This window comes from Mobula hypostoma, chromosome 15 (genome assembly GCF_963921235.1).
Source record: "Mobula hypostoma chromosome 15, sMobHyp1.1, whole genome shotgun sequence".
NCBI lineage: Eukaryota > Metazoa > Chordata > Chondrichthyes > Myliobatiformes > Myliobatidae > Mobula > Mobula hypostoma.
In genome coordinates, this window is record NC_086111.1 from 21846211 (window position 1) to 21975781 (window position 129571).

The 129571-nt window shown below is 41.9% G+C and overlaps 3 protein-coding genes across 5 annotated transcripts; 1 reads left to right on the top strand and 2 right to left on the bottom strand.

The window, feature by feature from the left end:
- Positions 1 to 2240: 2240 nt before the first annotated feature.
- Positions 2241 to 52530, top strand: LOC134356742 (cullin-associated NEDD8-dissociated protein 1-like). Its single transcript, XM_063067834.1, has 15 exons — positions 2241 to 2402; positions 4679 to 4822; positions 7880 to 8034; positions 9481 to 9604; positions 19545 to 19801; positions 21262 to 21367; positions 22564 to 22712; positions 27111 to 27403; positions 28380 to 28521; positions 30155 to 31660; positions 35480 to 35575; positions 46952 to 47121; positions 49531 to 49695; positions 49990 to 50097; positions 52298 to 52530. Exons 1-15 carry the CDS (start codon positions 2335 to 2337, stop codon positions 52523 to 52525), a joined length of 3711 nt encoding a protein of 1236 aa, XP_062923904.1. The 5' UTR covers positions 2241 to 2334; the 3' UTR covers positions 52526 to 52530.
- Positions 52531 to 55253: 2723 nt separating this feature from the next.
- On the bottom strand, positions 55254 to 84633 carry ccdc174 (coiled-coil domain containing 174). Its single transcript, XM_063067835.1, has 11 exons — positions 84471 to 84633; positions 81616 to 81720; positions 80042 to 80142; positions 75058 to 75116; positions 69144 to 69318; positions 66551 to 66646; positions 64954 to 65090; positions 62345 to 62439; positions 59302 to 59446; positions 57847 to 58017; positions 55254 to 55521 (listed from the first exon to the last, which is right to left on the bottom strand). The coding sequence occupies exons 1-11, from the start codon at positions 84510 to 84512 to the stop codon at positions 55259 to 55261; spliced, it is 1389 nt and encodes a 462-aa protein (XP_062923905.1). The 5' UTR covers positions 84513 to 84633; the 3' UTR covers positions 55254 to 55258.
- Positions 84634 to 92285: 7652 nt separating this feature from the next.
- On the bottom strand, positions 92286 to 123246 carry tatdn2 (TatD DNase domain containing 2). Of its 3 annotated transcripts, none has more exons than XM_063067837.1 (7): positions 122279 to 123246; positions 116100 to 116484; positions 101768 to 102301; positions 98928 to 99782; positions 98263 to 98390; positions 93943 to 94126; positions 92286 to 92770 (listed from the first exon to the last, which is right to left on the bottom strand). In XM_063067837.1, the coding sequence occupies exons 1-7, from the start codon at positions 122377 to 122379 to the stop codon at positions 92630 to 92632; spliced, it is 2328 nt and encodes a 775-aa protein (XP_062923907.1). In that variant the 5' UTR covers positions 122380 to 123246; the 3' UTR covers positions 92286 to 92629. The 3 variants fall into 3 exon arrangements, with proteins under 3 accessions (XP_062923907.1, XP_062923908.1, XP_062923909.1); XM_063067838.1 differs by lacking the exon at positions 122279 to 123246 and adding an exon at positions 122029 to 122105; XM_063067839.1 differs by lacking the exons at positions 116100 to 116484; positions 122279 to 123246 and adding an exon at positions 115966 to 116079.
- Positions 123247 to 129571: the final 6325 nt, after the last annotated feature.

A 129571-nucleotide genomic window follows, 5' to 3' on the forward strand; every position in this document is an offset into this window, starting at 1 on the left:
CAAAACCCCGTCCACAGTCATATGATACAGCATTATCATCCGAAAACAAAACGATACCTGAACACCCATTGGCTAATAGCACCCTGCTGTCTATAATAACCCAAGCAACTGTCTAGTTACAGACTTTCTCAGCGTTCCCCAGTATAACATAACAAAGAACCCATTTTAAATTTAACAAAAAAGAAAGACCCTGTACAGTCAGCAATGGACAAAACCATTGGTTAGTTAATAGAACTGCTTCCTAATAACTCTAGAGACTTGGGTTCGATCCTGACCTCCAACGCTGTTTTTATGGAGTTTACACATTCTCTCTGGATTTCTCCCACATCCTTAAGATTGGTGGGTTGGTAAATCAACTGGCCACTTTTAGTTGCCCCAAAGGCATAGGTGAGTGGCAGAATCTGAGGCAATTGATGGAAACATGATGAGAATAAAACAGGACCAGTATTGGATTCGGGTAAATGGGCAGTTGAAGGTGAGCATGAACTTGGAGAGACAAACTTGCTTATTGACTACAATACTCTAATTCCAAGCAAAGTCATCACCAACTCCGGCTACTGGGAGGCAACCACCTCCCTCTTCGAATGGATTCTCAACTTCCTGACTAACAGACCACAATCTGTAAGGATAGGCAGCAACAACTCCACCACAGTTATTCTAAACACTGATGCTCCATAAGGTTGTGTCGTCAGTCTTCCCAGTACGCTCGGGTTGGTGTGGGCAGGGTTTTCTCTAACCCCATCTACACGTTTGCAGGTGATACCACTGTGGTGGGCCATGAATAATGATCAGCCAGAGTTCAGGAAGGAGGTAGAGAGTTTAGTAGCATGGTGCCATGACAACAACTTCTCCATCAATGTCAGCAAAACTAATGAGCTGGTCATTGACTTCAGGAAGCGGGGTGGTGCACATGGTCCTGTCTACATCAACAGTGCTGAGGTTGACGGGGTTGAGAGCTTCATGTTCCTGGGAGTGCACAGACTAATAGGCTCTATAGATGCCACAGCCAAGAAAGCTCACAATGCCTCTACTTCCTCAGGAGGTTAAGGAAATTTGGTATGTCCTCATTGACCCTTACTAATTTTTTTAATCAACATACCATAAAAAGCATCCTATCTGGACATGTAACAGCTCTGTATAGCAACTGCTCTACCCATGACCACAAGAAACTGCAGAGAGTTGTGGACCTGGCTCAGCATATCACAGAAACCAGCCTCCCCTCTGTGGACTGTCTGCGTTCCTCACTGCCTCAGTAAAGTAGCCAACATAATCAAAGACCCCACCCCAGACATTCCGTCTTCTCCCCTCTCCCATCAGGCAGAAAATAGAAAAGTCTGAAATCTCCAGGCTCGGGGACAGCTTCTGTCCTACTGGTATAAGATTATTCAATGGTTCCTGAGTGAGATTAGTGGACTCTTGACCTCACAATTTACCTTACTATAATCTTACGCCTTACTGTCCTCCTGCACTACACTTTCTCTGTAGCTGTTACATGTTATTCTACTGCAATGCACTGTGTAGTGAATGATCTGACTGTACGAACAGTATTGCAAGACAAGCTTTTCACTGTACCTCAGTAGATCAGAATCAGGTTAATATCACTGGTGTATGTCATGAAATTTGCAGTTCTGCAGCAGCTGTACATTACAATACATGATAATAAAAGCTACAATAACATATATATATATAGAACTTAATTTCATATATATATATGAAATTAAATTAAGTAGTGTAAAAGGAGAGATTAAGAAAAAGAAAAAACAGGTGATTTACATGGGTTAATTGGCCATTCAGCAATCTCATGGCTGAGGGGAAGAAGCTGTTCCTGAAACGTTGAGTGTGCATCCTCAGGCTCCTGTAGCTCTTACTTGATGGTAGCAGTGACTGGAGGGCATGTCCTGGGTAATGGGGGTCCTTAATGATGGATCCCCCCTTTTTGAGGCATCAACAATATAAAGTGCAAATTATAACCAGGTAGATTGTGAGGTCAAGAGACCAATCTATCAAACGAGAGAAAATATTTAAAATATCATCATCAGTTCTGTAGATGTCTAGATGTAGGGTCTCCGAAACATTGACCGTCCTTCTGCCTTCACAGATGCTGCCCGTCCAGTTGGCTTCTATCTCCAGCTTCCAGCGCTGCGCCTCCTGCTTGTCCGTACTTCGCTCTTCCTGCCAGCAGGTGCCGCTGTCAGCCACGGCGGGCATCGCGATTGACTTCTCACCCGGGTGACGTCAGCGCGAAGCGGGCGCCATCTTGTCCGATGGCAGAGCCGCGAGCGGCTGACAGCCCAGCGCCAGGAGCCCCGAGTCACGGTCCCTTCACCCGGCACCATGACCAACGTGTCCTACCACATCTCCAACCTGCTGGAGAAGATGACCTCCAGCGACAAGGACTTCAGGTGAGTCCGGCAGCTGCAGCTTGCCCGCGGCCCCCAGGGTCGGGGGATCTCCGGCCTTGTGTGTGTTGTGTATGCGCGGGGTCCTGGGCCCCGGTACCACAATACTTTCGGGGCCGCGCAGCTTCGGGCCTGGCTCCGTGCTGCCCGGCTCCGGAGCTGACCTCGGTTCTTAAATCAGGGGGTGGGGAGTGGCGTGGGAGGAAGAAGATTCTGGTGAAATTATTGAGATTATGTTGTCCAGGACATTTTCATTTCATTGGAACTTTCGCTTTTAGCGGTGGCCTTTCTTTAATGATGTTTGGCTGTCACAGTCCATTCTGTGCTGAACTAAAATGTAGGAATAAAGATGTCCTAAAGTCTCACCCAACTCAGGTATCAAGGAATTCTCATTACTTTCTGTCCAGTCAGTGTTAATCGAGTTACATATAGCGGCCGTTCTGTTGTTGAATACTTTGGGCATTAACTATACTGGATTAAAGGAGGAATGTTAACCAAGATGGAACATTATTTGCTCTTCCAGCAGTGCTTTGTGGTAGTAGGGTTATAAGCACGGAATTCTGCAAATGCCTGGAATCCAGAGTAACACATACAAAATGCTGGAGAGGAATATTGAGAATCCATGTTTCAGGCAGAGACCTTAAGATTACTTTTGTTTACAGAGTTATCTTTCTACGGGCATGGTGAACTCAATTTAATATCTCACCTGATAGAGACTGGAGATTTTATTAAATTGCCTTTTGCGGACATTTCCTACAAGAAAACTGAATGGTGGGTTTTCAGCATTGAACTGTTTCAAAAGTACCTAGAATGCTCTGAAAACCCATAGTATGAAATAAGATGAAATTAGCTTTATTTGCCATGGGTGCATTGTAACACAGCAAAACGTGCCATTTGCGTCAAATCAGTGAGGACTGCGTTGGGTAGCCTGCAAATGTCGCCACGCTTCTCTTGCCCACAACTCACTAACTTTAATCGTAGATCTTTGAAATGTGGGAGGAAATCGGAGCATTGGTAGGAAGCTCTCACAGTCATGGGAAGAACGTACAAACCTCTTTCAGACAGTGACTGGAATTGAAACCCGATCCTACAGTACATCGCCATGCCGCCCTAGATGAGGTTCTTTTCACAGTGCAGTTCTGAATACCGTTTGGAATTTCCAAGCAAACTGCTCAGACTGCAACTTAAGATACCAAGATGGGAATTGGAACTCGGACCATACCACTGATCCATACTTCCTGATATTAGATTCTTAAAGCTGTCCTGGCAGCTTTTGGGTTGGCAGATTGAATGCATGAACCCATTGCAGCTGTTGAATGCGGTAGGGGTAAACAGCACTTGCTTCACTTCATGATTTGCCAATGGACCAAGGACCCTGGATGTAACTGGAGTGCCCTTGATTATAGGGAAGAGGATTTTCTATTCTCAGTGAACAATGTTGTATTGCAGACAACAATGAAATCTCAGCTTTCCTTTAGTTTCCAGTGAGATGGCTCAAGTATAATTTATTTATTTGGAGATACAACACGGTAACAGGCCCATGCTGCCTAATTACACCCATGTGGCCAATTAACCTACTAACATGTATGCCTTTAGAATATGGGAGGAAGCCCACACAGTCACAGGGAGACAGTGTCTGAGTTGAACCCGGGTCACTGGCACTGTAGTAGTGTTATGCTAAGCGCTATGCCATTGCTGCAGCCTACTATACATGCTGAGCTAGTTGATTTCTTGTGTTGTGTACATCAGAAGTTCATGCATTCTTCTGATTGACTCAGCATAAAATCCCTCTCCATCCCCTGACACTGATTTCTTTCACTGGATGCTCATCGTCAACTAGGTCATCTGTAAGTGTCCATGACCCAGAGGAACTCAGTCGTCTGAATAGAAGGGGTGTAATTCTCTCGTGTTTGAAATCTAATGTATGCTGGGTCTCTGGAATTGTTTTGACAAGCTGATGAAACAAGCAAGATCTGATTTCAGATTGTTGCTGTAAATAAAGATTGTTCTCTGTTAAATGCAGTGGGTTTTGGCCGAGACCTGTAATTATTTCCAGTTAACCACAAAATTTCTAATGGGGGGGGCGGGGGGAGCCTGGGTCTTCTGTTTCCGAAAAGACCCAGACTTCGGTTCACATCTGTGTTAATGTTCCATAAATATGTGGTAATTTCTTTCTTGCTAAGAGTTTTAAATCACCATAGATTAAGTAAATTTGTTCACTAATCTCAGTCCCTGCTGTGCAATATTTGGCTCTTGTTTTACTGGCTTTTGCATTTCAGGTTCATGGCCACCAATGACCTGATGGTCGAGTTACAGAAAGATTCCATCAAGTTGGATGATGACAGTGAGAAGAAGGTGGTGAAGATGCTGCTTAAACTGCTGGAGGATAAAAATGGAGAAGTACAGAACCTGGCTGTGAAGTGGTAGGCAACTATTCCAAAATCCATCCATACGTGGCACCGTAACCATTTATTGTTAATCTTTGACATGGTTGACTCTGGGTAAATGTTACGCTAGGCTGTCCTGAATCTTTAGACTCGGCGTTTAGATTTGGTGAATAACTGCACGTGAGGGAATTACATCATTTCAAGAGCACAAGAAATTCTGCAGATCCTGAAAATCCAGAGCTACATACAGATGTCCTGATGAAGGGTCTTGGCTGAAATGTCGACTGTTTATTCCTCTCCATAGGTGCTTACCTAAGTTCCTCCAGCATTTAATGTGTTGCTTTATATTATTTCAAGTGTGTTTTTCACCCCATTGCGTGTAACCATCCTTGGTGATTCCATTACGTTACTTCAAGTGGCAGTGTGGCTCCATTTTGATGCACAAAGGCGGTTACTATTCTCTTCCAGTTTATCTGGAAGACTGAGACTGGAGGTGGTAACGATTGTATTAGTAACTCCTGAAATGAGAGTAGGTTCATAGTCAAATGTTGCTTTCATTGCTGCAGCTGAAAGGAGAACTAGTGAATGTCAAGTATGTTAACTGGGGAGAGGAAAAAGAAAAGTGCAAGTAAAAGAATAGAGCAGAAAGGCATCTCAGAATGTGTGGCACAGATAAAGGTGTTACTTGTACTAAAATGCATAGAAGGAATAACGAGTAAATTAAGGCACATGTATAACTTTCTTGTGATGTGTCTTTAGGGCAGTCGCCGGCTGGTGGCCTGGTGGCGTCATGGCATCAGCGCCGGACTTCGGAACAAAGGCTCCCGAGTTCGAATTCAGCCAGCCCCCTTGCATGCTTTCTATCCGTGCTGGGTTGAGCGTCGAGCTAGCAACTCGGCCTCGTAAAAACAAGAAAGCCTGCTAAAAAAAAAAATGCCGTCAATGACGGCGTCCCGATGACTCCACTCAGAGTTAAGGTTCTTCTTCTTTAGGGCAAGGAATTAAAATCAAATTAACATTTTCAAGAAAGAGGAAATGGAAGAGGAGGAACAGTTCTTGTAGTTAAGGGTGAAATCGTGTCAATATTGATTACACACAAAAAAGCATATTTAGATTCATTTGTTTATGACACGTGCATTGAAATACATCATTTGCATTAACAACAACGGATCCTAACTATGTGCTGGGGGCAGCCTGCAAGTGTGCCCACATACTTGGACATAGCATGCCCACAATGCTTGGCAGGACAACACAGAACACAACAACAACACTAGCACAACAAGTTCTGCTCCTCCCACCCACCCACACAGTCCTTCAACCCCAGAAAGCTGTCCTTGGCCTCCTCCAGCAGACTCTTGGATTCACAAACGTTGGGCTTTGACTTCCCCAGTGGACTTGCAGACCCAGTGTTCCAGACTTTTGATCAACCTTTGGGCTTTGATCTTCATTATTGACCACAGGACTTGCCGATGAAGATGAATGAGGACCCTGTAGTACATGTAGCCCTTTGAGCCTGCTCCAGTATTCATTATAATTGTAACTGACCCTCTGCCTTAATCTCATATTCCTGTGCTTTTTCCCAAACTGAGATAAATAGGCCATGATGATTTCATTGGTAAAGTTAAAATATATATAAAATAGACCCTGTTCTTATTGTTGATTTCCAGTGTTTACAGTTTTGATTTGATTTTCATTTTAGTGTTGAGGGTCAGTTCTGTCACTGTCAGGCAGAGAGTTTCAGTTTTCAACTACCCTGTGAGTGAAATAGTCCTCCTTAGATCCCTTCAAATATCTTGCCCCTTACCTTAAACTTTAATCTTCTGTCCTGAACTCACCTAAGTGGGTCAGTTTCTCATTCTCTACCATATCTGTGCCCTTCACTATTTTGTGCACCTTGGGTCATCTGTCTCCTTCGCTCCAAGGAAAACAGGTGCAGCCCTGCCATACTACACATGGCTGAAATGCTACATCACAAGCAATGCCCTTGTGAATTACCTCTGGACACTCAAGTGCAGCTTTATGCTTCCTATAGTATGGCAAAGTGCACTGCACAGTTTTCCAGCTGTGGCGTAACTGATGTTTCACATAAACACGAGATTCTGCTGATGCTGGAAATTTAGAGCAACAAACACAAACTGCTGGAGGGGAATAAACAGTTTTGGGCTGAGACCTTTCATCCAGACTATGTGTTACATAGTTGTAGCACGTCCTCTCTAATCTTTATGTTATGTGGAAGAAAGCAAGTACTCCTTTGCCTTCTTAACCACTTCATGGATCCTTGGATATGTATAGTAAATTAGACCATGAAAAGGTAGGAGCAGAATTAGGCCATTCGGCCCAATAAGCCTCTTCTGCTATTCCATCATGGCTAGCTTATTACCCTTCCTCAATGTCAAAATTTCTGAAGGTCTATCCTTGGCCCAGCATATTAGTGCAATTACAAAGAAGACGTGGCAGTGGCTGTATTTCCTTAGGAGTTTGAGGAGAATTGGTATGTCGCCAAAGACACTAATACATAGTGAGTATTCTAGCTGGTTGTATGGCCATCTGGTCTGGGGGTGGGGGATTAGAAAAAGCTGCAGGAAGTTGTAGACTCAGCCAGCTGCTTTATGGGTACTAGCCCCCCCTCCCCCCCCAGCATCCAGGACACCTTCAACAGGTGACATCTGTCATTAAGGACCCACATCACCCAGGCCATGTCGTCTTCTCATTGCTACCATCAAGGATGACGTACAAGAGCCTGAAGACATACACTCAAAGTTTCCCTCTGCCATCAGATTTATGAGTGGATAATGAATCCATGAATGCTACCTCAGTATTTTTCCACCTTTTTTTTGCATTACTTATTCAATTTAAATTTCTTTTTTGCCTGACGCCGGCCCCCTAGGCCTGAGTCGACGTTGTAGTATTTTTTATGTATATTTAATGTAATTTATAGTTTTTAATATTATGTATTGTAAAGTACTGGTGGCACAAAGCAACAAGTTTCATGACATATGCCAGTGATGTTAAACCTGTTTCTGATCTTGATTTTTTTTCAGTGCTAGTGCCAAAATTCCAGTTTCAGGGCATTTCTTTTGTTCCTTCCCACAGCTTGGGCCCCCTGGTCAGCAAGGTTAAAGAGTATCAGGTGGAGACAATTGTGGACACGTTGTGTACCAACATGCTGTCTGACAAAGAGCAACTACGGGACATATCCAGTATTGGCTTGAAGACTGTCATTGCAGAACTACCTCCTGCTTCTAGTGGTGAGAGCTTGCTTTATACTTAGTAAACTTTGCTCCACCTCTTGCTTTATTCTCTTATTCTGATTTTGTAATTTTGCACTCTTGTAACTCATCATTTCTTGTGTGATTTTAGGGTGATTATTTTAAATGGTTTTGGAAAGCTCAAATGCAAGACAAAATTCCTGTGAATTGTAGAACCACCCTCTGAATGGTTCGAATTTGTCTTGGTGTTTGACCTGAGTTGTTGAATGGTGATGTTGTGAAGGCAGGTATTGAAGTGGCTTTGACTTACTCAAGCACTAATTGCTGTTAGATAACTCAGGTGGGAGCATATTACAGGGGGGCTTTATCACTGAAGGTCTATAAGCTAATTGAATATAGAGGCAACCATCACAAAGAACAATCTTTTTAACTTGTGTTGCAAGATAACTATGAGTATAGGGACTACCCTCCACTCATCTTCACTTACCTTCCATTTGGCCCTGTGCTGCTTTGCCATTAAGTTAGATGGTTATTGATTTGAATTTATCGTCGGCTCCACTTTCTTACCCCATTTCCCCAAACCCTGGATTCCTTCCTTATTAGCAAACCGTTCAATTTGGCCTTGAATATATGCAGACATTCAGACTGTTCTGCGATTTCATTAATGTTCTATGTAGCTGCAGTGGGGCTTCTTTATTCTTTTGCAATAGAGATTAAAACCCCTTAATTTTCCTATTACTTGTTATCTTTATGTACAGGTTTGTTAATTACACATGAGAGCATTCAGCTCCTTACATAGTTTAGTACTTAGTTCTTTATCTTTTAAACAATATGTTACTTTTCTACTTTCCCCAATAAAAACTCTTCTGCTCCCTATGTGATACTCGATTTGCTAGATTTTTGTCTACCCATTTGGAGCGTCTATAGTTCAGCTTAATTTATTTTACCCTGTATCTTTATATCATCATCAAATTTGGCTACATGAAATGACTTTGTGTGGTTTACAGAGACCGTAGCTGAGGTTCATGTGGCACCCTTCCAGTTAAATTTACCATTTAACATTCCAGTAAGCAATGGGAAAATTAATCTGGTTTACTTGCTAACGAAGGCTGCTACCTGAAGTTTTCAATCTTTGGAACTAATGTGTAGCACTTGCTGAGGCTAGAGAACTGTAGAACTTACAGAGTGATGGCAGCCAGTGACTGGGATTTTAGCCTGTGACATCAGAGAAGATAAAATACCTATAACATAATTGGCAGACTTTAAGAAATGTTAGGCAAATGCAGAGTATTAGTTCATCTACTTGTATTCAGTTCTTCTTGCCTAGTTATAAGGGGTGGGAATTTTGAGCACAAAAGTGCTCAAGGTGTGGAAAGAATACCTCCTCCTAGCTTTGGAGCCCACAGATGAGGGGGAAAGGAGGAAAACTGAATAACCCTAAGGTGAGCAGCATCTCACAGACAATGAACATTTGCTTTATTCTAGGTTTAGCCCTATCTGCCAATGTGTGCAAGAAAATCACTGGGCGGCTTACAAGTGCTATTGCCAAGCAGGAGGATGTATCTGTGCAGCTGGAAGCCTTGGATATCCTATCTGATATGTTGAGCAGGTAAAGTTGTTAGCATGACAGGCAAAGGAGCTCAGGTTATTGTGTGAAGGAATAAAAGAATGGATATGGCACAGTGCAAGGAACAGTCAGACCCATTCTCCTACCTTCCTTGCAGCCTGCCTCCTGCCTATCCTCTTGAAAGTCCAAAATGTGATTGTTTGCACCAAATCTACTAGTCCTAACTGCAAACTCTCCTTCCAGTAACTTTTGCCCATCATTTTGTCTCTTGATCTTTGTAGCATTTACTAATGGAAGAAGTTGCACCCCTTTTAGCTTTCATAAGCACATTTGGTTTTCTGAACCTCTACCAAATCTTAAATTTTTGTCGATGAAAACTTTCATCACTGGAACTAATCTAATAACTTTTTATTTTGCGCCTTCTGGATCTGTGTATCCTTCCTAAAGTGACAAGCAGAATTGGATGCAATCAAAGTATAATATAACCTCCCTTTTGTTTACTGAACTTTTTAAGAATTTGAGATCCTGAATGCATTACTAACTTTACTGGCAATGTCCTGTTACTTTCAAAAACTTTTACACAGGTAATTCAAGTCCCTCTTCCCTTGCGCCTTAGAATGATGCTGTTTATTCTATAGTCTATCTTGCTGTTAATGCCAAAATAGAACGTATCATACTTTGCATTTTGTTTGTCATTGGTGAGTCTATCCATGCACACTTGCAGTCTATTACTAACTGGGCTATTCACTATATCTCAAGGGTTTTATGTGTCCTGAGAATATTTACTCTTGCACCTTCGTATCCAATATTTATTTAATAAAATTAGTAATCCTAGTACTCAGTCCGGCAGAACACCGAGCTACCGTCTTCCGATCTAGAAAACAACTATAGGGAGAACCCTTCTTTGTTCTTGAGCCAGTTTCGTATCTGTGCTACCACAAACTCTAATAACTCTAGTTTTGCTGACAAGCTTTTTATTTGTGACCGTCAAATCCAGTCTCTTACATTCACTTCAACAACTTTGATTATCTTGTCAAATAATTTAGATGACTCAAGCACAGCTCATCACTTATCGATGCCAACTTTTCCATATGTTAATTTTGTCTCATTGTTCCCAGAGTCTTCAAGGTTAATTTGATTGTCCTGTGATTGTCAGGCACATTCTTGAATATGCTTTATGGATAAGCATGTTACCCTTGCCATGTTCCAGTCCACTGCATTATTGACAAACCCTTCTGTAATGCAGCACAATTTTACTCAGCATTATAAAATATATATGGTAGGTAACACAATTTGCTATAACATGGCTTTAATTTCTAATACTTACCCCATCCTTTCATCTCCTGCCAAATCTCATGAGATGTTGGTGGGAATTTTGGCTCTGGTAAAGTTCAAAGCAAAGTACCCTGAACTCTGCCTTAAGTCTTTTGGTCTTTAACTGGACCCATCTCTCTCAGTTTCTGTTTACTAATCGTCTGCTTATTACAATCACTGATTCCCTTTTGTTAACTGCTGTTCTTATGTTCTCTCTTTGGTATCTTCTTTTCCTATCACTTCTATTCATCCTGATTCTCACTCAATTTGTTCACTTGGCACGTATCATACAACTTTTGGTTTTATTGCATCACAGATTATCTGTCATCCAGAAAGCTCTAGCTTTGGTTTTTCTATATTCCTGTTTAATTGTTACCCATGTTTCATTACATATTAGTTTGTTGGATCTTTTCAATAATGTTTGGTTCCACTTTACCCGAGCCAGATCTCCTTCAGTGTTGTTGAATTTAGGTATCTTCCAGGTGTGAACCATGCCCTTTTACATTTCTGATTAGTATCTTACAGAAGTTCAAAGTGCAACATGATCAGTGTACCACACACAAAATGCTGGTGGAATGCAGCAGGCCAGGTAGCATCTATAGGAAGCGGTGCAGTCGACGTTTCGGGCCGAGACCCTTCGTTAGCACTAACTGAAAGAAGAGATTTGAAAATGGGAGGGGGTGATCCGAAATGATAGGAGAAGACGGTGGGGGGGCGGGGATGGAGCTAAGAGCTGGAAAGTTGATTGGCAAAAGGGATACAGAGCTGGAGAAGGAAGAGGATCATGGGACGGGAGGCCTGGGGGAAAGAAAGGGGGGGAGCACTGGAGGAAGATATAGTGAGAAGGACAGAGGGAAACGGTTTCGCTGAACACCTATGCTCTGTCTGCCAGAGAAAGCAGGATCTCCCAGTGGCCACTCATTTTAACTCCACGTCCCACTCCCATTCTGATATGTCCATCCACGGCCTCCTCTACTGTAAAGATGAAGCCACACTCAGGTTGGAGGAACAACACCTTATACTCCGTCTGGGTAGCCTCCAACCTGATGGCATGAACATTGACTTCTCTAACTTGCGTTAATGTCCCTTCTCCCTTTCTTACCCCATCCCTTATTTATTAGTTTTTATTTTTTCCCCTTTCTTTCTCTCTTTTTTCTCCCTCTGTCCCTCTCACTATATCTTCCTCTGGTGCTCCCCTTCCCCTTTCTTTCCCCCTAGGCCTCCTGTCCCATGATCCTCTCCCTTCTCCAGCCTTGTATCGCTTTTGCCAATCAACTTCCCAGCTCTTAGCTCCATCCCTCCCCCTCCTGTCTTCTATCATTTTGGATTTTCCCCTCTCACTTTCAAATCTCTGACTACCTCTTCTTTCAGTTAGTCCTGACGAAGGGTCTCGGCCTGAAACGTCAACTGTACCTCTTCCTATAGATGCTGCCTGGCCTGCTGCGTTCACCAGCATTTTGTGTGTGTTGCTTGAATTTCCAGCATCTGCAGATTTCCTCGTGTTTGCGTTTATGATCAGTGTACCCTGTGTTTTTTCACTCTAGTTCATCTTATTCCTCAGAGCAGATCTAACTGCTTTTTTCCTTGTAAATAAGGTTATTGGGGATCTCCACTTAAACTCACACTTCAGAAGTTATCCCTTTTGTCTGCCTTACCTCAGTCAGTGTTGTGATAAATGAATTCATACATCTAACTACCTTCAGGCTTGCTCTTTTTTTTACATAAATTGGGCATCCATAGAATGGCTTCAAATAGTGTATGCCTTTATTGCTGCCTAACTCTAAACAAATTGACTCTTATCATTGAGCCCTTAAGGGCAGTTTGTACAATAATATCTTGCTTAATTAGTTTTGCCAGATGTATTTCTCCTTCATCTTTTTTTGCTCATCTCAAATGCAGCATGGTAGAGCATGTTCTATTTAAATAGTGATAAAGAGGTAGAATGTTAAGAGTAACAAAAGCTGTTGTAAGATCTTGACTGTCAGCATCTACATAAGGGATATAAAACATAACATAATGATAAACTTTTGTAATAGCATGCCGTGACAATAACTGTCATATTTTGTAATAATTAGGAATAATATAATGCGTAATGGTGCAAAGAAGGTGCTATTAGGAATAATGTATTTGACAATGTGGATCATTCTTGGAAATATAATCAAGGCAATGATGTCAGGAGTAATATTCTTTAGTGATGCATGAGGAATATAATGGCAGGGAAAGTGTTCTGTGGTGACACACAGGATTACTCTGAATGTTTGGATAATAAGGTCTGTAATATCTATTATAACCAAGAGTGAGATATTCCAAAACCAAGTTCCATAATAATCTATTAGAACTCAGGATACAAAAGAAACAGTGGTCATATTAATAGAGTAATACAAAGAAACAGTGAGAAAACAATGATGTTAGTTTACATGACAACCAGCTGCAGTATTCCCTTGTGGGTGTGAAATCAGACCTAGGTTTGGCACTTAGTACTTGTTGAAAAATTTCCAGTGACTGAGGTGGGGAATTATTGACTGGATCTAACAAGAATCACCTCTTTTTGACCTGTGTCTAGGGAGTAATACAAGAAGAAAAGACTTGGGTTTGGAGACTAATAGTTTAACTTCTGAACTAGTTGCTCACTGACATAATCTATGTATATTAAGGTCTCGAAGTTCTATCATTACATTTTATATAGTTTTGTTTGAAAAGAAATACATCTGTTAAACAGATTTAAGGAATACTATGTGGTTTGGAAAATCCACCATTTTCCTTCTGGGTTCTCTATATTTGATGCTAATGCTGCAGATAGTGTTCGCCACTATTGTGGAAGCAACCCTTCAAGGGGTTTGAGCCTTGAATTCTAGATGGGTCAGCTAGAAGGTCCAGCCCATGGGTCCATTCACTACTGCAGAGAATTGGCTTCATGGCAAATTTATTTGCAGCAACTCTGTTAGAACTTCCTAAATTGATCACTACATCAACCATCTGCCCTCTTCCCTTATTTCTCCTCCTTGGCTGGTGAATCAAGGAAATGGTTTTGAGTGCAATAAGCTTGCAAGGCCTTCCCTATTGCACACAATGTTTTGGGCCACATGTAGAATAGAATTGTAGCTGCTCTGATGCAGTCATTTAATCCATTTCTCCACATTGTGAGCATTAAGTCTAAGTATTCACATGTCATTGTATCGCAATATATGCTGCGTTGTGATAATTTAACATCGTAAAGTTATGGCTCCCCTTGAAGTCTGATTTCATAAAACAACAGCAGATTTGAAGATATTTACTGGCCCAGAAAAAAAAGATTGATGCTAACTCAAAGGCACATCAATCAAAATGATCAAAAGCTTATCCAATATGTAGATGTTAAGCTTCTGAAAAGAATAGAAGATGAAAATCAGTACTTCAGGAATAGAATTGCACTATTTTGATCAGACAGCTAATGGTCTGGGTATTAATGCTGAAGGGAATCAGAAGGCTGGAACTGAAAGAGTGTTAGGGTCATGATAGGTGAACTGGATAGAAGAGCTTGTAGTGATAAAGCTGGGGCCATGGAGTGATTTGAACGGATGCATCCTTTAAAACACTTGGAGGCAGAAAGTTACCAAAGGACGGTGAGCATGGAGTGAACAGTGCAGATCAGGTTATTAGTCTTTGGTCATCTCACATTATGATGAGTGGCAGAAAGTAAGCTGGTATAGAATATTTTGTGTCTGGGAGCAGTAAAAGCATCAGCTGAGTTTCAGCTGAATGCAGCAGGCCAGGCAGCATCTCTAGGAAGAGGTATAGTCAACGTTTCGGGCCGAGACCCTTTGTCAGGACTAACTGAAAGAAGAGCTAGGAAGAGATTTGAAAGTGGGAGGGGGAGATCCAAAATGATAGGAGAAGACAGGAGGGGGAGGGATGGAGCCAAGAGCTGGACAGGTGATAAGCAAAAGGGATACGAGAGGATCATGGGAGGCCCAGGGAGAAGGAAAAGGAGGAGGGGGGGGAAAAACCCAGCGGATGGGCAAGGGGTATAGTGAGGGACAGAGGGAGAAAAAGAATATATAAATAAATAACGGATGGGGCACGAGAGGGAGGAGGGGCATTAACGGAAGTTAGAGAAGTCAATTTTCATGCCATCAGGTTGGAGGCTACCCAGACGGAATATAAGGTGTGTTGCTCCAACCTGAGTGTGGTTTCATCTTGACAGTAGAGGAGGCCGTGGATAGACATATCAGAATGGGAATGGGACGTGGAATTAATGTGTGGCCACTGGGAGATCCTGCTTTCTGTGGCGGACAGAGTGTAGGTGTTCAGCGAAACGGTCTCCCAATCTGTGCCGGGTCTCGCCAATATATAGAAGGCCGCATCGGGTGCACCGGACACAGTATATCACCCCAGCTAACTCACAGGTGAAGTGTCGCCTGACCTGGAAGGACTGTCTGGGGCCCTGAATGGTAGTGAGGGAGGAAGTGTAAGGGCATGTGTAGCACTTGTTCTGATTACTCCAACCTGATGGCATGAAACAACACCTTATAGAGGTTTCCCCCGCCATCCGAAGGTGGAACGTTCCTATGAAACGGTTCATAAGCCAAAATGTCGTAAAGCGAAGAAGCAATTACCATTTATTTATATGGGAAAATTTTGTGAGCATTCACAGACCCAAAAATAATCTACCAAATCATGCCAAATAACACATAAAACCTAAAATAGCAGTAACATATAGTAAAAGCAGGAATGATATGATAAATACACAGCCTATATAAAGTAGAAATACTTTTCCACAATCATTGCCTGAACTGTTCTCCATAGCGAAAATCTCACGCAAGCGCTCTCCGCAGAAACACGGTGCAAGTGCTCTCCAGTAACCTTTAAGCTATGAAACTGCCAAATCATACCAAATAATACGTAAAACTACACAGCCGATATAAAGTAGGAATAATGTATGTACAGAGTAGTATCACTTACCGTAATTGGGACAGCGCCGAGCACACTGATGGTGTGTTAGACTGAGTCATCGGAGTTTGGGTGGTGCAGTGGCCCCCACCCTCCGGGCAGCGACTCGATACCAATGCGCAAAGCATGCAGGGGTACAGCGGTAGCCAGGAGGCACCCAGCACATCTTTAAGTAAAAAGCCGAAATAAACATGCTAATTAATTAGGTGCCGCCCGGCACGTAATTAATTAGCATGTTTATTTTGGCTTTTTTCTTAAAGATGTGCTGTGTGCCTCCCAGCTACCGCTGCATTCTCCGCGAATCAGTATCTGTCCGTGGCCTGGGGGTTGGGGTGGTGGGACACTGGGGTGTCATCTCATCGTCTGTTTCCATTAGGGCAGGCAGCTCATCTTCTCCTATGTCTGCCTGTCTCGGTGTCGAAGGTCGAGGTTCGTCGTCTGATGTGGAAGGCTTGAAAAACGACAGTACAGTATGCTTGACTGATGAGCCTCGTGCATTTTTCTATCATACAGTTCTTTGTAAGAACTCAAAACATCTTGCAAATATGCCGTAAACCGACCCTTTCAAAATTAAAGTCGTACTTTATCATTACTCATTCGGTTTCAATTGTTCTCCTTTCCTCTTGCAATTGCATCAGCTTTTCATCTATCGGTTCTTGGTCATGGGATGCCAAAACCTCTTCAACATCATCTTAGTCAGCTTCCACAAGCCAAGCTCACTTTGTCCTTACTTCGTTCACCACAATCGAAATGCTCAATTATGTCTAGTTTTACACTAAGTGTAACACCCTTACCAGCTCTATTAGGCTTTTCCGATACCTTAGAACTCACCTTGCTAACGGCTGCTCAGAGGCACGTGTTTAAGCAGTGCCGGCGAGAATGCCATTCCTGGGGAGAGCGGCTGCTCGGGGTGTGCACTGATTTTTTTTCGCGCACTGCCTTTTCTGGTAATAGTATAAACACCTGTTAGCGAAAACAGGGAACTAATGTAGGTCTTTCATAACAGTGAGGTTTCGTAAAGCGACCGTTCCAAAAGCAGGGGACACCTGTATTCTGTCTGGGTAGCCTCCAACCTGATGGCATGAACATTGACTTCTCTAACTTCCGTTAATGCCCCTTGTACCCCACCCGTTATTTGTTTATTTATATATTCTTTTTTTTTCTCTCCTTTTTCTCCCTCTGTGCCTCTCACTATACTCCTTGCCCATCCTCTGGGCTTCCCCGCTCCACCTTTCTTTCTCCCTAGGCCTCCTGTCCCATGATCCTCTCATATCCCTTTTGCCAATCAACTGTCCAGCTCTTGGCTCCATCCCCCCCCCCCCATCTTCTCATATCATTTTGGATTTCCCCCTCCCACTTTCAAATCTCTTACTAACTCTTCCTGATTATCTTCCCTTTTAATCAGGTATATTAGATTTAATCAATCAAGGTTGATCTAATTGAATGAAAGAAAAATCTCCATGGATTTCTGATATTGAAGATCCATCAGGAAATTCTGGGCTTTCCAGTTGCCTTCATGTAGCTTCCTTCTAATCTGGTGGTACTGCTGAGTGACATTTGTGAGAGAATTCTGTCTGTTACAACCCTTTTCCAGACTTCAGATAGGTCTCAAAATAATTAGAGCTAATCTACTGCTACCGACATGTATGTGATATGGAAACTAGCAGTTTTCAAATTTGTTCTGTTTTCATGATCGAAAAGCAAAATATTGCCGAAGCTGAAAATATATACAAAATGGCATATGCAGGAAATAGTCAGCATGTCAAGCAGTCTCTGAAGAGAGAAAGAGTTCTTGTTTTAAGTGAGTGACTTCACAGTGGAGTCTGCTTAAACGTCAGGAAGCATTTTAGTGGTTAATTGAGGAGTAAGTAACATAAGAAATAGAAGCAAGGGTAGGTTATCTATTCCTTCAAACTTTCTGTCATTTATCAAGATCAAGTATGCTTTTTCTTATTCCCTTAAAGTCCCTGAGCCTCTACAGGAGATTTGGAGCAAGCATTACAGTGATTCATGTGGTTCATCACCCTCCAAATGAAAACATTTCTCCTTGTCTCAACTCTTAACACTAGCCTTATTCTGAAACTTTGACAACCCTCCAGTTCTCCCTCTCCCTCTCCCTCGCCCTCTCCCTCTCCCTCTCCCACCCCACCCAGCTTTTCAATTTCTAAGTATTTTGTGAATTTCATTGAGGTCTTGTTCTTATAAGCTCAAGATAATACAGACCTGATGTACTCAATCTCCAGATGTAAACCGAACCACCATCCTTGAAATCCAGGTTTTAGTGAAACTTTGCTGCACTTGCTTTAGGGTAGTTCCATCCTTGGATATAGAGAGCAGAACAGTAAATACTCCACATGAGGTCTCATCAAACTCTTATTGGAATTATATAGGGATTTCTTTCTTGCTCTTCAAATCCTCTTGTCATAAAGGACAACTTAATATTTTTCTTCCTAATTGTTCCATCTGGATTGCTTTCAGTGAGTTTTATATGAGCAGTTGTTCTCTTTATATATCAGCAGTACTGACTCTCTCACCCTTTTAAAAAATCTGCTTTTCTGTTTTGTTTATCAGAATTGAGGGCCCCTCATTTTTCACACTATTTGCCATCTGCCATGTTCTTGCCAACTCCCTCAGCATGTCCATGTTCTCATGAAGCAGCTTTGCATTTTATTCTGTACTCTTAATCCTACTCAGTTTAACATTAGGTCCACTCAGTCAAATTGATGTAGATTCTGAACAGCAACACCCTAAGCACTTATCTCTGTAATTCCACGTCCTGGGCCATGAGTTTATTTCTTCCCAGTCTTTCTGTACATTAATTTTTGATCTGTATCATGATATGCCCCAATTCTAATTGGTCTGTGCACAGCAATTTGAGTTAAGTGACCTAGTTTGATGCATGTTTCAAGATACTGCGGCAAACTCGTCTCTCTTTGCAGTAATGCTACAGGCTCTTCTGAATTTGCTTGGGTGGACACATGAGCTTGAGATTTAATGTGTGACTTGAAATAAGACACTCCTGACAGTGCAGTATTTTCAAATCAGGAGTTATGGGCACACAGATATAATCCGTGCATGTTATATTCAGAATATTATGGCAATAAGACTGGACTTTGAGCACATTGGCCAAGGGAGTATAGTAAAATAACAGCATGTTCAGTTGGAATTGGTATCTTGGGTTCATTTCATCTTGCCTGTTTGGTGGGAAATGAATTAAGATATCAAATAAAAGATTTGATTAGGAAATGGGGATTGCTATTGCATTCATGAGGGTTTTTGATACAAGTAAACTGGTTTCAGCAGCAGGATGATCAACTATATACCTGCCTCCTTTGCTGCGTGATTTTTATATGTGTGATTGGGTTTACTTATTAATCATAGGACAAGTATTATTGAATCGAGAAATTTCTAATGATCTTTCACTCTCCCTCCTCCTCCCCCCACCCCCCCTCGCATGTATCATATCATTCCTGAGGGTGCCAGATTAACATTACTGTAATTCTAATGTTAAAATGAACTGATTTTAATGTTGATTTTTCTAATAATTTCGGTTGGAATCTAATTTTTTATTGTTAGGAATTAAATGGCATCTTACTGAAGATGTCACATGTGAGCTGCCAAATAGTTTTGGATTTAAGATCAGACATGATAATTGTTGAACAGAATGGATGTGTTATCTACAATAGGCATGTGTAGTGCTTCCTGTTTTCTGAATATTTCCTTACATCTGTCATTACAGGTTAGGTGGGACCCTAATCACATTTCATTCTTCCATCCTGAGTTGTCTGTTGCCCCAGCTTTCAAGTCCAAGGCTAGCTGTGCGTAAGAGAGCCATCATCTCTCTGGGACACCTAGTCATGAGCTGCAGCAGCTGCCTCTTCTCAGAATTAATGGATCATCTCATGGTAGAACTGTCAAAGAATGAGTCTACCTCTATGACCAGAACCTACATTCAGTGCATTGGTGCCATCAGTCGACAGGCTGGACACAGGGTTGGTGAGTGACTGCCAGATTCTTAGCTTTTTTAGCCAATTGATTGTCCTCTCAGTGCATTGTGTACAAAGTTATGCAGGGAGTCAAATATCTTCTGAAAAATCACCCAAGCTGAAAGCTTTGTTCAGTGTTTTTAATTAGAAAACTTCGTGAAACTGCAGAAATTTAAGCAAAACATGTATTAGATTCAGTACGGAATCGTCACATGCCTGAATATACGAATATTATCGTTCATTCTAACAATCATTAAGTAAGGTTATACACATGCAACATTTGATAGCTGTGCCATGGATTAGAGTGAACTCGTGATGTAATGATTGCTTAATGGCAATGAACGATGAGCATAATACATCCTATAAAGTACATTGACTAAATGTTTACCAATGTTAAAAAAGCTTAAGACACAGATATTGCTGATTCAAGGGCAAATAAAGAGTCGATGGAAATGGATGTCTTTCTACTGTGTTTGCTCCAAGTCAATCCAAATTAACCTGTGCAGGAAATGATGTAAAAGCAGTTTACAAACAGGAAGTGATGTTTGTACAAAACGAACAGTGCCTCCAGAGGTAGAGCACTCCTTGCCTGACATCCATAAGGTGTCAATCTTCATTACTGAGTCTAAAAGTCAAATGATCATTTCATTATGCCTTTGGACAGTCTCCTAGACTGGCCTTGAGAGCAGTCTTACTGTACGGTCTTTGACCATTCTCACTTTGAAAATATTGGCCTTGAAGGCATACTTCCTCGTGGTAATGTCTGTTGAGCAGTCTGGTGACACAGTGTTCACCCAGAGTAACGATTGGGTGAGGTACCGCTGAAGAGAGTCATGCTCTCCAACTCATAGTAGTCCTTCAGTCATGAAGGGGACAGAGTTTACTAAGGTAACTGGATTGGGAGAGGTTCCTGCTTTGTGATGCATTGCACTTCCTCTGCACTGAGTTGTTGTTTACAAGTGTACAGATGTTTATAGATTGACAACTTATAATTCTAGGCAACCTTTCACTTTATAATTCTGGCATCATAGGTGTCCTCTGTACCCTTCTAACGCTGTCACATTCTTCCTCTGCTGAGGTGACCAGGTTGTACACAGTATTCTAACCATTAAGCATTTCCTGCATTTTAATCCGTCTCATTAATTACATGAAACAAGGTAATGGATGAGAGGCATAATCCTAAAAAAAAACAAGATGATTACATGCCAGTAAACACCTTAAAATGAGTAAGGATCAAGAAGACAAGCACAGATAGGATCTTTGATTCTATTGACAGTTATAGTTCAAAGTACATAGACCTTGGTTAGTGTCTAGTATCTGAGGCAGCCATTGATGACGTGATAAGGAACCAGCCTGAAGGGCAGAAAGCCTTTTTAAAAATTCAGTTTGAACTTTATTAATTTTACCAAAGCTGTCTTTTTCCGCCCAACACTTCTCACTAACAGTTCTCTGTGTGTATCTGTTTTTCAGGTGAGCATCTGGAGAAGATCATTCCACTAGTTGTGAAGTACTGCAATGTGGATGATGATGAGCTGCGGGAATACTGCTTCCAGGCATTTGAGTCGTTTGTAAGAAGGTGTGTTACTAGGCTCCTGTACAGTGATCAGTGCACCTACGCAGTCAAGAGGCCTTTTTTTTTCTTGCTCTGAATTCAAGTGTCTGGAAGAGGCTCCATTTTTATCTTTCACCTTTACCTTTGTTTCATTTTGATGTACATCCTGTTCTCCTAACCCCACCACCAATTTCTTTTGGATTTCATGAAGGATTTTTTTTTGTATATGAATGTGACTGCTGTTAAGTCTGATTTGTACTTCTGCGTCAAATCTATGTCATAGGTACTGTGTACCCTACGCCATCGGGAGACATGCACCTCCCCAAAAAAGTAACTCGTGTCGCAGCAACACAGACCACAACAACTGTGATTGGTCCGCTTGGTAGCATCGCATTTCCAGTTGCTTTTCTCCGCCATGTCTGTGCACTGATGCAAAATAAATGGTTGGAGACGATGAACCAAATACGTCAAATCTACCTGCCGACATCGGAAAATATTTGAAATGCATTTCCTTGTCCATGTCTCTCATGAAGAAACTCAACACGGTGGCATAGAAACCCCACCGCCAACTAGCGTTTTGGCGGTGAATTGCAGAGCGACGTGGATACAATAACGCATGCTCGCTACGGCGTAGAGCTATGCAGAAGTATAAATCAGGCCTATGGCGTAGCCTGTATGCAGAAGTATAAATCAGATTTTAGTCTGAACAATGGATTTAGTCAAGGGTGAGGGAAGGAGATGAAATGGGGAGAGAAGCAGTTGTGACTCAGATTGAGTAGTAAAATGTACATCCTCCAGCAATATTGATGCCTCACACATGGGTATGTTAATACAAAAAAAACTTGCGAAAAACTTCATTCTATGACAGTCGCTAGATTACTTATACTGTATTGGTAGGACAAACCAGCTGGAGGAGCTGGGATGGTCAGAATCCTGGAATTCTCTGTAATGTGTCCAATGATGCCTCCATAGCATCACGTCAGGCTATTGAAAGGAGAACTTTTGTTCCATTTATCTTGCCTCATCACAGGTGCATGAAAGCTAACTATGGTCATTTCTCGTACCTAACCTTTCTGTTCTGATTTGGAATGTAGTGAACTTTGTCGGACAAGAAGCCATTCTAATGTTTACGAAAACATTTTTGACGTTAAGATGTATGGTTAAATAATTAAATTCAAAACAAGCAGTTAGAAATTAAAACACTTTTTATGTACTTTAAGGAGTCCAAAGGAGATGTCAGTTCACATTCCCGCTATGATTGGACTATGCCTAAAGTATATCACATATGATCCTAATTACAACTATGACCAAGATGAGGATGATGAAGATGCTATGGAAACAGACAAAGGTGATGAAGAGGAAGATCAAGGTCAGTGCTTAGTGCTTAATAATGAGTTTTTTTTTGTTACATTTCCTTTTAAATATCATTGTTGAAAATAGCTGGAGCAGCATCACAAATAGGAGGAAAAAGGAGAGGAAAATGCTTCATGGCATGACCCTTCCTGTGTTGAGATCTTGTAAGTATCAGCTTCTCCAATGGCAAATTTAATCTATGAATTATTAGCCATAGCTCCCTTTGTTTGATATGGGCTGAGTTGACATATCTCATTCGGTGTTCCCAGCTACAAAGAAGAAAATCAGATAGGGTTTAATAATTGTGACATTGAACCAAATGGACACATGTACACGTGGGTATCAGGTGAGAGAATCATGATGTACCATGTTATGTTCTCAAAAACAGATGACACTTTGAGGAATTATAAATCCATAATGCACATAGAAGAATACTTCAACGTATTAATTAGTCATAGTCATACTTTATTGATCCCGGGGGAAATTGGGTTTTGTTACAGTTGCACCATAAATAATAAATAGTAATAGAACCATAAATAGTTAAATAGTAATATGTAAATTATGCCAGTAAATTATGAAATAAGTCCAGGACCAGCCTATTGGCTCAGGGTGTCTGACCCTCCAAGGGAGGAGTTGTAAAGTTTGATGGCCACAGGCAGGAATGACTTCCTATGACGCTCTGTGCTGCATCTCGGAGGAATGAGTCTCTGGCTGAAAGTACTCCTGTGCCCACCCAGTACATTATGTAGTGGATGGGAGACATTGACCAAGATGGCATGCAACTTAGATAGCATCCTCTTTTCAGACACCACCGTGAGAGAGTCCAGTTCCATCCCCACAACATTGCTGGCCTTACGAATGAGTTTGTTGATTCTGTTGGTGTCTGCTACCCTCAGCCTGCTGCCCCAGCACACAACAGCAAACATGATAGCACTGGCCACCACAGACTCGTAGAACATCCTCAGTATCGTCCGGCAGATGTTAAAGGACCTCAGTCTCCTCAGGAAATAGAGACGGCTCTGACCCTTCTTGTAGACAGCCTCAGTGTTCTTAGACCAGTCCAGTTTATTGTCAATTCGTATCCCCAGGTGTTTGTAATCCTCCACCATGTCCACACTGACCCCCTGGATGGAAACCGGGGTCACCGGTACCTTAGCTCTCCTCAAGTCCACCAGCTCCTTAGTCTTTTTCACATTAAGCTGCAGATAATTCTGCTCACACCATGTGACAAAGTTTCCTACCGTAGTCCTGTACTCAACCTAATCCCCCTTGCTGATGCATCCAACTATGGCAGAGTCATCCGAAAACTTCTGAAGATGACAAGACTCTGTGCAGTAGTTGAAGTCTGAGGTGTAAATGGTGAAGAGAAAGGGAGACAAGACATTTCCCTGTGGAGCCCCAGTGCTGCTGATCACTCTGTCGGACACACAGTGTTGCAAGCACACGTACTGTGGTCTGCCAGTCGGGTAACCAAGAATCCATGACACCAGGAAAGCATCCACCTGCATCGCTGTCAGCTTCTCCCCCAGCAGAGCGGGGCGGATGGTGTTGAACGCACTGGAGAAGTCAAAAACATGACTCTCACAGTGCTCGCTGGCTTGTCCAGGTGGGTGTAGACACGATTCAGCAGGTAGATGATGGCATCCTCAACTCCTAGTCGGGGCTGGTAGGCGAACTGATCTAAGTGTGGCCTGACCATAGGCCGGAGCAGCTCCAGAACAAGTCTCTCCAGGGTCTTCATGATGTGGGAGGTCAATGCCACTGGTCTGTAGTCATTGAGGCCGCTGGGGTGCGGCGTCTTCGGCACAGGGACGAGGCAGGACGTCTTTCACAGTACAGGAACCCTCCGGAGCCTCAGGCTCATGTTGAATACATGGCGAGTACTCCACATAGCTGAGGGGCACAGGCTTTGAGCACCCTGGTACTGACACCATCCTGGCCTGCAGCCTTGCTTGGGTTGAGACGTTTCAGCTGTCTTCTCACCTGTTCAGCTGTGAAACCCACCATGGTGGTTTCCTGTGGGGGAGGGGTATAGTCATGAGAGCAGGGTGGGGGACTGTGAGGAGGGGTAGGAGGGGAGAGTGGAATATGTGTTGGTTGGGGGCCGACAACAGATGGCTCATGTGGGGGTTGGGCAGGGGTCACAATGTCAAATCTGTTAAAGAACAGGTTAAGTTCGTTGGCCCTGTCCACACTGCCTTCAGCTCCTTTGTTGCTAGTATGCCAAAACCCAGTGATGGTCCTCATCCCCCTCCAGACCTCTCTCATGTTGAGGAGTTTCCACTCAAGCTTCCTCCTGTACCTGTCTTTAGCCTCCCTGATCCTGGCTTTCAGGTCCCTCTGTATTGCTCCCAGCTCCTCCCTATTTCCATCTCTAAACGCCCTCTTTATAGCGTTCAGGATGTCCTTAATGTCCTTTGTCACCCGTGGCTTGTTATTTGAATAACAAAGGACAGTTCTTGTCGGAACATTGCAGTCCACACAGAAGTTAATGTAATCAGTGATGCATTCTGTGAGCCCATCAATATCCTCTCCATGTGGCTCACAGAGTGCCAGCCAGTCTGTCACCTCAAAATTACCCTGGAGTACCTCATAAGCCTCCTCCGACCATTTCCTCACTGTCTTCGAGGTTGTAGGTTTACTCTTCACCAGAGGCACATAGCAGGGTTTTAGATGCATCAGGTTGTGATCTGATCTTCCCAGTGGAGGGAGGGGAGAGGAGCTGTATGCATCCTTAACGTTAGCATACATCAAATCCAGATTCCTCTCCCCTCTGGTACAGCTCACATACTGCGTGAAGTAGGGCAGTGTTCTAGCCATGGTAACCTGGTTGAAGTCACCCGAGATGGTAATGAGGGCACTCGGGTGCTGGGTTTGTAATCTGGCTATGACGGTGTAAATGCTGTTACACGCCGATGTCAGGTTGGCAGAGGGAGGGATGTACACAACAACCACAATTGCATGCGAGATTTCCCTTGGCAAATAATATGGCCGGAGTCCAACAGCAAAAAGTTCAATATCCGGGCTGCAGACACGTTCCTTGATCGTAATATGCCCAGGATTGCACCATCTGTTATTGACATGGGAGTTAATGAAATCTTTACTGCCTTTCACTTAGGTCATGGCATCCGCCTTTCACTTAGGTCATGGCATCCGCCTTTCACTTAAGTCATAGTTTATCAATACATTACTTACCTGGGTTGGAGGCATGTGGTATATTAATCCAGGAAAATATTGAAAAAATTGAAAAATGCTAGAAATTCTCAGCTGGTCAGACAGCTTTGGTGGAGAAAAGAGTCATTGTTTCAGGTCAAGTGTTTGCACTACTTATCAGGGACAATATCACAGCTGTGCTCAGAGGGTTATAATGAAGAGCTCGTCCACTGAGTCTATTTGGGTAGAACTCAAAAATAGAAAGGGTGCAAACACTCTGGGTTTGTACTGCAGACCCCCAATGGGCACTCAGACATCGAGGAACAGATATGCATGCAGATTAAGGAAAGGTATGAAAACAATTGGGTTGTTGTTGTTGGGGACTTCAATCTCTCTAATATAAAATGGGCCCTTCTGATTGCAAGAGATTTAGAATCAGAGTACTGCTGGATTGTGAAGAGGGTGACTGAATGTGAATATAACATTGTGAAGTGTGCTTAATAGATTAAATTAAAGAATGCTCAGAGTCCCTCTGAGTGATCTAGGAATGTTTGGCAGCCCAACTTTGCTTTTTAGCATTATGCACTTAATCTAGTGGCTCTTAATGCTTGGTGTAAGGGGAATGAAAACTGCTTTTAACCATAACATATAGGAACAAGTCTGCTCCATCATTCAATCCTGCCTGATTTCTTTAAGGAACTGGAGGGAACATGACTGGCTATGTATAACTGGAGGGAACATGTGGCTGGTTTATGCTGCTTTTAGCTGGTTATTCTCAGTAGAATTTCTGCTTTCAGAGTAACACCTCGGTTTTCTGCACTATGTTAGGTTCCATTGGCCAGATGTTACATAGTCTGTGGTCAGCAACTACACATTCCTCATTTTTCATGAATTTGTTTTGGAGTGCTTTGGTACAGTACTTATTTGCAAACATAACTAATACAAAGTATTGTGTCTATTTTTTTGAGTGTCTGATTGATAGCAGCCAATTTAGTCACAAAGTCCCATAAACAGTCAGGTAGTGTTTCAATAATGGTTGATGGATAAATATTGGCCAAGACACTGGAGAGAACTCTGCTTTCTTATTGTGATAGACAAAAGCCTAATTTTCCCTGTTACAGTACAGTGTTAGTCTTCACATAATTTGCATCAAAAGTTCCCACAAGTGTTTTGAAACAGTTGGACTTGAGTGATGGATACTTATTTGATGGCTTTGTCAGTCCTGAATTTACTATTTTTCGTTATTTCTTTCTCCAATCAGACAGTGAAGAGGAGTACACAGATGATGATGATATGAGTTGGAAGGTGCGTCGAGCTTCGACTAAGTGTTTGGATGCCATTGTAAGCACCAGGCATGAAATGCTGCAGGAGTTTTATAAGACTGTCTCGCCAGCTCTGATCAGTAGATTCAAGGAACGGGAAGAAAATGTGAAGGCTGATATATTTCATGCTTATGTGTCTCTCCTGAAGCAGACAAAACCAGTCCAGAGCTGGTTGCAGACTGCAGATGTGCTGGATCAGGGAGATATGCCGCTTGTGATGCTTCAAAATCAAGTGAGTTTTTTTTCCCATAGGTACATATTACTGTTTCTCTCGTCCACGTGAACCTTCCCTGGCAAACACCCATATTGTTAACACGTGAGAAGAGTGTTGAGAATGTTAACTCATTCTTCCATTCCCAACACTTACCAGTATCAGACTGTCGCTGAATGACGTAGTTGATAGAATAGTGTCACTTTTTTAGCATTAAAATTGTTTAAAGCATTAAAACTATTTTCAATAGAATTTAAAGGACTGAGAAGTGATCTTGCTGAAAAATACCAAACTGAGCAGGATTAACAAATGCCAGTATTCTGTTTCCTTTACTTAAAAAACCTAGAAAGAAGAGTCTCAATGTCCGAGTTAGATGATAGCAATATGGAGTGGTGGTGAGGGGAAATTCATTTATCATTGAGTCAGTTTCAGGCATGGGTATAACATGTTGGGAATTGAATGCGTATTTCTGCAAGAGCAGGTCGAAAATGTGGCCCGTAAGATATTCGGCAGAAAATTGGTTTCCATACACTGGGCTGTGAATGAGTTACTGAGAAGGTTATAGGTTATTAATTGCAGGGATATTGAAGGTTAGAGTTGAGTTGCACATGATAGTTGTTTGATTATAGGTAAGAATACATAAATTTTGCTGTAAATGTAAGTGTAAATTTGCACAGGAAAGCTGGGTAATGTGGTTGCATTTAAATGTAGAGCACATTTACATGCATCTTATGGTGTCCATTCGCCTGGGTTTGTGATTATGAATGTCTGCATTCAGTTTTCAGTTATTGTGTGAATAGTTTTTCTCAAATTTTATTATTGTCTTTTTGCTTTTAACAAATGTTACTTGACCTAACTTCTCATGTTTTTCTCTCATTTCCCATCCTTTAAATCCTCTCCTCCATTCCTCCTTCCATCTGTTTTCCTTGCCCCTTCCTTGTCTTTCCTTTCTCCTACTTCTATCCACCTTAACCCTTTTGCTTCCCTTCTCCTGAAGGTACCTAGCATAGTGAAAGCTTTGCACAAGCAGCTTAAGGAGAAGAGTATGAAGACGCGGCAAAGCTGTTTCAACCTTCTAACCGAACTGGCTAGTGTCCTACCTGGAGGATTGTCAGAACATATACCAGCTCTGGTGCCAGGTAGGCATGAATATGGATAATGGCAGTTTGTAAGGTTCTTAACTAAAATAAGATAAATTGCAAAGAAACTCTATATTTTGTATATATGTTTCAGGGGAGCATTAAGTGGTGGTTGCTGCATCCTTCCTTGCTGTCCTCTATCACAAACAAATTTACTGATCTTTTGTGCTTCCCCTTGCAGTTCCAAGTAGAAGCTACTCACTTACCACACTATAACATGTCATCAGACCCTCCACATACAAATAATATCAGATTAGCTCTCTGGCCTGTTCTTTTGTTTCTGGGTTGTTTTTGATGTTGCAAAGTTTCAAAAGAAAAATCCTTAGTAACAACTTTAGAAACAATTGTGACTTAAATGAGACAGATCCACGTCTTTCAATAGAATAATCACACTCTTGGGAAAATATAATTGTAGTCAGGGATTAAATAGTACTCTTGGGAAACTTTGTATAAGCATTGCAAGATTTACAAAGATCGTGTAGCAGACGTGTAGAGCAGAATATTCATTCATCCTCATCACTCATTCAACTATGACTAGTGACTGCTCCCATTACAGACAACATTATCTAAATGACTCTGGTCACTAACCACAGTGCCAACCAGGTAGCTGCCAGGTATTTATTTAAAAAAAATTTACCTTTTCCACCAACCTGACTTCACTTATTACCTTTGAGCTACCCTCATTCCTCTTCTCCCCCCGCCCCCCAACCCCCACCTTTTTATTCTGGCATCTTCCCTCTTTCTTTACAATCCTGAAGAAGGATCTTTCCCCCAAATCGCTGACTGTTTATTCATTTCCATAGATGCTGCCTGATCTGAATTCTTCCAGCATTTTGTGTGTGTTGCTTAACATGGAACCTTACTGTGTTGTAAACTAACCTGTTGATATGAGTCTTGTCACAGAGCTGGAAAAACTCTTCTGTTAACAAAAGCTGGGTTATACTCTTAGGATGAATTTACAGAGTTATACAAACCAAATGAGACGTTCTCTTTTTGGGATGTGCTCTCAGTTAGGATAATGGCTTTGTCTCACAATCAGGCAGTGACATTAGGATAACGACAATTACTCCATCCAAAGGTTGAAAAGAATTTTGAGGAAGGAGAATTGAGGTGTTGATATGAAAGTCAAGGTGATGTGAGGTTTAAGTCTCGGGGAGGAAAAGGTTATTACAAGAGATTTGAGTGGTGGCTGATGTGCACTTTCATCTGTTATGATACCTAATCCCTTGTAGCATTGCTTAACAAAACTCAAGACTCGAAATGATCAATTGTGCCACATGTCCAGTTTTAACACTTTTTATTCTGATTTTCATTGCTGTTTTTGTGTAGCCAGGCTTTCAGGTATTCTGGATTCTTTTACTCCAGAGGAAATGGGAAAAAGAAAACATAATCATGGTGGAATGTTGATTTTAGATGAGAAAAGGGAAGAAAAAGATGCTTTGAGAGAAAAAGAGGGTACCAAATGATTTTCCTTCTCCCCGATAAAGACTGTAAGGTTGCTGGGGCCTGCTGGTCAGGAGATTAAGATTGGCCGAGGATGAATTGTAATGTTTTGGAGAGATTTGAGATGTATTTGCTCATAATATTTGAGTGTTCAGTGATGATAAACTAATTTTGCATTCTTTGTTTTCAGGCATTATTTACTCCCTTACTGACAAATCAAGTACCTCAAACATGAAGATTGATGCACTGACCTTCTTCCATGTCATCCTCTGCAATCATCCACCAGAAGTATTTCACCCCCATGTTAAGACTTTGTTGCCTCCAACTGTGGCCTGCATTAGTGATCCTTTCTACAAAATAACCTCTGAGGCTTTGCTTGTGACCCAGCAACTCGTAGAGGTGATCCGTCCATTGAGCAAACCTTGTTCATTTGACGCTAAACCATATGTGAAGGATTTGTTTAGTAGCACTTTGAAGAGATTAAAAGCCGCTGATATTGACCAGGAGGTGAAGGAGAGGGCTATTGCTTGTATGGGACAAATCATTTGTAACCTGGGGGACAATCTGGGTGCTGATCTGAATCCCACATTGCAAATCTTCCTTGAACGACTGAAGAATGAGATCACACGACTCACCACAGTCAAAACCTTGACCCTGATTGCAAGCTCTCCGTTAAAAATTGATCTGCGCCCAATTCTTGGTGAGGCTGTTCCCATCCTGGCCTCTTTTCTAAGGAAGAACCAGCGTGCATTAAAACTAAGCACCCTTGCTGCTTTAGATATCCTGATTAAGAATTACAGTGACAGCCTAAAGCCAATGATGATTGAGTCTGTCTTGAAGGAGCTTCCATCCCTCATTGGAGAGAGTGACATGCACGTCTCTCAGATGGCAATCACCTTCTTGACATCTCTAGCCAAAGTTTACCCATCGTCTGTCTCCAAGATTGGTGGGTCAATATTAATTGAGCTGTTCAACCTGGTTCGCTCGCCACTGCTGCAAGGAGGGGCTCTGAGTGCAATTTTGGACTTCTTCCAGGCTTTGGTCATATCCAAGACTCCCAATATGGGCTATATGGAGCTGCTCAAGCAGTTGACAGGGACTATCTATTCATCAGCTCAGTCAGGTGGTCCTGTGATTTTGCACAAGCAGGCCTATTACTCCGTGGCGAAATGTGTGGCTGCACTTACTTCAGCTTGTCCAAAGGACGCCAGTTCAGTGGTGAACCAGTTTGTTCAGGAGGTGAAGAATCCAAAATCCTCTGATTCGGTCCGTTTGCTTGCTTTGCTTTCTTTAGGTGAGATAGGCCGCACCATGAATCTGGGTGCACAAAGGGAACTCAAGGTGGTAATCCTTGAAGCATTTTCATCACCCAGTGAAGAAGTAAAGTCTGCTGCCTCCTATGCATTGGGAAACATCAGTGTGGGAAACCTTAGTGACTATCTTCCTTTCATACTCAAGGAGATTAGCAGTCAACCCAAGCGTCAGTATCTGTTACTGCACTCATTGAAAGAGGTTATTAGTTCTTCCTCAGCTGATAGCTTAAAACCTTACATTCAAGACATTTGGGCCTTACTGTTCAAAAACTGTGAGTGTGTTGAAGAAGGAACTCGGAATGTAGTGGCTGAATGCCTAGGAAAGTTGACCCTCATCGACCCATCCCATTTGTTACCCAGGCTGAAAAAACAACTCACTTCTGGTAAGTATAGAAGTTGCTTGTTTAGCAGAATCAAGCCCCTATTGTGGTGGTGGGGTGAGGATGGGGGGAAATAAGCTGTGGAGGGAAGTATGTTTATAAGGGCACTAGATAGTTCAACATTTATTGAAATATTCCTACATATTTCATGAAAGGAATGCACATTATGCTCTAGAAACACCACTTTAAGCTTGGTCTTATATAAAGGTTAAAAAAGATAAAAATGATTAGTTTTATTTGTTACATGTACAGGACTGTGTAAATCTTAGGCAAATGTAAAAGTTTCTGTAAAGTGAAGATTCTTCCAAAATAATGAAATAAAAAGTTTCTAAATATCAGTAAAATTACTAAAGAGCAGTAAACAGTTAAAAAAAAAACTAGATCAAATCAACATTTGGCATGGCCACCATTTGCCTTAAAACTGCATCACTGCTCTTAGATGCACTGTCATGCAGTTTTACAAGAAAATCAACTGGTACGTTGTTCCAAGCATCTTGGAGAACTTGCCACAGTTGTTCTGCAGACTTTGGTTCTCTTGTTTGCTTCTGTCTCTCCAAGTAATCCCAGACACCCTTTGCGATTAGGGCTCTGTGGAGGCCATATGATCTGAAACCATATAAAAAGGGTGCCTAAGACTTTTAACGCAGTTCTGTATAGTGGAACATACTGTGAAATGCTTCTTTTCTGTCGACTGTGCTGATACAGCCGGCAAATTGTCGCCATGCTTCTGGGGCCAACAGAGCATACCCACAACTTACTAACCCATACCTGTACATCTTTGGATTGTAGGAGGAAACTGGAGCATCCAGAGGAAACCCTTGCGGTCGCGTGGAGAACGTAAAAACTCCTTACAGACCGTGGAAGGAATTGAACCCTGATCTTACAGTAGGCACTGTAAGCATTAAGCTAAATGTTGCACTATCATGCCACAATTGGACAAGTATGTGCAAGATTCTGAAATAATCCCTTTGACTTCTCTGTGTCAATCAGAGAGACAATATCAGGCCTCTATGCAACATCATTTGAAAGGCTGCACATATGACAATGACATTACAGTGTTCTGCAATGTAATGCTGGCTTAGATCAAGTAAAAACCTTAATGATTTGGGGGTGAGAGCGATACTTTTGAGTATATATCTATTTTTGCTGTTTATCTGATGACTTTGCCCTTCAGTGCTAACTGAGGATGCCCAACTTTGGTGCATTCTCCAGATACAGGAAGTCAGTGGGAATGTCCTTGCTATGCTCATTGTTATTAAACTGTTTTGTATTAAGTCCTAGTGCCACGAGTGCATGCAGAGGTTAGAACTGGGGTGAGACAGAAACCTGGACCCAAACCTATGACTGCAACCACTAGGAAGGATAAGGGTAACAGGTACAGGGGAGCACAATCACCTGTAGATTTCCATCCAAGTCACACATCATTCTTAATTGCCCCCGAGTCTCAATCCTGGAGTTCCTCCACTACAGCACAGTGGGTGAACTTGCACCAGTTCCAGAAAATGGTGTCCCCACCAGCCTCTTGAGGGCAATTTGTGATTGGTATTAAATGCTGGCCATGTAATCAGTGGCCACATACTGGAAAAATACCAACAGTGGGTTGATATTAGGTTTTGACTGATAAATGAGATGTAGTATGTTTTTGAGTCAGGGATTTATTGGAATATCATTGCATATTTATCTCTCATCTGTCAGTGAATCTCAGCTTAGCAGCCTGGTTTAAGAAAATATAAATTCAAAATTCCAATCAGTCTGTGCTCCATTAACATCTGCTTGAAACTCATAGACATCTGATTCAGTTGTGATGAAGAGTCAAATGGTCTCACTTGTTTGTGTTTACAGAACGAACTATAGCCATTTGAGTGACAGCCATCACTTCCCATTTGGCCCATTAAACTTCAGTGGGAACAGGAAAAGAAAATCAAACTTGGGTGGGTGAAAGAAGACTTTTTTTTTCATCATCTGATCCATTCACAGTCCACGAATGATATTATAATGTGGGTTTTTCCCAACTAGCTCTTGATCCCTGCGAGAAAGAATACTGTTTCCTTCTCAGTCTAGTTAGATTATTAATATTCATTTAATTATCTGCTTGCAATGAGTATAGCTCCAGCTACTTGTTAAAGATTTTGTTTGCTGCAATTTGAATCGGCTAATTAACTTTTAAAAAAGGAAGTGAGCCATATGCTACCTATCTTTTAATCTAAATTCTTCAGTTTTGTCCACAAAGTAGTACTGCAGTGTCTTCATGAGATAACTAGGTGACTAAAGATTGAGAGTGCACAATTTAGCTGCTGATCCCAATTGACAGAAATATTTATGACAGCAGTCTATTCTGAATAATGTCAGGCTTCAGATAACAGGTGTCACTAAATGTTTTACCATACAGAAACAGACCAGCTTCCCTCCAAGTTTGTTAATAATTGGCACTACAAGCCACATCTAATACTTGCCCTTCACTATTTATGTATTTATGTCTCTATGAAAGTTTTTATTAAAAAAACTTAAAAATTCTGTGAATTTAGTATGGGGTTGTTGCAGAGAATTAAACCTTTTCCCCACTCTCAGAAGAAATAGTTTGACCTTTTGTTATTTTCTTATACTTACCGTTATCTCTAGTAGCGCAGCTCAACTTAATGTTTCTCTTTGTAGTTGGTTAACTTTATAACGCTATCAAAAATGTTGCACTGTTCCAGTTGTCTTTATATTTTTCCTACATTTTCTTTAACTGAAGCTAAGATAGTGTGCTTTCTTATTCAAGAAGTCTGTGTGTAGAAGGAGATGAGACATGTTGTACACATCTCCATAGTGTGAAAACTATTCAAAAATTCAAGGTTAGTAAGTAACTTGTATATTTAGTCGCTAGTACTTTATATTTGATTTCAGTATCTTTATCAGTGATGTAATGTAAAGTTGGCCTATGCCAAACATCTGACTACCCGTACCTTGATAGACACAAAGGTTGAATTCCTTGAAATTGGCATCGCAGGTAGGTAGGTTCATAAAGAAAGCTTTTGGCATATTGGGCTTCATAAATCACAGTATTGAGTACAGGATTTGGAGATGTTATCTTGAAATTGTATAAGAAGTATTGTGTCCAGGTTTGGTTACCTACGTAAAGGAAAGATGTAGATAAGATTGAAAGAGTGCAAAGAAAATTTACAAGGATGTTGCCGAGACTTGAGAACCTGAGTTATAGGGAAGGTTAAATAGGTTAGGACTTCATTCCCTAGAACGTAGAAGATTGATGGGAGATTTGATAGAGGTATACAAAGTTATGAGGGGTGTTGATAGAGTAAATACAAGCAGGCTTTTTCCACTGAGGCTGGGTGAGACTACAGTTATGTGTGAAAGGTGTATGTTTAAGGGGAACATAAGGGGGAACTTCTTCACTCAGAAGGAGTTGTGTGGAGTGAGCTGCCAGCGCAAGTGGTGGATGCGGTGTCTGTTTCAACATTTAAGAATTTAAGAGAAATTTGGATAAGTACGTGGATGGGAGGATATGGAGGGTTATGATCTGGATGCAGGTCAATGGAACGAGGCAGATTAATGGTTTAGCACAGACTAGATGTGCAGAATAGTCTGCTTCTGTGCTGTTTCTATGACTCTAAGGTTAAACCCTCAGTGCATCTTGGGTCATTCTCAACCTGTTCGTATGTTCCTAAACTTGTCACTTCTGCCTTTTAACTTGCATTATTCAAATTTGTAATCAAATTCTTATGAAGAGAAATATTCTTCCAATCTCTGCTGAAAAAGTCATGCCTGCTTTCTTAAAACAAAAACAAAATTGTTTGAGTGTTTCACCTATTTCATTTTCCCCAGGTTCTGCCTATGCACGAAGCACAGTGGTGACTGCTGTCAAGTTTACGATTTCAGATCATCCACAAGCAATTGACCCCCTATTAAAAGGCTGCATTGGTGAGTTTTCTGGATAAGATGTCTTCTCGTGCATTAATTACTATATACCTTATGTGCTGTTTTTTCCTTGTCCAGTTGGCCTGAGCGTGTTAGAATCTGAAAAATTTTGCATTTGGTGAGTTTTATTTGCTGCTCATGTTCTCCAACCCTAGCAGTTCTTTGACTATCAGGGAAAGCCTGGAGACTTATGCTTGTTTGTTCCTATTTCAGTGTGTTAAAATAGTGGTCAGGTTCCTTTAAAATGTTTATTGACAAGGACACATACTTCTCAAGAACATCAACAGCTTCTCTTAACAATGCTGTTCCTGAGCAATTCAACATTACCTGTTGGTGAAGTTTGATCAAGTAATGTATTCTAATACAAGTTCAAATTTGGAAAGTTGTGGCTTACCTGTTTATGATTTGAGGACACGTGAGCAACATTAGGACATTATCTTGCAGGTCGTACCCAGATTATGACGGTTTTCTTTCCTGTGAACCGTTTGTAATTTGAACAGTTCAAAAGTCAAAAATGTTGTTGTTAAGCAAATTTCTGTACAGCAGAAGATGCAACCGTGCAGTAGCTCACAAAGTCAAAGTCATATTAGTCTCCCAGACGATCGTTCATATTGTATGAAGACGACATAAGCTGGGCATTACCTGCATTTGGGAGCTGTAGAAAATCTACCTTCTTGTATATTCTTTCCATAACACCTTTACAATAGTGTTCCTACTTGGTTGCACATTTATTTAGGTTATTTAAATCCCAGAAACGTTCACAAAATATCCAAATGTCCATTTTTCCTTATTTCTATGAAAACCATTCTTGGATTAATGGAAGATAAGTGGAATGTAAACCCATACTTGGTTAGAGTATAAAAGTAGGGAAGTGTATTGCATTGGCACAAGGCACCAATGAAACTACATCTGGTGTACTATGAACAATTTTGTTTTCCCCTCACCATTTAAGAAAAGATACTTCATTGGAGATGGTTTAGAGAAGTCTTACTAGGACGTTCTTGGGTATGGAGAGGTCTTATTAGGGAAGGTTAAGGTTTGGACTCTGATTAGAGTTCAGAAGAATGAGACATCATCTTTGAAAAACATTTTTAGGGGGTTGGATGGGTTGAATTTGGAGAGCATGTCTTATGGGAGATTTTACGATCAGAGGTTATATAGTCTGGAAAAAAGGCCCACTTGATTGAAATGAGGAGGAGTTCAGTGGGTTTTTGAGTATTTACATAAGGGAAATGGTCAATGTGACATATGTGGGCTTGCATAACTGATGTGGCACATAATAAGTGTCATTAAGATTCAAGATCATGAAATAAAAAGAGCAGGAACACCATGGGTAGCAAATCAGCTAGGTAACAGAAAATAGTAATGGTGACTTTTTTTTTGCAGTAATGTGTACAGTGATGTTCTCAAGGTTCAGTGTGAGCAACTTTGTCTTTACTAATATACATCAATGATTTGTATTTTTTCCAAGTTTTCGAACTGCAAGCATTAGAACTTTTAGGGGGTAGTATTATATGCTAAGAAATACTGGCTGATAGAGTGAGTAGATTGTAAAGAAGGGAAATTAAATTCTAAGAAGTGACACACACAAAATGCTGGAGGAATGCTAAGAAGTGTGTTGATTTATAATTTCTAGAAACAGGATAAACTAAAAGAAGTATTTCTAAATAAAAATGTCTATGCCTTTTTATTTTGGCGCCTTCCCCCCACCTTCCTTTCCAGTTCTGAAATCTATTTATTCATTTTCATAGATGCTGCCTGACCTGCTGAGTTCCTCCAGCATTTTGTGTGTATTTCTAAAATAGTAAAAAGCAGGTTTAGTGTTTTTCTGCATAATTCTTTGGAAATATCAGGGCAGATAGAAAGTGATTAGAAAAACATAGAACCCTGAAAGGTCCCAGTTAAAGATCAGAAGAGCATTATAGTTTTGACAAGCCTTTGTAAAACACAGATTGTGCCACAGGTGAAATATTTTGCACATTTCTAGGCATTGCATTTTTAGGAACGATGTGAATGTTTTACAGAAGAGATTTGCCAAAGTGATTTTTTTGGGATGTGGCTCTTTAGATTTATAGATATACTAAAGCTGGCTTGGACAGAGTAAAGAGGGATACTGCGTCAAGAAGATATAATGTACAGGTAATTTTGATAAAATGAAGATTTTATTATTCTACTCACTGTGTAGCTTGGTTTTTAAATATGCCACCAGAGGTGTTAAAGAGGGCAGTAATGCTGGCAATCAGGGTTATAGCATTTAAAAGGGAGTTAAAAAAGGGAGTTAGTTAGGTCTGTGAAAGGAGAGAATCTGTAGGACTGTGGGGAGAGTGCAGGGGAATGGGACTGCTGGATTGGTCTTGCGTAGAGCTGATATAATTGGATTAATGCTGCCTTCTATATTATTTCCCTTTTTTTTTGTTGTGAAACAACCCTGCATTGGGTTGAGTCCATTTCTCATGGAGAGTGACAACCAATCTCCATGAGGAACCAGAGTGACAGTACTCAGGTAATCTAAGGTATCAGCATGCTCCCTCATTTAGACTGGCAGGTAAATTATTGCATTCCTACAACTGATAATGTGACTTTGCATCTTGTGGCTTCAAGTCATCAGTGCCATTGATTTTTTTAATGTAAGCTGAATCATTAGGGCTCTGATTAGAAATGCAGAAGGTTAATTTGTCACTATTGAATTTATCCATCTAATGAATTCCAAGAACCCACCACTCGATATGTTTAAAATTAAACTTTCCCCACCCATCTCCTTTGAATTTACCCTCCATACCTTAAAAATCATGCCCAGTGGTTTTAGATATTTTAATGCTGGGAAAAAGATACTGGCAGTGATGATACTGCCTAACAAGAGTTTCATAAAGCTGAATTCAATTCTCCAGCTATAAAGGCAAGCATGCCATATGCCTTCTTTACCATCAGATTACCCTCTGTAGCTACTTTCAGGGAGTTATGGATTTGGACTGTAAAATCCCTGTGCTCATCAATACTGTTAAAGGTCTTGCCATTGGCAGTGTACTGACTCTTTATATGTGATCTACCAAAGTGCAACAGTTCACATTTCTCCACCCATATCATTCTGTCCTTCAGCAGTCTTCTATACTATCCACGACACCACCATTCTCCATATATTCTGCAAACGTACTAACACACCCAGTGTAACTCCCATCAACCACTTCCCTGTCTCCTATGGGCAAGACAATTCTGAATCCTAACAACCTGTTCACCATGTATCCCATACATCTTAACCGTATGGATTAGCTGCTGTGAGGGATCTTGTCAATTGCCTTATTAAAATCTGTGTAGACGACAATCCACAGTACCTCAACAAGCACAATCAAGTTAGTAAGATGCAACTTGCCCTGCATAAAGCCATGCTGATTGTCCCTAATTAGGCCATGGTTTTCCAAATGCTCGTAAATCCTATCCCTGAGAATCCTCTCCATTAATTTCTCCACCACTGATGTGAGACTCGTTGACTATAGTTAGCAGAATTAACCCTATTTCTCTCGAATAAAGGAACATTAGCGACTTGCCAGACCTGCAAGACTTTGCTTATGGTTAAAGAACATAACAAAAGTGGTTAAGTCCCCAGCTATCTTATCTCTTGCATACAACAAAGCAAAAATTAGTGGAAAGATAGAGGATTGGAAAGCCTTTAAAAACCTGCAGAGAGCACCTAAAAGAATCATTAGAAGGGAAGAGATGAAATATGAAAGCAAGCTAGCAAACAATATCAAAGTGGATAGAAAAAGCTTTTTCAAGAATGTAAAAAATTAAAGAGAATAGGAGTGGATATAGGACCACTAGAAAAGGAAGCCAGGGAAATATTAATAGGGGACAGGGAGATAGCAGATGAATTAAATGAGTATTTTCCATCAGTCTTCGCTGTGGAAATCACTAGCAGTGTTCAGGATTTTGTGTGTGAAGGCGGAGAAGTGAGTGCAGTTAGTATTACAAGGGAGAAGGTGCTCAAAAAGCTGGAAGACCTATGGGTATATAAGTGAGCCGGACCAGCTGAACTACACCCTAGGGTTCCGAAAGAGGTAGTGGTAGAGATTGTGGAGGCATTAGTAATGATCTTTCAAAAATCATTGGACTCTGGCATGGTGCCAGAGGACTGGAAAATTGCAAATGTCACTCCACTCTTCAAGAAAGGAGGGAGGCAGCAGAAGGGAAATTATAGACCAGTTAGGCTGACCTCAATGGTTGGGAAGATGTTGAAGTCGATTGTTAAGGATGAGTTTATGGAGTACTTGGTGATACACGGACAAGATAGGATAAAGTCAGCATGGTTTTCTTAAGGGAAAATCTTACCTGACAAACCTGTTGGAATTCTTTGAGGAGGTTACATGTAGGATAGATACAGGGGTCGTAGTGGATGTGGTATATTTGGACTTTACAAAGGCCTTTGATAAGGTGCCACATATGAGGCTGCTTACCAAGTTAAGAGCCCATGGTATTACAGGAAAGTTACTAGCATGGTTAGAGCATAGGCTGATTGGTAGGAGGCAGTGCGTGGGAATAAAAGGTTCCTTTTCTGATTGGCTACCAGTGACTAGTGGTGTTCCGCAGGGGTCAGTGTTGGGACCGCTTCTTTTTATGCTGCATATCAATGATTTAGATGATGGAATAGATGGCTTTGTTGCCAAGTTTGCAGATGGTACACAGATTGGTGGAAGGGCAGGTAGTGTTGAGGAAACAGGTAGGCTGCAGAAGGATTTAGGTAGATTAGGAGAATGGGCAAGGGAGTGGCAACTGAAGTACAACGTTGGAAAATGCATGGTCATGCACTTTGGTAGAAGAAATAAACGTGCAGTCTGTTTTCTAAACGGAGAGAAAAATCCAAAAATCTGAGACGCAAAGAAACTTGGGAGTCCTTGTGCAGAACACCCTGAAGGTTAACTTGCAGGTAGAGTCAGTGCTGAGGAAGGCAAATGCAATGTTAGCATTCATTTCAAGAGGTCCAGAATACAAGAGCAGGGATGTGACACAGAGGCTTTATAAGGCATTGATGAGGTCTCACCTTGAGTATTGCAAACAGTTTTGGACCCCTCATCTCAGAAAAGATGTGTTGGCATTGGAGAGGGCCAAGAGGCGGTTCATAAGGATAATTCTGGGAATGAAAAGGTTATACTACAGGGAGCGTTTGGTGGCTCTGGGTCTGTACTCACTGTAATTTAGAAGGATGAGAGGATCTCATTGAAACCTTTCAAATGTTAAAAGGCGTAGACAGAGTAAATGTGGAAAGGATGTTTCCCATGTTGGGGGAGTCTAGGACAAGAGGATACAGCCTCAGGATAAAGGGGTATCCTTTTAAAACAGAGATGCAGAGAATTTTCTTTAGTCAAAGGGTGGTGAATTTGTGGAATTTTTTTTACCACAGGCAGCTGTGGAGGCCAAGTTGTTGGGTGTATTTAAGGCAGAGATTGATAAGTTCTTGATTGGAAAGGGGATCAAATGTTATGGGGAGAAGGCTGGGGAATAGTGTTGAGGGCAAAAAGGATCGGCCGTGATTGAATGGCGGAGCAGACTCGATGGGCCACATGGCTTAATTCTGCTCCTGTGTCTTATGGTCTATCTCAAAACTTGGGATATCAGACCCTGAGTACTTACCCACCTTAATGTTCTTCAAGATCAAACGATATTTCCTTCTTTATCTCAAAATGCCTTACATTTTAGCACGTTTCACATTAATTTCCCTTCTTCCACATCCTTCTCTTTGGTAAATATTGATACAATGTACACATTTAGGAGCTTACCTATGTCCTCTGCCCCCAAGCACATATTCCCTCCTTTATTACTGAGAAGTCTTACCTGCCTCCTAGTTATGTCTTTGACGTATGCATGGAATGTCTTGGTATTCTCATTAATCTTACTTGGTGGGACTCTTCTGGCTCTCCTAATTTATTCTTGCATTCTTTTCTGGCTTCTTTGTAATCCATAAGGGCTCAGTTTGAATTTAGCTTCGTAATCTTTACATATATTTGCTTTTTCTATGATTAAATTTACCATCTCTTGACATTGAAAGTTTCCTTAGCCATCTTTGTTCTTCCTCCTTTACTGGAATATACCTGCCCTATACTCTCTGCAGTTGGTCTTTAAACAATCTCCACACGTCAAATATGGACGTGCCCTGAAACAACTGTTCCCAATTAACTCTCCCTAGAGCCTGCCTCATACTCTTGTAGTTTGCCCACCTCCAATTTAATACTCTCCTGGAAGGTCCATACTTACCCTTATCAATAGCTGTCTTGAAACTTACGAATTGTGATCCTTTTTGAACCTATAGATTATGACTTTTAACTAATTTATTCTCCCACTTAATTTTTAAAACTACTTTAAGGAGTTAAAATCTGATCAGATTATCAGTTAATCACAATAAATAATGGTAACTAGTAAAACATCCTAATTAGACAAATTTTGAGATTATATCTTATATTTTCCAGTTCAAAATGACCAATTGTTAACATGTGGGAATCTTACTCAGAATTGGAGACTTGCAAATTTCTCAGCATTAATTAGATTTGTTTATGGGATTCGTGTCTTCATTGTTTTCAATATTCACATAAATATTACCTGAAAACAACACATGAAAGAGAAAAGGGGATAGAGGCAGAGTATGAGGCCAGTAAATTACAAACCCCATTTCCAGAAAAGTTGGGATATTTTCCAAAATGCAATAAAAACAAAAATCTGTGATATGTTAATTCACGTGAACCTTTATTTAACTGGCAAAAGTACAGAAAAAGATTTTCAATAGTTTTACTGACAAACTTAATTGTATTTTGTAATTTTAGTCAGTTCAAAAGGAACATTTCTCAACACAAGATTGCAGAGAATTTAGGTCTTTCAACATCTGCAGTACATAATATTGTGAAAAGCTTCAGAGAATTCAGAGACATCTCAGTGCGTAAAGGGCAAGGTCGGAAACTACTGTTGAATGCGTGTGATCTTCGAGCCCTCAGGTGGCACTGCCCAAGAAACCGTCATGCTACTGTGACAATTATAGCCACCTGCGCTCGGGAGTACTTCGGAAAACTATTGTCACTCAACACAGTCCGTCACTGCATCCAGAAATGCAACTTGAAACTGTATTACGCAAGGAGGAAGCCATATATCAACTCTATGCAGAAACGCCGGCGAGTTCTCTGGGCCCGAGCTCATCTCAGATGGACCGAAAGATTGTGGAACCGTGTGCTGTGGTCAGATGAGTCCACATTTCAGCTAGTTTTCGGAAAAAACGCGTGTCGAGTTCTCCGTGCCAAAGATGAAAACGACCATCCAGATTGTTATCAGCGAAAGGTGAAAAAGCCAGCATCTGTGATGGTATGGGGGTGCATCAGTGCCCACGGCATGGGTGAGTTGCATGTATGTGAAGGTACCATTGACTCTGAGGCGTATATTAGGATTTTAGAGAGACATATGTTGCCATCAAGGCGACGTCTCTTCCCGGGACGTCCATGCTTATTTCAGCAGGACAATGCCAGACCATATTCTGCACGGGCTACAACAGCGTGGCTTTGTGGACACAGAGTGCGTGTGCTCGACTGGCCTGCTGCCAGTCCAGATCTATCTCCTATCAAAATGTGTGGCGCATCATGAAGAGGAGAATCAGACAACGGAGACTACGGACTGTTGAGCAGCTGAAGTCTTATATCAAGCAAGAATGGACAAAATTTCCAATTGCAAATCTACTACAATTAGTATCCTCAGTTCCAAAACGATTAAAAAGTGTTATTAAAAGGAAAGGTGATCTAACACAATGGTAAACATGTCTCTGTCCCAACTTCTGTTGAGTGTGTTGCAGCCATCAAATTCTAAATTTGTGTATGTTTACAAAATACAATTAAGTTGGTCAGTAAAACGATTGAAAATCTTTTCTTTGTACTTTTGTCAGTTAAGTAAAGGTTCACGTGAATTAACATCATTTTTGTTTTTATTGCATTTTGGAAATTATCCCAACTTTTCTGGAAATGGGGTTTCTACATGTTTCTGTTTTTTCTTTTTATGTCTTTGGGGTCCCTTTAGACATCTGGAAAAACAAATCTGGATATAACCAGAACTTTAATTGTCATTCATTTGTTTTCACTTTTCACTGTTGAAAACTAGCAACTTCTATTGGTAAACCTCTCCATTTTAAAATCTCACTGAGTCTTCAGCTTTCAATTCATCAAGCTCACAAACATTCATAGCAGTGAAATAGTTTTCAAGTCAAATGTAACTTGTCTCAATGGAAAAGTATTATCCTTCCAGCACCAAAGACGGGTTACAAAGACTTTCAGCTTGGATTAGATAACACCGGAACTGAACAGAAACATATACTTTACCGCAGCTCTTTCAGTCAAAAATCCCTGCCGCACTTAAATCAAAGTAACACACAGGACACGAGAGGAACTAGCAACATCTATGGAGGGAAGTTTCAGTCAACACTTTGGTTGAGATCCTTCATCAGGACTGGAAAGAAAGAATAGAAGCATACTAGGGGAATTAAGGGTTAAGGGGAAAAGGCAGGTAGATGGAGATGAGTCCATGGCCAGATCAGCCATGATCTAATTGAATGGCAGAGCAGGCTCGATGAGCCAGATGGCCGACTCCTGCTCCTGTTTCTTATGTAAGCAAGAATAAAAGGGTGGGGGAAGGGGGAAGAGCACGAGCATGTGAGCGATTGGTGAGTCCAGTTGAGGGGCGTAGACAGTAGGAAGGTTGGGGGAGTCTGGCTTCTGTGGCTGTGGACAGGCATATCAGGGTAAAAGTGGGAAGTTAAATTAAAATGGCTAGTCAATAGGAGATCTTGGCTGTTGGGGCAAACAGAACAAAGGACCTTGGTGAAGCAATCTCCCAGCCTTGTGCTGAATCTCAGCGATGTAGAAAAGGCCACACCAGATACAATAAACAACCCTGATGGATTCACATAGGTATTACCCCGCTTGGAAGGACTGTTTAGGGCCCAGAGTGGTGGTGGTGGAGGAGGAAGTATAGGCCAGATGTAGTACATAGCATTGTTTCAGATACAACTCCCTGAAGGATGACCAGTTGTGAGAGACGAACAGACAAGGGAGTCATGGAGGGAGCAGTTCCTGCAGAGAGAGGAGGGGAAGATGGTTTCTGCTTTCTTACTTTCCTGGTCTAATGGAGGGGCTCAGCCCAAAACATCAACTGTTCGTTTCCATCCATAGATGCTGGCTGACCTGCTGAGTTCCTCTAATGTTTTATGTGTTACTGCAAACTTTCAGCATCTGCATGTGTTCACATTTAAACTGAATCTTGATTCCCTTTACTTTAATACTGTCATGCTAAACCTTTCTTGCATCAGTAGCATGAGTGCCAATTTAATTTTTGGATTCCTCGTACACAATAAGACTTCATATTCAATATGGCCTTACACCTTATTGTCTCCATGCACTGCACTTTCTCTGTAACTTTAACACTTTATTCTGCATTCTGTTATTGCTTTGCCCTTGTGCTACCTTGATGTACTGATGTGATGCAATGTTTCACATGGATGGCGTGCAAAACAAGTTTTTCACTGTACCTTGGTACATGTGACAGTAAACCTATTTACAAACCTCTGGAATGCCCTTTGTTGAACAGATATATCAAACACCATCTTTCATTTCCACTGAGGATTTCAGCAGGAAATTTTAGTAACAGTCTATCCACAAACGCTTTCCATTTCTGATCCTTGGGTCCCTCCCCTATGGATGATCATGTTGAATTATAAAACGATTAGGCCCAGGAGGTTTTCCACTTCCATACTCTTCATGTCCTCAGCATCAAACACAGTTGAACTGTATCTTTTCCTTATGAGGACCCCACAGAAAATCTGCAAACGCCTGCAGCTGTTCTCCAGGTTTCTGGTGCATTTTGTCAGATGGACTAAAGTATTTAATACTGTTCATAAAACCGACAAGGTAATTCCTCCTCTTAGCTGCAAGCAACCTGCCTTCATCTCCCTCCCCAGTCCACCCTGGTGCTGCATTAATCACAATCCTCAATTTATTTCCCTGTAACTTATTCTCTCTCATACCTACATCCATCATTCCATCCTGATTCTTCCCCCACTAACCTACTCGGAGGGTAATTTTCAGCAGCCAGTTAACCTACCAAGCAGCATATTTTTTAGATTTGGAGCATTATGTGACTCCCACATGGTGAATGCACCAAGTCCGCCTAGCACCAGTGTTCAGCATTAAACCTAGATTACTGGAGCCACGAGGTATCAAAACTATCAGATGGCCCTCTTGGTGTGTGGGTTGGTAGATAAGTTGGCCACTGAGTTGTCCCTTGTGTGTGGGTGAGTGGTAGAACTTGGGAGAAGGATAGACTTAGAAGTGTGTGGTTGATGGTCAGCACAAGCTTGGTGGGCTCAAGAGCTTGTTTCTATGCTATATATCTCAATGACCATTAGTTTCCCTTATTCCTTTTAAAATACAAGGTTCCATTGTGATAAAAGAACTTCTGTGAGGAACTCGGCTGTAATTTACCAATAAGACCAGTAGCAGAATGGTTGGTGTAATGCTACTGAAGTGCCAGCGACTTGAGTTCAATTCCAGCCGCTTTGTGTAAGTGTATGACCTCTCCGTGACTATGGGTTTCCTCTAGGTGCTCCAGTTTCCTCCCGCTTTCCAAAGGGTGCAAAGTTTAGTAGGTTAATTGGACACATGGGTGTAATTGAGTGATGTGAGTTTATTAGACTGGATTGGTCTGTTACTGTGGTGTACCTCTAAATAAGTAAGACAGATGATTCACAAACAAGAAAAGTCTGTGGATGCTGGAAATCAAATCAACACACACAAAATGCCGGAGAAACTCAGCAGGTCAGGCAGCAACACTGGAAAAGAGTAAACAGTCAATATTTCAGGTCGAGATCCACCATCAGACAGATCATTAGTTTCCAAGGTTGTTTCTTAGATCTACCAATAGTGTTTACACAAATCATGACTCCATCTTCAAATCCCTTAACTATTATGTGCAGAATTTGCAATTGCATTTGGCACAGAGGTTCTGACTTCATTTCCATGCAATGCTGCTGCCTTTTGTGCCTGTTTTTTTGCCTTTAGACTTTTCCAGGTTTGCAATGCATTGTGCTGGTTCTATCATGACATTGGACTCTGGGCAGGAGAAATCCTGTGTTAGAGCCGTAACCGTAACTATCTTGTTCCATCAAGGGGCAGTCTACTACTGCTCTCTTAATTCCAATTGAAATTTTTTACCTTCTCAGACTGAAGGAATTGGTTAGTAACTTTAATCACCTGCTGGCAAGTTTAGGTAAGACTGTCCCACTCTAAACATCAGCTACTAGGAAGGTTATTTCCTGAGTTTCTTCATTGTTACCAAGAAATGCTTAATATTTTCTATTTTGTTTTTCAGGTGACTTCTTGCGGACTCTGGAAGACCCGGATCTCAATGTCAGGCGTGTTGCCTTGGTCATGTTCAATTGTGCGGCTCATAATAAGCCTTCGTTGATCAGGGACTTGCTGGAGACTGTGTTACCACAGTTATACAAGGAAACCAAGGTCAGAAAGGAGCTGATTAGAGAGGTAAGCTCATCACATAGATGTGACAGATCATGCAGCTCGTTCATTGCTCATAAAGGTACAGCAGCCCTGTGCACAATCTTGCAATGTCCTAAATGTGGTATCCAGTTTGTGCATGCTAAGATATCAAGAGCAGTCACCTATAAATTACCAGAAGTTACAGTACTTTTGGTGATGGGATAAATATTAGCCTGAAAAGCTGACTTTTCAAAAGTGCCGTGGAATCTTTAGTGTCCCTAAGCCCCACGGTTATGAGTTAAACTTTTTGTTTGAAAGTCAGCATCTGTGACACTACTGCACTCTCTCGGTATTTCACTAAGGTGTCAACCTGAATTATGAGTTGGAAGTGCTTTGAGTGGGAGTTCCAGAACTTCTGATTGAGAAATACTATTCCGTCCACTGATCAGTATCAGGTTCAATATCATTGATATGTCATTATGTTTTATAATTTTGCCACAGAATACAATACAACACATAAAATATACTATAAATTACAATAAGAAGTATGTATAAAAATAAATAGTGAAGTAGTGTTCATGAGTTTGTTCATTGTCCGTTCAGAAATCTGATGGCAAGGGGGAAGAAGCTGTTCCTAAAACGTTGCATGTGTATCTTCAGGCTCCTGTACCTTCTTTCTAATGGTAGGAATGAGGGCATGTCCTGGGTGTTGTGGGTCTTTAATGATGGATGCTAGCTTTTTCACACATCTCCTTTTAGAGATGTCCTTGGTACTGGGGAGGCTAGTGTCAGGAAATGCTGATTGGGTTTGCAGTCTTATGCACCTTTTTCCGATCTTGTGCAGTAGCCCCTCCATACCAAACAGTGATGCAACCAGTTAGAATGATTTTCAAGTTACATCTGTGGAAATTTGTTAGAATACCTAATCTCCTCAAACTCCTAATGAAATATAGCCAGGGATAGAACTTCAGAGATGTTGACATTCAGGAACTTCAAACTGCTCACCCTTTCCACTTTTGATCCCTCTGAGTTCTGGTGTGTGTCCCCTTGACTTCCCCTTCCTAAGGTCCACAATCAACTCCTTAGTCTTACTGACGTTGAGTACAAGGTAGTTGTGACACCACTCAATCAGCCAATCTATTTCACTCCTCTATACCACCTCATTGCCATCTGATATTCTGCCAACAAAGATTGTCATTGGTAATTTATAGGTGCCATTTGAACTGTGCTTAGCCACACATTCATGGGTGTAGAGAGAGTAGAGGAGCAGTCTAAGTGTGCATCCTTGAGATGTGCTGGTGTTGATTGCCAGCAAGGTGGATATGTTATTTTCAATCTACACTGACTGGTCTCCCAATGAGGAGGTCAAGGATCCAGTTGCAGAGCTCAGGATTTGAAGCTTATTGATTAGTACTGAGGGGTGATGGCATTGAATGCTGAGTTGTGATCAGTAAACAGCAGCTTGACGTAGGTATTGCTGTTTTTCAGGTGGTCGAATGAAGAGCTCGTGAGATTGCATCCGCTGTAGATTTATCATAGGAATAGCCAAATTGTAGGAGTCTATGGCCTTCCTTAGGCAAGGGTTAACCCTTAAACCCCTGCCGGAGCTGATGTGCATCCGATTTCATCTCTGCTTTCAATCAGAATTGCTTTATCGCTCTTAAAATAGCCTTCTGCGGGTCATACTTGGACTTCTGGTAGAGTTCTGGATCACCATTCTTGAATGCCACAGATCTAGCAGTCAGCAGACTGTCAATCTCTTGGTTCATTTCCAGCTTCTGGTTTTGGGTATATCCAGTATGTTCTCGGAGGCAAACACTCTTCCACACAGTTCTTTATGAAGTCAGTGGCAACTTTAGCATATTCATTCAGATTCAAAGATGAATTCCTGAATATTGTCCAGTCTACTGATTTGAAGCAGGTCCACTGGTTTACATTGATCCACAGGTCTTCTCTTGGCCTGCTGTCTGGTGACTCCAGGCCTGGGGAGATGTTGTTCCTCAAAGGCAAACTCTCGATCTCCAAACAAGTCTTCTACTTTTAGAAAAGTGTCTTCTCCTATTGCATGCCTCTGGGGTAGGAAAATGAGGTGGCAGTTTTGTCCTCCTAGCCTTATTAGCTGGGCTGCACTAAGAGAAGAACAGGTGACTCATCCCTTAGGGGCTCTCAGGAAAACTCTTTGCAATGTTAATGAACCTCTGCTGCTGCCCTTTATGCTTTGTGTCTGGGAATTGCATGTCTTCTGCTGCATAAATGACATGTATGTGTAGTTGTTCAAAGTTTGGGATTGTGGTAATTAATCTGTGCATTCTATTTTATTCCTTGCAAATAATTGATTTAGCAGGAAAGATGAGTTTTATTTCTTCCCACAATTTTTAATCTCTACACTCCCCTTGCTGACACTTTCAATAGATACTTTAACTAAATCACTACTTCCTTGAAATCTCTCTCCAGGTGGAAATGGGACCTTTCAAACACACTGTGGATGATGGACTGGATATTAGGAAAGCTGCCTTTGAATGCATGTACACTTTGCTGGATAGTTGTCTCGATAGGCTGGACATCTTTGAGTTTCTGAATCATGTGGAAGATGGATTAAAGGATCATTATGATATCAAGGTAAATAAGCTTAACTGTGCACTTACCCAGTTGGGCTGCGGTTGGGTTCTGCTGTGAAGGAGGGTTGCTCATAAAGGGACTGATTTAGGACCAGATTTAGAATTGTCCTTGGAGCTGTCAGAACTTTATGCAAGAGAACAGATGGTGATTCAATCTCTGCTGGTTCAAATTCAGATGCTCATGCCCAGGCCACTTGAGTAATCTGACTAATAATTATTTACTATGGTAAGTCATCTTGCATTACTATTCACCCAGTAAATCTGAACTGTCACATTTGTTCTTGCTTTCTTGCAGATGCTGACTTTCATCATGTTGGCACGACTGTCAACTGTCAGTCCCAGTGCAGTACTTCAGAGGCTGGACAGGCTAGTAGAACCACTGCGTGCAACGTGCACTACTAAGGTGGGTCCTTTCTGACATTGCTGACCAGAAGGGTTAATACTGGCATAGATATTTGGCCAGCAGCTTGTTTGTTGAATTAAATCTATAAATGTATTCAACACCACTAAAAGAGTATAAGATAAGTGATGTTAAGGGAATATATGCTGGAGTGAATGGGCTTGTGTGCTGAGTGATAATTATCAGTCCACCTTCCCCATGTTGAGCCAGTGAGGGATGCAGTTTCAAGGATCTTGCTCGCACATTGTAATTCCGTACACTTGTGTACTCAAGAGTTTGCTATAGATCAGTGTAGTACCCACTGGATGTACTGGATGTCTTGAAAAAGTACTCAGCCCCCACAACTATTTTCACATTTTACTGTCTCAATTTCCAAATTTAAAATATATTGAAGTAGGATTTTTTGAGCTAATCTACAAATCATTGTGCATCATGTCAAATCAAAAGAAAAATACCATAACCTGTCAACAATTTACTAAAAATTAAAAACCAAAATTGTGATGCTGAAAAAGTATTCATCTTTGTAATTCCTATGCTAATTTCCCTCAAGTGCAATATACGGTATTTGCTTACCAATGCATCCGATTTGTTGATGTTGAAAATTGGAGGATCACCTGTTTTCGATGAATTAATTAGAATAAATACCCCCTCTCCAACAGTAGTAGAATTTCAACAGACCAAAGCAAATAATAGAGAAGCACAAATCTGGGGAAGGGTACGTGACCATCTCAAAGGCACTGGCGATACCTCAGTGCAGTCTAGTGTGAAAAAGTGGGGGAAAAAAATATGAAACCACAGCCACACTGCCCAAGTCAGGCCACCCCACTAAACTTAGTTGCTGGAGAAGGACAGCACTTGCAAGAGAGACTACTGCAGTCACTGAGTGAACTGCAGAAGTCAGTGGGTGCCACTGGACATGAAGTTCATGGCTCCACAATCTCTTAAGACCTTGCATTAAAACGGTATTTATGGAAGAGTAGCAAGAAAAAAGCCCTGGCTTAAAAGAGCATATTTTTGCCCGTAAAGACTTTGCAAGGCATCACTTAGAAGACATTGTAAAGTTATGGAGGGTGGTCTTGTGGTCAGATGAGAATAAAGTGAAACTTTTTGACCTCAACTATACTGTGCATCAGCCAGATTATCACCATCTCTACTGTAAAGTATGGTGGAGGTAGCATCATGCTATGGGGATGCTTCTCAGCAGCAGAGAATGAAAATCTGGTCAGGATTGATGGGATGATCTTTTTAATACCTTTTAGAGATTTCCTGGTCCATTTGCCACTTCCTTTTCCATCATCCAAGGCTGTGCAGCAGTGATATTTAGTAAGTTAAGATGGTCAGTGAATTTCCCTTCATGTCTGACCTGCAAGCTACATTAAGCTTCCTGATGGGCATTTCAGATGACTTTATGAAGATGATAGTCAAAGCCTAATTTTTTGAACTGGCATGCTTACTCCCTCCTAGTGCACTAATTTCCAGTCCTATTGCCATGAATCCATGTCATGAATTCCCCTTCAACATTATAGAACATAGAACATGGAATAGTACAGTACAGGCCCTTTGGCCCACAATGTTGTGCCAACCCTTAAACCCTGCCTCCCATATAACCCCCCACCTTAAATCCTTCCATATACCTGTCTCGTAGTCTCTAAAATTTCACTAGTGTATCTGCCTCCACCACTGACTCAGGCAGTGCATTCCACACACCAACCACTCTTGAGTAAAAAACCTTACTCTAATATCCCCCTTGAACTTCCCACCCCTTACCTTAAAGCCATGTCCTCTTGTACTGAGCAGTGGTGCCCTGGCTGTGCACTCTATCTATTCCTCTTAATATCTTGTATACCTCTATCATGTCTCCTCTCATCCTCCTCTCCAAAGAGTAAAGCCCTAGCTCCCTTAATCTCTGATCATAATGCATACTCTCTAAACCAGGCAGCATCCTGGTAAATCTCCTCTGTACCCTTTCCAATGCTTCCACATTCTTCCTATAGTGAGGCGACCAGAACTGGACACAGTACTCCAAGTGTGGCCTAATCAGAGTTCTTGTGCACCTTTGCCATAGCTTGATATCATTCCTTAAGTAAGATTCAAATCAATAGTTTTGAGTTTTATCATGACAAATTTGGATTGCCAGCATTTTGCTGTTTTTGCACTGTTGCATGTAGTGGGTGGAGGTAATCCTGTTTTCCCTTTCATTTAGGTGAAGGCCAACTCGGTGAAGCAGGAATTTGAGAAGCAAGATGAGTTGAAACGCTCAGCGATGAGGGCAGTAGCAGCTCTGCTCACGATCCCAGAAGCAGAGAAGAGTGCTCTGATGGCAGAGTTCCAGTCACAGATCCGGTCTAACCCAGAGATGGCATCTATTTTTGAAAGCATTCAGAAAGACAACACATCAGTGACTAGCACAGAAATAATGGACCTCAGCTAGAAAAGAAAGTAAACCAAAAGGATCTGAACAAGATGCCTTGCCCTCATGACTAACTTCTGTGTGAAATGTTATTTATATTGCCATTTGGGTTTTAATTTTCTGTTGCAGCACCTCCTCTGGCTGGTATTTACAGGCCAGCTTTCTCAGTGTTGCCTTTGCATGACTTTCCTGCTGTTTCTGCTGCTCGTGCAGTTCAGGCCATGTCCCTGTTGCCCCATCTCCACAGCTACCATGTGGGGTGCCAGGGGTTTAAGGTGAATAGATGGTCACACTCCTTCCCGCTTGTTGGGAAAGGAATGCAAGCTAGACAGTGAAAAGAGAAGTGAACGAGTCTTTTTAGTTGCACTTATGTGACCTACTTGAGGCTTAAAATAAAGTCTTCCGAATGGGTTTATTTTATTGGCCTTGCAACTGTTAGTAAGTCCTGATGCTAATGGCTGACGTAAACCCATCTGTTAGTTCTGCTGTAAAATTGCATGCCAACCTGAATTGTACCATTTTAATAATGGACAGGCTGATTCAGTGCAAGACTCTGTTCTGGATGGAGTTCTCGTGCTAAAATCTGGAGGTTCCCTTGCTTACCATATAAAGTTTGTTGCTTTCACAAACAGAAGAAAATCTTGGCTGTTGGTCGAGGGGTATGTGTGGGTGAGATTTACCTGACACAAAGGACGTGAACCTTACAATATTCCATAATCTCAAGTGTGCTGGCAAAGCCACAATGATGAAGATGCCTGAAATTGCATTGGATAAGCAGTCCTGAATGCTTTTTAGTTTGACTTAGGCTGTAACGGTGAACTGTATTTTGCAATCGAGCCTCTTCCTACCCTACAATGTTAGCACAAGATCTATTAAATTATATCTATGCGGTCCAGCTGAGATGGGGAACTGACATGAGGGCTTTAAGTCTCATTGAGTGTTTCAGCATTAATGGCCCGTTGTTGGTGTACGTATCATCCCACACTGTTGCTAGATCTATCCTATTGCAAAATACACGTGCACAAACCTGCCAGAGACAGATATGATCTCTCATGCTGCTGCAGTCATGACATTGCCTGTACTCCTTAGGAAGCTGAAATTAAGTGTGTGGGCCAGATTTTAGAAATCAGCAATGTGAGGCTTGCCCAGTTCCAGAATGTGGCTTGGGGAAGTGCATTAGGTTGTTTTCTCATTGACTGCTGAGTCTAAGTTCAGTGGCACTTAAATCTCTGCCAGATCATCTCTTATCAAGGTGAGTTGTTACTGATATGCTGAACTTTAGTTGACAACGACCAAATTCTTTCTGTGAGGGTCCCTTACTGGTAGAATGGGTGACAAATTGAATACGGTACTTCTGTTAATATGGGGTAAAGCAATATAATGAAAGCATTTTGGCTCTGTGGAAAAAATTCATTAGGAATAAAAACTTTGGAATGCTGTCATTATGATATGGACCACCTCCCCATCCACCAATCTGCAATGAAGTTCATTCAGTGCCAATATCTTAATCTATTCTTTCATTTCCTTGCTTTTGAAAACTGAATTAAATAAAGTGCACTGTTCAACCTGGGATCCTGAAGTGAAGCAGCAATCAAAGTTCCTTGTGTTATTTTTCAGGTATTTGTCAGTATTTGATTTTGAATCAAATACTAGTGAGATTAGGTACTTTGAAGATCGATGTATATGGCTCCAGCATGACTTGTACATAGCATTGACTTACTTAGCAAATGCTCATCTGGCATCTAATGCCATATTGCTAAGTGTGGTGGCAGATTGCCTTGTATTCACCATGTTTGATCTTTGTGCCCAGTGGGAATGTTGGTACCAAGTGCCCTTGGTACCTTAGAAATTCAAGACAATTTAAAAGGTTTGCAAGCTACAAGTGTTTTTTAAACCTGATCAGCTACAAAATGCACTTAGAAGACCACAGGAAGCAATGGAGTGACTTATTTATATGGTTTTTATTTATAAAAATCAAAAGCAACTGACAATATGGGGGGTTCTAGTAAAAGTTTGTAAATAATTTGGAGAGTGATACGGAAGTAAAAGTTGGAAGAATGGGGTTTTTGTGTAGCTTGTTGCCAATCTGTCACATATGCCTTAAGGAGTTGCCTTAAGTCAGCTACCTCTGACTTAAAGTGGTAATGTTTGTCAGGGCTGGTTTAAGTTCCAAACATAATACATCACCACCTCTTTTGACGCTGGTTAAAAAAGAGACACTCTAACTTTTTGTAAGACTGCTGGCTCCCAGTTTAATCTTTTAATTCACAAGGTTCACATAAAAACACAGTATAATTGGTGTGCTGGGGGGGGGCGGGCGGGGAGAGAATAGGAGGAATGTAAGTTGTGGTATTAGAAACATCTGGTCAGTACTCCGGCACAAGTATCATGAGTCCTGATTTAGTGGAGCTGTGTGATAGATTTTCAACAGTCCTGGTACAGCTAATGAATGTGCTGGTAGTAGCTTTATCGTGCATTAAATGCATATCCAAGAATTAAGTGGCTGAAGCTGTCACTGTTTTGTCTCTTTATAATAAGGCAGATAGCTGAAATAGTTCTCACAAATTGCCATTGCTATTTTACCTGTAGAGTTTAGTTGCTGGATGGTGGTGGGAAAATGCAAACTATGCTACACATCACCTACAGGCCAAGTGACTTTAATATGCTCTGGTGACTGAAAGGTAGTGACTGATGTCCATCAACAGAGCAGGATGATTGTGGAAAATCCTTTAATATGGCAGCTCTCAGGTCTGTTCAGGTAGAATGCTTGTAGTAAGACAGCATATCGTCCAAAGTGTTGCTACTGGCTGGCTGATGAAGATTTGAATTGCTTTGCAAATCCACGTTGGGAAACTGTGGAGTCCGTTTGAAGGAGGATCCAAGCTGGCCTCTCTTCCAGCCTCCAGTATTATTTGGTCTCTTTGATTCACTGTAATAGTCTGAAGGGGGTGCAAATTCAGCTGGTCTCTCATCTCTTGGATCCAGGTGGTTCTTGGACCAGTAGTCAAACAGCAACTCTGGAATGGCATATTTAAAAAAAAAAGTTACGCTTCAATGCTTTCCACAACCTGTCCACCTGCTTCACAAAATCAAAACAAATCTGAGTGATTCTCAAGGTCTGAGCAACACACACAAAATGCTGGAGGAACTCAGCAGGCCAGGCAGCATCAATGGAAGAGTACAGTCGACGTTTCAGGCTGAAACCCTTTGGCAGGACTGGAGAAAACAGTAGATTTTGAAGGTGGGGGGAGGATGAAGTAAAGAGCTGTGAAAAAGACAAGACCATGGAAGAAAGAAAAGGGAGGTGATGGGTGGGCAAGGGAAAAGGGGATAGAAAATGCAGCAGCCCCTTCACCTCCAACTTAGGGACAGCTTATCTACTGCTGTCTATTATAAACCCACGGACTCTCACAGCTACCTGGACTACACCTCTTCTGACCCTGTTACTTGTAAAAACGCCATCCCCTTCTCTCAATTCCGCATTTGCTCTCAGGATGAGGCTTTTCATTCCAGAACAAAGGAGATGCCCTCCTCTTTCAAATCAACACAACTGCATCTCTTTCATTTCACGCAAATCTGCTTTTACCCCATCCTACCAGGGATAGGGTTCCTCACGTACTCCACGTCCAGCACATAATTCTCTGAAACTTCCGCCATCCGCGGAATCCCATTACCAAGCACATCTCTCGTCCACCCCACCCCCCACTTTCTGGTTTCCATAGGAATCACTCCCTATGTGATCCCCTTGTCCAGTCACCCCTCCTGGCACTTATCCTTGCAAGTGCTACACCACCTCCTTCACTACCACTCAGGGCCCTAAGCAGTCCTTCCAGGTGAGGCAACACTTTACTTGCGAGTCTGTTGGGGTCATATACTGTGTCCAGTCCTCCTGGTGTGGCTTCCTATATATTAGTGAGACCCATCATAGATTGGGAGACCACTTCACCGAGCTTCATCTGCCAGAAGTCCTGTCGACTGTACTCCTTTCCATAGATGCTGCCTGGCCTGCTGAGTTCCTCCAGCATTTTCTCTTGTGGCTGCATTCTCAAGGTCCATTGTGTGATCCATACCTACCCACCTACTTATCAAAAATATGAACGTTTAATTATTTACACTAAGTCTTTCCTCGCCTGAAAAAAAGAATGAAACACCCTGTATCAGATAGCAAAAGCCAAATTAACTATTCCTTCTGGGAGTTCTAGTCAATAAGGAATTTTCAGACTGAACAGAATAGCTTACACTGGAAGCAAACTACAAATCTAAATACTATTGTTTAGACCAAGAAATCAAGAACCTTTTCAGTAGCCAGACTTTATGAGTGGATCTTAAAATTAACTGAAGGACAAAGAACCCATTACCAACTATAGCTATCACCCAAGCTCCACTAAAATAAGCCTCAAACAGGGTAGATGTCATCTGATAGAACCACCTAGCTAATTATGAGGCACTGGTCAGACCACATTTGAAGTGTTATGAGCAGTTTTGGACATCTTATCTAAGAAACAATGTGCTGGCATTGCTGAGGAGGTTCACAAGAATGATTCCAGGAATGAAAGGGTTAATGTATTTCTTTGCTATGTCCCAAATGAACAACTCTACATGCTGAGGATGTGCCCCCTAATTCCAGATATCACCCTCTAAGGAACCATTCTCCATCTGGACTCTTAATCTTCCCTCTTTGGCAGGAGTTACTCCATACCAGGAAATCTAACAAAGCTCTCCACTGCTTCCAAGGCACATACATCCCACCTTTAAAGCAGATTAGAGCACGAGAGAGAAAGAAAAGACTGCAGATTCTGGAACCTGAAGCAACAAACAATTTTCCATAGGATCTATTAGAGGCCTTAATTTAATGCTTCACCCAAAACTGAACATGCCAGTCAATGCTGCACTCCCTCAGCAGCAATCTACATTTTGTGTTGCCCCTCGGAAATAATTATATAATCGGACCTATATATGACATTATACAAGGTCAACATATAATTGGACAAGCAACAATCTGCTGGAGGAACCCAGGTAGGTCAAGCACTGAGGGTGTAGGAGGTGTCCACATTTCAGATCAAAACTTAATTAGGATGGTACAGCAGTCTAGCATGGCCTCAGCAAAACACAACAGTAGACCAACCTTCCTTTCTATATTCTCTGTGCAACACAGAAAAGCCAATGGAATGATCTAATTGCTTGCTGTGCCTGCATGCCAATTGGTAGGAGGCCAAGATACTAACCCAGCATGAGACATGGTCAGAACAGGTCACTTTCCCATTGATAGCTGAATGAAGGTTATAATTGTGACAGAGCCGAACAAATACAGAACAATTACAGGAATGACTTTTGCCAGTTACCTTTTCCTCTGTCCCATTCCCGGACATGCGGAACACCAGGTTTTGTGTCCTTCCGCTCCTGTATTACGATCTCCACTTTCTTGTTCTTTGGGCCTGTGGCTTCATTCTGCTTTGCATCCAATTCTGAAGTCGCTGGTCCTGTCACCTGCTCCTCGGTCTCTTCATCTGTGCCTGAAATAAGGTCACACAAACCACTGGTTTCAACATCTAATCAGTCCAGATCAATTCCTTGGAATGGAAATTAAGAGATTATTTCCCCCGGGGCACAATAAGCAAATGGATTCCAGCACTGTATTCAAAGATTTAAAATTAAACTCTTAACATATACATAATCTAGTAAGTGGTCCAAAAGTTATAGTACATCAAGGCAGACATTTAGCCCATTGTAGCTTTGTTCTTCCAGTGTTTTCAGTAGAAGCCTAATGCACTGATCCTCTTTTCCAAACTTAGTTCTACAGAAGCTGACACTTAGTGTTGCTCTGTGTATAGTGTAAGGGAACAAAAAACATGTTCTTTTTTTGCCCTGCATGACTAGGAACCATGCAGGCTACTGCCATTTAGCACTGGCTAATGTTGAGCAGGACATGTAAGATTAAAAGGAGTGAAACAAGGAAAGACAAATGACAGGAAATGTTCAGAGTTGCTTTTAGTGAATTAGCTATTACCTAAAACACAGCCAGCATATCTTTTATAAATCATTTGAACCTTTGCTGTCAGTCTCTATATAAACATTTTTTTGTCTTTAACAATGGTGTTGAAATTAACACAGGGATTTGCTGTTAACAACTTAAAGGTATACTTGAAGATAGAATGATTCTTACGTATGTATTGTAGCCAGATTTCATGTTAGGGTGGTTTGAACAACAGAATACTGCTACATAAAATGGACCTGCTTTCTCCACACAGTACTTTCATAATTGGGAGAGGAATGCTATTTTCCAAAAAGGGAAGGGAATGAAAGGACAGTTAGTCAGCCCCTGCCAGACTTGTAAAGCATCTCCCAAGATCACCGTCAGGGTCTTAAGGATCACAGTCCAAATACAAGTCTGCCTGAGAGGAATTAAATAGGGAAGCCAAAGAAAAATTGACAGGTTTAAATAACTTAATAGACCAAGCTTGAACACAAACAGGAACACCTTGTCAATTTTATTGCTGGTGTATCAAGTGGTCAGATCAACCCACTGTATGAAAATAGCAGTGTATCACCATTTTAGGTTTTCTTTTACACAGCAATTAATCTTTAAACTGAATCTATAGTGGAGTTTTGATTTATCCCACGGTAGCCCAAGTAATCACACTGAAACTTACAAATAGACTCCAATCTAATTCATCCTCAGGAACTTCCCCACTCTCTCACAAACTAACCTAGCAAACCCTTGACTTGCAGAGCTACATCCTTTTATATAAAAAGCACTGTGTAAATAACCATACCCTGGATACCTATTCCACTTGTACCTTCCTTCTGCAGCTCTTCAGTAACTTCCATTCCATCAGCTTTCAGTTTCTTCAGCTTCCTCTCACGAACTTTTGCCAATCTGGCACTCAGCATGGCTTTGCGCTTCTCCTTCAGCTTCTCTCGTTTGGTTCTCTGATCCATCGTCTGCAATGGAAGGCAAAAGTTTTGCCATTATGAGCTAGGTCAGAACTGCTGCAATGATGCAGATTCCCATTATTTGCTTCTCCTTTCCTGCAAACACCGACATAAGGATTTTCTCTTGTGCAATGACGGGAATTTTTGAGCAAGTAAACTGCTACTTAAACACTGTTGCTCCTGATTTGTTTTGTAAGGCTGGTGTACATTACTATTGCACATCCTTGCGTTCACCTGTTTGGTTTTACAGTGGCAAATAAACTCAGCCACTGTTATTACATCAAGGATATCCCTAGATAAAGTGAATTTGGATGCACACTTCCAATGAAGAGCTGAGGTAGGCCCCTGTACTTTTAACACATTGTTTCCCCCACTTTTCTTCTATTCCCCTCCCAACATTTGTTTTATTTTTAGATGTACATCTCCAGCAAGTATATCACTTATTTTACCTTCCCCTTGTGCAACTGAATGGCTTACTAGACCATTTAAAATTGCAGATGAAATTCAACTGTGCTGGTGCACAATCACTAGAGGACAGTGCACCTTATTTTATTAAATTTAATAAGGAATTTGGATTTTACAATCTTAGTTTCACAGTTAGTTATATAGATAGCAGCTTTTAACTCTCAGGTTTTAATTTATTAAGAAGTTTTCAGATTGCCCAAAAGAACTCCAACTCATGTTCTCTGCCTTGTAAACCTAGGTATCAGTAACAATTGTTAGACTACCAAGGTTTATCATGCAGTTCCTCAAAGCCTTTCACCAGCCACCTTGTGCATTTGTTACTGACTTCAGTCACACTCTGACATCAACAACTGCCCGCTCACCTGATGTCACTCAGTAACAGGGAACAATAGGAAAGCTGCATTAGGAGGCCTCCAACTGCTACCACGCCCAAGTGTAGCTACCCACCTGTTGCTTCAGCTAGTACTGCATGTGTAGCAGAAACCAATTTTCTTCCCGTTGTTAACATAGCATAGTACAGGCCCTCTGGCGTGCAATATTGTGCCAAACTTATAACCTACTCTAAGATCAATCTGATCCTTCCCTTCTAAATAGCTTTCAATTTTTAAATCATCACTGTGTCTAAGAGTTTAAGTGCTCCCAATGTATCTGACTCTACCATTACCCCTAGCAAGGTGTACCACACACCCATTACACTTATATAAAAAAAAATGTACTTTTGACATCCCTCCTATATTTTCATCCAATCACCTTAAAATTAGGCCTCCTCGTTTTATTCATTTCTGCCCTGGTTAAAAATCAGTTATTATTATAAATGTTCAATCTACACCTGTTACATCAACATATATTCTGAAATAATCTGTTCCACACCAACTGTAGCCTAACTAAAACCCTATAAAAACTGAACCATATGTCCTTGTATTTCTATTAACTGGGATTCCTTTCACGTCTACATCTGCTTGTGCTTCTGACTCTGTAATCAATCTTCGTAATCATATATCCTAAAATGTAGCTATCTGTAACCTTGGCTCTCTGAAGAATCTCATGGTTCGGAGTTGCACTGCCTGAACTGCAGCTGTAAGCACTTTCACCACTTGGCCCATTAATTCATGCCCTCATGCAGTTCCTTCCTCCCATCCCACGACAACCCAATTACCTTGTACCCAAAATGGTATCCACAACGTTAGCATCACCCTGCACATACACTTACCTACCTCAAATATCATCCACCACTATGCAGTTGGGGAAACTCCCTTAAGATTATCTTGGTTTGTTTGTTTGTGTTTTTTGTGTGCCATAATCTACCAGAGCCTCAGCGACCACTGTTTCAAGTGCTTGTCTTGGAGGAAAGATTCTGTTTGTGGTCCCCCACGTCCTTCTCACAGCACAGTTTTTGTTTTACAAGGCTGAGTTGCAAGCTCAACGCTCAACCCGGCACGGATGGAAAGCGTGCCCGGGAGTAGCTCCACTGGATTCAAACTCGGCAGCCTTCTCTCTGGAGTCCGGCGCTGATGTCACTGCGCCACCAGCCGGTCCAGATTATCTTGGTACTGAGCATAATAATAATAGCCAAGGAAAATTAACATAAGCATCTTTGGGATGTCAGCGGTAACTGGAGCACCCCAGTGAAACGCATGTGGTCCCAGCAAAAAACATGCAAACTTTCCACAGACAGCATCAGAACTCAGAAATAAACTAGGGTCACCAGAGTTGTTTCTGGCCTACTCATTAATCTACTTGGCTACATTCTTATTTATATACCCTGTTTCATAAAGGAAGCCTCTTATCACGTTGCTTGTGTACAAGAGCAGATACACGACACCCTAATGCCAGACATCCCAGAAGTTCTGGGAGTCTCCTGCATATTAATGGTGGCTCCCTGATGCCTGCAAATTATATACGATATCCCAGAAATCAATTTTTTGAGGGTGAGAGCGACCACGAGAGAGAGAACGCGCCATGGCAGAGTGTTCCAAAAAAAAGAAAATATAAAACGTATGTCACCCCAGACTACACTAAAGTGTACCCCTGCCTAATAGGTGTCAAAAATAATGACAGTGTTGCTCGTTGCACTGTTTGCAACAGTGACCTTTCTATTGCCCATGGTGGGTTAAGACATGAAACCCTGCCCTGAAAGACATGTTGAGGTGAGTTTAACAGGTGTCATTCGTTCATTAGCATAGCTAACATTATTTAAACTAGCTGGCTAGCTGCTAAGGAGCTACTCTATTGCAGACATCCCACCTCTCCCGGAAGTTCTGGGAGTCTCCCGCAAATTGATGGTGCTACGTCCCTGAAATGAGTTTTTGCAGGGTGGGATGTCTGCAATGCTTCTGGTCCACATGGCTCAGTTCCCTGCTAACTTAACCCACTGAGCATTTGGGGCAGCGGCAACTATTTGATTAAAATGAACACAAAATAAATACACATCTGGCAGTCTACCTGTTCTCTCAGCATGTCCAGGGTTTCAATCTGCTTCTTCCTGGTGCCTTCATCACGAGCAAAGGCAAAATATCCCACACCCAGCTCCCGAGCCTCTGTAATAGTAATCAACGAATTAAAATAGTTTCTATCAGATGGCTGGTTTTAAGATTATTCAATGTGAATCAGCTCCGTCATTTCACATTAAGTGACCAACAAAGCTAATAACCCACAATCAGGTGCACTTTATTAAAGCAAAGTGGCATGGGTCTAGTGTTCTACAAACAGAAAAAGATTCAAGGATGTGCTCTAAGTTTCCTCGAAGTGCAACATCCCCGCTGACTCCTGGGAGCTTCCAGCCCACGTCTGTTCAAAGTGCAGAAACACTGGGGGTGACAGTCAGGTCAGCAGGAGTACACAGCAGCTCTGTGTAAGCAGCAACGTAACAGCCTCAATACTTGCCCCATGTGTAGATGAGTCTGCCAATCCCACATGGCCCTCAGAAGCCATCACAAAATCGACAAAACAGGACTGAAAGCAAATTTTCCCTGATCCCAAGAAACTGCAGCACATTTAAGTACCTGGTTCAACCAGGAGAGCACCACCAACCTTCGCTATCATCTGGAAACTTGCTAACTCACCTTTCTACTTCCTCATCCAAGTAATTAAAAATAAATAAATAAAATCGCAAAGCACAAGGATCCCAGAACAGATCTGTGTGAAACACCATTGCCACTGACCTCCACGCATAATATGCTCCATCTATTACCACCCTCTGCCTTCTGTGAGCAAGCCAATTCGGAATAAACACAGCCAAGTTTCCCTGGATTCCATGCCACTTGACTTTCTGGATGAGCCTACTTTGGGGAACCTTGTAAAACGCCTTACTAAATTCCATATACCACTCTAACTTTATGAATCTGTCACCTCAAAAACATCAAACAGACGAGGCATAACCTACCCTAACAAAATTATGCTCACTATCCCTAATCAGACTATGCTTCTCCAAGTGTTTGCAAAATGCTTATCCCTAAAAATCCTCTCTAATAGTCTGCCCACCACCGACTTAAGAATTAATTGTCTATGATTCCCAAGAGTATCCCTATTACCTTTCTCACATAATGGAACAACATTTGTCATTTTCCTATCTTTTGGTACTATTCTTGTGGCAAGGAGGACAAAAAGATCATCATCAGCATCCCAGCAGTCTCTTCCCTCACTTCCCGCAGAACCTGAGCTACATCTCACTTCATCTGGCCTCAGGGATTTACCTATCTTAATGGGTTTCAAACAATTAACACTACCTCTTTCTTAACCCCAACATGCTCCAGCACATTAGCCTGACCTCACATTTGTCAAAGCCTCTCTCTTTGGTGAGCACTGAAACAAATTACTCGTTATGCACCTTCCCTACCTTCTCTGACTCCAGGCACGTTTTGTCTCTTTATCCCTGAACAGTCCTACCCTCACTCTAGTTATCCTCCTGTTCTTTAAATACATGTAGAACACCTTGGAATTTTCTTAATCCTTCTTCTCAAGGCCTTCTCATGTTCCCTTGTAGCTCTCCTAAGTCTCTTCTTAAAGCTCCTTCCAGATTACCTTAGAACTCTCAAGAGCCTTTTCAGATTGTTCCTTCCTATCAGAGGGATCCAGATTTCCAGGTGTTAGGTTTATGGACAGATTCTGACAGGAATACCAAGAGGGGAGGGGGTGAATTTCAAACCCTTTTCACTGTGAAATGGGGACACGTCTTTTTCTCTTATGGGGGGGGGGAGAAAGAGAAAGAGAGACAGAGAGAGAGAGAGCGAGGAGGAGGGAGGGGGGAGGGGGGAGGGGGAGGGGGAGGGGATAGATAGATAGATAGAAAGATAGATAGATAGATATAGATATAGATATATATATATAGATATATATATATAGATATAGATAGATATATAGATATATATAGATATATATGTTGAATACCGGGTGAGTGAGTTGTGTTTGGTGTGCTGCAAGTCAGTGTCTTTATTGATGCTTTGCTGCACACTTGAGTTCTTGGTGGGGGGGGGGCAGTGATATTTTTTTGCTGCTGGGGGAGGGTGGAGGGCTGCTGCTTGTGCATGGGAGGGGGAGCTGGGGGGGCTTTGGGGTTCTAACACTTAACTGTTATTCATTCTTTGGGGCACTCCTCTGTTTTGTTGTTTGCAAAGAAAAAGAATTTCAGGATGTATATTGTATACATTTCTCAGACATTAACTGTAATTATTGAAACCTTTTGAATTATTCTTTGTTGCTGCTTCAACCAAGAGCCAATTCACCTTTTGCAACAGGTAATTCTGCCACAAGTTACCATACTCAAGGTTTGGTGGGCATAGACAATGGCCAAGGATGGGATAGTGCTCCATTATGATGCAGCTGCCAATTAGAATCATCCCATTTTGCAAAAGGTTGAGGACAGTCATCTCCCTTGGAACTGTAGCTATTGCAAGGAAGTGCCAGAAACAGACAAAAAATAAAAAGGAAGAAAGAAAATCCAGAGGATCAGAAGAAAACAGGATCTCCAAGTGTTAATGTAGCCCAGGTAATTTAGCCAGGGGCATGACATTAATAATTTAATAAAATTGCGCTGCACACATTAAAATTCTCACCGTTTTGACGGATGTCCTCATAGTGCACTGGTCCAATTGGCCTGCTCAGTGCCTCCTCTTCTTCTTTTTCCCACTGCTGCCGCTGAAGTTCCCTCTTCATGTCTTCAGAGAGCAATGTCTTTTTATCTGCCTCCTGCCTGTGAATGAATCACATTGAGACATGTGACAACAAACCAAGTTATCAGAAGACTGATGCTGATGAGAGAGATAAGGGAGACAATGGAGAAACATTCAAAATGCTAATAAGAGAAAAGAGAGAGATTAACGAAAAGGGACACAGTTCCGAGTATTGTCAGACCGGTTGCTTTGAATCTGAACTGTTTGAAGTTTGATGGACAGGCGATATCCCAGCAGGGGGATAAAAAGAACAGGTTCACTAAGGCACGACACACACCACGAGATCACGAGATAACGAGACCCTGGAAGAGCGGTGTGCCCCCACAAGTTGGTGAGAGTTTGAAGGTCTGGTAGCGGGAACTGACCATAGACGCACAGGGTGAAAGAGTACGATTGGCGGGAACCTGGTGTGTGTGTCCGCCCTTGCCTGGGTGCCGGGTTCACCGCGGAAGAACGGTCGTATCCGGAGCGGAGGGGTCACAGTCGGTGACCACAGAAAACATAACAAAGGGTCCGCCCGAGAGCTAACTGTGAAGAACATCAAAGGTCTGCTGAATCAGATTTGAATATCTCTATCTCTCTCTCTCTCTCTCCAACGGCACAACAGCGATTACTGCAAACTGTACTAAGCTGAACTGAACTCTGCGTCACTTGAGACTGATCATTTTACCCCTAGACTGCGATAGAGCTTGTTTGATTCCTATTACCCTAGTTCTGTGTACACGTGTGTTTTATCATTGCTAACCTGTTGCATTTATATCCTTACGATTAGAGTACTGTGTTACTTATTTATTTAATAAAACTTTATCAGCTTCTGTTAAACCAGACTCCGACTAAGTGGTCCATTTCTGCTGGTTTGGCAACCCAGTTACGTTGTACGTAACAGACATAACACAGTGACCCATAGTAACATTTGACAGTCACAGCACCTGAGGATAGTGCCAGACTCATTTCCCCACAAAGTGCTCAACCAATGACAGTAGCATGTACTAAACTGCAAGAACCACCGCGTAACTAAATATCACAGCTATTCTGTGTTTAAACATCTCATCACAGCTGAATGATTAGTTCTTAAATCAGTTTTTGACTATACTGATTCAAGAAAAAATTTTGTACAGGACATAATAAAGTTCCCTCCTCTTCATATAACATTTTGATATCTTTAGCATCTACATCAATTACTGGAGAAGTGAGACACAGTTACTGGTTTATAGGCAGTGACACAACTGCTGGAATGCTGCACAGATGTTATAGAAAAACTTTGTTGTAACCTGAGAAATGTATTATACATAATAATGAAATATTTGCTTTAAAAAGTAAAATGCAAAGTAATCATATTTATCCTATATAATCAACCCAAAACACCCAGAAGTTCTAAGTTAAGCAGCTCCCATATCCAATTTGATGTTCCATTATACAGCTGGCAATGTCTCCATCTGAGCATCTCCCTGCTCTTAAAAAGAACATTACATATTGTTACCTTGATTCCCTTAAATCTCTATCCATAGCGAGTAATCCCGACAAATCTTTTTTCATACATCTTCGGGATCGGCCTAAAGAATCCACATAGTCCACCCTGAGAGGGAAGCACATAATAAATCACTTGTCTTTATTCAGAATACAGTATAATTATTCTATACTGAATCAGAATTAGGTTTATTATCACTGACATATATCGTGAAATTTGTTGTTTTGTGGCAGCATTATAGTGCCAGACATAAAATATACCATAAATTACAGAAAGAAATATATTTTAAAAAATAAATAGTGAAAAAGAGCAAAAGTTGTGAGTTGATGTCTTGGTTTCATTATCCAATCAGAATTTTGATGGCAGCGGGGTAAAAGCTGTTCCTAAAATGTTGAGTGTCTCTATTCAGACTCCTATACTCCTCCCTTATGGGAGTAATGAGAAGAGGGCATGTCCTGGGTGGTGGGGGTCTTGAATATTGCCTTTTTGAGATACCACCTTTTGAAGACAAACTCGATGTTGGGGAGGCCAGTGCCCGTGATGGAGCTGGCTGAGTTAATAACCTTTTGCAACTTTTTCTGATCCTTTGCTGTGGCCCTTCAGACCAGACAGTGAGTTAGAATATTCCCCATGGTACATCTGTAGAAATTTGCTCAAGTCTTTGGTAACATACCAAATCTCCTCAAACCCCTAATGAAATATAGCTGCCGGTATATCTTGTTCATAATTGTATCAATATATTGGTTCCAAGGTTGTCAAGCCAAGGAGTGGTAGTGGGGACAAGCTCCCACTACCTAAAAGTGCTCCTCACGGCATGCACCTCAAATAGCCTCTGACAACCAAGTCCAACTCCTGACTTCCTCGTGTAGCTTAGCCTCTAAGCCTGGCAGAACTGTTTCTACTGACAAGAGAAGGGGCGAAGGCGGGTCCTGCCGCCTTAAAACCAGTGTTTTGGGTCGATGGAGCTCGTCACCCTGCGAAGGCAGTCCATCTAAGAGAGGGAAAACTGATTTCAAACCTCCACTGCCTTGCCGCCATACCCACTCATGGGAAAGGCTTTGGGAGTAAACCCTGAGGACAAATCCAGAGCTGGAGTCCCTAAGGCAGTCCGACGTTGCCTTCAACCTCGATCTGGCAACTCCTGCAACCACACTGCATCGGCCCTTGCCCTTCCCTTGGAAAACGTCGGTGTTGTGGAGAGGCGAGACTTGCTGCATGGGCAACTGCCGGTCTTCCATACAACCTTGCCCAGGTCTGTGCCCTGGAGAGAGCAAGATTTTCCAGGCGCAGATCCATGGTCTTGCGAGACTAACGGATGCCACCTCCACCGCCATGTTGGGCCCAGGATAGATCTTCAGAGATGTTGACATCCACTTGAAACTGCTCCTTCTTTCCACTGCTGCAAATGTAAAGTCCCTTCTTTGAGGTGAGCAGTATACTAGAGAAACACCTTTGGCAGCAGCAGGAGTGCATTTCAAGCAAGGCTTTCAGAAAACAACGATAAACAGGAAAGTAAAGTTTTTTTAACTGATGGCTTTGAAGTGCTGTCCTGAAATGGTTAACCACACTGAGGTAACTTACTACAGGCACTGAATGCCCATTGTAAGTATTCAGATCAACAAACATTTTGATTGAGAGAATATATCACACCCAACTGTCATGCATCTAACAGAGTCACATATACATCCTTCAAAATACAGAAAGAAAGAGAACAGATCATCCAGCATTGTCCCAGGCACTTCCATCCAGGCCATGCTTACATCATCCTCCTCTGAAACATTTGGCATTGGCATCAATTTAGGAAAACTGGCCCAAAGATTCAAGAAGCAGAAGGCTGACATGACTGTACTCATAGAATCACACCTCAAGCTAACGTGCCAGATTCCTGTTCACCAACAGACTGACCCACCAGAGAAGGTAAGGCAGCAGTAGCCTGGTGGTGGTGGGGGAAGCCCAAAACTGACCGACTGAGACCTCAATGTAAAATCATACCTTCCACCATTCATCGCCAGATGTGTTTCAGCAACAATTGGAAGCGGCACTGAAGGCAAAAACACAGAATTTACTTTTGAGTGAAAAACTGCAATGTCTTTCAGCAAAAATGCACTGCCACTGACCAAGACCATAACTCCCAACTGGATCTGTGATGTTGCAGGTGAATCAACATGTAGGATAAACCTATCGACTCCATCACACTCATCTACTAGTGGCAGAAAGACTAGTGGAAATTATCAGTACGTAGATCTTGTGGAGTTGAAATCCTGCCTTCACACCCTCCAATGCATTGCATGGAACTACAAGCGCTCCAAGTTGAACAGACCTGGAACAGTTCCGACAGTTCAAAGCCTGATTCACTAGGGAGTGCAGAAGTGTCAAGTTTTTAAAATTGGGATGTCAACCCGATAAAGCTATAGCACAGGACCATATGGAGTATTATTACAAAATTTACAGTGTAATTGATTCTACCTCGTGTTTTTTGAAGCATAAAAACTAAAACAAAAATTGTATTTGACATTTGTATAAATGAAAAGTGTATACAACAGTTGACAACTAAAACTGTAGAAAACCACTGAGTTATCCTCCACGTACATCGCTGGGCTCTCACCATTCTTCATCAGAGTTCTGAGGTGGTACCACTTCAGAATCAGGTGCTAGTTCCTCGTTTTGTTCACTCTTTGCTGCCTTGGATGCCTGATTCTCGCTTTGGGCCTGCAGCTCCTTCTGCTTGTCAAATATCTTCTGTGTGAAATCCACCAGATACATGCTTTCTGTTTCTTCATCTGGAACGGCATAATGTGGTGTACATTTATATTAAAGGGATAGAAAAGCAGAGAATTGCAGTTACTCTCAACCTACATAAGAATTAAAATCAAAGGAAATCCAAAATATCTTAGATTTCTCCGCTTGAAATATACCTCACCCAGAGTTGACAGGTCCCTTAACGCTATTTCCAGCACTTCCAACCTGAACCCTTTTCTTCCCAGCCAAAATATAAATAGGGGATTCTCTTATCCCCACCCCTCAACCCACCAGCCCTACCATACAACTGATCAAATTCTCTAATCTCTGTCATCTTTTATGATATGCCACCACCTGAGTTAATCTCCTCCCTTCCCACTATCCAGGCACCAACAGCTTCTCCAGCTGACAGAGATTCACTTGTACTTCTGGTGTAGTTCACTTCTTCCAGTGCACTAATTGGACTTCCTGTGCATTTGCTTTCACTAATGTACCTATATTAGGTGACTGCTTTGTGAAAAACCTCCATTCAGTCCACAAAGTGACCCAAAGCTTCCAGTTTCTTGTCACTCTAAGTCCCCACTCTAATCTCCATCTTTTACATTGTTTCAACAGAGCCCCAAAAAAGCTCACAGAATAGTGAATGTATTGTAGCCATAAGACACAGGAGCAGAATTAGGCCATTTGACCCATCAAGTCTGCTTCAGCATTCCATCCTGGCTGATTTATCTTTCCCCTCAACTTCATTCTCCTGCCTTCTCCCTGGAACCTTTGGTGCCTTGATTAATCAAAAACCTATCAACCCCCCACTTGAAATATACCCAATGACATGGCCTCCACTGCCATTTGTGGCAAATAAGTCTACAAATTCACTACCCTCTGGCTACAGAAATTCCTCCTTATCTCTGTTCTAAATGAATATCCCTCTATTCTGAGGCCATGTCCTCTGGTCCTAGACTCCCCCAATACAGGAAACATCCCTTCCATATCCATTCTATCCAGGCCTTTCAATATTCAATAGGTTTCAATGTAATTCCCCCTCATTCTTCTAAACTCCAGTGAGTACAAGGCCCAGAGTCATCAAACATTCCTCATATGTTAAACTTTCATTCCTAGAATCTTTCTTGTGAACCTCCTCTGGACTGTCTCCAATACCAACAGATCTTTCCTTAGACAAGGGGCCCAAACTGCTCACAATATTCCAAGTGCCATCTGGCCAATATCTTATAAAGCCTCAGTATTACATTCCTGCTTTTATATTAGAGTCCTTTTGAAATGAATGCTAACATTACATTTGTCTACCTTACCAATTCAACCCGCAAGTTAACCATTAGAGAATACTGCAAAAGGACTCCCAAGTCCCTTTGCACCTCTGATTTTTGAACTTTCTCCTTGTTTAGAAAATACTCGGTGCCTTTATTCCTTCTAACAAAGCACATGACCATACACTTTCCTACACTACATTTTATCTGCTACTTCTTTGCCCATTCTCCCAATCTGTCTGAAGTCCTTCTGCAAGCTCCCTGCTTCCTCAACACTACCTGCCCCTCCACCTATCTTTGTACCATCTACAAAACTTAGCCACAAAGCCATCATTTCTGTCCTATAACATGAAAAGCAGTCCCAAAATCCAAGTAAACGGCATCTGCTGACTTTCCTTTGTCTATTCTGCATGTCATTTCCTCAAAGAATTCCAACAGATTTGTCAGGGAAGATTTCCCCTTAAGGAAACCATTCTGACTTTGGCCTATTTCATTATGTGCCTTCAAGTACCCTGAAACATCATCCTTAATAATGGACGCCAACAGCTTCCCAACCTCTGAAGTCAGGCTAACTGGCCTCTCTCCCTTCTTAAAGAGTGGATGATATTTGCAACTTTTTAGTCCTCTGGAACTATTCCAGAATCTAGTGATTATTGAAAGATCATTACTAATGCCTCCACAATCTCTTCAGCTACTTCTTTCAAACCCTGGGGTGTAGTTCATCTGGTCCAGGTAACGTATCTACCTTCAGACCATTCAGCTCCTGAGCACCTTCTCCTTTGTATAGCAATGACACTCACTTCTGCCCCTTGATGCTCTCCAATTTCTGGCATACTGCTAGTGTCTTCCACAGTGAAGACTGATGCAAAATTATTTATTCAGATCGTCCTCCATTTCTTTAAGCCCCATTACTACCTCTCCAGCATCATTTTCCAGCAGTACAACATCCACCCTCACCTCTCTTTATATATCTGAAAAATCTTTTGGTATCCTCTCTTATATTATTGGCTGGCTTACCTTCATATTTCATCTTTTCTCTCATAATTTTTTTGGTTGCCTTCTGCTGATATTTAAAAGCTTCCCAATCTTCTAACTTTACACTCATTTTTGCTATATCATATGCCCTCTTTTGCTTTTATGCTGTCTTTGACTTCCTTTGTCAGCCATGGTTGCATCATCCTTCCTTTAGAATACTTCTTTATCTTTGGCACTTATCCTGCAACTTTCAAACTGCTCCCAGAAACTCCAGCATTTGCTCTTCTGTTGTCATCCCTGCCTGCGTTCCCTTCCAATCAACTTTGGCCTGCTCCTCTCCGATACCTCTGTAATTCTGTTTACTGAACTATAATACTGATACATTTGTCTTTAGCTTCTCCCTCACAAAAATGAAAGGTGAATTTTATCATATTATGATCACCTTTTCCTAAGGGTTCCTTTACCTTAAGCTCCCGAATGAAATCTGATTATTTCCAGCAGTCACTATTCTTTCAGGTTTCCAGCAGAGCCATGTTCTGCATCTCATAGGTCCAGCATATTTTCTCTTTACCACCTTCATGCATCCTCCACTTCTCTATACATCTTCAAAGAAGCCACTTATCACTAGCAACCATTTCTCACCCTCTCTTGGTCTCGACACCATCACACACATTCTCCCCGTCCCTCCCCCCATCCTCTCTCTCTCTCTCCCTCTCTGCAACTTAAATAATGCATGCTTTCTCACTTTTCCAGTTCTAATGAAAAGCCATGAACCCAAGGTGTTTCTCTCTCCACAGACGCTGACTGACTTGATGTGCATCTCTAGTGCAGGGGTCCCCAACCTTTTTATTTAAATGCCATGGAGCCTTATCATTAACTTGGCGGGTGGGGGGGAGGTCTGTGGACTCCCAATGGGATCCCCAGTTCTAGCAGTTTTCAATTTAAAGTCTAAAATATGTCCGCTGTGAGTGAAATTGATGGACAGTGTCTTGCATTCTGAAGTATAATGGGCCCTGATCACTTTTTCTAAACAGGATGTTACCACAACATATGCATTCCGGTTTTTATTTTCTTTTTCCAGATGATACTTTGGGAGTATCTGGGATGGTCAAACTAGATCAGATCTGTTTACTTGCTAATTTAAAACAGGCAGAGAAGAAAATAGGGATTTTTAGACCAGTTGGTCTAATATCAGTAGTAGGAAAAATAGCACAGTATTATAATGGATGTGATAGTAGGATAGTTAGAAAATGTAATCAGGATGAGACAAAGTCAGCATTAAATCAAATGTTATCATACGCACAGGTACATGGAGAAACAGGTGCCATGCAAACTATGTCTGCAGCAGCATCATAGGCACCAACGTTACCGACATGATATAACTTACTCAAGACAGTGAAAAAGAAACCCTGCAAAACAAGACACGAGTATAAAAGAACCCCAGAAAGTTTCAGTTGATTTATGAAAAGGGCAAATTTACAGGAGTTTGTTGATGATGTTATTGGAGGATAGTGAAGGGAAAACCAATGTAAGTATATTCAGATTTTTAGAAGACCTTTAACAAAGTCCCTCATAAAGATGTAAGCATACAAGATTAAAGCACTTGGGTTTGGGTACTATGCATGGGAACAATTAATGCACAAAAGTCCTTCTAATCTGGTCATATAGCAAACATGCAGTTGAATCTTTACGACTTGGTATTCATTAAAATAACAGATTTTTTCATCTATTCTCTAGTACAATCTCAGACACCAGTAGCAAAATCAAGCAGCTCAAGATCAGATGGAATTCACTTTACATTAATCCTATAACTAACATTGTTTTTAACAGTTCTTCTTCAGAATGAAAAGAAACCCAAGCCACAAGATAAGTCACTACGGAAAAAGATCTTGGCGATTGTAGGGATGACTTGCAGTGGACTGAAAAGCTTGAGCATGTAGATATTAAAGAAGAGGATGTGCAGGAGCTTTTGGAAAGCATCAAGTTGGATAAGTCACAGGGACCAGACAGGATGTACCCCAGGCTACTGTGGGAAGTGAGAGAGGAGATTGCTGAGCCTCTAGCAATGATCTTTACATCATCAGTGAGGGCAGGAGAGGTTCCAGAGGATTGGAGGGTTGCTGATGTTGTTCCCTTATTCAAGAAAGGCAGTAGGGATAGCCCAGGAAATTATAGACCATTGAGTCTTACTTCAGTGGTTGGTAAGCTGATGGAGAAGATCCTGAGAGGCAGGAGTTATGAACATTTGGAGAGGCATAATATGATTAGGAATAGTCAGCATGGCTTTGTCAAAGGCAGGTTGTGCCTTACGAGCCTGACTGAATTTTTTGAGGATGTAACTAAACACATTGATGAAGGTAGAGCAGTAGATGTAGTGTATATGGATTTTAGCAAGGCATTTGATAAAGTACCCTATGCGAGGCTTATTGAGAAAGTAAGGAGGCATGGGATCCAAGGGGACATTGCTTTGTGGATCCAGAACTGGCTTGCCCACAGAAGGCAAAGAGTGGTTGTAGACAGGTCATATTCTGCATGGAGGCCAGTGACCAGTGGTGTGCCTCAGGGATCTGTTCTGGGACCACTACTCTTTGTGATTTTTATAAATGACCTGGATGAGGAAGTGGAGGGATGGGTTAGTAAATTTGCTGATGACACAAAGGTTGGAGGTGTTGTGGATAGTGTGGAGGGCTGTCAGAGGTTACAATGGGATATTGATAGGATGCAAAACTGGGCTGAGAAGTGGCAGATGGAGTTCAACCCAGATGAGTGTGAGGTGGTTTATTTTGGTAGGTCAAATATGATGGCAGAATATAGCATTAATGGTAATACTTGGCAGTGTGGAGGATCAGAGGGATCTTGGGGTCCGAGTCCATTGGACACTCAAAGCTGCTACGCAGGTTGACTCTGTGGTTAAGAAGGCATACGGTGCATTGGCCTTCATCAATCATGGGATTGAGTTTAAGAGCCGAGAGGTAATGTTGCAGTTATATACGACCCTGGTCAGACCCCACTTGGAGTACCATGCTCAATTCTGGTCACCTCACTACAGGAAGGATGTGGAAACCACAGAAAGGGTGCAGAGGAGATTTACAAGGATGTTGCCTGGATTGGGGAGCATGCCTTATGAGAACAGGTTGAGTGAACTCGGCCTTTTCCCCTTGGAGCGACGGAGGATGAGAGGTGACATGATAGAGGTGTACAAGATAATGATCGTGTGGATAGTCAGAGGCTTTACCCTATGGCTGAAATGGCTAGCACGAGAGGGCATAGTTTTAAGGTGCTTGGAAGTAGGTACAGAGGAAATGTCAGGGGTAAGTTTTTTTATACAGAGAGTGGTGAGTGCGTGGAATGGGCTGCCGGCGGCAGTGGTGGAGGCGGAAGTGATAGGGTCTTTTAAGAGACTCCTGGATGGCTACATGGAGCTTAGAAAAATAGAGACCTATGGGTAAAGCCTAGGTAGTTCTGAGGTAAGGACATGATCGGCACAGCTTCGTGGGCCGAAGGGCCTGTATTGTGCTGTAGGTTTTCTATGTTTCACGTTACCTGGTAAATCTCCTTTGGTCATCTGGTCATAAAGTTTTGCCTTTTCCTCCAACCTCTGTCTAAAGAGAGGACAAACGAATTAGACCTATAAAAATTAATGCCAAGCATAAACATACTTTTTTTTTACAACACAGCACAAACATTACCCAGCAGGCTGTACTGTTAAATAGCATTCCTTTATGTGAGCAGAACCACTGCAAAGATTTTAATGCAAAACTAAACTTGCGCTCTCAATGGACAAAATGTGAAGTTAAACTGAGACACTGGCTTTCCTCTCGGGTACAAAAAAAAACCTCAAAGCACTTTCTAAAGAGAAGCATGAAAGCACAGTCCTCTGTTCCACCCAATATTTATCCATCAACCAATATCATCAATAAAAGACTGGCTCAGCTTTCTTAGGTACATTGCTTCCAATTCTGAAAAAAAAAATACTACTTAATTCTATTCACAATTCTGCACCTCATACTCCATCAGGGTAGCCTTGAATCTGATGGCATGAATATTGATTTCTCTAATTTCATCACCTTCCCCCCCTCTCTCTTTTTCCATTCCCCATTCTGACTCCCTTCTTACCCCTTCTCTTACCTGTCCATCCCTATCCCCTCCCTCTGGCGCTCCTCCTCCTCCTCCTCTCCTTTCTCCAATGGTCCATTCTACTCCCTTATCACATTCCTACTTCTTCAGTCCCTTTACCTTCTCACCCGTCACCTACCAGTTTCTCACTTCACCCTTCCTCCCCCACCCACCGACCTTACCCCTCACCTGACTTCTTCATCTATCACCTTCCAGCCTGTACCCCTTCCTCTCCCCCCACCTTTTATTCCAGCTTCTTTCCCTTCTTTTCCAGTCTTGATGAAGGGTTTCAGCCCAAAACTGATTCTTTATTCCTCTCCATAGATGCTGCTTGACCTGCTGAGTTCCTCCAGCATTTTGTGTGCATTTGTCCACAGCAAATGATGCATTCCAAAACCCCTACAATATTCAGGGCAAGGGCTAATAAATAAAAAGTAACACTTGCGCTACAAACATGTCAGGGAATAACCTTCTCCAGCGAGAGAGAGTCTAACAAAGGTTCAAAGGTTCATTTTATTATCAAAGTATGTATGCAGAATACAACTCTGAGATTCATCTCCTCCAGATAGCCAAGGAATACAGAAAAACCATGAAAGTTGTTGAAAGAAGACATCAACACCACCTCAATACGAAAAAGTCTTTTCTTTTTTAAACCTCTCCCAATCCCTCCCTCGCACAAAAACTAACAGATCACCGACACAGCAGCTGAAACATCAAACCGCCAACTCCCAAACCCCTCCCAAGTAAAGAAACAGCGACGATACCATCAAATCCCGACCTCTCAGGCAACAAAACCTAACAGATCATTCACACGTAAAAGCACCAATAAGTCTCAAATCTCCAACCCCTCCCTCGCTCACCTGCTAATCAGCAACAAGTGAGAAAACACAGAAATCTGAAGAAAAGGCATATTGGTGTCAGCAGGTGAGTCACTCACCACAGCAGTAGAGATGGTCAGTATAAAAAGTTGGAGGGAAGGGTGAAGGAAGAGTTGGCAGATGGATCCAGGTAAGGTGGGGATGGGGATGTGTTAAGGTTGATAGGCATTCAGAGCAGGGGAGATTAGCAATAGAATTCGAAATTGTTTGAGCTGTGGACTGATGCTGAAAATCTGAAATAAATACATAAACTGCTGGAAACAATCAACAGTAAAGACCTTGACCCACAGTCTACAATGTTGTCCAACTTGCTTAGCGTTACCAGTACTTCGATCAGTAGAGCACAGGAACAGGCCCTTTGATCCATGGTTTTCTGCACCCTCTCCTGAGCGTCGACATCCTTCTTGCAATGGGGTGACCAGAACTGTAATACTCTAGATACGGTCTAACCATGGTTTTACAAAGCTGCATCACAACTTCCTTGCTCATTGCCTTGGCTAATAAAGACAAGCAAGCCATATGCCTTCTTGACCAACCTATCACCTTGTGCATGTTTATACTGAGATTCCTCTGCTAAAGGTCTTGCTATTAACAGTATACTTTTGATCGACATTTGATCTGCCAAGTTGAAACACCTTACATTTGGCCAGATTAAACTTAATCTGCCATCTCATAAGACCATAAGACATAGGAGCAGAATTAGGCCATTTGGCCCATCGAGTCTACTCCACCATTCAATCATGGCTGATCCTTTTCTCCCCTCCTCAACCCCACTCCCCAGCCTTCTTCCCGTAACCTTTGATGCCGTGTCCAATCAAGAACCTATCAAACTCTGCCTTAAATACACCCAATGACTTGGCCCCACAGTTGCCTGTGGTAATAAATTCCACAAGTTCACCACCCTCTGGCTGAAGAAATTTCTCTATATCTCTGCTTGAAATGGACGTTCCTCTATCCTGAGTATGCACTCTCATGTCCTAGACTTCTCCTACCATGGGAAACATTCTTTCCACATCTACTCTGTCTAGGTCAGTAGAAACAGTTGAAAAGTTTCAATGAGATCCCCCATCATCCTTCTAAGCTCCAACGAGTACAGATCCAGAGCTACCAAACATTCCTCATTTGATAACCCTTTCATTCCCAGAATCATCCTTGTGAACTCCTCTGAACCCTCTCCAATACCAGCATATCTTTTCTTAGATGAGGAGCCCAAAACTGTTCACAATTCTCAAGGTGAGGCCTCACCAGTGCCTCATAAAGCCTCAGCATCACATCACAAACAAGAGAAAATCTGCAAATGCTGGAAAACCAAGCAACACACACAAAATTCTGGAAGAACTCAACAGGCCAGGCACCATCTATGGAAAAGAGTACAGTCAACATTTCAAGCTGAGACCCTTCATTAGGACTGGAGAAAAAAGGTGAGTAGAATTAAAAGGTAGGGCAGGGGAGGGAGAAACACAAGGTGAAAGGTGAAACCAGGAGGGGAAGGAGTGAAGTAAAGAGCTGGGAAGTTCATTGGTGAAAGAGATACAGGGCTGGAGAAGGGGGGAATCTAATAGGAGAAAACAGAAGGCCTTAGAAGAGAAAAAAGGTGGGGAGGAGCACCAGAGGGGAGCAATAGTCAGGCAAGGGGATAAGGTGAGAGAGGAAAAAGGGGATGGGGAATGGTGAAGGGGAGGTATTACCAGAAGTTCAAGAAATCGATCATCACACCATCAGGTTGGAGGCTACCCAGATGGAATACAAGGTGTTGTCCCTCCAAGCTGAATGTGGCATCACTGCGACAGTAGAGGAGGCCATGGATAGACAAATCAGAATGGGAAGTGGAATTAAAATGGGTGGCCACTGGGAGATCTCGCTTGTTCTGGCAGACGGAGCGTAGGTGCTCGGCAAAGCAGTGTCCCAATCTATGTCACGTGATTCAGTAATGACCACAACAGCATACCTGACAATCTGTAACAGTGCAACAAGATCATCCACCTTATTTCTTATACTCTGTGCACTGAGATATAACACTTTGAGTACTGTATTTGTTACCCATTTTTGATTCTGCATCCCTAATGCACTGATACTCACCCTGCTGGTTGCAATTGTGTTCTGTCATCTGCCTGCCGTTCCAGACAGTCTGACTGCATGCTATCTTTGCTTTTTACCATCCATCCTATCCAGATTCCCTTCATTCCAGTTCCCACCCTCCTACCAAATTAGTTTAAACTTTCCCCAACAGCTCTAACAAACCTGCCCGCAAGAATATTGGTTCCCTCGGGTTCAGTGCAACCTGTTTCTTTTGAACAGGTCATACCTGCCCTAGAAGAGATCCTAATAATCCAAGAACCTGAAGCCCTGCCCCCTGCACCAGCTTCTCAGCCACGCATCAATCTGCCAAATCATCCTGTTTCTACCCTCACTGGTGCATGGCACAAGCCGCAATCCAGAAATTACAACCTGCGAGGTCCTGCTTCTCTGCTTTCTACCTAGCTCTCTAAATTCATTTCAGTATCTCTTTGGTTTTTCTTCTTGTGTTGTTGGTACCAATATGTACCAAGATATCTGGCTGCTCTCCCTTGCTCTACAAAATATTGTGGATGTAATCTGAGATGTCCCTGACCCTGGCACCTGGGAGGCAACATACCATCCAGGTGTCCCGTTCATGTCCACAGAATCTCCTCTCTGTTCCCCTGACTATAGGATCCCCTTTCACTACCACTCCCCTCTTCTCCCTCTTTCCCTTCTGCAGTGCCAGTAACCTGGTTTCCGTGGCATTGCCCTGGGAGGTCATCCACCACAATAGTATCTGAAGCGGTATTCTTATTATTGAGGGAACAGCCACAGGGGTGCTCTGCACTAACTGCCTATCACATTTCCATTTCTCCTGACAGTCAACACAGCTACTCGCCTCCTGCAACTTCGGGGTGACTACTTCCCTTTAACTCTCATCGAGTATCTCCTCACTCTCCCGTACAAGCTGAAGGTCAACCAGCTGCTGCTCCAGATGTCTTCAGGGAGCTGCAGCTGGATGCACTTCACGCAGATGCAGTTCCCTGCGTCTCCCAGGACTCCAACATCTGGCATGCAGAACTCACAGCAGCGATTCACTACACTAGGTTCGGTAAGAAAAAACAAAAAGGGAACCTTAACAGAAATTTACGCAGAGCCAATGCTTCTTTCCAGCCAAAGCCTCCTTTGAGCCAAAACCTGACATTCCTACTCTCACCACTGGCCTACTCTCCTACACCAACAATGGCTGTCCTGATTATTCCTCTATACTTTCAAACAAGCATCACCAACCTGCAAGAAACATTGACACTGTGGCCTGCTCCTGTTGCTCCATATTTCTCCAGCCATACTGCACTGTATCCATTGGCATCCTTCTACACTATCCACATCACCACCCAATCTCTGCACCATCTACTCTCCACGTTTACTTTTGCAGCACAATCTGTTCAGTATCACATCCCAAGTGACTGCAATTTTTGCCAGACAGTTATTTGACAATATGTCTTCATGGACATTGCATTTAAAACTCCTACCTTGATTTATCAAGGGTCTGTTGTTCCTCAGTCCTTTCTTCAACATCCTTCTCAGCCCGAGCAGTGACACCTGTATTTTGTTTGCTCCAGATAGTTGGCTTCTATAAAATTTAAGTACAAATATTTCAATATTATTCTGCTCGAGTTTAGAAATTGCAAAGTAATGCCTAAATTATGGAATTAGCACAAGGAAGAACTAAGGCCAAAGACAGTTCACAAAGTACTAGTTAATTTCTAAAACTCCACTTCTAGAAGGAAGGAATATTACAGCAATGTGACACCAAACAACTTCTATCAAATACCTCTTAAATAAAACACAGGCTTAAACCTGGGAACCGGTCCTCTTGCTGGCGTCCTTGCCAAGAGGGGAAGGTGCATGCTGCTAAGTAGTGAACAGAGAACATACAATGCAAGAACAGGCCTTTTATCCTTTCAGATCTGTGCCGACCATGATGCCAATCTAATCTAACCCTCTGACTGCATGCTTCATTCACTGCTTGTTCATGTCTGTCTACATGCCCTTTAAACATCATAATCATATCAGTGCATTCCAGGCACCCACCACACTGTGGCAAACAAAAACTGCCTCACACATTTTCTTTAAACCTTATCCTTCTCACTTTACATTTATACTCTCTAGTATTTGACTTTTTCCCCCACCCTTTAGGAAAAAAAAGAGACCATCTACACATCTCATAATTTTCTATATTCAGGAACAGCTTCTTCCCCTCTGCCATCCGATTCCTAAATTGACCCCATGAACACAACCTCTCTTTTTAATATTATTTTTGTTTTTGCACTATTTTTAATTTAACTATTTAATATACATATATTTACTGTAATCGATTTACTTACTTTTATTCTATTTATTATGTACTGGGTGTTACTGCTGCCGCTAAGTTAACAAATTTCACGCCATACGATGATATTGACCCTGATTCTTCAGAGCCTCCACATCCTCCTTCCAGCACAGTGACCAAACTTGCACACATTCCAAGTGTGGCCTATCTAAATGCTTACACATTCATAACAATCCTTCCTAAATTTTACCTGATCACAGCATGACTACCCAGCTGCACCATGACCTCTTGACTTGTATCCTCAATAGCCTCAACCAATGAAGGCACTCATGCCATATGCCTTCCTCTCTACTTTTGGGGAGCTATAGGCTTGCACACCAATATATCTCTATACATCAATGCCCTCAAGGATGGAGAAAACAAAAATTAAAAAGTAAAGTCTGGCTGAAAATTCTAATATTCAGCACTTGTAATTTAAGGAAGAATTTTAAAGCTACTATGAACATGTCAGAACCACATTTTGAACAGTCAGTTGCAGTGTAAAGACAACAAGAAATAAATCATGCTTTAATTAATCTGACACAATGTGCCAACATATCATGCAAATCACCTGCACTCCTCGCCAAATACAAATGAAATTTCAACAGAGGGAAATCTATTTTCTGTAGCAATGAATCTCTTCCTTAGTTCATGATCGTGAAAAGTAACATAAATAAACAAGGTCTTCAGTAACCCATATAAGAAATGTCATTGGCATCAGCCAAGCTCTCATACCTTGTTACTTGGCTTGGCTTTATACAGACCTCCAGCTTCTTTCAGAAGTTTATCCTTTTTGAACTCTTCCTGTTTCCGATAAAGTTCTGCCTTCAGATCAACTAACTACAAAAGAAATTATTATTTCAAGATGGGTCTTTAGAACATTTCACAATTAAAAGCCCAACATACCAAGTACAGAATAAATGTGATCGCAAATAAATTTTGTTTTTATCCTCAAAGATAAGGTTTTATCTCCAGCACTGTAACAAGTAACACATTTTTAAAAATATTTCTTTTTATTCAATTTTCAAATTTAATTACATAGAATAATATCTATTCTCCCCCCTCCTCTTAACCCTTCCCCCTGTAACATATCCCTGCCTTAAAAAAGAGAAAAAAGAAAAAAAAAACAGAAAAAAAAAGAAAGCAAGAAAGAAAGAAAGACTGCCTGGATATTGGAAGGTCTCCACATGCTCCATGGGATTCGAAATAAATTTAATAAGTGTATTTATTTCTTTCCCCAGAGTACCAACATCTTTATCATCAGAGCACCTAAAAATACAATCCTATCTTTTGTAAATAAGGGCGCCAAATACTCAAAAATGTATCATATTTATTCCTTAAATTACAAGTAATTTTTTCAAGTGGAATACAGCTAAAGATTTCATTTTTCCAACGATCCTCAATTTTTCTTCTAAGATCAGTACATTTTAGTAATAGCGAATTAATTGAAGCTTGTTCTTTGGTATGATGTGTCAAAGCACATTGATGAAAGTAAAGTGGTGGATGTGTATATACGGGTTTTAATAAGGCATTTGATAAAGTTCCCCACGATCGGTTCATTCAGAAAATCAGGAGGCATGGGACCAGAGAAACTTGGCTGTATGGATACAGAATTGGCCTGTCCATGGAAGGCAGAGAGTGATAGTAGATGTGAGAGTATTCTGCCTGGAGATCGGTGACCAGTGGTGTTCTGGCATCCCTGCTCTTTGTGAATTTGACAAATGACTTGGATGAGGAAGTGGAAGGGTGGGCTTGTAAGTTTGCAGATGACACAAAGGTCAGTGGAGCTGTGGACAGTGTAGAATGTTGTCACAGGTTACAGCGGGACATTGACAGAATGAAGAGCTGGGCTGAGGAGTGGCAGATGCAGTAAGTTGTGAAGTGATTCACTTTGGAAGGTCGAATTTGAAGTTTAGAATACAGGGGAAATGGCAGGATTCTTGGCAGTGTGGAGGAACAGTGGAATCTTGGGGTCCATGGCTATTAACGTTGCTACACAAGTTGATTGGTGAACGGTGTGTTCGTCTTCATTAGTCGGGGGACTGAGTTCAAAGAGTTGTGAAGTAAGGCTGCAGCTCCCTGGTTAGACGGCATTTGGAATACTGTGTTCCATTCTGGTCACCTGATTATAAATAACAATGTGGAAGCTTTAGAGAGGGTGCAAAGGAGATCTGATGAATCAGAGAACATATCTTACGAGGATAAGTTAAGTGAACTGGGGCTTGTCTCTTGGGAACAGAGGAGGATGAGCACGGTGGCGGAGAGTATATTGACTAGCTGCATCGTGGCCTGGTATGGAAACACCAATGCCTTGTAAAGAAAAGCCGAAAAATATAGTGGATCATGGTCATCATGGGTAAAGCCACACCCCCATCATACAGCACATTTACACTGAGCACTGTTGCAGGAAAGCAGCATCCATCATCAAAAGGCCCCTGCCACCCAGGCCACGCACCACCTGGTTCAGGAACAGTTATTATCTCTCAACTATTAGGTTCTTATACCAGAGGGGATAACTTCACTCGCCCCATCACTGAACTGGACTCACTTCCAAGGATTCTTCATCTTATCTCCTCAATATTTATTGCTTAGTTATTATTGTTATTATTTCTTTTTTCCTCTTTTTGTATATGCACAGTTTGTTGGGTTTTTTCTTGCACACTGATTGTTGTCCGCCCTGTTGTGTGTGGTCTTTCGTTGATTCTATGGTGTTTCATGTATTTACTGTGATTGCCCACACAAAAAAAAAGAACCTTAGGGTTGTATATGGTGGCTCTCTATACTTAGGTAATTAAAGTTACTTTGAACGTGTATGAGATAATATGAGGCACAGATCGAGCACCACCAGAGACTTTTTCGCAGGGCAGAGATAGCTAATAAGAGGGGGCAAATGGTAACTGGAGATAAATATAAGGGGCTGTCAGAGGTAAGGATTTTGTTTTTAACAGAGTGGTAGGTGTGTGGAATATCCTTCCGGGGTGATGGTAGAGGCAGATACAGAAGGATATGTTAAGAGACTTACGGGATGAAAGAAAAGTGTATGGCTATGGGAGGGAAGGATTATATTGATCTTATATTGAGTAGGTCATAAGGTTTGGACAACATCGTGGGTCACTGGGCCTGAACTGTGCTGTAATGTTCGATATTCTATTATGGGGCAACGGCAGTACGAGAAGAGGAAAACATCAACCTGCAAGTTTCCTCTGGGTAACAAAGAAATAATGCATTAAAGACCATAACTTTCTATCTAACCAGGCTGTAGCAACAATCTTCACTGCCAAGTTTAGAAATGTTCAAGAAGGCAGTTCCCCGTTGTCTTCTCAAAAGCAACGGGGAATAGACAAGGAAAGAAACAGGTACATTTAGGAATGCTATATGCACTTTGTCTTAATTACAAATCAACTGTCTCATACTGAAAACAGTACTCTGACTAGTTGAAACACTGCCACTAATGCGCGGAACAGCACACTGACGGTGGATCAGGCCGTCCGCCAGTAAACACAACCGCCGTCACCGGCCAGAGCACGAAAGATGACCCGGGGCCCATATCACAAACCAGTCCCGCGGCTCTATGCAAATTCCCAACTCACCGAAGCCGCCGTCACATCAAACGGTTTCTTCCTCTTCTCCATAGCGCCAGGAACAGATTTGGTTACCAACAAGTCCCAAACAGGCCCCGCGAATTTGCCACCTGAGTAAGGTCCCGTTGATGCTGACGCATACGCCGAGCCGCCATTTCTTTGAGGTCAACTTCCTGACGGCATCGGGTAAATGCGCATGCGAAAACTCAATTTGCGTGAGGTCAGAACTTGCTCCCACGTTTAGGATCATCATGAAAGCGATATTTTCAATTTTATATAAAGTTTCACTTTTTTGTGCTATCTCTGGATTTTCATCCTGAGCCCTATCATAAATTACTCAGTTTGTAATATGGATTACCCAATTTCCCTCGGGATCGATAAAGTATATCTATCTATCTATCTGCAACTCTCCCATGTGGTTCTTCGGCCGAATTCATAACAGTATCCCACAGCAACCAGAATGACTTAGAACCTCTCCAAGACTATCGATTCTAAGGGAGTTAAAGTGCCCTATGCGAGTTCAGTAGGGCAGATGGTGTTTGATGGGCTGGCTGGGGGTCTGGTTAGAGGCACCATCTACCCTATTTAAGCATGCCCTTACAGATTTGTCGTCCTTAGGGCCAATCACAGACCAGGAACTGCTCTTGAAGCTCTTCCACCACCCCCACCACCCGGCCCCAATTCCTCATGGAGGAAACTTGCAATGACAGAACAGAGCACCTGTTTCAATAAGCTGGTGCCAAATATATTGATGACGTGGGGACCCACCGAAGCTGGTTAAGCATTGGTTATCTATCCCTTGAAATGAATTTGAAGACAACAACATTAGGGTTGCCAACTTTCTCACTCCCAAATAAGGGACAAAAGTAACAGTCAAATCCTGACAACACACATCAAAGTTGCTGGTGAACGCAGCAGGCCAAGCAGCATCTATAGGAAGAGGCGCAGTCGACGTTTCAGGCCGAGACCCTTCGTCAACGTCGACTGCGCCTCTTCCTATAGATGCTGCTTGGCCTGCTGCGTTCACCAGCAACTTTGATGTGTGTTGCTTGAATTTCCAGCATCTGCAGAATTCCTGTTGTTTGCAGTCAAATCCTGACGAAGGGCCCCGGCCCGAAACTTCGACTGTACCTCTTCCTATAGATGCTGCCTGGCCTGCTGCGTTCACCAGCATTTTTTGTGTGTGTTGACGGGACACTTGCGTTTACCCAAGAAAGACTACCATGACCATGAAGCCTTGGGTGGGCTGTGACGTGTGTACCTGCCGATTTTTTTTCCACAAATCGGTTTCGGCTTATTCTTCCCGTCTACACTGTTCATACATTATTTCTACTTTATATAGACTGTGTATTTATCATATTATTCTTGCTTTTACTATATGTTAGAGTTATTTTAGGTTTTATGTGTTATTTGGTAGGTTATTTTTTGGGTCTGGGAACGCTCAAAAACTTTTCCCAATATAAATTAATGATAATTGCTTCTTCGCTTTACGCCATTTCGGCACGAAAGGTTTCATCAGTACGCTTTACCTTAGCGGGGGAAAAGCTGACAGCAATGCAGCTGGATGCTTTCCTGGTGTCATGGATTCTTGATTACCTGACTGGCAGACCACAGTACGTGTGCTTGCAACACTGTGTGTCCAACAGAGTGATCAGCAGCACTGGGGCTCCACAGGGGTCTTGTCTCCCTTTCTCTTCACCATTTACACTTCAGACTTCAACTACTGCACAGAGTCTTGTCATCTTCAGATGTTTTCTGATGACTCTGCCATAGTTGGATGCATAGCAAGGGAGATGAGGCTGAGTACAGGGCTACGGTAGGAAACTTTGTCACATGGTGTGAGCAGAATTATCTGCAGCTTAATGTGAAAAAGACTAAGGAGCTGGTGGTAGACTTGAGGAGAGCTAAGGTACCAGTGACCCCTGTTTCCATCCAGGGGGTCAGTGTGGACATGGTGGAGGATTACAAATACCTGGGGATACGAATTGACAATAAACTCAACTGGTCAAAGAACACTGAGGCTGTCTACAAGAAGGGTCAGAGCCGTCTCTATTTCCTGAGGAGACTGAGGTCCTCTAACATCTGCCGGACGAGACTGAGGATGTTCTACGAGTCTGTGGTGACCAGTGCGATCATGTATGCTGTTGTGTGCTGGGGCAGCAGGCTGAGGGTAGCAGACACCAACAGAATCAACAAACTCATTCGTAAGGCCAGTGATGTTGTGGGGATGGAACTGGACTCTCTCACGGTGGTGTCTGAAAAGAGGATGCTGTCCAAGTTGCATGCCATCTTGGACAATGTCTCCCATCCACTACATAATGTACTGGTTGGGCACAGGAGTACATTCAGCCAGAGACTCATTCCACCGAGATGCAACACAGAGCGTCATAGGAAGTCATTTCTGCCTGTGGCCATCAAACTTTACAACTCCTCCCTTGGAAGGTCAAACACCCTGAGCCAATAGGCTGGTCCTGGACTTACTTCATAATTTACTGGCATAATTTACATATTACTATTTAACTATTTATGGTTTTATTACTATTTAATTAATTATGGTGCAACTGTAACAAAAACCAATTTCCCCCAGGATCAATAAAGTATGACTATGACTACTATGGGATGTGCCGGCAAATACGGGACAGCTGGCAACCCTAATCAGCATTGACGTTTCATCTGCAATGTTTCATAGTTTTACTCCAGGATATCTGTGTATCTGAAGCACACACGAAGCTGATGATCATAATTGTTCAATAGACCATGAATTTGGAGACACATTTTAAGCCTTTCACCTTCAAATACATTTCCCTCAGTCAATTATCCACATTTTTCAGGTTTTACTCATAGATCTGGATTGTTGAGAGAGGCCATCTGCCGCAGAGGCAAGTTCATAGAGGGTTGGTTGAGGTCATTCAACTACTTAGTTCAAGACCAGCCTATCACATACTGTATTTCAGTTCAGAAATCAATGACAACATTTTAACTGATTCCAGACTGCACTGATTTTCTGAATGGTCACATGGTTCATGTCACAGAGCTATAGAAGCATGATAAACTTCTAAAGATATACAGATTTGAGCAGGATTTGCCTTCTCGGTTAACAGACTTAGACTTAGCTACACATACAAAATGCTGGAAAACTCAGCAGGAATTCTATGAAAAAGAGTGCAGTCCAACAGGATCCCACCACTAAGCACATCTTTTCCTCCCCTCCCACTTCCTGCTTTCCGCAGGGATCGCTCCTTACGCGACTGCCTTGTCCATTCGCTCCCCCCCCCACCACTTATCTTTCCAAGCGGAACAAGTGCGAAACTGCCCCTATCCCTCCACCCTCACTACCATTCAGGGCCCCAAACAGTCCTTCCAGGTGAGATGACACTATGTCCAGTGCTCATGGTATGGCCTCCTGTATATCTGTAAGACCCAACATAGATTAGGAAACCTCTTCGCTGAGCACCTATGCGCCATCCACCAGAAAAAGCCATCCCAGTGCCCACCTGTTTTAATTTGACTTCCCATTCCACTATGTTTCTACTGTCACGATGAAGCCACACTCAAGTTAGAGGAACAACACCTTATATTCCATCTGGGTAGCCTCCAACCTGATGGCATGAACATTGATTTCTCAAACTTCCAGTAATGGACCCCTGCCATCTTCACCATTCCCCATCTCCTTGCCTACCCATCATCTCCCTCTGGTGCTCCTCCCCCTTTTTTGTCTTCCATGCCTTCTGTCCTCTCCTTGTTAGATTTCCCCTTTTCCAGCCCTGTATCTCTTTCACCAATCAACTTTCCAGCTCTTAACTTCACCCCCACCCCCCAGTTTCACCTATCACCTTGTGTGTATTTCCCATCCACCTTTTAGCTCTACTCATCTTTTTACCCTAGTCCTGCTGAAGGTTGTCCGCCCGAAACGTCCACTGCACTCTTTTCTGTAGCTGCTGCCTGGCCTGCTGAGTTCTTCCAGCATTTTGTGTGTGTTGCTTAGATTTCCAGCATCTGCAGATTATCTCTTGTTTGAGAGTTAGACTTAGCAAGGTTGATGTGACTCTGCATAGATGGAATCAAGGGTATCTGTATTGAGATACTTGAAATGTTATTTCCACCAACTGCTAACTGCTCCCCCCCCCCCCACCCTTCTCAGGTTGTCCTTCACTTGTGATCAGTAAGGTAGGTTTTAAGTCAATAAATTGAATTTAAATAGATTGCGGACCAACAAAGCAGCCACGCTGTGTAGTGCAGTAGTTCTTAGTTTTAAAAAATGATACAAATTTGCTGTTTTAAAGAAGTGAAGAGGTTCAAGCTTGGACATCACACCACTTTAGCACACATATGCAGTTTGTTCAGACATTAGCATTGGTCTCAAAGGTCTGTTCACAAATGAAATGGGATAGCATAACTTGAGAAGTGTGGCTATGACTGCTGTGTTAATTTGACAATCCCCCAAGCACACACCGAACTCCCAATGGCTTCTACACACTCTCTCAAAGCTCACTCTGCCTATGTGACTGCTTCAAACCTACCCTGTCCCCTCCTCTCCTCCCCATTCATCAAGTCCCCTCTTTCCCACTCACTTCAGACTGCTTAACCCTCACAGGCATCTCTCCCTGTTCTTCCAATCTCCCTCCCAACTCTCAGTCTGCTAACACCCATTCTGCACATCCACATGCCTGGTTGGGTTGGATCTGATTTTGGGCTCTCCAGCCTTAAAGGGTTCCCTTCTAAGATTCTAGAAGACATTGAGTACCAGCTTCTTGCCAGGAAATCTGTTGCAAGTTTTGGGGCTGAAGTTAATGAACCAGTACTTGTCTGTTTGCAAAACTAACACTGAAACTTACTATTATCCTGCCACACTGTATATTCACTAATACACTTACCAACAGAACCACTCTGCAACAGATGGCATAGCATCAGTTGTGCACCTGGCCCTGATACATCCAGAAACAAGGACACTTATGTCAGAACACTATTTCTGGATTTCAGTACAGTATTCAGCACGATCATCCCAGACACCTTGGGTGAACACACTTCTAATCATTGGTTTAAATATACAGTGGCATGGAAAACTTTGGGCTCCCCGGTCAAAATTTCTGTTACTGTGAATAGCTAAGCGAGTAAAAGATTAACTGATTTCCAAAAGGCATAAAGTTAAAGATGACAGATTTCTTTAATATTTTAAGCAAGATTACTTTTTTTATTTCCATCTTTTACAGTTTCAAAATAACAAAAACGGAAAAGGGCCCAAAGCAAAAGTTTGGGCACCCTGCATAGTCAGTGCCTAGTAACACTCCCTTTGGCAAGTATCACAGCTTGTAAACACTTTCTGTGGCTAGCTAAGAGTCTTTCAATTCTTGTTTGGGGGGTTTTTGCCCATTCTTCCTTGCAAAAGGCTTCTAGTTCTGTGAGATTCTTGGGCCATTTTGCACGCACTGCTCTTCTGAGGTCTAGCCACAGATTTTTGATGAGGTTTAGGTTGGGGGACTGTGAGGGCCATGGCAAAACCTTCAGCTTGTGCCTCTTGAGGTAGTCCATTGTGGATTACCATTGTCCATTGTGTTTAGGATCATTATCCTGTTGTAGAAGCCATCCTCGTTTCATCTTCAGCTTTTTTTTTTAAACAGACAGGGTCATGTTTGCTTCCAGAATTTGCTGGTATTTAATTGAATTCATTCTTCCCTCTACCAGTGAAATGTTCCCCGTACCACTGGCTGCAACACAAGCCCAAAGTATGATCGATCCCCCCCGTGCTTAACACTTGGAGAGATGTTCTTTTCACGAAATTCTGCACTCTTTTTTTCTCCAAATGTACCTTTGCTCATTGTGGCCAGAAAGTTCTATTTTAACTTCATCAGTCCACAGCACTTGTTTCCAAAATGCATCAGGCTTGTTTAGATATTCCTTTGCAAACTTCTGACGCTGAATTTTGTGGTGAGGACACAGGAAAGATTTTCTTCTGACGACTCTTCCATGAAGGTCATTTTTGTGCAGGTGTCACTGCACAATAGAACAGTGCACCACCATTCCAGAGTCTGCTAAATCTTCGTGAAGGTCTTTTGCAGTCAAACAGGGGTTTTGATTTGCCTTTCTAGCAATCCTACGAGCAGATCTCTTGGAAAGTTTTCTTGGTCTTCCAGACCTCAACTTGACCTCCACCATTCCTGTTAACTGCCATTTCTTAATTACATTACGAACTGAGAAAACGGCTACCTGAAAACACTTTGCTCTCTTCTTATAGCCTTCTCCTGCTTTGGGGACATCATTTATTTCAATGTTCAGAGTGCTAGGCAGCTGCTTAGAGGAGCCCATGGCTGCTGATTGTTGGGACAAGGTTAGAGGAGTCAGGGTATTTATAAAGCTTTGAAATTTGCATCACCTGGCCTTTCCTAACGATGACTGTGAACAAGCCATAGCCCTAACAAGCTACTTAAGGTCTGAGACCTTGGTAAAAGTTATCCGAGAGCTCAAGTCTCTTTGGGTGCCCAAACTTTTGAATGGTGCTCCTTTCCTTTTTTTTCCACTCTAAAATTGTACAAAGCAAAAATAACGCACTAATCTTGCTTAAAATGTTGACAAGAATGTTTCATCTTTAACTTCATGACTTTTGGAGATCAGTTCATCTTCTACTCACCTAACTATTCACAGTAACAGAAATTTTGACCAGGGTGCCCAAACTTTTGCATGCAACTGTACCTCTGTATAATTGAGTGTTGGACTTCCTAACCAACAGATCTCAGACAGCCAGGATGCTCCACCGCTCCTCCACATGGGTGCCCCCCCTCCACAACTATGAGCTGAGCCACTGCAGTAGACTCTGTTCACACGATTGCACAGGCAAACACCTGATCAATTACGCTGTCAAGACGGTGGGTGGGCTCATCACCAAAGATGAGGTGACCTACAGAGAGGAGATGGAAGAGCTAGAAGCCTGGTGGCAGGAAAATAAGTTCTTCCTCAATGTCAACAAGACAAAAGAGATTGTTATCGATTTCAGGAAAACCCACACCACTCACACCCTTCTTCACATCGGCGGCACAGCAGTGGAAAATGCGAGCAGTTTCAAACTCCTGGGAGTGCTCTTCTCGCACAACCTCTCATGTTCCCAGAGAGCATTCTCCACAGTCAAGAAAGTTCACCACTGTCTCTATTTTCTGAGGAAGCTGAAGAAAGCTGGACTCTGCACACAATACTCACAATCTTCTACAGATGCACAGTTCAGAGATTCCCAATATACTGCATCACTGTGTGGACAGTGGGCTCTACAACAGGTAGTTAAAACTGTCCAACACATCACCAGCCTATCCACCATCAAGGACATGTATACAGAAAGGTGTTGGAAAAAGGCCAGTGATATAATGAAGGATCTCACCCACCCTGCTCATGAACTGTTTATCCCATTCCTATAGGGCAGGGAAGAGACTACAGTGGGACTACTAGACTCAAAAACAATTACTTCCCCAAAGCTGTTGGGCTGATTAACCCCTCCCACAACCCACAAGAAAAAAAAGTTCTTGCCTACTTTCAGTACTTACAACAGCAAGGTTGGAACCCAAGCAACACAAAGTGACTCTATAATTTAATCTGTTGGTAACCCATTAACACACCTACAACCACCCCCCCCTCCCCCGGCCACTACTACTTTATCATTTCCTGTCAAGAATGTCTTATTTTTATGTTGCATTGGATCTGGAACAACAATCATTCCGTTCTCCTTTACAGTTGTGTACTGAAGAATGATAGTCTTAAATCTCAGTTGTTTTGTCAGTTCTTTATATCAGATTTGAAACAAGATGATACTTGGTAACAGTTCCCACCCACCCCATCCCAGAAAGCAATAATTCAAGAGAAAACCAGTGGCCAGAAAGAGAACACAAGCCATTGGTTCATGACACATACAGACACCATGTTTGAGTTGTAAATCAGCAAAGCTAATCAGATATTTAAGCGTCTGATCATCTTTCAAGTAAGTTCTCTATAGTTGAAACATCAGCAGCATCTAGTAGTCAAAGTTGATTACAAATATGTAGAACTCAATTAAAAATAAAACAAATAAATCATGTAACCTTAGAAGGCATTGTTGGAAAAATAACAGACTGAACTGCCATTATTTCCATGTAAATTTTCTCTTGCACTCATATTTTCAAAATGCAAGTAACAGAGATTTCGTCAGTTGTTTATATTCCATATAATCCATGGGTATTTCTTCTCAATGCATGAAGAACGGTGGACAGTTTCATCGCTTTCAGCCTAGCAATTTCCTTTACAGTGTACAAGCCAAGTCCTGGATGGGAATGGATACAAACTCCTTTAGAAACCTGAAAGCAAAGCAAACATACATTATGTTTAGGTTCAAATATTTACTTCCAGCACCCTGCAAAGTAATTTTTAATGTTAAGTAGTAGTAAGCGTATGTAAAAAGGAATTTTAGTTTTGTTGCATTTATAATAAAATACTATCTGCTTTCCAGCATTGTGAATAAGTACCTGGCTCTGGTCTACATTACTGCCACTTGGATGAAAAATTGTCTCAGTAACAGCAAGCAGAGTGGTAGTAAAAGGGCATTTCTCTGTCTGGAGCTTAAAGTAGGTATCCTGAGGTTTGCTCGGGGGACCTCTGCTTATAATATAGGTTAATGAAGTGGACTTGGGTGTAATTTTGAATAACCTGGAGATGTAGTGAACATTAAATGGAGATAATAGGATTCAAAAGCTTAGGTACAAGACAGAGTGTAGAATGGGCAGATGGGTGGTGGGTAAAATTTAATGCAGCAAGATGCAAAGGGTCATGTTCTAGTTAGAAGAGCAAAGAGGCAGTATAAATCAGGGAGCAACACTCGTTCACCTGCATCTGAAGTGATATTTCCAATTCAATGTGATTCATTTCAGAAGAAGACAGGAAGGCCTTAGACTGCACAGAGGGACTCTAGTTACATAAATAACTTGAGAATTTGGGGACAGAGGAAGTTAAGAAGTACAGATAGTTACAATCATGAGTGTAGCCATAGTAGCTACAAAGAAACTTTACACTGGCAGAAGGATTGAGGACTAGAAATACTGAAGGATATGCAGTACGTTATCTGGAATGCAGGGTCGAGCAGTGGCATAAGAAATTTAATCCAGAAAAACATTTTGGGATGTCAAATACCAATAAGACACAGTAAATGATAGGAAACTTCGAAGTGTTGATGTATAGAGGAACTTGGGAGTACAAATTCATAACTCTCTGAAAATGGACATGGCAGCAGTGAACAGAAGAATTGGGATGTCACATTGCAGCCACGCAATATGATGGTTAGGCGCTACAACTCTGATCCTCCATAGACTTTCAGTATTTTAACTATTTTAAATTCTGTCTGGATTTTCAAATAGACATCAATATTGTATGTGTGTGTACTATGTATAAAATGCACATTTCAGTGAGTTTACGACTTCTGCTTTTATCTTTGGAGCTATTCCAACTCAGGAAATATAAAAATTGTACAACTGACCCCTCTAGGTAAAAAGTATGGTGCATCAGTCTCTACAACAATCCGTTCCATTGGGATTTTTCTGACTGCTTCCTTGGTCACACCAGCAGATGGGTAGGTGATTAAGGCTGTGAATCCAACGGATAAATTTGGAAATTCCCGTAGAAATGGTTCAATCACCTCATAAGAGCCTGTGAAGCAATGCCTGCGGAACCAAATTAAAACACAAGCAAATAAAACAAAATTATTGTTTCTCACAAGGCTGAAGTTTCCTTAAGTATTCTTTAAAATTACAAAAACATGCAGTTCATCTTATGCCTGGGAACATTTATCCAGATGCTGGACAGAAAAATATATTGCCCTTAGTAAAACTCAACATCACGTTACTGGTTAAAAATTCACTTCACTGTGACATCTGTGCACCTCCCCCGATGTTAGGATCAGGAGTGTGGTTGTTCTCTTATCCTTGTTGTACAGTAAGCTTACTGCAACAGTTTATCAATCTTGAAAATATAGACTGTTTCTGATTTTGGACAGATCATGTCTGAGAAATGGTAGTTAGATTGTTCTAAACCTATGGTACATGTCATCTTCTGAAGTGGTTCTGTTTGCCTGAACATGTCATGACGAAACTTTCCACAGTACTTACTCTCCTTTTGCTCTTGAGTTGCTTCTCTCAGTCAGGGGTAAGTGCAGGAGGGCGTTTCCTCCTCCCTCTGCTCTTTATACTCTTATTACTTCTCTTGGTCCAGACGTTGGCAAAATTTCAAATTTAAAGAGACAGGAATTGTTCTTGTATCAACAAAGCATATTGCAGTGTCAATGAAGTTGTTGGGAAAACTCTCCATTGGCTAGTCATTCCTAGTACAAACTACGGGAGGCCATTCAGCTTCAGGACCTTGCTAGAAGAGTTCCTTACCACAGTATAATAAGCTCTATTATATTCAACTATTCCAACAATCACCTTCTCTACATCATAACGGCTAAGAATGGGGGATTGCAAGTTCAGATCCATTCACAACTATACTAACAAAGCAGCTGTATCTGCATGTTGCATGGACTGAAAGTAGTATCTAGCTGTCATACCACACAATTGAAAGTTAATTATCAATTCTAACAAAATCTCTATCTAACCACCTGTCCTGGACATTCAATGGCAATGGCATCAGTATCCTGCACAGAAACTTAAATGGACCTGTCACATCAAAAGCAGTCAGAGGAAGTTATTTTGGGATGAGACACTGTTGACTCCCAATGTCTTTCTACTACTTATAATAAGAGCATGATGGAATGCTTACTATTTAACCACGAGTTCAGCTGCAATAATGTCCAAGAACAAAACAGCATCTTGGATAGAACAGCTGCCACTACACTGACCACTGTTGTCCTCCACACCAAAGCACTGTGGCTTAAGTACAAACCACCTAGAAGATGCAATTCAGCAACTAACTATAGCTCTTTGTATCTTCTCCTAAATCCACTGCTCTACTACCTAGAATGGCAGAAATAATTGGCAGAACACTATCATTTGCAAAGGTTCTCATTCCCTGTTTGGATAAATTTGGAAACTGCGGAAAGGATGGGTAAGCTGCTTACAGCAATATGGTATGGGGTCCTGTCATGTAGGGGAAGAAAGGAGAACCAGTGGTCTAAAGAATTACATATTTAGGATTCTAAACAGCAAAGATGAAACGTCCGGGTGCAGCATTGCCTATCCAGTACCAGGTTTAGAAATGTCTCTTTTGGGCTGGAGAAAGTGTGGAATAGGGAGAATCCAGTTAATGTAAATACTAACAAAATACACTGAAAATTCTAAAAATCCAAACTTACAATAAATGTGCCAGTTTTCACTTCACTAAATACCAATAACATGCTCAACTAACTCCTGTACAATTGTCCCTTTCATAAATTAATTAAAATTTTCTGAGGTGCTTTAGCAGTGACACTTTGTTTTGGAGGGGTTTTTTCTTTACCATCTTGTATAACTTACACTCAGTGTCATTTTATTAGGTACCTCTTGTTGCTTAGGTATGTTCATGGTCTTCTGTTGCTGTAGCCCATCCTCTAAGGTTTGACATGTTGTGGTTCAGGTATGTTCTTCTGTATACCACTGTTGTAACACTTAGTTATTTGAGTTATTGATATTTTCCTGTCAGGTTAAACCAGTCTGACTATTCTTCTCTGACATCTCTCATTAACAAGGCATTTTTGTCCACAAAACTCTGCTCATAGATTGATTTGTTTTCCTTTTCACATCATTCTCTGTAAACCCTATATTGTTGTGTGTGAAAATCCCAGGAGATCAGCAGTTTCTGAGATACTCAAACTATCCTGATTGACACCAGCAATCATTCCATGGTCAAAGCCATGTAGATCACATTTCTTCCCCATTCTAATGTTTGGTCTAAACAACTGAACCTCTTGACCATGTCGACATGCTTTTATGCACTGAGTTGATGCCACATGATTGGCTGATTAGATATTTGCATTAACGAGCAGGTGCACAGTTGTAACTAATACAAGGTGGCCAGTGAGTGCAAGTAGGACTAGAAAAGAGATTTTGCTGAGGGAGATCATATAGATCTCTATATCGTGTGAAATTTACTTATTTCATCTCATCCTATCAGAGATAAGATGAAATTTTCACCCTACCTGTCTTTCCTTCAGCTTTCCTGCTACATAAGTTTGTCATTCAACCATACACATGTATACAGCTGAATGAAACCTTGTTCCTCAGGGACAAAGGTGCAAAACACAGTACATATATCAAATGTGTATGGCCTGGATGGGAGTGGAGAGGAAGAGATCTTGACGATTATCTCAGCAGTCGTCACAATCTGTTGCTGGGTCTTGCAGTCAGATACCTTGCAATTCCCATACCGGATGGTGATACAGTTGGTCAGGACCCTCTCGATGCTACTCCGGTAGAGTATGGTTCGAATGGGGGTAGGGAGCCTCACTCATCTCAACCACCTCAGGAAATGGAGGTGCTGCTGTGTTTTCTTGAATAAAGAGGTGGTGTTGAGGGACAAGATGAGATAATCCGTGATGTGCGCTCCAAGAAACTTGGTCCTCCAAGTAGTGTTGATGTGCAATAGTCAGCCTTCACCTTCCTGAAGTCCACAATCACCTCTTTAGTGTTGTCCACATTGAGACTCAAGTTGTTGTGTTCACACCAGACCACAAGCTGATTCATCATTGTTGCCGCTTTCTCCAGGCAACCCATACGGACACACTCCTTGATGCGGGCTTCTACTGTGCCCCATCTGGCCAATATATAATGCTCTGCATTCAGAGAATCCTGTAAACGCCAGCTGTCCTGAGCCCAGGTCATCATTGATCTGCATAAGCTGGGATTTGAGCTTCCTTATGGGTTTCTGGATGGTATTAATCCAATATTTCTTCAGGATCCTGGCGATTCTTCCAGAAACCGATGGTAGCAGAACACTGCACGAGCAATGGCCACAAGATTGGCTTCGATGGCATAGAACTACTGTGTCACACCAGTGGCTTTTGGGACCACCTGGTGAAGGAAGCCATTGAAAAAAGACTAAAGAATAAGAAATTTCACAAAGACGAAAGTCTCGCTCCAAGTAAGAACTGGAATATGATTGTAAACAAGGTGGGACACGGAAACCTGATTGGTTGAGGACTAATCAATCACGAGGGACGGATGACAGGGGTATATATATACCATCAGACTAGACATAGTTAGGCATCATCCCTGATGAAAATGGTGGACCTTGTCATTGAAATATCAGTTAAAATCAACACGTAATTGGCTGGAAGCCCAACAAGAGTTTATGCATCAAAAACACTGGGAAAACACTAGATCCTTTTTGTAGCAGTTTATTCTGCATTCTGTTATTGTTTTACCTTGTGTTACCTCAATGCCCTGATGTACTGAATTGATCTGTATGAGTGGTATGTAAGACAAGCTCTTCACTGTATCTAGGCGTATGTGATAATAATAGACCAATTTACACCTGATACACAGTAATCATATACCCAATGGAGCCAATGAGCATATATGTACATTAACAACAAAATAATCCATCTGACCACTTCTTCTTGTTCCCAATCCTGCACTATCAGGATTAGGTCTTGCATGTGCACAAATCTCCGGAATGTTTCTAATTCTGGAAGCGTTCTTTAAGGCAAATTTCCAATAGCCAAACAAAAGAAATACAAATTACCTATAAGTTCCTTATATTACGTACCCTATAAAACATCAAGCCTCAAGATCATTTTAAGGACGTCTACCGTCAGGGAAACATAGCTGAATCATTGGTTGATAAAAACAATAAATAAAACTAAAGCACAAATATAATGACCTTTTACCTATGAACTTTGTAGTCCTTTGGCACATTGATTTTCATTATCTCAAAAAGATCCTGATCAGCGTCCCTGCAGTGGATAACGAGTGGCTTTTTTAATGCCACCGCAAGTTTCAGCTGCCTCTCAAAGACCTGGCATAAACAAGAATCTAATTATTTATAAGTAATTATTCTCATATTCATTCACCCCTTCCCGCTTACCACTCCACCTCCCCTTCCCCATCAGTCCTAGACTATCAACTTAACACACATGCACAAATTAAGAAAATGCTATTGTGTCAGAAATGCTTTAATATGGCTACTCAGGCAAATGGGAGAAATGTCTTGATGCTATTTGAAGATGGTTTTCTGAGTCATCTTTCGCTGTATTTGAGTGAGTGTGTATATTATTTATATACACACACATATATTTCTTATTACAATTAATATTTTTATGTACTGCACTGTACTGATGCTGCAAAACATCAAATTTCATGACATAAGTCAGTGACATTTAAACCTGATTCTGATTATGGTAGTTAATTCTTAAAATTCATGGATTAATGGTGTGAATTTCAAGAAAAACAAACATTTAATGGCTTTTGAAGGACAGATTTTAGCAAATCTTGTAAGTCAGCAGATAAATTCACTTGTTGATGAGCAAGTTGTCCCACTTGTTTTTCCACTTACCTGTTTTTGCTTAGGGATGTCTGTTGAACACTTATACGAATAGTCCAAACCCATCTCTCCAAAAGCAACGGCTTTTGGGTGTCTCAGTGCTTGGATAATTGTGCCTTCTTGTAAATTTGTGTAGTAACGGGCAAAATGTGGATGACAACCAAAAGCACCCCAGACAAGAGGGTCTTCCAGTAAACTTTCCCATAAGTTTCCACGAACTAGACTGCGAGGGTCACAGAAATCAGTGATACAGCCATGAAACTCAGCTGGAAACGTGCTGTCATAAACTTTCATAAACTTTGCAAAGGTCCCCTTAAAAGATAATTTAGAGTATAAAAAGTCCAGATGGCAATGTGTATCCACAAAGCCTTCCCTCTGGTAATTCAGTCCCCAATTATGGTCCAAACATTCTGAATCTTTAATTGAAGAGCTGAAAGAACCCTTACTAAAATCCATGCTATTGCTATGATCAGACTGATGTGGTGAATAACTTAACGACTCAAAAGACAAGTTATTGCAATTAGCAGACGGTGAGCCTTGTAAACATTTTTCTGAAAGCCTTGACAAAGATTCTGTTTCATCATCACTAAGGTTAAGATAACAGCAGTCATCATTAAATCTGCTGGTTGATGAAGGTCGCTGAGGTGTTTGAGGGCTTGACCAATGTTTTGAACCTGGATAGCAGAATGTAGAGTACATGAAAGATGGTTGTGTAATATATTTGGCATTCAATGGTGTACCAGATCTGGAACTTTCCAGGTTAATCACTGGACTGGAATCTTCTTGTGAAAAAGTAGCTATTACAGCAGGATCTTCAACATCAGACCAGTCACTTCCAGCAGATGCATCATCATCAGAGTTCAGTTTCTGTTTTTTTTAAAAAAAAGGAAGTGATGTCATAATTGAGACAAAACCAAGTTCAAAGCAAATAGAAATATGCAGAGAGCTAAGGCAATACATTTGTATTTCAAGAGGTGAATATACGCTATACTTTTTGGGCTTCAAAAAATTAACCACTGAAAACAAAAGATTAGGTCATTATGGGGTTTGCTTTAATATCCCTGCAACTATCTGCTAACTAGTAATTGGAAAATAGAGAAAATGTCTTTGAACAACTGGCTCAATGAAAATAAAGAAAATACATCTTCTACTCATTCACAGGTGACGTTCACAAAATACTAATTTTTTTTGAAAGAGTTAAATAGGATAAATTAAAATAAATTGAAGTGTTGAAAGATCAGTGGACAGAAGTGGCTGGCTTCAGGCAAAATTGAATTTTATCCACTTAACCTGAAAATAAGAACGCCCATCAAATGGTTTTTCATTGACTTTTAACAAAACATTAATTGACAAAATACATATGATGGAAAACATTCTTAAAAGTTAGTTATAAGCAACCAAAATAAATATTGTTGACCCAACTTGTCTGTGTGTATCCATATACCACAAGATTCCAATCCCATGCGCTTAGCCTGTTCTAAACTTTTTTTTTCCAACCGCCTATTCAGTTTAATACAAGACAGTCTGCTTCAATCACTCAAACTCTGGTAGCATATTCCACCAGTCTTTCTGTAAAGTCAGTTTCTCACACTTACTTTTCCAAATCTTGTATCCTATTTTTTTTTTGCTCTCGACTTAGCCCCTTATCCACCATATACAACATGTTTACCATGTCCAATATCATTTTTAAATACCCATCAGATAGTGTTGAAGTCTCCTAATAGTGGAGGATTTTTTTCTTTTGTATTTCCTCCCTTAGATAGAGTTCTATTTAATATTTTCTGCATCCTTAGTTTTCCTTCAATATTCTTTATTTGCAAATGAAGTCTTAAGATTTGTATAGATTTATAGCTCACAATTCTTATAATTATACTTTGTCATAAAATTGGTATTCCATTAAAACGTAGAAGGCTTTTGTCTTTTTCACTTGGCATACTGCTTTTAACGTCATTTGAACCCCAACTCATGATAGCTCCCTTCTCATCCAGAGCACTTAGATATTTTTAGTGATGATTACTAAGAAAAGGGAGATAAGCCAAAACTGGATTAGATCAATTGGCATGAAGTGGGGAATTCAAGGAAATGTCAAATAAGTATATCCAAAAATAGATGGACACCCCAAAAGAGTGGAAAAGGTAGTAATTCCTAATTACATTTAAAAGTACCTGGATATACACCTAGGAATGAGGGTCAGTCTGAATAATTTTCTGGCCAGCCTAAAGATGATGGGCCAAATGACCTCCGGACTGTAAATATCTATAATTCCCTATACTATCTTCCAGTTACTGGCATTAGGCTCAATTTGTAATTATTTTTACCCATTTTATCACTCCTCAAGGTCCAACCCTGTGAGAGGTTGGAAATCTGTAGGGTTGGCCAACAAGGCTCTGATGATGTTGTATAGGCCAATTCCCTGTACAGTGGATACAATGGATTACAGAAACAGTGATGAACTCCAACCATACCATTGACTTCAGAGGACAATGGAAACAGGAGGTCATCGATGTCCTATGCTCCACTCGCAGCTAAGGGCCCAAGTAAGTAAGTACCATTTTATCAATATTATTTCATAACCTCTTGCACTTCATTAGCTAAACATTTGGAATTAAATGTATTGTTGGTGCTTACTTTCATAAAAATGTTTGCTGGTTGAAACCAGATGATGTATGCCAAATAGCAAGAGTTATTTTGTAATACTTTTGTATGAACATTTTCCTGAAATCTCAGATTTTTGTATAACTTGTTTTAGAATCAAAAATAACATATGCAAAACAATTGTTCCAATTAGCTCTGAAAAGTATACCTCTATCACTATATAATATTGAGATAAAACAAAGTAGAGGTATGAATACCTTGTAGCCAACGCTCTCACTTTGAGGACAATCACTGCTTCTTTCCTCCACACGTGCCTTAATATTCACAGTTACATCTGTAGATACCAGCTTACGGTCTAGTCTTTCATCCATGTTATTTTCACTGGCCTTTAATCCAACATTCCATTTTTGCTTCACAAAATTATTTTCAGAATCATTTTCTTGTTGTTGATTGCTATATTGAGAAGAGCAAACCACATGAGATGCTTCCCGACAGCTGTTTTCTTCAGTTTTCTTGCATTCTTTCATGAGAGGTTTAGCCGATCCAGCCAATGTCTCTTCCGAACGATCAGTGCTTTTGGTACGGCAATGCCGATATGCTTTCTGAAAATCTCTACCAATTGCTTCTGATATTGCTTTAAGGTAGAGAACTTTAGTACCCTGTGGTGGCACTGCCCTCCGAGTCTTTGGCTGAATGATGCTGTTGTCATCTCTGGTCTGGAACGTAGACTGAGAGCTTTGCTTTGTGGAACTACTTAATGCTGCAGATCGACATTTCTCTGCTTCCATATTCTGAAATTTAGCACAAAAAAGTAAAATAAATAACAATGCAAATAACAAAGAGCAAGTTACAGGCTTTTTAAAAAAAAAACAGGGATTTTGCTTGTATGCATTCAACCAAACAGAACATCCTTCAGGTATCTTAACATATGTAGTGCAACCTTTGTTTATCATAGTGAGAGTCGTCAGCACTTTTTATGGCTATTCTTTCATAATCCCAAAACTTTCAATTTCTCATGCTAACTAATTTTTTGTGTCTGATGTACGAAAAAGTGTTTTTCAAATGGGACAATGAAACTGTCCAGGCTCCTTGCATATTTGAAGAGAATACACTCTGATAAAGCAAACAAGAACTTGGCTCCCACCCCCCCCCGCCCCATCCCCAAGAGACTTGGTGAAAACTTTCAGAAATGGAAAACACTTCAAAAATAGTTACCAGCACTTCACAACAAAACAGTGATGCTTCATACAACATTTCATTGCTCATGGCATTCTTGTTTGTCCAACAGATGGGGCACCATCAATGATGGAATCAATTGTGGGGTTATTACTTTCTTAAAAAAGCTGTACCAAACATATTTGCCATTCACTGTGTCATAAACAACCCAAGTGATTGGCTGCACAAATCATTAAATACTTTTATCACAGTGTTAAATAAAATCAAGTCCCATGCTCTCAACTCTCAACCATTTTGAGAGCTTTATATTTAGAATGATGAAAATTTTAATTGTTTGCTTTTTGCACACAGAAGTCATATGGCTGTCAAAAGGAAATTGCCTGAGACTCCTTTTGAGACTGTGATAAAATTCTTTTAAGGCTTGAGTGCTTCATTCAATAATCAACTTAATAATATTAGGCATGACATTGCTTATTTGTCAGAATTATTGGCAAAGTTTAATTATATCAATCTTCAATTGCAAGGAAATGATGTGAATCTCATCAAAGTCAAATCGGTCATCTCCACATTTCTGTTCAAGTTAACCTCATATAAGTGAAACGCTTAATCAATCTCACAATCTTTTCCAAATTCTGAGTTGGAAGAGAAAGAAAGAATACCAGATGACGATCTTTAAGAATATTGTGCCCACCTGGGTAAGCTAAATAAAGACATGTTAGAGAGATTTTAGGGTCTTCACTCAATCTAAATTCTAGATTAGATAATAAATCCATTCCTGAACCCTTGTAATTTGAAATTAACAGGAAGGATGGAGAAAGAACTGATCTCGCAACAAAATGATTTTGAGCTAAAGCTGAAATTTCAAAAAAATCATATCAAGACTTTTGGTCGCAGAAAGCTATCTCTGAATGCTATCTGCACTACGGAAAAAGGTCAAGCGTCCTTTATTGCTTTTCCAACATATACTAAGTGGAGTGCAGTTTCGGTGCAGTCACCCAACTTCTTTCAGAGCAATAAAACAAACTGCAAATTACTGAACGTGGAGATCTGAGGCGCATTCTGACTGACACTCACCCTGATGCTCAGAAGCAGATAACACTGCACCAAGCCCATACATCTCATTGAAAGGTGAAAAAGCAAAGTAGTGAATAGTTGGACTACTAATGTACGCTCTAAAATTGTTGATGAAAACTGTTGTTTTTGCAATTAATGAATGAAATAACTTCATTTGTAGCTTTGAATGGTTCTGAAAAAATTTTTGCAATTGTTACTGCTTTTAATTTGCAGTTCCTATTTTCTTTTACTATGCATTGTAAATCAAAATTCTTCATAGTTTTTAAGTAATGGCCAGAAAGGGAGAGGGCGCACTAGGGAAGTGGCCAGGGAGCCAAGGGAGTGGTAACCCAAAAGTTTGGGAACCACTAATCCAAGATAATCCTAGACTAGTGGTCACCAAACTTATTAAGCCCAAGATCCCCTACCTCCACCTCAGTGAAAGGCAAGATCTACCTACTAAATCGTTTAGAGAAAAAACAGGTCAGATTTTACTTCCGATTTGAGGCCTTTTATTTGGGTGAATTGTATTTGAATTACACAAAATACTTTTGCCAAACTTGCAAATTAATTCAAACAAGAAAACACTGTAACTAGCATATCAAACAGGCCATAGCTGTCTTTCTTTAAGAATAGTACAATACTTCACACCTTTAATTCTAAGTTTCATTATTTAATCTTATTTCAACACGAAAAATAAATGAATATAAATTGACTGTTGCACTCAGTGTGATGACTGGGGCTGAATACTTTCTGCTAGTTCCCTGAAATTTGGCTCATAACTACAGACAGCCAGTCTGAGGCAGCCTATGAGGTGTAGGGTTTCCAACTGTCCTGTATTTCCCCCGCTAAGGTACAGCGTTCCTATGAAACCTTTCGTGCTGAAATGCTTTACGCCGAAGAAGCAATTACCATTGATTTATATGGAAAAAAATTTTGAGCGTTCCCAGACCCAAAAAAATAACCTACCAAGTTATACCAAATAACACATAAAACCTAAAATAACACTAACATATAGTAAAAGCAGGAATGAGATGATAAATACACAGCCTATATAAAGTAGAAATAATGAAGATTAAGCCAAAATCTATTCGTGGGGTCAAAAAAAAAACGGCACGTACTCGCATGCGCACACAGGTGCCCGCGCAAGGCTTCATGGTCACGGTAGTCTTTCTCGGGGTAAACACAAATGTCCCGGGATTTGACTGCCATTTTTGTCCCTTATTTGGGAGTGAGGAAGTTGGCAACCCTAGTGAGGTGTCTGTCAGTAAGTCAGCTCCTGTACTTAGATTTAATAATTTTCATCTATGAAAAAGAAATTTCACATAGATAAGTTGACCCGAAGTAGGCACTGACTTTTAGTGGTATAAAACCAATGTGCACACCGCGCATTGTTCTGCCCCATCAGTAGTAATTGCCGCCAGTTTATGAATGGGGATGTCATTTTCATGGCCATATTTTCCTAAACTCATTGTAAATATTCTCACCTCTCCTTCTTCCCTTTAATTACAAAAGAGTGAGGAAGTCCTCCTTTGTTGTAAAATCCTGGAAAGCCATTCTGACAAATACGACATGCAGAGCTGTTTGCATTACATCCAGGGATTCATCGAACTGTAGAGAAAAATATCCATGTCCTCTGACAATGACTCTACCCTCCTTGTCACTGTTTCAGGGCCAAGCGGTATATTACGTATTGTGGTTGTGATGCCGTTTTTGTTTTTAAAGTAATGACCATTGCTTCCTTGAATAAATCGCCATCTGTAAAAGGCTTCTTGTGTTTAGCCAATAGGTGACTTACACAAAATGATGCTTCAATAGCAGCCTTATTTTGAGCAGCATGTTTTGTGGAAAACGATTGCTGGGCCTTCAACCCCGATTTCAGCTCAACTTTCCAGGCACGACTTGCGCTCTTTGGGGGGTAGGTGTCTTTAAATTCCTGGTGGATGGTGTTGTGGTGCCGCTCCAGATTCCCTCTTTTAGTCAGTGCTTGTGTTTGGTGGCACAACATACATACACACTTGTCTTTCACCAAGGTAAATAGAAATTCCTCTTCCCACTCTGGATGGAATTTGTACGTTTCGCCTTCTTTTGTGGAGCCTCCGCTATGCTTTCAGGATATCACGAGCGATTGCCAATGGCATCACCTCTGATCTGGGCCGATGTTTACGTGCCAGGCAGCACCTAATTAATTAGCTTGTTTATTTTGGCTTTTTTTCTTAAAGATGTGCTGTGTGCATGCCGACTACCGCTGCACCCCTGCATGCTTCACGGCCCGGAGGTTGGGGACACTGCCGTATATTGATGTTTGCGATAGTCTGTACTCTTATCTAACCTGATTGGTCACTTTGACGCAGCACAGGCTACGCTGAAAACGCGGTGCATGACAGGGGCACTACACACATGCGCACTGGGCAGAAAGAACGGAACTAAACCCCCACAACCCGGAAACAATCTCTCTTTACAAACAGCTTTTTAGCGAAAATATTGCTATATTACCATTATCCTAATTAGTATTACTTTATAATGCTCACATTACAACAGTATTTGTGTATCTATTTTTGATTTTTCTTCGGGATCTACTGGGAAAATCTCAAAGAACAACCGGTCGATCGCAATCGACGGGTTGGCGGCCCCTATCCTAAGCAATAATAGCCTCATACTTACGAGTCGCTCTACTTCTAATCTCTTTCAACAGTTTAATTTGCTTTCCATAGGCTTTGCTCATTCTCATAGTAATGCTGTAAGCCAAGGGGAATGACTACTAAAAAACATGTAACTGGCTTGCACGAAGTGCTGAACTCACTAAATAGTTGTGCAAACCTTGCTATATCATTTCCATTGACTTTGCCACTGGAAAGATTATAGAAGGCAGCAAACTGTAAATTATTCAGCAATCAACTTGTAGGCAGTTGAGTTCTTTAAATGTTTGTGGTAAGGAGTTTCTCCTGCTGGTTAATACATGATCAATGTACAAGTGTAAAAGACAGTATAGGTTGGTGTGCTGATCTACAAAGAGGCAACAATGTACACGAAGATCAGAGTTTTCCTGTTCTTCATAATTTAATGGACAGATGCTAGTTTCATCAGTCAGTGAAATTAATGTTAAACATGGGAAGATAATTTGTTTCATAAGTAACTCATGAAGCATCATGTCAGCACTATTAAAAAGCAGCCCCGATGCTGATTTGGTGTTTCGAAATGTGCTTTCTAAATAGTAATTGAGTTAATAGCATTACAGTTAACCAAATCTTAAACAAGAACTTCAGAGCAGGAAGAAAGCTCTGTGAAATTGATCTTGGGTGGTAGCTTAAATTGGCCAATTCGCTTTCCTAGACTGTAAATGATTTTCAATGACATAAAACTAATTGAATGATTGAATTATTGAAAGTCTGCCATGCACAAAGTTACAAAGGCAGTTTGAAAAACTGCACAAATGAAAAACCAGGCACTAGGTGGAGATATAGTGCCATCCAGGGAATGGCATGCACATTTCTAAGCACAAGTTTGGAACTGCATGACTACTGGAAATGTGGCATATGACAGAAAATCATGTATTTTTACCTTGCATATAATTTATTTTTCCTAGTCACAAGGGACTCAGACATGGATATCACATTTCTGAACAATTTCAATTGGCAATAGATGACACAAGTTATGTAGCTAAAATCACCAGATTGCTAAAAGAATTATTCCAGTGGTGCATACCTTTTTCTTAAATAGAGGGCTAGATTATACAGTTTGGAGAAAAGTACAGCCTTTCCTGATTGAATTCACGTGAAAGTATTTTTTATTTGCATTACTGGTCACTGACAGCTTTCTAGCAGGCATCAAATGATCTTAGATAAATTTTGCTTTAATGAATTTTGCTGCCTAATCTATCCCCCCTCCCAGTGTAACTGCATTTATAGCAGAAACAACAAATCACTTCTGACAATCACAGATGTGAAACAAGTTAGCCATAATGAGATTCTTAATCATGCATTTGCTTACAAATGCCAGCCTAGCTTCTGTTTAAATTGCTATGAATCAACAAGACAATAACAGTTCTGTTGTTTAAAATGCAGGAAATTATGACTTGTTTTTCATTTGACAGCACAATTTGCACAAAGTTAGGTTTAGTCTTTACAACTGCAGGCAATCGACAAAACTTAACTGTCTGCTTATTTGACGTAACCGATAAACAACTGTATCTATAATCCACACCCCAAGATCCCCACAGCTACTGGTCTTGTCAAATATGCTACATATCCTGCATTTAAACCAGTAAATTTAGAATATAACATATATTTTTTAAAAATTCAAGAGCCGTAGCAGACCAGATGTGCAGACATGCATGAAGTCTCCTTCTGGTGCTCCTTCCCCCTTTTTCTTTCTTCCATGGCCTTCCATCTCTTTCACCAATCAACTTCCCAGCTCATCACACACATTTGCTCTTACCCCATCCACCCGCCACCCTACCAGGGACAGCGTTCCTCTTGTCCTCACCTACCACTCCACCAGCCTCCACATCCAACATATAATTCTCCGAAACTTCTGCCACCTCCAACAGGATCCCACCACCAAGCACATCTTTCACTACCCCCATTTCCTGCTTTCTGCAGGGATCACTCCCTATGTGACTCCCTTGTCCATTCATCACTTCACACTGATCTCCTTCCTGGCACTTATTCTTCCAAGCGGAACAAGTGCTACACCTGGCCTTACACCTCCTCCCTACCATCTAGGGCCCTAAACAATCCTTCCAGCTGGGTAACAATTCACCTGTGAATTTGTTGGGGGGTCATTTACTGTGTTCGGGGCTCCCAGTGTGGCCTCCTGTACTTCGGTGAGACCCTACGTAGATTGGGAGACCGCTTCACTGAGCATTTACGCTCCAATACCAGACCAAGTGGGATCTCCCAGTGGCCATCCATTTTAATTCCACTTCCCATTCCGATATGTCCATCCATGGCCTTCTCCACTGTCATGATAAGGTTACATTTAGGTTGAAAGAACCTTGTAACCTTGAATTTATTCCATTTGGGTAGCCTCCAACCTGACAGCATGAACATCGGTTTGTCAAACACGCAGTAATGCCCCCAACACACCACTCTTCTCTATTTCCCATCAACTTTTCCCTCTCTCACCTCATCTCCAAGCCCACCCACCACCTCCCTCTGGCACTACTTCCCCCTTTCTCTTTCTTCCATGGCCTTCTGGCTCTTTCACCAATCAACTTCTCAGCTCTTCACTTCATCCCTCCCCCTCCAGGTTTCACCTGTCACCTGGTGGTTCTCTCTCCCTTCCTCCCCTCCCCCCAACTTTTAACTCTACTCATTTTTTTCCCCCAGTCCTATCGAAGGGTTTCAGCCCGAAACGTCAACCGTACTTTTTTTCCCCCATAGATGCCTCCTGACCTTCTGAGTTCCACCTGCATTTTGTGTGTGTTGCTCGGATTTCCAGCATCTGCAGATTTTCTCTTGTTATTTGAATTTATTCTTTTTCTGGGTCAATAGTGTCAGTCTTTAACTAGCTTGCTTTCATACCCAGGTTCTCCACTCCATTATTTTATAGCTTATTTCCCTCATCACTGGAGATTTTCTGCAGCTCATCTGAGACCTTTGTATACCTCCTGAATGATGGTGAATATAACTGGTCACACTTCTCAATTGTAAACTAACCAGTGCTTCGTAAGAGTTCAGTGGATTTTTTTTTATGAGTTTAACTAAGTAAAATATGTTAACCAAGCAATGGTAGTATGTCTACGAGGGGTATTTATTCTGAAAACTAATGGAACTCGTTTCCTCCCATAAGAGGCAGCATCATGATGATTCTGCATATACTGCAGATGAAAAAAGCCTTCCCATATGCCTCAACTCCTCTTCCCTACACCAAGAATATTCCCAATAAGGACATTCATACCACATACAAGAACACAAGCACAAGCTACAAGTTAATCTTTAAATAATGTTACTGTTCAAGTTTGGAAATACAAGACAGGGTGGGGGAAAGGTTCATGCACAAAATGCTGGCAGAACTCAGCAGGTCAGGCAGCATCTATGTTTTGGGCTGAGATCCTTCATCAGGGCTTGAAAGAAAAGAGGCAGAGGCCAGAATAAGAAGGTGGGGGAGGGGAGGAAGACAAGCTAGAAGCCAGGTGGGTGGGAGAGGGGTATGTGAAGTGTGAAGCATGGAGGTGACAAGTGGAAAAGGAAAAGGGCTGGAGAAGAAGGAAATTAACAGGAGAGGAGAGTGGATAATGAGAAAAAGGGAAGGTGCGGGGCACCAAGCGGTGGTGACAGGCAGATGAGGAGAAGAGGCAAGAGGCAGAGTGGGGAAAATAAGAGGAACGGGTTGTCAATTTTAACTTTCATTGACTCTCCTCATTTTTGCAGTTTTTTAATGCTCTGTTCACCTGCATAGGCAGTGAAGAATACATATTATTCCACAACCCAGAATAGGTTTCAAATCTTCTCCCACCCTCCACCCCTGCTAACTCAGAAATGTGCCTGACCACTCATATGCTGACAACCTCAATAATGTTTTAGTCTTTGCCAGGGCATTGTGCTTTACATGGATTTGGGAGAATTATGAAGCTTATTGCTATTGATCTATGCTTCTGATTATAGTTGGAGGAGATACAAACAAAAAATTAACTACTGGATCATTAAAAGTTCTGAATGCTTCCAATCAGCCCTGATAAAGTAGTGGTTGTAAACCGGAATGCACTGTCTGAAAGAGTGTTTGAAGCCGAGTCGCTGAGAACTGTCCAGACAAACACTGGATAAGTACCATCATCCCCTCAAAACTAATCAATAAGCTTCAAGACATTGGCGTCAATCCCTCCTTGTGCAATAGAATCCTCTTGCAAACCAAACCCCAGGCAGTTTGGATTGGCAGCAACATTTCCTCCACAATCTCCATCAGCACGGGTGCACTACAAGGCTGTGTGCTTAGCCCCTGCTCTACTTGCTTTATATTTATGACTCAGGCCAAGTACAGCTCCAATACCATTTTTAATTTTGCTGGATGACACCACTGTCTTTGGCCGAATCAAAGGTGGTGATGGATCAGCAAATAGATGGGAAACTGGAAATCTGGCCGAGTGGTGCCATAACAACAACAATGTTAGCAAGACCGGGAGTTGATTTTTGACTTCACGAGGAGAAATCCTGAGGTCCATGAGACAGTCCTCACCAGGAGATCAAAGGCGGAAGGGTCAGCAACTTTAAAATCCTTGGTATTATCATTTCCAAGTGCCTGTCCCAGGCCCAGCACATAAATGCAATTACGAAGAAAGCAGGGCAGTGCCTCTATTTCCTTAGAAGTTTGTGAAGATTCGACAGGACAAACTTCTATAGATGTGCAGTGGAGAGTGCACTGACTGGTTGCATCACAGGCTGGTATGGAAAGACCAATGCCATTGAATGGAAAATCCTACAAAAAGTAGTGGATACGGCCCAGTCTATCATTGGTAAAGCTCTCCCCACCATTAAGCACATCTACACTGAGTATTGTTGCAAGTAAGCAGCACCCATCATCAGAGATCCCCACTAAGTCATGCTCTTTTCTCAATCCTACCATTAGGATGACTTTACAGGAACCTCAGGACTCACACTATCAGGTTCAGGAACAGTTACTACAGTCCATCAGGCTCTTGAATCAGAGGGGACAACTTCACTCACCCCATAACTGAATTGTTCTCACAACCTATGGGCTCACTTTCAAGGACTCTTCATCTCATGTTCTTGATCTTTATTACTCATTTTTTTTTATTATTGTTTAATTCTTTTTCTATTTGCATAGTTTGTTGTCTTTTGCACATTAGTTGTCTGTCTGCCCTATTGGGTGTGGTCTTTCATTGATTCTATTATGATTCTTGGATTAACTGAGTATGCATACAAGAAAATGAATCTCAGGGTTGTATATGGTGACATATATGTACTTTGATAATAAATTTACTTTGAACTTTGATTGCCTGAGCATAGACGGCCATGAACTAACCCTAACCCATCCACAAAACCCACTACATGTTATACAGAGTCATTAAATTATAACATTTTAAATGATTAAGATAGGCAGTATTAAACGTAAACTCAGATTAATAGAGCATGGAAACAGACCTTTTAGCCCAATTCGTCCACGCTGATCAGTGGCATTATCCGTTTTAATCTCACCTTCCAACCACCCATTGGTTCATAGCCATCCATGCCTAGGCAATTCAAGTGTTCACCTAAACACTTCTTCAATGGTCTTAGTGTCTCAGCTTCAGCCACTCTCTCAGACATTGCATGCCAAGTACATACTATTTTCTAGGTGAAGAGAGATTCCCCCCTCCCCCTTCAGGTCTCCTCCAAATCTCTGCTCACTTACCCTATGTCTAGTTTTATACACCTCTGAAAAGGGGCAAGTTTCCCTATCTGTACCCCCCATGTCCCCTTAGTCTCCTCACTCCTGAGAGAAATGACCCATCTTCTCCAGTGTCGCTCCATAACAGAACTGCTCCATCCCATACATCATCCTGGTGAATCTCTTCCGTACCCACTCCATTGCTATCACATTCATCCCACAGTATGCTGATCAGAAATCCATGTAGTGCTCCTCTTTAGGTCTGTCCAAAGTTTTATAAAGCTGGAGCGTAACCACCCTACTGTATTCAATGCCCTGACAATTGAAAGCCAGTATCCCATATGCCTTCCTAATCACTTCACTACCTGTGTTGCCGCTTTCTACAGACTTGAACCTCATGACCCGCTATTTCTCAATACCAATACCTTACCGTTCCTAAAAATGCTGGTAGAACGCAGCAGGCCAGGCAGCATCTATAGGAAGAGGTACAGTCGACATTTCGGGTCGAGCCCCTTCGTCAATCCTGACAAAGGGTCTCGGCCCAAAACGTCGACTATACCTCTTCCTATAGATGCTGCCTGGCCTGTCCACCAGCATTTTTTGCGTGTGTTGCTTGAAATTCCAGCATCTGCATATTTCCTCGTGCTTGCCTTACCATTCCTGGTATGTCCCAGCCTCAAGAATAGTCCAAAGTGCATCACCTCACATCTGGATTAAAACCTCAACTACCATTTTTCAGCCCATTTCACCAGTACATCGATCTCTCAGCTACCTATCATCCATACTATCAACAACTCCAGCAATTTTGTGTCATCTGCGAACCTACTGATGTCTCTGACATTGACATCATTCAGACATAATTCAAACAGCAAAGGACCCAAAACCGATCCTTGTGCGACACTAGTCACATGTATTCAATCAAAAAAAAAAATTCTCTACCATCAACTGTCTCCCGCTGCCAAGTCAATTTTGGATCCAATTGCCAACTTGACCCAAAGGCTTTACTAATCACAGATATGACACTGCCCTTATCAATAAACTTTGTGATCACTTTACAGCCATGCTTGCCATCTTTGATTAGCCCTATCTTTCAAGTGATCATTTATCCTCTCTGAGAAAATTTTCCAGTATCTTCTGTACCACTGATGTTAAGATCATAGAGCTTGAGTGCTCGGGGGAGGGTGTAGATGCTTTTTCTGCTGGTGGGGGAGGGGGCGTAGTTGCTTTGCTGCTGCTTATGCATGGGAGGGGGGAGCTGGGGGGGCCTTTGGGTTCTAACATTTAACTGTCTTTCATTCTTTGGAGCACTCCTCTGTTTTCGTGGATGTTTGCGAAGAAAAAAATTTCAGAATGTATAGTGTACACATTTCTCTGACATTAAATGTACCTATTGAAACTATAATTATCATGCTTTACCCTGTTGCCTGTCTTGAGAAGGGATAGCATGGTATTTTCACTTGTTTCAGCAAAGATTTAAAAATCTTAATCAGAAGTTTTCCCTAGTGTCCCATAACAGACTGATATAAATCCCATTCTGTCCTGGGGAGTTTTCCACCTTTAACCCCACTGAGGAATCAAGTACCTCCTTATTTATGGAGAGCTACGATTTGCCTTCATATGAAGGGGATCTGAACTAAATGGTAGGACTTGTAGTCCAGCTGGCCCACAATGGAGGGCGCAATGGCTGAGTAGACAAAAAGAAAGACCTTGTGAGCCAGCTGCAGGCTGTACATCATGCACCAATGAACTATCCCATCTCACATCACAAAAAGGAACTAACGAATTTAATTGTGTACATTTACAGAGATTTTAAAAACGCAAACAACAGGAATTCTGCAGATGCTGTAAATTCAAGCAACACACATCAAAGTTGCTGGTGAACGCAGCAGGCCAGGCAGCATCTCTAGGAAGAGGTACAGTCGACGTTTCAGGCCGAGACCCTTCGTCAGGACTAACTGAAGGAAGAGTGAGTAAGAGATTTGAAAGTGGGAGGGGGAGGGGGAGACCCAAAATGATAGGAGAAGACAGGAGGGGGAGGGATGGAGCCAAGAGCTGGACAGGTGATTGGCAAAAGGGATACGAGAGGATCATGGGACAGGAGGTCCGGGAAGAAAGACAGTGGGGGGGGGAAACCCAGAGGATGGGCAAGGGGTATAGTCAGAGGGACAGAGGGAGAAAAAGGAGAGTGAGAGAAAGAATGTGTGTATAAAAATAAATAACAGATGGGGTACGAGGGGGAGGTGGGGCATTAGCGGAAGTTAGAGAAGTCGATGTTCATGCCATCAGGTTGGAGGCTACCCAGCGGAATATAAGGTGTTGTTCCTCCAACCTGAGTGTGGCTTCATCTTTACAGCAGAGGAGGCCGTGGATAGACATGTCAGAAAGGGAATGGGACGTGGAATTAAAATGTGTGGCCACTGGGAGATCCTGCTTTCTCTGGCGGACAAAGCGTAGGTGTTCAGCAAAGCGGTCTCCCAGTCTGCGTTGGGTCTCGCCAATATATAAAAGGCCACATCGGGAGCACCGGACGCAGTATATCACACCAGCCGTCTCACAGGTGAAGTGTCGCCTCACCTGGAAGGACTGTTTGGGGCCCTGAATGGTGGTAAGGGAGGAAGTGTAAGGGCATGTGTAGCATTTGTTCCGCTTACACGGATAAGTGCCAGGAGGGAGATCAGTGGGGAGGGATGGGGGGGACGAATGGACAAGGGAGTCGCATAGGGAGTGATCCCTGCGGAAAGCGGGGGGGGGGGAGAGAAAGATGTGCTTAGTGGTGGGATCCCGTTGGAGATGGCGGAAGTTACAGAGAATAATATGTTGGACCCGGAGGCTGGTGGGGTGGTAGGTGAGGACCAGGGGAACCCTATTCCTAGTGGGGTGGCGGGAGGATGGAGTGAGAGCAGATGTACGTGAAATGGGGGAGATGCGTTTAAGAGCAGAGTTGATAGTGGAGAAAGGGAAGCCCCTTTCTTTGAAAAAGGAGGACATCTCCCTCATCCTAGAATGAAAAGCCTCATCCTGAGAGCAGATGCGGTGGAGACGGAGGGATTGCGAGAAGGGGATGGCGTTTTTACAAGAGACAGGGTGAGAATGGGAATAGTCCAGATAGCTGTGAGAGTCAGTAGGCTTATAGTAGACATCAGTGGATAAGCTGTCTCCAGAGATAGAGACAGAAAGATCTAGAAAGGGGAGGGAGGTGTTGGAAATGGACCAGGTAAACTTGAGGGCAGGGTGAAAGTTGGAGGCAAAGTTAATAAAGTCAACGAGCTCTGCATGCGTGCAGGAAGCAGCACCAATGCAGTTGTCGATGTAGCGAAGGAAAAGTGGGGGACAGATACCAGAATAGGCATGGAACATAGATTGTTCCACAAAGCCAACGAAAAGGCAGGCATAGCTAGAACCCATACGGGTGCCCACAGCTACACCTTTAGTTTGGAGGAAGTAGAAGGAAGCAAAGAAGAAATTATTAAGAGTAAGGACTAATTCCGCTAGACGGAGCAGAGTGGTGGTAGAGGGGAACTGATTAGGTCTGGAATCCAAAAAGAAGCGTAGAGCTTTGAGACCTTCCTGATGGGGGATGGAAGTATATAGGGACTGGACATCCATGGTGAAAATAAAGCAGTGGGGGCCAGGGAACTTAAAATCATCGAAAAGTTTAAGAGCGTGAGAAGTGTCACGAACATAGGTAGGAAGGGATTGAACAAGGGGTGATAAAACAGTGTCGAGGTATGCAGAAACGAGTTCGGTGGGGCAGGAGCAAGCTGAGACAATAGGTCGGCCAGGACAGGCAGGTTTGTGGATCTTGGGTAGGTGGTAGAAACGGGAAGTGCGAGGTGTGGGAACTATAAGGTTGGTAGAGATTTACATTTACAGAGATTATGGGTTTTGCTTCACCTACCTGATAGGTCATTTTTTTCAGAAACAAATTCTTTTGCACGTCATGTTGAGTCCGAATAACTGCAACCATCAGATTAATGCAATATGGGTTCATAACTCTTTAACTACAAAATAGATGATACTGTTATAAAGTACCTTATCAGGCTCCACCATCACAGGTCTTGACATAAAACTTTGTTGATGGCAACTTTTGTCACTAAATAAAGTTTTCCTCAGTGGATAACACATTTTCCGTGTATCTTTATCATAGAAACTGTGGCCTCGTGAATGATCAGAGTTTTCAGAAGAAATTATATTTGATGTGACATTCATTTGTTCATTACGGCCATCAACTGGCTCCTGTCCTTTGCCAGTTTTCTGAATGATCTTCCTTGTGTGATCACATCCCAAGCCACTACTATCGTCTGTTTGGTCCTGTTGGAGCTGAATTGTGTGTTTCCTGTATTTTAATGGAGAGGCAGTGAAGGTGGCATCCCCGAACATCTTTTGCTTCTGACAACTCGGCCTCAAAGCTACCTCACTGCAATAAAATAAAATCTTGGTTATCAAGCATTCAAAGACCCTCATATAAATGAACGACTTCAGGATCAATACAATGATAGCAAACACACAGGCAATTATTCATGAATGAAAAGCAATGAACCCATGTTCATTGTCCATTTTAATAGTATGGACAGTGAAGCTATTTGCAAAAATTAATGACAGAGATCCCCTGAGCATAGACACTACATACTTCTCTAAATTCAATAAGAATTTTAAAAAAACTGCAGAGGATATTTCTGATCGTGTCCAAGATATCCTGAAGTGGGAGGGTGAAGAGCCAGAGGTCCTGGTACATATAGGTACCAATGACATAGGTAGGAAAAGGGATGAGGTCCTGAAAGAAGAATATAGGGAGCTAGGAAGGGAGTTGAGAAAAAGGACCGCAAAGGTAGTAATCTCGGGATTACTGCCTGTGCCACGCGACAGTGAGAGTAGGAATGCGATGAGGTGGAGGATAAATGCGTGGCTGAGGGATTGGAGCAGGGGGCAGGGATTCAAGTTTTTGGATCATTGGGACCTCTTTTGGCGCAGGTGTGACCTGTACAAAAAGGACGGGTTACACTTAAATCCTCGGGGGACCAATATCCTGGCAGGGAGATTAGCGGGGGCTACTGAGGTGACTTTAAACTAGAATGGTTGGGGGGTGGGAATCAAATTAAAGCGGCTAGGTGTGAGGAGGTTAGTTCACAACAGAGGGATGGGAACCAGTGCAGAGAGACAGAGGGGTGTAAAGTGAGCGTAGAAGCAAAAAGTACAAAGGGGAAAAGTAAAAGTGGCAGGCCGACAAATCCAGGGCAAGCATTAAAAAGGGCTAAGAGAGTTGTAAAAGAGTGCCTGAAGGCTTTATGTGTCAATGCAAGGAGCATTCGTAATAAGGTGGATGAATTGAAAGTGCAGATTGTTATTAATGATTATGATATAGTTGGGATCACAGAGACATGGCTCCAGGGTGACCAGGGATGGGAGCTCAACGTTCAGGGATATTCAATATTCAGGAGGGATAGACACGAAGGAAGGGGAGGTGGGGTGGCGTTGCTGGTTAAAAAAGAGATTAACGCAATAGAAAGGAAGGACATAAGCCGGGAAGATGTGGAATCGATATGGGTAGAGCTGCGTAACACTAAGGGGCAGAAGACGCTGGTGGGAGTTGTGTACAGGCCACCTAACAGTAGTAGTGAGGTCGGAGATGGTATTAAACAGGAAATTAGAAATGTGTGCAATAAAGGAACAGCAGTTATAATGGGTGACTTCAATCTACATGTAGACTGGGTGAACCAAATTGGTAAAGGTGCTGAGGAAGAGGATTTCTTGGAATGTATGCGGGATGGTTTTTTTTTGAACCAACATGTCGAGGAACCGACTAGAGAGCAGGCTATTCTGGACTGGGTTTTGAGCAATGAGGAAGGGTTAATTAGCGATCTTGTCGTGAGAGGCCCCTTGGGTAAGAGTGACCATAATATGTTGGAATTCTTCATTAACATGGAGAGTGACGTAGTTAATTCAGAAACAAAGGTTCTGAACTTAAAGAGGGGTAACTTTGAAGGTATGAGACATGAATTAGCTAAGATAGACTGGCAAATGACACTTCAAGGATTGACGGTGGATATGCAATGGCAGGCATTTAAAGGTTGCATGGATGAACTACAACAATTGTTCATCCCAGTTTGGCAAAAGAATAAATCAAGGAAGGTAGTGCACCCGTGGCTGACAAGAGAAATTAGGGATAGTATCAATTTCAAAGAAGTAGCATACAAATTAGCCAGAGAAAGTGGCTCACCTGAGGACTGGGAGAAATTCAGAGTTCAGCAGAGGAGGACAAAGGGCTTAATTAGGAAGGGGAAAAAAGATTATGAGAGAAAACTGGCAGAGAACATAAAAACGGACTGTAAAAGCTTTTATAGATATGTAAAAAGGAAAAGACTGATAAAGACAAATGTAGGTCCCCTGCAAACAGAAACAGGTGAATTGATTATGGGGAGCAAGGACATGGCAGACCAATTGAATAATTACTTTGGTTCTGTCTTCACTAAGGAGGACATAAATAATCTTCCAGAAATAGTAAGGGACAGAGGGTCCAGTGAGATGGAGGAACTGAGCGAAATACATGTTAGTAGGGAAGTGGTGTTAGGTAAATTGAAGGGATTGAAGGCAGATAAATCCCCAGGGCCAGATGGTCTGCATCCCAGAGTGCTTAAGGAAGTGGCCCAAGAAATAGTGGATGCATTAGTGATAATTTTTCAAAACTCGTTAGATTCTGGACTAGTTCCTGAGGATTGGAGGGTGGCTAATGTAACCCCACTTTTTAAAAAAGGAGGGAGAGAGAAACCGGGGAATTATAGGCCGGTTAGCCTAACGTCGGTGGTGGGGAAACTGCTGGAGTCAGTTATCAAGGATGTGATAACAGCACATTTGGAAAGCGGTGAAATGATCGGACAAAGTCAGCATGGATTTGTGAAAGGAAAATCATGTCTGACGAATCTCATAGAATTTTTTGAGGATGTAACTAGTAGAGTGGATAGGGGAGAACCAGTGGATGTGGTATATTTGGATTTTCAAAAGGCTTTTGACAAGGTCCCACATAGGAGATTAGTGTGCAAACTTAAAGCACACGGTATTGGGGGTAAGGTATTGGTGTGGGTGGAGAATTGGTTAGCAGACAGGAAGCAAAGAGTGGGAATAAACGGGACCTTTTTAGAATGGCAGGCGGTGACTAGTGGGGTACCGCAAGGCTCAGTGCTGGGACCCCAGTTGTTTACAATATATATTAATGACTTGGATGAGGGAATTAAATGCAGCATCTCCAAGTTTGCGGATGACACGAAGCTGGGTGGCAGTGTTAGCAGTGAGGAGGATGCTAAGAGGATGCAGGGTGACTTGGATAGGTTGGGTGAGTGGGCAAACTCATGGCAGATGCAATTTAATGTGGATAAATGTGAAGTTATCCACTTTGGTGGCAAAAATAGGAAAACAGATTATTATCTGAATGGTGGCCGATTAGGAAAAGGGGAGGTGCAACGAGACCTGGGTGTCATTATACACCAGTCATTGAAAGTGGGCATGCAGGTACAGCAGGCGGTGAAAAAGGCGAACGGTATGCTGGCATTTATAGCGAGAGGATTCGAGTACAGGAGCAGGGAGGTACTACTGCAGTTGTACAAGGCCTTGGTGAGACCACACCTGGAGTATTGTGTGCAGTTTTGGTCCCCTAATCTGAGGAAAGACATCTTTGCCATAGAGGGAGTACAAAGAAGGTTCACCAGATTGATTCCTGGGATGGCAGGTCTTTCATATGAAGAAAGACTGGATGAACTGGGCTTGTACTCGTTGGAATTTAGAAGATTGAGGGGGGATCTGATTGAAACGTATAAGATCCTAAAGGGATTGGACAGGCTAGATGCAGGAAGATTGTTCCCGATGTTGGGGAGGTCTAGAACGAGGGGTCACAGTTTGAGGATAGAGGGGAAGCCTTTTAGGACCGAGGTTAGGAAAAACTTCTTCACACAGAGAGTGGTGAATCTGTGGAATTCTCTGCCACAGCAAACTGTTGAGGCCAGTTCATTAGCTATGTTTAAAAGGAAGTTAGATATGGCCCTTGTGGCTACAGGGGTCAGGGGGTATGGAGGGAAGGCTGGGTTCTGAGTTGGATGATCAGCCATGATCATAATAAATGGCGGTGCAGGCTCGAAGGGCCGAATGGCCTACTCCTGCACCTATTTTCTATGTTTCTATGTTTCTATGATGAAAGTCTGAAATGAAAAACAAAAATGCAGTAAACATTCAATAGGTCATGAAGCACCTGTGGAAAAATAAATGTATCTGAAAGAGTTGAGAAAGAAGGGGGGCCGTACAGAGGCACAACAGCCATGTCATAACTTGATCCTGACTTCTGGTGCTGTCTCCATAGAGAGACAGTAGAGTTTGCACTTTCCTCCTGTGCTATTCCGTGGGCTTTTCCTGTGTTCCTCCCATATCAAAGATGTGGGTTAGCCGCGATAAGTTGTCCATATGTACTGAAGAGTGTTAGAATTTGTGGGATGGGCATACAAAATGAATAAAATACATTAGTGTAAATATGGATGCTTGATGGTCAATGGGGATTTGGTGTGCTGATGGTCCTGTTTCCATGCTGTATCTTTCCACATATTCCAAAAATCAACAGATATAGGTGGAGTTCCCATAGCTACTCCCTTGATCTGACAAAAGCAAGTAGACGAAGTTCATCAATGCAAGATCAAGTCCAGGCATGTGAAAGCATGTGTTGGTGGAGAGAACTCAGACCATCTAAGAATGGAATTGGAGTGTAAAGGGTTTGTATGTCCATGGTAAAGATGGGCCAAATTGGCTCAGGAAGTTGGAAAAAGTCAAATGGCAGACAGTACAAGACATACCATATTTGTATCAGGTGAAAAGGATGGCATCAAGTTAGGAAGAACTAATTTGATGGAGGACTAGGTGGTGTTCTCCAAAAGTCCTGCTTGTGGATCTTGGCTATGACATACAAGCTAGCCATACAAGGATATGAGGTTATAGTGCTGGAAGGTATAAAGGGAAGACCTCCTGAGGAAATAGGATGGCTGATATTGATTAATGGAGTAGTGGTCTGGATGGAGATGAACTAGTGTCTGAGAGACGATGTTTGACCTCCTGCAAGAAAGATATCATTTCTTCAAAATGTGATACTGCCAGTAAGTTTGAAGGTGATACTTAGTTGGTACTGAGTGAATGCAATGCTGTAAGATCAGAAAGAGATAGGGAAGAATGACCAATGGATGTGGAAAAATCAAAGAGGTCAATATTGTGTCAGTGATTAGTAAGAACAGGTCTGAAGAAGAGACCAGGAAGATGATCCAGATGGATTGGGAATTCTGGAGAAATACATACAGTAATTTTAACAGTGATATGCTTTTTTTCTACAATGGCAAAGTAATGCCCTCCAACATCAATATGTCCTTGGCTACGTAGCATTTTAGCATGTAGGACCTCCAAAACAGTTACTGTACTACTCTCTCAGATTTTGCAAAGGAATCCCTGTCTCATTCTTGTGTACTTGAATTCTTGTTGCATAAGCCTAATTTGTACATTACCTATCCTTGTTCTTATCCCAGGTGTCTCTCCTCACCCTCACTTCCCCAATACCTCAGACAATCTTAACTCATAACTGCTATTCATTCTTGCTATATTTTCACCCAGAACACCCTCAATGTTCACCTGTACAAAACTAGTACCCTACATTCTCACTTGGTCCTTATTACTTTCTCGTTTTCCCTTTATGCTTACTTTAAACCTCCCTCTGAACATCATCATACCCCAGACCCCCACCAACATCACCTCATCACTCCCGATTTCCACTCCATGAACTCACTATCACTCACACTCCAGAGGCACCTCCTCAGACTTGCTGTCACTTATGGGGACCTCCCACCATACATCACTCCTCACGTTAATTCCCTCCTCTCCATTAATTCCGCTGACCCCACCCCAGCCACGCAGTGCAAGCCATGACACCCACTTTGGTGCTCACCGTCATTCTCCTCACATCTTCCACCGTCCTCACCCCCGCATTTCCTTGGGACAACTCGCCGCCAGCCCCCGCGCGCGCACCCCGGCCTGTCTCCTCCCCCCCATCCCCGCGCGCGCACCCACTCTCCAACCCCGGCCCGGCCCGTCCCACCCCACCCCGCGCGCACCCTCTCTCTCACCCCGGCCTGTCTCCCCACCCCCCACCGTCGCGTGCGCACCCTCTCCCCCCACCCCACGCGTGCGCCCCTTACCTCGGACTGTCCTCCCCCGCACGCGCACCCTCTCTCGAACCCCGGCCTTTCTGCCCGTCCTGGCGGGCCCCCTTCTTCCATCCCTCCGCCAGCTTGTCCATCCGTCCGTCCGTGCACACCCACTCTCCGAGTAGTTTCGCTTTCTCTTCGCCACTCGCTGTACGGTGGAAGGCGAACTCTGCTGCTACTCACAACGTCCGAGATGGTGAATGCTTAATCATTTTCTGTCGTAATGTAAATACGCGGAAACCGGTCGAGCCGGAGGTTAGACTTCTCCCGTCCAATGGCGTGCGGGCAGTGCGGCGCCATTTTAACTCCGGCCTGAGATGGAGGAGCAAGTGTTGGTTAGGGAGAGAATAATGAACGTGCGGCGAGTCCGGACTCCGGAGTGCAGATCTTTCTTTGAATTATGAATGTGTAGCTTATGGATCAGGCTCATCAGCGGTCTTAAAGCCCGGAGATGAAGTTCAAACTCAAGCATTGAGATTATGTTGTGGTGCTATTAAATCTTCCCCAATTTGGTCATTATTGGTAGAAATGGATGAAATACCTTTACATCTATGCAGGTTATAGGTAGCAACGGTTTATTGGGTTAACCCAAGAGGACTGGTCTATCGGGCCAGTGGGTGATGTAATGGCATGAGCGCAGGATTTTGAGGCAGATGGTCCTGAGTCTGGCCGGGTCCCCAATCTGGGCAGCAATATCTGCATGGAAGAAATGCAGATACCCCTGTGGACAACTACACTATCCCATAGGGTCGCCATGATTGACAGCACTCTACAACAACAGAGTCCGTAGAGTTGGTCATCCAAGAGTGTTGGGAGCACAGCATTAGTAAGGTCTTTTGCAACGAGACTTGGGTGTCATTATACACCAGTCATTGAAAGTGGGCATGCAGGTACAGCAGGTGGTGAAAAAGGCGAATGGTATGCTGACATTCATAGCAAGAGGATTCGAGTACAGGAGCAGGGAGCTACTACTGCAGTTGTATAAGGCCTTGGTGAGACCACACCTGGAGTATTTTGTGCAGTTTTGGTCCCCTAATCTGAGGAAAGACATTCTTGCCATAGAAGGAGTACAAAGAAGGTTCACCAGGTTGATTCCTGGGTTGGCAGGACTTTCATATGATGAAAGACTGGATCGACCATGCTTATACTCTCTGGAATTTAGAAGATTGAGGGGGGATCTTATTGAAACGTATAAAATTCTAAAGGGATTAGACAGGCTAGATGCAGGAAGATTGTTCCCGATGTTGGGGAACTCCAGAACAAGGGGTCACAGTTTGAGGATAAAGGGGAAACCTTTTAGGACTGAGATGAGGAAAAACTTCTTCACACAGAGAGTGGTGAATCTGTGGAATTCTCTGCCACAGGAAACAGTTGAGGCCAGTTCATTGGATATATTTAAGAGGGAGTTAGATATGGCCCTTGTGGCTAAAGGGATCAGGGGGTATGGAGAGAAGGCAGGTACAGGGTTCTGAGTTGGATGATCAGCCATGATCATACTGAATGGTGGTGCAGGCTGGAAGGGCCGAATGACCTACTCCACCTATTTTCTGTGTTTCTATGTCTTCCATTTTGGGGTTAATGGGAAATGAATGGGCACAAAATCTTGGTTTGTTTAATGTGGGTTATGGGCCCAGTGTACCCCTTTCTGTCACTCCTCCATGGTTTTTCCCTTTGCCAGTGGTTGATTTGGGCCTTCAGGAAAAGATCACGATGAGGAATGATTATTTAGCAGTGGCACATGATATATACAAGGCAGATATTATCGACTCTTGTATTTATTTATTTATTTGTTTGTTTATTTATGGGATGTGGGTATCACCAGCTAAGCCAGCATTTATTGACCATCCCTAGTTGCCCTTCAGAAGACACACAGATGGTTCAACAGATCCATTGACAGGTTATTCAGCTGTTTCTGATTATGTTCCAATGTTTCAGGTGACTATTGAGAAAATATTATCAGACAAAGTATCAGTATTCACTTCTGAGATGGTTGATAACATTTTAGCCTTGGAATGGGTGAAAGACGTAGGCCCTGATTATGTACTTCTGTGCTCTAATTCATTCTGTGTTGGCATTTATTAAAACAGATATTTCAAATTGTCGGCCAGATATTCTTCTTGAGATTGGACGACATCTTTTGAGACAACAGGGTCTAGGCCTGTATATCCATTTCATTTAGGTTCCTGCCCATTGATTGTAGGAAACGAGGTGTGAGACATGCCAAACAATCACTTAAAATTAAGGATATAAATGTAGTGGTGTCTTTGCACAAAGGGGAAATGAAGGCCATAATTTAAAAGTCTATTCAGTCATTGTGGCAAGAAAGTTGGGATAATGAAAATAAATGATAGCATTTATATAGAATTCAGAAGATGGTGGGAACTCAAATGGGAGATGGGTATAAAAGGAGAGAAGAAGTTATACTTGCGTATTGACTTATTGGACATACTAGGCTTAATAATTCCCTGTTCAGAATTAATATGCATGATACTGGCATCTGTCAAGCAATGGTGCCGTATATAGTGTTTGGGTGCAGTTCCAATGAGACATAAAGGAAACATAATTGTTAAACTGAGATCTGTGGGTCAGATATAATTTAACATGGAAAGTTCTTTAGGATATCACTGATATATTAATGTATATAAGGGGGTATTTGACTCTCTGAAAAGCATTAGACTTTTTGAACTTATTTGTGTCTTTTGGGGGGGTCGGGGGGAGAATTTAATGGGTATATTTCCTGTCTCTTGGCTCCATTCTCCAACTCAATAGGTGGCGGCAATGTACTTCATGTTAGTCTGCCAATGGCCATTAAACTTTTCAAGAAGAAGAGCCTGGAGTGGATAGAGGGATAGGTGGCATTGGAAATAGGAAGTGGGGATGAGGCTGGAGTTGGGGACAGGGGATTAGGGGATGGGTGGGCAAGACCAAAGTGGGTGGACGGGCTCAGATTGCAGTTAAGGGAAGGGTGGGCATGATCCCATTGGAGGGAGTAATTGTGAATATTCAGCAGGCTGGTTGCAGAAATTTAAGAAAAAGCGCGGAATTCATTAAAAAAAAAATTGTGATAAAGTGTCTGCTGATCACGTAGCAGCAGAGAAATTCATTGATGAGTTTGCCAAGATAGTCGCTGATGAAAATGCAACACACTGAACTGGTATATCAGTAAGACAAAGACTGCTAACTGGTAGCACATAAATTCAGAGTCAGAAATGATGGCAATACCAACAGCCACTGACTGTCCAGCTGGTTGGCTGAGGTAGTGATAGCTTACCTTTCTGTTGGTTCAATGTGGACATTATTGTTTCATGCACAAGATTCTTAAAAATATATAAAACTACCTTCAGGGTATATGTATAGGCTTTATACGTAATGTAAACGAGTTTTGTGTTTAGACTTGTGTCCCATCCCCAAGGTATCTCATTATATAGATGCAAATATTCCAGAATCTGAAATCTGAAACACTTGTAGCCCTAAGCATTTTAGATAAGGGGTGCTCAACATGTATCCACATATCTGCCTTTATCCCATATCTATCTATCATCATCATCATCAGGTGCCATGCCCAGTTTGAGCTTTGACAGCCATGGCCCACACACTCCTGTTTTGGGTCAAGTGGATCAATTCATTGGTATTAATTTCCAGTTTTCCATCATCATTTGGTTTGGTCTTCCTCTTGCTTTCTTCACTTCAATCTTTTCCATAATAACCGTGCATTCTAACTCCTCTTTCCTAATCACATGTCTAATGAAGTTACATTGCCTTTTCATGATCTCATACATTATTTCTCTTTCTGTGTTTGTTCTGTTCATGACATCCTCAGCAGATATTCATTTCGTCCATGATATCCTTTGCATCCCCCTCAAAAACCACATCTCTGCTACCACAATTCGTTTCCTCGTGTTACTAGATATTGTCCAACATTCTGAGCCATATAACATAACTGGATAAACGTAACATTTCAGTACTCTGAGGCAGGTTGTCATGCCTAGTTTAGTATTGGTCATTATACTCTTCATCTCGTAAAGGTGTCTTTTGCCATTCCTGTTCTTCTTTTGATGTCCATATCGCACCTGCTATCTGATGTCACCCAGCTTCCTAAGTAGCAAAAGTTCTGTACTTGTTTCATGTCTTCCCCGTTTATTCTCAGCTTGAAGATAGGATTCATCTTCTTTTTGGATATCACCATACATTCTGTCTTTTTGCAATTGATAGATAGACCCATTTTTGCACTTTCTTCAACAATTATATCAATTAAGTTTTGTAGTTCTTCCTCCGTACTTGCAATTAACACAGTGTCATCTGCATATCTGAAATTATTGATGTTTTCACCGCCAACTTTGATTCCCAAGATGTCTCTTATTTTTTGTAATATTGTTTCACTGTACACATAAATAAATCAGGGGAGAAAACACACCCTTGTCTAACGCCTCTCTTGATATTTGTAAACTGACTCACTTCTCCATCTTACAGCGGCAGTTTGTTCCCAGTACAGATTTCTGATTAGGCAGAGGTCTTTTGAATCTAGATCTAGAAGTTTCTGTAATCCCATATCCATACATAATTAATTTACTTAACTTGAATGCTTTTGGAAAAAAATGTCAAATTCCTACCACCCTTTGCAATTATGAAAATTTTGGGTCTCATGTTTGTTAAATATGTTAAATCTTAGAATGTTATAAAAAGTACATTAGCTATATCTGCAGAATCACAAGTGCTCATCACCAGATGTCACCAGCCAATGTCTTTCTTGGCTGGCGGTGAGAGGGACTTTCCCAGTCAGATGCTTCATGCATGCCCGGAACATCATTCCCTCCATGTGCTGCTGCGGGATGACAAGTGGGAAAGAGACGGAAGATCACCTCTTTGCAAACTGGCTCTCTGTTTAGGTGGAGGGGCCTCAACTTTCCGTTGCCTCTGCTTGCCTCAAATCTGCCTCAACTTCACGTTGATTTCGCCTCGCACCCACTTGCGTCAACCCTTGAATCTTCCTATCCATATCTGCTAGAGGCAATATACAGTGGCATATTAGTCTACCAATGCATATTTGTTATGGCGGAAATTGCAGCACATGGGGAAAGTCCATATGGTCACAAGTAGATTGTGAAATTTTTGCACAGCACCCCAGGTCAGAATTAAACCTGCCTTGCTATCTTGGGTGATCTCCACTTGGAAAGGCATGGGTTGATCAGGGATAATCAGCACAGATTTGTTGATGGAAGATCCTCTAAACAAACTTAATTGAAATTTTTGAAATGTATTCATGAGGGCAGTGTAAACAATGTTGTTTACATGGATTTTAGTAAGGCTTTCATTAGGTGCCACATGAAAAATTGTTTCCAACGGCTAATACAAAGAGGATCCAAGGCAAGTTGACAAATTGGACCTAAAAAATACTGTGACCCTTGTTTATTATATATTAATTGCAGGTGGGTGGGATGGAGAGGAGAGGCTACTATGGTAGGACATACTGTATACCATGAATGGTAGGAACCCGGTGAGTATTGAGGAACAAAAGGATTTGGGTATGCATCCAAAGTTCTCTGAAGGTGGCCACAGGATAGAATGGTGAAGATAGCATTCAGGAAACTAGCCTTCATTAGTTGCTGCAATATAAGAGCAGGGAGGTCTTTACACAACTTGAAACATTGTTTAGGCCACATATTGTGTGCATTTCTAGTCACTGTACTATAGGAAGAACATGATTAGTTGAGGTTGTAGAGGAGAAGTACACCATATTGCCTAGGATGCAACTCTTTTTATGAGGATATATCAGACAGGCTACATTTGTTTTTCCTGGAGAGATGGAGGCTAGGGTTTGGCCTAGTAGAGGTACATAAACTTATGGGTGGCTTAGAGTAACTTCATCCCATGGCAGATATATGTAAGGCAAGGACATAGAATTAAGGTGAGGAGTTTGAGATTCAGAGGGATTCTGAGAAACAATGTTTACTGAATCTGGAATGCACTGTCTGAATGGCAGAAGCAGGTAATCTCACAATTTAAGTAGCATTCAGAACAGACTAAATGCTGGTAAATGGGATTATGACAGTCAGCATGGACATGGTGAACCAAAATGTCTGACCCTGAACTATGAGTTCTGCGCAGAGCCCTCAGTTTAGACCCCTGTATCTCATTTCAATTAATTCCAAGCTCGACATTGCCTACATGTTTTGGCCAGGAGTCTTCATCCCAAATCATCGACTCTTTCACCCACTCATCTTCAGTACTGCTGATTCATCTGGACATCTCCTGTTTGCCCATTGCCCTCAGATCTATTCATTGCTAACCATTGACGTAATTTTCATTGTTTTGACTTTTCTACACCTGTCTGAATACAGCAATCCATTAACTAAGAATAAACCCTGATAGGACTATCAAAACTATTGAATTGGTGGTGCTGTTGTGATCTGGTGAACTAAACTCTACCTCACAGATATTATCTTGTGCTTTCCCATGCTCACATTTATAACATCCTCTGTTTACACAAAAAAAGGAAAACATGAGTTGTCAAACACGAGGAAATCTGCAGATGCTGGAATTTCAAGCAACACACATAGAAGTTGCTGGTGAACGCAGTAGGCCAGGCAGCATCTCTAGGAAGAGGTACAGTCAACATTTTGGGCTGAGGCCCTTCGTCAGGACTAACTGAAAGAAGGGCTAGTAAGAGATTTGAAAGTGGGAGGGGGAGATCTGAAATGATAGGGGAAGACAGGAGGGGGAGGGATGGAGCCAAGAGCTGGACAGTTGATTGGCAAAAGGGATGTGAGAGGATCATGGGACAGGAGGCCTAGGGAGAAAGAAAAGGGGAGGGGGGAAAACCTAGAAGATGGGCAAGGGGTATAGTGAGGGGGACAGAGGGAGAAAAAGGAGAGAGAGAAAAAGAATGTGTGTATATAAATAAATAACGGATGGGGTACGAGGGGGAGGTGGGGCATCAGCGGAAGTTTGAGAAGTCAATGTTCATGCCATCAGGTTGGAGGCTACCCAGACGGAATATAAGGTGTGTCTCCAACCTGAGTGTGGCTTCATCTTTACAGTAGAGGAGGCCGTGGATAGACATATCAGAATGGGAATGGGACATGGAATTAAAATGTGTGTAGACATATCAGAATGGGAATGGGACATGGTAGACATATCAGAATGGGAATGATATCTGAATGATGCGCCACATCTGTTCTCAGGGTGAGGCTTTTCATTCCAGGACAAAGGCGATGTCCTCCTTTTTTAAAGAAAGGGGCTTCCTTTCCTCCACCATCAACTCTGCTGTCAAACGCATCTCCCCCA

Bases quoted from the DNA above. Each gene is read 5' to 3' on its own strand.
- LOC134356742 (XM_063067834.1), top strand. From the start codon at position 2,335: ATGACCAACGTGTCCTACCACATCTCCAACCTGCTGGAGAAGATGACC. The intron at 27,404-28,379 runs GTGAGTTTTTTT...CTTCTCCTGAAG, and splicing joins TTGTGATGCTTCAAAATCAA to GTACCTAGCATAGTGAAAGC. The intron at 49,696-49,989 runs GTAAATAAGCTT...GCTTTCTTGCAG, and splicing joins AGGATCATTATGATATCAAG to ATGCTGACTTTCATCATGTT.
- ccdc174 (XM_063067835.1), bottom strand. From the start codon at position 84,512: ATGGAGAAGAGGAAGAAACCGTTTGATGTGACGGCGGCTTCG. The intron at 81,721-84,470 runs GTGAGTTGGGAA...TTTCTTTTGTAG, and splicing joins TTGATGTGACGGCGGCTTCG to TTAGTTGATCTGAAGGCAGA. The intron at 75,117-80,041 runs GTAGGAGTTTTA...TCCTCTCTTTAG, and splicing joins CAGACCCTTGATAAATCAAG to ACAGAGGTTGGAGGAAAAGG.
- tatdn2 (XM_063067837.1), bottom strand. From the start codon at position 122,379: ATGGACAAGCTGGCGGAGGGATGGAAGAAGGGGGCCCGCCAGGACGGG. The intron at 116,485-122,278 runs GTAAGGGGCGCA...ATTTTATTGCAG, and splicing joins GCGGGGGAGGACAGTCCGAG to TGAGGTAGCTTTGAGGCCGA. The intron at 98,391-98,927 runs GTAAGTGGAAAA...TGTTTATGCCAG, and splicing joins ACATCCCTAAGCAAAAACAG to GTCTTTGAGAGGCAGCTGAA.